Genomic DNA, 144179 nt, shown 5'->3' with positions numbered 1-144179 from the left:
TATTGTTGATAGAAAAATCTTAAGATAGTAAAGTTATTCCACTTCCCCAACATTCTTGAGTTGACATTTCCCCCTAGGTGGATGGATTGGTTCTGGAATTATACTACTCAAACATGTTAATTTTGCTAGTCTCAGGAAAACAGACAGAAAATGGAATTTATATGTTGGATTCAACTCCAAAGAACCTAGATCTAGGACAATTTTAGAACACAAGAGTCCCATTAGTTTGAAATTACAAATTGGTTTGGTGCCCTGATACATGAGAATCAAGGCAGTCAAATTTCTGTATTTTAAGCTCAGATGAGTTTCAATCTGAAGATATCTGAATGACAATTACATTTGGTGGTAAATACTTCAAGGAAAAATGATGTATTGTATGGATGTTACATATATGTAGAGATTTCTCATTATTCAAAATCTTCAGAAACTTCAGAGCCCCAAAGCTAATTCTTGCTTTTGTTTCTCTCATTTAGAAATGACACTAGCTATAGTTTTAGAAATTTAAAGGGGTAAGTAGTGTTGTGGTTCTTAGCTTATATTTATTCATTCATTTATTCATTCACTTATTTGAATTTTTAAAAACAACAGAGCCTGATTTTCAGTTGTATCTGTCTGTTATATATCAAAAATGTGTATTTGTGAATATTTGGTTATCCTCTTATTTCTCTTGCAAAAAATGAATATTTAAATGAGGTTTTAGATGAAATTTGGTATAATTCTTCCTCTTTTCCATTAGTGTAAGTAACCAACAAATGATTAGATATATAAAAGTTTTGAAATATCTAGAAATGTATTTTTTTAGTTGAAAAAATATTATTGTAGAACAAGTAAATACTATGCTTTGAATTCTTACCATTCTTTGGCTCTCTCCAATCATATCTTTTACAACAACTGCAACTATCAGTAAAGAAAATAATTGGAAGATCAAATGACATTTTCAACTATCTTTTTCTAATATGAAATAAGTTTAATCCTTGTGATTACAAGTCATTGCTTAAATTTTATTTTAATCCAGTCTCACAGTGCTTGTAAATCTTAACCTGAGTTACATCTATCTTTTTGGTTGAATGTAAAAATAAATCTTGCTGTGGTAGAGAAACTGTCAGGAATATAATGTGTCATGTTTTATTTGTGCAATAAATTTCATTCTTTTAAAGATCTCATACTGTTGTGCTTTTCTGTTGCTTTGTTGAGCAGGAGTATGAAATAAAATGTGACATGTGAGGGTGGGATGATTCATTTTGTCTCTCTACCTGTAATCTACCAACTCCTTGAACGTTGGTTGTTCTACCCTTGTCAAGTGACTGTAGGCTATAAAAAACAAGCTCCACTCAGGTATCAAAGCAAACAGAATGAGTAAAGGAAGCATACTTATGGGGAGTTTTGTATGTACGTGCTGGAACATGCCTCTAATTACATCATTGGATCCCTGAAACAACACTTTAAGGTGCGAATAATGTGCCCATTTTACAAATTAGGAAATTGAAGCCCAAAAGGCTTATATTATAGCCTAAAGTCTCACAGGTGTAAAGGAGGTAGGATTCAGAACCTTCCTGGTTCCAAGACCACATTATTCTGATTTTCTTTTACTTTGGAATTTCACAGCTAATATTTTTACATGGAATTTCAGGACCATTTAATAATAATTATAATATTAATATAATAATCAATACACACAGGTGTTTATTATGTGCTAAGCACTAAGTAACTTACATAAATCAACTCACAACTGCCCTATCAAATAGATCCTATTATTATTTCCATTTCTTAGGTAAGGAAGAAAGTTTAAATAATCTGTCAAAGGTCATCAGCTAATAAAGAGCAAAACTGTCATTCAATCCAAGTATGTTATGTCAGGATCATGGACCTCTTTAATAATACATTTACTACAACATAATAATGCCATTTGCAGCAACATGGATGGACCTAGAGATGGTCATACGGAATGAAGTAAGTCAGACAAAGACAAATATCATATGATATCGCTTATATGTGGAATCTAAAAAAAGTCGTACAAAGGAACTTATTTACAAAACAGAAATAGAGTCACAGATGTAGAAAACAAACCTATGGTTACCAGGGGGGAATGAAGGGGGTAAGGGATAAACTGGGAGATTGGGATTGGCATATACACGCTACTACATATAAAGTAGATAACTAATAAGGATCTACTATATATCATGGGGAACTCTTCTCAATGCTCTGTAATGACTTATAATAGGAAAAGAATCTAAAAAAGAGTGGATATATGTATTTGTATAACTGATACATTTTGCTGTACAGCAGAAACTAACACAACACTGTAAATCAACTATACTCAAAAAAAATTTAAAAAATAATACATTTACTACAGTATTTTGGAAACAATTCTAGGAGTTCTTAGATCTTTGAAGTTTGCACAGAACTAAATCCCCACAGGAGTTAATCGATCCTGGGGTTGGAAGATAGGTCTTAAACAAACCTTAAAAGAAAGTAATAAATACATTTATGGCAAAATTTAAATTATATTATAGATTTTTGTTTAATATAAAGGATTATTAAAAAGCAATGAAATGGAGAAAGGAAGCAAAAAAGAAAAATGGCAATTTAAAACTACAACTGACGTAAGCAGTTTTCAGGACAAATGCAAAGTGTTCTTTCCTTTTAAATTAAATGTACTTGTGTTTAAGCAAAATACTTTGATGCACCCAATTTGGCCTAAAAGGAGAGACAAGTGGGGCCAGAAGTGATGAGAAGAAAAACAGTTCCTCTCCTCAGTCTGCAGCAGGCAGCCAGGCATCCTGAAGATAAAAGAAGGGTCTTGGATGTCCAACTGAGTGGATGAAGAGATATTAATTTTATTTGAATTATAAAGGAAAAGTAATGTCAGCAGTTTCGAAGACTTGGGTCATTTCAACTGACATTTGTGTTTTCATCATCAGCTATAATATAGACATTCTAATTCAGAGACAGTGCATCTTGTCAGAGGTCTCCCTCTAGTTTGAACATCACTGGCAGCCAGCCAAATGGTCTGGATAATGTAGAGGAGTAGTCTTACTTCTTGTCACATGTATTTAAGGATTTAACTGTTCAATTTCTCTTCAGTCATGATGCATGATTCTTTACAATCCCCCAGGGCAAAGAAAATTAATTCTACACATATCATGAATAATATAACATCACTGAATAAGATGTCAGAACAAGCCCTTTAACAGTCAAGGACAGCCTCTTCAATAAGTGGTGCTGGGAAAACTGGACAGGTACATGTAAAAGTATGAGATTAGATCACTCCCTAACACCATACACAAAAATAAGCTCAAAATGGATTAAAGACCTAAATGTAAGGCCAGACACTATCAAACTCTTAGAGGAAAACATAGGCAGAACACTCTATGACATAAATCACAGTAAGATCCTTTTTGACCCACCTCCTAGAGAAATGGAAATAAAAACAAAAATAAACAAATGGTACCTAATGAAACTTAAAAGCTTTTGCACAGCAAAGGAAACCATAAACAAAACCAAAAGACAACCCTCAGAATGGGAGAAAATATTTGCAAATGAAGCAACTGACAAAGGATTAATCTCCAAAATTTATAAGCAGCTCATGCAGCTCAATAACAAAAAACCAAACAACCCAATCCAAAAATGGGCAGAAGACCTAAATAGACATTTCTCCAAAGAAGATATACAGACTGCCAATAAACACATGAAAGAATGCTCAACATCATTAATCATTAGAGAAATGCAAATCAAAACTACAATGAGATATCATCTCATACCAGTCAGAATGGCCATCATCAAAAAATCTAGAAACAATAAATGCTGGAAAGGGTGTGGAGAAAAGGGAACCCTCTTGCACTGCTGATGGGAATGTAAATTGATACAACCACTGTGGAGAACAGTATGGAGGTTCCTTAAAAAACTACAAATAGAACTACCATATGACCCAGCAATCCCACTACTGGGCATATACCCTGAGAAAACCATAATTCAAAAAGAGTCATGTACCAAAATGTTCATTGAAGCTCTATTTACGATAGCCTGGAGATGGAGTCAACCTAAGTGCCCATGATCGGCTGAATGGATAAAGAAGATGTGGCACATATATACAATGGAATATTACTCAGCCATAGAAAGAAACGAAATTGAGCTATTTGTAATGAGGTGGATAGACCTAGAGTCTGTCATACAGAGTGAAGTAAGTCAGAAAGAGAAAGACAAATACCATATGCTAACACATATATATGGAATTTAAGAGAAAAAAATGTCATGAAGAACCTAGGGGTAAGACAGGAATAAAGACACAGACCTACTGAAGAACAGACTTGAGGATATGGGGAGGGGGAAGGGTGAGATGTGACAAAGCGAGAGAGAGGCGTGGACATACATACACTACCAAACATAAGGTACATAGCTAGTGGGAAGCAACTGCATAGCACAGGGAGATCAGCTCGGTGCTTTGTGACCGCCTGGAGGGGTGGGATAGGGAGGGTGGGAGGGAGGGAGACGCAAGAGGGAAGAGATATGGGAACATATGTATATGTATAACTGATTCACTTTGTTATAAAGCAGAAACTAACACACCATTATAAAGCAATTATACCCCAATAAAGATGTTAAAAAAAAAACAAACAGTCAAGCAATTTCTAAGCTGTAATACCTTGGAGAAGTTTTACAATTATTTGTTAAAAGTTTGAAATAGAAGATTGTACAACAGAATTCTGATTTCCACATGTCAAAATACTGATTTGTCAAGATTCATTCCACTATTTACAATAGATTTGTTTACTGAGTATATTTTAAATCATACATGAAGTTTTTCATGTATAAGAGTATTCATTAAATATATATCTTTAACTTTTAAAAACTATTTTAAAAATCAGAGCTGTGAGAGTTAAGTCTAATATGTTCAATACTCAAATATGAGTGGATAAAGTAATTGTAGTATTATAATGTATATGTTTTGTACATATAGCAAATATATACAAAATACATACGTAGCAGTATATAGATTGAGAATAACAGTACATAGCAATATATAGATCGAGAATAACAAAATTACATCCTATACTATGGATAAATACATACGATTTCATTAGTTAAAACCTGATTAAACTAACCCATTATGTTAAAAGTATTTACACTTGTGAGATTATAAATTAGAAAGGATATGAAGAATCTGATAGTCTTCTCTGTGGCTTAGCTACTGGTCACATAGATGTATTTAACTTGCGAAAATTTATTGAGTTGTACACTTGCGATTTGTGCTTTTTTGTATGTATATTCTTCTTCAGAAAAAAATTACATTAAATAAATATACATATACATATTCAACATCTTGGATGTATGGATCTTATTTTAAAGATAGGTAAAAATGATAAAATTGATGAGTTTTGAGAAATATGCTTTCCCATTAGTCAGTAATGAATGCTCACCAAAGCTAAAATCACTGGTAGGCTGTTTTATTTTAATAAATATTCTAATGCTAAGCACTAGTTAATTTTCAAAATATAATCACTTCCAGGTCTATTATTTGTTCTAGAAATGAAAAAAATATGCATGGCTATATTTTAGTGGAAAGACATTTGATAAACTATGCTCTAGAGCCTGTAACAAAAATATCTGTGAAATATTTAACATGTGAATATTTGTGATACATTAAAATGTATTCAAATTCTATCATTTTAGATTATTTTTCCAAAGACTATTTTTTAAAAATATTACTACACAATATGTATTTTAAGAGTTCCATAAATCCTTTTTTTTTGGTATAAAACTAAACAAATCTACAGAGTTATGAAATTACATGGATACAAGACTGAAATTTTACTTAGTTTGTTTCCTAGATTATTAAGATCTAGGAAAGTTTCTTCATTTTGGAATCACCTCCTGTACCTAGTATAATGCTCTATGCTTAATAGGTTTTAATGAATCATTGACAGTGAATGGAAGGACACTCTTGATCCTTCATCGTTTGTAGATATATACCCTGATAAAAATCAAGGTTCCATGCTTACTGTGATATTCCTGTTCTACAGCAATTATATGGAAGCATCTCAGCGAAGTTACAAAGGAAATATAGAGCAGAAAGTGTGCCTGATCTGAAAATGCTGACTCACCAGTTCTTACTTAATGAACAGCCTTAGCACCTGTTTCTCTTACTTCCACAAATGTAAAAATACTTTCAAATTATTTTCTCCTTCCTCAGCAACTTTTGGTTTGGCTGAAGAAAGGTGTCTAGGATTTTTATGTTCTAATCTGATTAATATCTAATTTCATACCCTAAGGGATAGAAATTAACCTTGTTTTGGTTTCATTTCTAGTCCATTCTATTAGCAAAAAATCTGTAGCCTGGAGAGTCCAAGAGAAAACAAAGTATATATCCAGATAACTCATGAAAATAGGAAATCAAAATATCCATACACTAATACAGTTTACAGTTTTCTGGTATATTTTAGGACAAAACATATTTTTGGTCTAAAACAATCTCCTAAACGTTAGAATCTTCTTTTTCACTCTCCTAACAGATACATGATTGATAGCACTTTAAAAGTATGTAAATTAAGAAACTAGTTTACTTTCTGTTATTATTATAGGTGTTATGGGTTGACTTGTGCTCCTCAAAATGATATGGTGAGGTCCTAATTCTCAGTTTTTCAGAGAGTGATATTATTTGGAGAAAGAGTCTTTGCAGATGTAATTAGTTAAGATGAGGTCATAAGGAACTGAGGTGGGCCCTTAATCCAATAGACTAGTGTCCTTATAAGAAGAGAAGAAAGAAATACACAAAGAGAACACCATATGAAGAAGCAGGTACAGAGGGAAGACAGCCATGTAAAGACTGAGGCAGTTTGGAGTTATGCTGCTATAAGGCAATGAATGCCTAAGGCTACCAGGAGCTAGAAGAGGCAAGAAAGGATCCCCCATCCCCAAGAGGCTTCAAGGGAGCACGGCCCCACCAAACAGCTTGATTTCAGACTTCTACTCTCCAAAACCTTGAGAGAAAAACATATCTATTGCTCTAAGACATCCAGTTTGCGGTACCTTGTTCTGGCAGCCCTAGGAAACTAGTACAAAGGGTATGTTAAAAATCATCATCAACAATCTGACCAAAACAAATACTAATAAGACATATGTCAAATATATTAGCGCTTATTTCTAGTCAGAGGGTTTAGAGGTGGACAGTGAGATTTCTGGTTACTGGGATTATGGAGAACAGTTGTGTGGTGTGTTGGTTAAAAGCTTACACTTGAAAATTATTTAAATTTATTTGGATACTAGTTTTGTGATTTTGTTCAATGTACTTCACCTTTCTTGAGCCTTAGTTTTCTCATTGATGCAAAGTGAATACTATTTGTATTGAATACCTTTTAAAGATTAAATGAATTAAACATGGGAAATTCTTTAAAAGGAACCTGGTAATTTGAAAATGTTCAACAAGGATTCATTGCCATTATTGTATTGTGTTTTTATCTACTCCCCGTCTTGTATGAAGTTTTCTGTATTACTTTGTAATTAGAAAAAAAAGAATAATAAAGATTATTTAGAAAATATGTTTAACATTTATTGAGAGCTTGCAACGTGCCAAATGTTGTGTGATGTATCATGCAGGCATTTTATCTGTTAAATCTCACAGGTATTATACGTATCATTTCTAGTCAATATTACATATGAGGTTAGTAAAATCCAAAGATGGGAAATAAATTGTTAAAGGACAGAATAAATCTAGACCATTCAAATTTCAAAACTTTGTTAATAACTATGCTATGCTCTGTTACCTCACCAATCCTTCTCCCAAATAAAATAATACAATCTTGTGTCAATCGATTATGCTCTTTGTGGTGTGAATAGAGTTGATGTAGTGGAATTACTGTTTAATTTAATTTTAATTTAATTTTCTATTTTTTGAAATTGTGACATGCTAGTTAGAAAAGAAGAACCATATTACGTCTGTATATTTGCCAGAAAGCCTGATTTGGAGTCTATAGTTCTAATCCCCTTGTAACCCTCATTCTTTTTATTGACTTTTTATGTTATTCCATTGCCTTTATATAAGATATCAGCTTTTAGATAGAAGTGTGTGTGACTGTAAATTAAGACTAAATTTCAATTCAGAGGCCAAATACGTAAGCACTTATATAATGTGCTCCACTGAATATCACAAACACCCCTTGCAAAGCCTATAATATCACATGCAATATTTTTATTGAATATAATTAGAGATAAACATGACTTAAACTCCTCTTATTATCCCAAAATGTAAAATCATGGTTCCATGAATTTAGACATAGGTTAAAAGCAAAACATATATATTTTTTTAGTTAATGTGAACATATTTCTCTTATTTAGTCAAACAAATGTTATTAATAATTTTATTTTACTTTTCTGATAACCCAATTTCATCTGTTCTTGTTAAATCTGTCAACAATCAGTGGCCTGATAATTATAAGATGGCTTTCCAGCAAGTGTGGAAGATTTGTTATTCCTAAAGGAAGGCTTTCATTGAAAGATTATGTGCCTGATATGTTAGATGTTTCAAATCCTCTTAGAAATACTTTCTGATTTTGTTTACACCACTTCATTTGATGCTGCAGAAAAGAGTTAACTTCTCCATATCTTCTTTTTCTGAATTAAAATACTTGTTGTTTCCCTAAGGTAACAATAACTGTCAAGACCAATGTATCAGAAAATAGCTCAGACACAAGAGAAACATGTTTCTGACTCACATGAAGCTCCAGACCAGCAATGGCTCTCCATGACATGATGTGGGGTTGAGGCTTTTTCACCTGTGGCTGCACCATCTTCAATACATGGCTTTCAGGTCTGCAGTGCTTGCCTTCATCAATCTGACATTTGCAACAGTGTGGCCAGCTGCACATAGGAGATGTTTATAGGTCAGTTCAGAAAGTGATAGACACCACTTTTGCTTACATTCCATGACTACCAATATGTGAAACTGCCAACTCTATCTGCAAGGTAAACTAGGAAAGACAGTCTACAAGTATGCAAGGAAAGAGAAGTAAGACTGCCAATCACTCTCACATTCTTGAACTCAAATTACAGTGTAAACTGTCAAGGGCAAAGAATTAGAATGGGATTAGTCCACGCTTTCCTACTATAACTAGAGGAAGAAAACGTATCCACATACAGCAAGCCTCATTTCATTAATGAGAGATTAGCAACAGTCAAAATGTGGTTCAAATGAGTTAGAGCCCCAGCATCCACTGCTGGCAAACACCATTGTAGGGGATGATGTTCTTTCCTCAAGAGGCTCTTGCCTTGGGAGATTGGGGAAACTGTGGGGAGGGGAAGAATCAGTCTGCTATTGCCTTGTTTTCCCCCAACATTTCAATGAATAGTCCCTTGCCTTAGTGCTATGATACTTAGTGCTTATGTTGAATGACACATCTGAATGGATCATAAAATAGAGAATAAGAGATGGTATTCTATACCCATATTCTTCTGTTTTTTCCTGGGGCATTCCAGGTAAATCTATCTTTCTTAGAGAGTTAAATTTAAGATTTAGTACTTGTTAAAGGAAACATTTTAAATCCCTAACATAGGAGGAGACAGTATAGTATATTATTTTTAATATTATATTTATTGTACAAATATGAGTTTCTTTTTTTTAAATTAATTTCATTTTTATTTTATATTGGAGTATACTTGATCATGGGATTCTTAGAAAAACAATAAAATTTCTTCTTTTAGACTCAAAATAAGCCATTAACCTACAAAATTAGTTTAAGAGGGATCACCAGCTACTTATTTATTGAATTTTAAAATAATACAGGCTTAGAATAAAGTGTAAGCAGTGCAAAATATCTGACATCTTTAAACTAGTTATAGCAGCAGTTAAAAAGCAAAGTCTGAGATTCAAACAAATGCATGTGGTTGTACTTGATTTGAGTCCTGTCCCTACAGCACTGCTGATCAGAGCCAGTGTGGAATTCCCCAGCTGCTAGTTACCACCACTGACAGGCAAACTCTTCCCAAAGCTGCTCAGAAACAAAGGAAAATGTACCTGTAGGCCTGACCAATTCCATAAGGCTGTGCAGAATCTGGGCATTGTTTACTGCTACAATCTCACTGTACACCATTCTCAGTCTCATTCACTACACTGCTTATGGTATTCCCTTCTGCTTGCAAGGTTCTTTGTCCCTGATCTGTTCATGCATTTTTCCTTTCTGTCATACAGATCTCATCTCCAATGTCATTGCATTAGAGAGGTCTTTCCTGACCATCCTATGTAATATTTTGCTTTTCATTCCTGCCCGAGTCACTCTCTATCAAATTATGGTTTATTAATTTATCTGTTTGGTTTTTTTCCCTTCATGGTACTTAAACTATCTGAAATGATCTTATTTACATATTTGTTTTTTCTCCTCCCTGTATTCTATGCTTGACAAGGAAAGTGAGCTTGTCTGTCTTGCTCATTTATTGATGTGTTTCCAGACCCAACAACAATGACTGGAATATGGTAAGTATACAGTCAATATATGTTGAATGAAAAAGACAGTGGGTAATGATATGTGGGTGAGAGAAGCTGATATTTGTCCTTCTTAGTATGTAAGCTAGTTCTGAAATTGATCAATGAACTCAATATTTCCCCTGAAATACCCTTTGGATGGAAGACAGTGGATCTTCTCATCAAAGCTAAAAAAATATGTAAGGCACCTATGTGGCTCACCAAGGAAACTGCTCTCTCTCTAATATCTAGTTGATCCTGGTAGAATTATGTTTATATCCCTGGCATCTCTAATGATTTTGATTATGCTGGTTCAGAGAAACACCTAGTCAGCATAATGAAAGTTATTCTACATAAGTATCATTATGTTACATAAAATAATTAGGCTTTGCAGTTATTAAAGATAGCAATAATTTATTGTTATCGACAATCTAATTAATAATGAATAGCAATCATTATTGGTTCAATGAACTTTGTAAACAAAGTGCTATATTTCCTCTTCTACACATAATTAACACTGAGCTTCAGTACTCTGTAGAAGGTAATAAATTCAAGAATGATGAGGCCAGTTTTTCACTACAAATTTTACTGATGCTAAAGTTTGTGCACCTTAACCATTTTACCTAATTGTCATCAGCAGCAAATGTTTACTGAGTTTTGTTACGTTACACAGAACTTGAATAGGAGCCCAGAGAGTCTGGTTTCAGAGACCGTGCTTATAACCCATACTCTAAGCGACATCCTCTCTGGTTTTAAATGTTTACTCTAGTCCTCAATAGAAATATATCACTCTTTTAAAAAGTTATTTCATGTTGCATTATATATTTTTAAGGATAAATCAAACATGGTTGTCTAGTCAGGAAGTCTCTTAAATGCATTAAAATAAATTTTGAAAGTGTATAACAATTATAATTTAGGGATTATAAATCTCATACATGCTTATTGTAGTAAAATGAAGATGAGAAAAATAAAAAATCATTTATAATCCCTTCTTTTCTGAGATAACTACTGTCAAGAAACCTTTGGATCACAAAACAAAATTGCACTTAATGGTAAGAGAGAAGAAAGTTTAGAGAGTATAAAACCTTTAAGCTCTCAAAAACAATCAAAAGGTGTTTTGATCATCAGAAGAACCATTGAAGCCCCTTCGTCTTCACGTGGTGTTATAGATAGAAATCACCAAACTATGTGCAGAAAACGACATATAGCAAGGTCACTTAACCTTTTGGCACCTCAGATCCTCCTTTGAAATATAAAAATAATAAGCCCTAGCTTACTTGCCTCAGGGACGTTTAAGGATAAAATTAGATTATAAATGTGAAAGCTCTTTGAAATATCTTCTCTCTTGCTGAGCACTTCCCCACAACTATATTCTGTTACTCTGCCCTCTGACCTTTCTTCTCACTTGAGAATCACTGTGTCTCTTTGTCTTCTTCTTCAACACAGCATGGAAATCACCGGACTACATACTCTCTAGGCTACTTTCTGATTCGGTGCTATGATTTCTGGGAAGAAATTAATGACGTTGTTAGGGGAAAAAAGGCATACAGGAAAATGCTGGAAAATAGTTTAAAGATACTGTCTTCTGATGGTTTAGTGTGTCACTGGTCTAATCTCTCCAAGTCTTGTGAATTTCCCCTGAGTAGTAAGATTGATTGCCCAATGATGAAGCACTGAATTACAGATGACCTTTGAACAATACCAGTTTCAACAGCATGAGTCCACTTATATGTGGATTTTGTTTAATAAAAATATTGGAAAATTTTTTGGAGATTTGTAACAATTTAAAAAAACTTACAGATGAACCAAGTAGCCTAGAAATATAGAAAAATTAAGAAAAAGTTGGTTATGCCATGAATGCATAAAATATATGTAGATACTAGTCTATCTTATCATTGACTACTATAAAATACACACAAGTCTATTATAAAAAAGTTAAATTGATCAAAACTTACACAAACACAGACCATACATGTCACAGTTGAGAGAAAGGTAAGCAAACATAAAGATGCAGTATTAAATCATAATTGCATAAAATTAACTGTAGTACATACTGTATTACTGTAATAGTTTTGTAGCCACCTCCTGTTGCCATTGTGGTGAACACAAGTGCTGTGTGTATCTGCTTAAAACATCATGTAATCATCTCTGCCTGAGCAGTTTCTCTCTAGTAAATTGCATATCAAGGTAAAAAGTCATCTCTCGAGGTTTTCCCGTGTTTTTCACCACGTTTAGTGCAACTTTGTAAATCTTGAATGACACCAGGGGACCCATACGAAGTGCCACTAGTGATGCTGGAAGTGCTCCCAAGAAGCAGAGAAAAGTCACAACATTACAAGAAGAAGTCAAGTTGCTTGATAAGTACCGTAAATTCAGGTCTGTAGCTGTGGTTATCTGCTGTTTCAAGATCAATGAATCCAGTGTAAGGACCATTGTAAAAAAAGAAAAGGAAATTCAAGAAGCCATCACTGCAGCTATGCCAGCAGGTGCAATAGCCTTGCACATTTTTTTCAAATACCTTTTTATCTCACAATGAAAATGAAGCTTTTATATGGGTGCACGATTGCTATAACAAAGGCATACCTATAGACTCTAATATTATTTGAAAAAAAGCAAAGTCATTATAAGACAACTTAAAGCAAAAGGAAAGTTAAGGATCTAAAGCTGGAGAATTTAATGTCAGCAAAGGATGGTTTGATAATTTCAGAAAGAAATTTGGCTTAAAAAATGTCAGCGTTAACAGGAAAAGCAGCTCCTCCAGACCAAGAGACAGCAGGCAAGTTCCCAGATGCCATTAAGAAAATCATTGAAGAGAAAGGATATCTGTCTGAACAGGTTTCTTAATGCAGACAAAAGTTCTCTACTCTAGAAAAAAGTGCCACGAAGGACACTTATTAGAAAGGAAGAGAAGCAACCATCAGGATCTGAGGCAGGAAGGGATAGGCTAACTCTATGGTTTTGTGCAAATGCAGTCGGGTTCATGATCAGGACTGCCCTTATCTATAAAGCTGCTAAGCCCCGAGCTTTGAAGCGAAAAGATAAACACCAGTTGCTAGTCTTTTGGTTGTACAACGAGAAGCCTTGGACAACCAGAACCCTTTTTCTTCATTGGTTCCATTGATGCTTTGCCCCTGAAGTCAGGAAGTACTTTGTCAGTAAGGGACTGCCTTTTGAAGTTCTTTTGGTATCGGACGACAGCCCTGGCCACCCAGAACCCCATGCATTCAACCCTGTAGACACTGAACTGATCTACTTGCCCCCAGTCACAATGTCTCTAATTCTGCTTCTAGATGAGGGGCTGATAACATACAGGACTATTTTTAGAGAAATAAAAAAGTGAAAAAAATCCAGACAGAAATTATGATGTATGTCAGTAACGTTACACTGAGTGTGTCTGCCTCTCCTGCCTCCCCTTCAATCTCTTCCGCCCCCTCCACCTCCTCCACCCCTGACACAGCAAGACCAACCCCTCCTCTTTCCCGTCCTCCTTAGCCTACACAATGTGAAGATGACGACGAGGATGAAGACTTTTATGATGATCCACTTTCAGCTAATGAAGAGTAAATTGTCCTCATGCTCTACAGTTAATAAACTTATCTGTTGTGTCGTATGTGTTTTTGTGTGAAAATCTAGTAACTGTACAGCAAGAACTGTATGAGACGTTTTGGTGTCATCATCATCATTATCATCAAAGTATTTACCATGTAGACCATCGTGTGCAAGACTCATGTTGAAGTGGAGAGCCTATCCTTACATAGGCATAAGGTGAGTGATATTTAATATAAAATTAATAAAGTATAAGTTTTCTTACTGTTTTATAACTCTGCTTTCAAAGAATTACATTACTGTACAGTATGTGTCTCTGTCTTGTAATTAGAGAAAATGCATATCAGTCTATCATCAAAATAAGTATTTTTTAAAAATGTAATGTTTCTAATACTCTATTATGAATATGACTGTGATACTGTATGCCATAAAAATTTTATAATGACCTATTTATTAGTGTATAGGCTAGGCTACAGTGAAGCAATCACATCAATTATACTAGGCAGGCATGAAGTAATCATATTGCTGCCTCATTATATTGTAAATACATGAATTGTTATACTTGTAAATAAATATTAATTTATTTTTCACATTGTCTTAATTTTTAATGTCTAGTGTTAGTAATATGCATAACATCTACAGTGTTTTGTATCATATAAGACAATATTGATGTAGGTATTGACAGGTGATTCATCTTGTAAACAGATGACATAAACTTACTGTAATGATAAAGACAGTACAGTACTGTAAATGTATTTTCTCTTTCTTATTATTTTCTTAATACTTTTTCTCTAGCTTATTTTACTCTAAGAATAGTTAATTACATGTAAATATAACATACAAAATATGGGTTAATTACTGTTTATGTTACTGGTAAGGCTTCTGGTCAATGGTAGGCTATTAGTAGTTAAGTTTTAGGGGAATCAAAAGTTACAAGTGGATTTTTTTTTTTTTTTTTTTTTTTTTTTTGCGGTACGCAGGCCTCTCACTGTTGTGGCCTCTCCGGTTGTGGAGCACAGGCTCCGGATGCGCAGGCTCAGGGGCCATGGCTCATGGACCCAGCCGCTCCGCGGCATGTGGGATCTTCCCGGACCGGGGCACGAACCCGTGTCTCCTGCATCGGCAGGAGGACTTTCAACCACTGCGCCACCAGGGAAGCCCGTGGATTTTTTTTTTAAAACAGATGAGGTTTTAAAAAAATATTTATTTATTTACTTGGCTGCGTCGTATCTTAGTCGCGGCATGCGGGATCTTTCATTGTGGCACATGAGCTCTTCGTCGCGGTGCAAGGGCTTCCTCTAACTGTGGCACACGGGCTCTAGAGCACACAGGCTTAGTTGCCCCGCGGCATGTGGGATCTTAGTTCCCCGACCAGGGACCGAACCAACATCCCCTGCATTGGAAGGTGGCTTCTTAACCACAGGACCACCAGGGAAGTCCCACAAGGGGATTTTTGACTGTGCAAAGGGTTAACATCCTTAAACCCCAAGTTGTTCGAGGGTCAACTGTATTTTCATATCCACTACTTTTCTTCATTCTTGGAGCTCTCATTATATCATTTCCTACTTTCTTTTATGTTCAAACTCTTTAAATTTCTGTATCTTTTCTAACAGCATTAAATATCTCATAAAGAAAACCCTCAATTTCTCATTTCTATCTTATTATTGCCTTATTGCCTTATCTAATATCTTCTTTTCACAGTCTCCTCACACTGTTGTCCATAGGCACTGACTCTAGTTACTTTCCTCTTCAAGTATGTTTTCTTAAAATCCATTATGAAAGTAATATATGCAATGATAAACACTTCAAACAGGTTAAAATAATTTTTAAGTATAGCTCAGAGTCTCAGTCCCATTTCCCAAAGTAAAATTTTCAGTCTCAGGTCCTGGAGGCTGCCCATTGTCCCTGCCACATGGCTCTCTCCCAGGTCCTCTCACAACCTGAGAGCTTAATTCTTCAAGGGGAGAAGGAGAATTTTTGCTGCTTTGTGTCTCTTTTGTTCAGGGAAAGTCTGTATCTTTTATAAAAGAGCTCACCTTTAAAATCAGGACAGGTTCATTTCCCTTTTGATTAATGAAAGTCAGTCATCTAGGACCTTAATTACACCTGTAACATTAATTCACCTTGGCTACATTCTACTGATTAAAAGCAAGTCACAAATTCCACTCACACTTAAGGGGTGGGAATTATACAACTGTGTGGTTATCAGGAGCAGGGAATCATGGGAGCCATCTCAGAATTCTGTTTACCCAGGATTCCTCAGTGTAATGTTTGCATTTGAGTCTGTTCACGAAGGTTTTTCTAAAGATATACTAATATTTTAGGTAAACTCAATTTTCTCAATCTTTTGGATTTGTGCCTTGTTTAATAAAGCTTTCCTGATTCTAATAATATGAGAACAATATATATGGTTAGTGTTTTTTTTCAAGTGCTTTTACAGCTTTATTTCCTGTATTTTTTTTTCTTTTTGCCTTTTGTGCATTAATTCTCTGACACATCTAAATATTTGTGTTTTGTTTGTTTGTTTTTTGCGGTACGCGGGCTTCTCACTGTTGCAGCCTCTCCCGATGCGGAGCACAGGCTCCGGATGCGCAGGCTCAGTGGCCATGGCTCACGGGCCTAGGCCGTGAGGCCCGCGTACTGCAATAAAAAAAAAAAGAAATATCCCTTGAGATTAACTTCTGCCTACTGATTTTATATATCTAATTGCTTAATTTATGCTCATATTTAATATTATTCTGGTTTTGTGGGTTTTTTATTTTCCAATTTCTTGAGTTAGATGTTTAGCTCATATAATATTAATATATAATATTAATAATATATTAATTCATAATAATTACATTATTACTTCATCATAGTATTACTGTTTTATAATTTTATTAAGATATACTTTACATATAAAATTCACAATTTCAAGTGTAAAAATTCAACAATTATTGATTTGACCACACTGTGCATTCATCACCATAAATCAGTTTTAGAATATTTCAAAATTCCAATATAATATTACTTTTTGATAAAAAATAGGTTGCTTTTTTTTTACGGATTTTCCACTGTCCTCTTTAGCCTTATCATACAATTTTGCTTCTCAATGTTTTGTTAGTACATTCTAGTTATTCTGCAGTTTTAGGGATTTTATTTTGACCAAAGTTTTTCTTTTTTTAAATTAAGAAAGAAGATATATCTAACACCTTCATATTATGTACTTTAGATTTTATTTAATATTTACTAAATTAACTCCTATTTTTACTGTATTGTGTTGTATTTCTCAGGCTTCCAGAACATCACAGTCTTCTAGTTTATCATTTTCCTTTCTTTGCATTATTCTTAGGCTCCTCTGATCTTCTTTTACATAATTGTTTCCTGATGAATTTATTATTTTTCCTATTTTCATCCTTTCTCTCTCTCTGCCTCTCTCTTAGTATATTTTTCCTAGGTATTACTCAACCACATGGCTTAATTTCTATCCTTTTGTTAATAGCCTCATATCTACAAATCCACCGTACAACCCCTTGCCAAGCTACACACTTATCCAACTGTGTAGGAATACATCCCTTGGAATAATGCACAATGTTCAGAATAAAGTTAATTCTTCCACACTCTATCTCCTAACACTCCTTTGCCCTTTTGCCTATCCATTGCCAAATAAATTACAAGATACTAGCTCTGTTACCTGCCTTATAAAGAAAACCTTTTGTGCCGTACCTGGGGCATATTGATATGTACTGTGCTCTGCCCTACTTTCTCTCCTCATTCATTTTCCTGTTCCTGCTTCTCCATTGTCAACTCCATTCATTTACATAACTTACAGAAAACATTTCAGTGTATGGTTAAAGGCATGGAGGACTCTGGCACAAGACTGCCTTCTTTCAAATCTGATTCAGTCATTTGGCAGTGTGACTTTGAGTCTCTCTGTGAACTTAACCTCTCTGCCTCATAAAGTAGTACAGGTACATCCATTATAAGACTGTAACAATGATTCAATCATAAACATATAAAGCAATGGTGCCTGGCAAAAAGTAAGAACCTGATAAATGTTTGCTCTTATTTTTGGTCCAAAATTATCTATTTCCTATTACAAAATACAAAAAGCTCTGGAAACAAAGAGTTTTGGAATTTATTTGGCAAGAAAATCAACCTTAACCCTGTGCTTATCTGGATACAAGATATGACTTGAACTAAAGTGATACTATTATGTTGTTTACAAAATTAAAGTATATATTTTCATTTCTCTGCTGAAATATAAATATTTTGAATACTGGTGTGCTACCCCAAATCTCACTAGAGATGTTACATAATATATTAAGTATGCACCATATTATCTTTCTAAAATGTGAAAAATTCTGAAGTCAGAAATGCATCTGGTTACAGGATTTCAGAAAAGGGATCATGAACTGTACTACGGTTTAAACCTTAGCTTCAATATTTCCCTCTTGTCAAAGCCTTTCCTGTATTCCAAAACTGATTAGAAATATCTCTTGTGTGCTGCAGTTGTGCCTTACATTTACCCCATCATAATAATTTTGAACTATTTTATTTGCTTGTAAAACGTGTGCTCTTTTATTCAACATAGTACCTGGCACCTGGTAGGCATTCAGCAGGTATTTATTACAGATTCTCTGAATGAATGTATTGGATAGAACACCCCTACACCAAAATAAACAGCCACATTAACATTTATTTAATGTCTTGCTGAGCATTAAATTTGTTGCATAAATTCATTGATGTAACAATGAATGAGACACAGAATCTGACTTCGAATCAGTTGTAACATAGTGGTTAAAACAAGAATATTGACATGGATTCACTTTAAAGAGATTTATGCTCTGATAGTGAAATCCACAGAGTGTTAATAGTGCTTTGAGGAAGCACCTTTGGGATTCTGGCAACACTTCCTAGAAAAAAAAAGACATTTGAGCTGAGGGTTGAAGGAGGAGAAGCTGTTAGCTCTACAAAAAGAGAGCACTGAGAAGACAGAGCTAATGAGCAAAGGCATGAAAGCCGGAAACTGCTAGATGAGTGTGAGGAATCGGAAGCAGTATGATCACCTGGTGACAAGCTGGGTAGGAGAGGAGATTAATAAGAGTCAGAGTCAATTGATGTACCTCCTGGAGATTAATTAATAATCATTGTTTTTCATTTGTAAATGAGAACTCCAAAGAGCAAGGGAAACTGTGCTTGAGAGGAATAAACTCTTCATCCATATTAATTGACTGACTCTTCCAACGGATTGCACCATAACCTGAGATTTTCTTTAAATTTAACATTTAACTAACCATAGTCATTTGATGATTGGGTTCTATAAACTCTGGTTTCCTCATCTGAAAATTCTACTGCTCAATTTCTGCCTCTTACAAGGATAAGGGAGGAAGTACAAAATTATTTTTGTCTCAATAGGTGACTATAAAAATTCCAGGGTACAATAAATGTCTAAGTCATTATCAAGATGACTGAAGATCAGAACATCATGCTTTGCAATAATTTCATTAGCAATATTTTGAAAGAGTATTAAAAGAATTCAAAATACTGCCCTGAGAAAGGTTAAGATTAGGATTTACTAGACGATCTTTAGCATGAATAGCTGGATTAGTAATCTTTATTGCAATATGAAAGAGGAAAACATGATCACATCTAGATCTCTGGAGAAATTCTCTATGTTGCTGGCTTTTGCAAACTCTGTATATACTGTTCAACCTTATTCTATTTAAAATATAGCTATGTTGTGCACCAGTAATTAACATAATATTATAGGTCAATTATATTTCAAAAACAAACTCATAGAAAGAGACTTGTGGTTGTCATGGGCAGGGAGTAGTGGGAGGGGGTATTGGATAAAGGTAGTCAAAATGTAAAAATTTCCAGTTATAAGATAAATCAGTACTAAATCATGATAATATAAATATAATCATCATAATAAATATAATGAACACTGCTGGATGTTATATTTGAAAGTTGTTAAAAGAGTAAATCTTGATAGCTATCAGAAGTATTTTGTGATAGTATTTTTCTTTATATATATATATATATATATATATATATATGGTGATGAATGTTCACTAAACTTACTGTGGTAATCATTTCTTGATGTATGTAAGTCAAATCATTATCCTACAGACGTTAAACTTTTACAGTGTCAATTATTTCTCCATAAAACAGGAAAAAAATGAAACCAAAAATTAAAACTTATATATAGCTATTTTCACAATATTGATAACGAGCTATTGAGTTAAAGTAGAGGAAAGAAGTGACAAATACAGGGCCTGCAAATTGGACCCTATTGTATCTTCTGGCCTCAGACTTCTATTCTAAAATTATAGACCTGTGGTTTATTACTTCAAATTGTGCATTGAAAATATGAATTATTGGGTTGGCCAAAAAGTTCGTTCGGGTTCGCCATACCATCTTACGGAAAAACCCAAACGAAAGCTTTGGCCAACCCAATATTTTTTTTCTTGAATATGAAAGTATGAATTATTTTTTCTTGAATGTTTGGAAACTTATTCTTCTTGTAAAGACCACAGTGAATTGTGTTTTGCTATTTGACTTCTAGGCACAATGCTGGCTTTTAGGATTTAAAGAATCACAGCAAGTCAGAGGCCATGTCCCAGTGATAGCAATAATAACCAACAGAAAACTAGTTGTGTTGAGCCATAAGAAGAAAAAACTATAGACAAAAACAGAAACTTTTCTTGTCTATATCTTTTTAACCATAACTCCATTGGATACTTGATTTTTCAAGATTAAAATGAAGTTATATCTATAAAATTCTGAAAGGCTGAAGATAATATGGTACTTATTTCATTGAACAACAGAGGAAGGGTTATTTATTTGGACATTACCTTCAAAAATTAGTATCAAAAGTGGGGGTGAAAACCATAAAATCAAAAGTTTCCCAAGCAAGTTTTCTTTCTTTTTAGGTGTTATGGAGTCAGTTGAATACAAGTTCCACAAGAGCAGTTATCTTGTATGTGTGTTATTGCACAAGCAATTCCCAGGGCCTGCACAGTACCTGGCAACTGGCATGTGCTTAAAAAAAAAATGCAATGTGGAATGAATGAATTAATAATGGCCATAAAATGGGACCTTTATTGAAGGAAGACAGTACTTATATGCTTTTAGTAATTACCTTATTTAATCCTCTCAATAAGTCAGGAAGGTAGGTATTAATATCTTCATTTTATAAATGAGAAAATGAAAGCATAGCTAGAAAATATCTCACCCAAAGTACGTATGTATTTATATACATATATTATATTCAAATTATATATGTGTATATGTATATATATATATATATATATATATATATACATGAAACGTGTGTGGATACACATATATCTATCACCTATCTTATTTCTTACCTACTTGGCCATATGCCTATCATCATGTCTAGAAGAGCGTGGAAGCTCATTAGATGTTAATCTCCTTTTCCTCCTATTAAGGGTCTTATATTTAACATGCAGATTAAATAAAATCTTGGAATGAACTAATATTTAGCTTTGTATAATACTATAAACTCATAAGGTGAGTTAAAAAGCAAAACTTTCTCTGTTTTCTCTCTCTCTCTCTCTCCCTCTCCTTTTCTCTCATTTATATAATTGATTTGTCTAGCTTTCTTCCCAATGACTTAGAAAAAGACTTTTTTTTTTTTTTCCGGTACGCGGGCCTCTCACTGTTGTGGCTTCTCCTGTTGCGGAGCACAGGCTCCGGACACGCCGGCTCAGCAGCCATGGCTACGGGCCTAGCCGCTCCGCGGCATGTGGGATCTTCCCAGACCGGGGCACGAACCCGCGTCCCCTGCATCAACAGACGGACTCTCAACCACTGCGCCACCAGGGAAGCCCCGAAAAAGACGTTTATGTCTCAAAAATTATAGCCATCTCACTTGTTCAGAACTTTATTCATTTCCATGAAAAACCTGGCATTGCTCTGTATTTCACACAAATTACAATGTAATATATTTTCCACATTATTTGAATTTGTGTCTAGGGATGTCAAAAGGCCAAGAGCTTAAAAGACAGATACAGTGAATCGGAGAGCTAAGGAGATACAAAATTTAAAGTAATATATTCATTTTGATTGTGCTAACCTTTCCCCACAGACTTTGAATAAAATTACTTTTGGAAAGGAATGGGTGTTCAGAGATTTTAGAATGTTAAGAAAATGAGGTCAGTACGTAAATGGTAGTTAAACAAATCCATAAAAATGATGACTTGAAATTCAGGGGTACTTGGAGGAAGTATTTATCAAGTCATATAGAAGATGTTCTTCTAAAATTTATGCATCTTAACATTGTCCATTACTTAGTAAGACATATGGAAATATCTCAATATATCATTTTCAGAACTCATTCTTTATAAATAATTCAAATACTTCATTGTGATTCATGTTCATCTGAAAGAGATTGTAGGTCTTTTTTTTTTTTTTTTTTGGCTAAATACTGGGCCAAAAGTGAAAACTAATTCATCTTTAGTTTTTCAATAGTGAAAATATTACAGATCTTTCAGAATAGAGACGAATCCATTAGATTAAAAGTGTTTCTCAGCCTGATTACAAACAATTTACTATTACGTTGCTAGCTAGAAAACATAGAAATTTAAGTTTTTATGTAAATAAATGTGAATAAATAAATGTAAATCTCCTTCCAAGTTTGAGGTGGCTGTGTGCATTGATTTGGCTAACAGGATGTATTTTTTCTGACAGGAAACTTTAAAATCCAGCGTATGGTTCCATGTATTTTATTTCTCCTGCTACAGTAACCTTGAGAACAAGTCTAGGTGGAGTCCTTGTCAACCCAGGTCTCTGACTAAAATGAGCAGAGCTCCTCTGCTGATCTTTATTGCACTTGGAACACACCTGATAAATGTACCTGTTATCCAATTCTGTTTTTGTTTGTTTCTGCAATATAATTTAGCCTCTTATGACTGATACATTATTATTTGGAATAATATTGTTTATGTATACAAATGGTATGCATGCATATTTGAAACCACAGAGAAAGTCACACATTAAAATAATAAAATAGTTTTATCTAAAAAAAAAGCTAGACACATATGTTGCATTGTGCTACGGTACCTAGGAATAAATAATTTCTTGTTGTGAATTATGACTATGTTAATTAAAATATAGTTCACAGTCACTGAGAGAATTCAACCTGACAATAATTATACATCTAGTACAGTATAGAGGCATAGTAGGCACTCTATAGATAGTTTTCTTTTTTCTTTGGCTTTTAACTGGTAAGGCTATTAACTAGTTTATTTTAAGCAAGAATTCAGAATTTGACTAAAATCAGTATTAGTCATGCAAACTTGAAATTTTGAATTCTCAGATTATTGCATTAATAAAAATTCAGGGTTATAGTGTTTAACCAAAGCATAAAGCCCCAAATAATCAGTGATCTACTTTCTCTACTATAAAATAATCATACTAAATGGGTTTGTATGTATTGGTCAGTCACAACTTAATATAAATCCTGAAACATATGTGTATATGTGTCATAGAATGTTGGTATGACAGTGTTGATATGTGATATAGGCCATGTTTCCCAATATTTACATGCTTATACATATGATGTTTAACATGTATTCACTGAGTGCCTAATAAAGTACCACATATTGTGATCAGATAGAGTTGTTACTCTTCTGGAAATGCCTTTTTTTTTTTTTCCCTCTACATTCCGATTTTCTGAATTTGTAAAAGAGGTTTCATTAAAAATGTTGTATATTTTAATGTTCAAAATAGGGTCTGACACATAGAAATGGCAGAAAGAAGCAAGTGAACCTGATTGGGTTTAACATTTGCATAGTATACATTTTCCTGTGGTGAAAGTGGCCATTTATATCCAGGAAATACCCCAAATCTGACAAATTGTTACCACATTTCCTCCAGCCACCGTTTTAATTTTGCCCTTTATCATTTCACAGAAATGACCACACCAACTTTTAACTGGCTTATTGCATCTAGTCCTCCTTCCTTCTATTAATTCTGCATTAAATCACTAGAGTAAGCCTCCTGTCTCTACTCTGTACAAATAAAACAAAACAATCATAATAATACCAGGAGTCAGCACTCTTAAGAGTACCTTCAAATCTCCTTCATATTTCTATATCCAAGTATTATGAGCCAAACATCCCTATTTCACTAGAGCAGTCATTTGCTGACCAATATTTCAGCAAGTGCTTGTCTCTCCAAATGCAGATTAAGTTCCATTTTAAGCAATTTGTTCCTACACTAAACCCTTGAATAACTTTTATCCCATAAACCTCATTTGGTATTTATTATTCATTTCATAGTATTGTAAATTCCTTTGTATTATGTCCACATGTTATTTCTGTAATTAAATTTTAAATTCGTGGAGAATACTCATGTTTTGTTTTCTCCCAAAATATCTATGACATTTAATGGATATTTATCAGTTTGATTCTAAAAATGTTTACACTTAATTTACTTTTTTAAAAAAGAGCATTGAAAATTGTCACCTTAGTAAGGATTTACATGAGAATTAACCTCGGGCTTCCCTGGTGGCGCAGTGGTTGGGAGTCCGCTTGCTGATGTAAGGGACGCGGGTTCGTGCCCCGGTCTGGGAAGATCCCACGTGCCGCGGAGCGGCTGGGCCCGTGAGCCATGGCCGCTGAGCCTGTGCGTTCGGAGCCTGTGCTCCACAACGGGAGAGGCCACGGCAGTGAGAGGCCCACGTACCGCAAAAAAAAAAAAAAAAAAAAAGAAAGAGAATTAACCTCAAAAATGAGAAACAAGATTACTAAAAAAAAAATTCTGAGATTAAAAAAAAAAAAAGATTTTATATTTCCTAATATGCAGAAACTTTTGGTAGTCGTCAAGATCTCCTTTTGGAAAAACTAGTTAATAAGAGAATTAATTGGTCTTTCCTCTCCAATGCCCAGCCTTCAGTTTTTGACATTTATAAATCATCATTGGAGCAAGGTGACTTCCATTTTAGTATGACAATATCATCCCAAGATGGAAAAAAAATTTTTTTAAAGATATCAAAAATATCTTTTAGAAGAGAAATGTGGTAAAAAAAAGAAGAAGAAGAAGAAGAAGGTTTGCTTTTCTCAGAGCAAACAAAAGATAAAGTGGTGGTAGGGCTTCCCTGGTGGCGCAGTGGTTGAGGGTCCGCCTGCCGATGCAGGGGACACGGGTTCGTGCCCTGGTCCGGGAAGATTCCACATGCCGCGGAGCGGCTGGGCCCGTGAGCCATGGCCGCTGAGACTGCGCATCCGGAGCCTGTGCTCCGCAACGGGAGAGGCCACAGCAGTGAAAAAGATAAAGTGGTGAAAGATTGCATTTGTCAGTGAGCAAATGGAACTTTCATGTTAATGAAACATTGAGAGATGTAGTTGCAAACTTAGACAAAAAAATAAATATTGAAAAAGACAAGGGGAATTCATAAAATTCAAGGAACATAAACAGAATTTCAAGTCAAAGTTTTGCCAGTGTGTGGGGAGTTAAAAATCACACAATGGGTTATAGAGAGCTGGGAACAGAAAACAGCAGAGTTAAGAATTATAAAGTCCAAAATGTTTTATGAGCAGAAAGTCAGTTTCTTCACTTCTCTAAGAATCTGGGAGACCAGTGGAAAGAAGAAAGATAATTATCTTGCTTCAGTACTAGAGATTAAAAGGTGACTCCTACAAATGGCCTCATAGCTCCTTTCTTTCTTCCAGATTACCTTTAAGAAATAATCATTTCTGACTTTTTGATGACTTTTTGTGGAGAAAATGGAACCCTTCTACACTGTTGGTGGGAATGTAAATTGGTACAACCACTGCGGAGAACAGTATGGAAGTTCCTTAAAAAGCTAAACATAGAGCTACCATATGATCCAGCAATCCCACTCCTGGACATGTATTTGGAGAAAACTGTAATCCAAAAAGATACATGCACTCCAATGTTCATTGCAGCACTATTTATAATAGCCAAGACATGGATGCAACCTAAATGTCCATCGACAGAGGAATGCATAAAGAAGATGTGGTACATATATACAATGGAATATTAGCCGTAAAAAAGAATAAAATAATGCCATTTGCAGCAATTTGGATGGACCTAGAGATTATCATACTAAGTGAAGTAAGTCAGACAAAGACAAATATCATATGATATCACTCATACGTGGAATCTAATTTTAAAAATGATACAAATGAACTTATTTACAAAACAGAAACAGACTTACGGATATGGAAAACAAACTTATGGTTACCAAAGGGGAAATGTTGCGGGGAGAGATAAATCAGGAGCTTGGGATGAACATACACACACTACTACATGTAAGACAGCAAGGACCTACTGTATAGCACAGGAAACTCTACTCAATATTCTGTGATAACCTATATGAGAAAAGAATCTGAAAAAGAATGAATATATGTATATGTATAACTGAATCACTTTGTTGCACACATGAAACTAATACAACACTATAAATCAACTGTATTCCAAGAAAATTTTAAAAAGAAAGGAAGAAAAAATCATTTCAGATTAGTATTTGTGAATGTTTGTTACCAGGAAGATCTGATTTTGAGACTTTTGGAGGGATAACACAAACAAATTTGGTTTCTTAAAAAAAACAAAATCAAACCCAAAAAACTTCGAACTAAATCTAACACATAGTAAATGCATTCCGAGAGGGATTATAAGGCAATTCCATCATCTCCCTTTCTGCTGGCTTTAACCAAGGAGAGGATTCACCTCTGGTGAATCTTGGTGATGATCAGCTAAAGGCCCAACTTAGTTTCAGGTGTACAACATAATGATTTGACATTTGTATACATTGCAAAGTTATCCCCACAACAAGTCTAGTTACCATCTGTCACCATACAATATTACAACTTGTTCTTGTGATGAGAACTTTGAAGATTTACCTTCTTAGCAACTTTCATATTTGCAATGACTTATTTTTAAAAAATTCTTTAACTCTTTATACATTCTGCTACTAATGCATTCCATACATTCAATTATTTTCTTATAGTCTATCATTTTTTTGAAGTTTAACATTAAGTTTACAAGTATTCACACATTTATATTACAAAGATTTTCCATTCCACAATATGAAATATTCTAAATTTATTCTAGTTGTCTTTTATATCCGTAATTAAAGTGTCAGCATAACTTTATATGGATTCGACACATTTATAAGTTTTATTCCTAGATTTTCTATAACTTTGTTGGGTTTTTTTTTTTGGTTTAATTTTCTCTATGTTGTATAAGAAGGTTATCAACATTTATACATCATTATTTTGTCTGGCTACTTTAATACTTATGTATTAAGTACCCACTATATGCAACGCAATTTCTAGCCTCTCAGGACAAAATAGTCCTTGCTTTTATGGAGTTTACATATCCAGCTTATATGATGCATTTAAAGACAGTTACAACTCTTCCTTTTTAAAAGATATAATGTGTGAGTGTTTATCAAAATACTTCCAGTTTCCCCTCAATTTAGTGTGAAACTTAAATTACTCTAAAAAAATGAAGTCAATAAAAAAATGACTAGTACAGTACTGAGTAATAACATCATTCTTGTCCAGTCCTTGACCATAATAGAAAATGTATCTAATCTTTCACCATTAACTTTGAAGTTTTTGATAGATTTCCGATATATATTAACTAAAAATTTGTTGTAAAATATAAATTTGTTATTCTTTCTTTGTAATCACAAATGCATGTTAAACTTTCTAGAATGCTTTTTCATTATCAATCAAGATTATGGTGGGATTTTTCACCTTATTCAATAAGGGTAATTGATCCTACAATTTGTTCATGTAATTAATCATATTGTCATAGTATACTATCACTTTAATCAGTTCTAGACCTTATAAGTATCAACATTTTTTAAAGAATTAGATGAGATAATACGTATGATGCATTTATTTATTCTTTTTAATTTTTTTATTTTTTAACATCTTTATTGGAGTATAATTGCTTTACAATGGCATGCTAGTCTCTGTTTTATAACAAAGTGAATCAGTTATACATATACATATGTCCCCATATCTCTTCTCTCTTGCATCTCCCTCCCTCCCACCCTCCCTATCCCACCCCTCTAGGGGGTCACAAAGCACCGAGCTGATCTCCCTGTGCTATGCGGCTGCTGCCCACTAGCTATCTATTTTACGTTTGGTAGTGTATATATGTTCATGCCTCTCTCTCACTTTGTCCCAGCTTACCCTTCCCCCTCGCCGTATCTTCAAGTCCATTCTCTAGTAGGTTTGCATCTTTATTCCCGTCTTGCCCCTAGGTTCTTCTAAACATTTTTTCTTTCTTTCTTTTTTTTTTTTTAGATTCCATATATATATATGTTAGAATACAGCATTTGTTTTTCTCTTTATGACTTACTTCACTCTGTATGAAAGTCTCTAGGTCCATCCACCTCATTACAAATAACTCAGTTTCGTTCCTTTTTATGGCTGAGTAATATTCCATTGTATATATGTGCCACATCTTCTTTACCCATTCATCTGTTGATGGACACTTAGGTTGCTTCCATGTCCTGGTTATTGTAAATAGAGCTGCAATGAACATTTTGGTACATGACTCTTTCTGAATTATGGTTTTCTCAGAGTATATGCCCAGTAGTGGGATTGTCGGGTCGTAAGGTCATTCTATTTTTAGTTATTTAAGGAACCTCCATACTGTTCTCCATAGTGGCTATATCAATTTACATTCCCACCAACAGTGCAAGAGGGTTCCCTTTTCTCCACACCCTCTCCAGCATTTATTGTTTCTAGATTTTTTTTTTTTTTTTGCGGTATGCAGGCCTCTCACTGTTGTGGCCTCTCCCGTTGCGGAGCACAGGCTCTGGACGTGCAGGCTCAGTGGCCATGGCTCATGGGCCCAGCTGCTCCACGGCATGTGGGATCTTCCTGGACCGGGGCACAAACCTATGTCCCCTGCATCGGCAGGCAGACTCTCAACCACTGTGCCACCAGAGAAGCCCTAGCTGTTTCCATGATGGCCATTCTAAACGGTGTGAGATGATATCTCATTGTAGTTTTGATTTGTATTTCTCTAATGATTAATGATGTTGAACATTCTTTCAAGTGTTTATTGGCAATCTGTATATCTACTTTGGAGAAATGTCTACTCAGGTCTTCTGTCCATTTTTGGATTGGGTTGTTTGTTTTTTTGATATTGAGCTGCATGAGCTGCCTGTATGTTTTTGAGATTAATCCTTTGTCAGTTGCTTCATTTGCAAATATTTTCTCCCATTCTGAGGGTTGTCTTTCGTCTTATTTATGTTTTATTTTGCTGTGCAAAAGTTTTCAGCTTCATTAGGTCCCATTTGTTTATTTTTGTTTTTATTTCCATTTCTCTAGGAGGTGGGTTAAAAAGGATCTTGCTGTGATTTATGTCATAGAGTGTTCTACCTATGTTTTCCTCTAAGAGTTTGATGGGGGCTTCCCTGGTGGCCTAGTGGTTGAGAGTCCACCTGCCAATGCAGGGGACATGGGTTCGCGCCCCGGTCCGGGAGGATCCCACATGCCACGGAGCGGCTGGGCCCGTGAGACATGGCCTCTGGGCCTGCGCGTCCGGAGCCTGTGCTCCGCAACGGGAGAGGCCACAACAGTGAGAGGCCCGCATACAGCACAAAAAAAAAAAAAAAAAAAAAAAAAGAGTTTGATGGTGTCTTGCCTTAAACTCAGGTCTTTAATCCATTTTGAGTTTATTTTTGTGTATGGTGTTAGGGAGTGTTCTAATTTCATTCTTTTGCATGTAGCTGTCCAGTTTTCCAAGCACCACTTATTGAAGAGGCTCTCCTTTCTCCACTGTATATTCTTGCCTCCTTTATCAAAGATAAAGTGACTGTATGTGCGTGGGATTATCTCTGGGCTTTCTATCATCTTCTATTGATCTATATTTCTGTTTTTGTGCCAGTACTATACTGTCTTGATTACTGTAGCTTTGTAGTATAGTCTGAAGTCAGGGAGCCTGATTCCTCCAGGTCCGTTTTTCTTTCTCAAGATTGCTTTGGCTATTCAGGGTCTATTGTGTTTCCATACAAATTGTGAAATTTTTTGTTCTAGTTCTGTGAAAAATGCCAGTGGTAGTTTGATAGGGGTTGCATTGAATCTGTAGATTGCTTTGGGTAGTAGAGTCATTTTCACAATCCACAACCCAAGAACATGGTATATCTCTCCATCTATTTGTATCATCTTTAATTTCTTTCATCAGTGTCTTATAATTTTCTGCATATAGGTCTTTTGCCTCCTTAGGTAAGTTTATTCCTACATATTTTATTCTTTTTGTTGCAATGGTAAATGGGAGTGCTTTCTTAATTTCACTTTCAGATTTTTCATCATTAGTGTAGAGGAATGCAAGAGATTTCTGTGCATTCATTTTGTATCCTGCTACTTTACCAAATTCATTGATTACCTCTAGTAGTTTTCTGGTGGCATCTTTAGGTTTCTCTATGTATAGTATCATGTCATCTGCAAACAGTGACAGCTTTACTTCTTCTTTTCCAATTTGGATTCCTTTTATTTCATTTCCTTCTCTGATTGCTGTGGCTAAAGCTTCCAAAACTACATTGAATAATAGTGGTAAGAGTGGGCAACCTTTTCTTGTTCCTGACCTTAGTGGAAATTGCTTCAGTTTTTCACCATTGAGGATGATATTGGCTGTGGGTTTGTCATATATGGCCTTTATTATGTTGAGGAAAGTTCCCTCTATGCCTACTTTCTGGAGGGTTTTTACCATAAATGAGTGTTGAATTTTGTCGAAAGCTTTCTATGCATCTATTGAGATGGCCATATGGTTTTTCTCCTTTAATTTGTTAATATGATGTTTCACGTTGATTGATTTGCGTATATTGAAGAATCCTTGCATTCCTGGGATAAACCCCACTTGATCATGGTGTATGATCCTTTTAATGTGCTGTTGGATTCTGTTTACTAGTATTTTGTTGAGGATTTTTGCCTCTATGTTCCTCAAGGATATTGGCTTGTAGTTTTCTTTTTTTGAACATCTTTGGTTTTGGTATCAGGGTGATGGTGGCCTCGTAGAATGAGTTTGGGAGTGTTCCTCCCTCTGCTATATTTTGGAAGAGTTTGAGAAGGATAGGTGTTAGCTCTTCTCTAAATGTTTGATAGAATTCGCCTGTGAAGTCATCTGGTCCTGGGCTTTTGTTTGTTGGAAGATTTTTAATCACAGTTTCAATTTCAGTGCTTTTGATTGGTCTGTTCATATTTTCTATTTCTTCCTGGTTCAGTCTCGGCAGTTGTGCATTTCTAAGAATTTGTCCATTTCTTCCAGGTTGTCCATTTTATTGCCATAGAGTTGCTTGCAGTAATCTGTCATGATCCTTTTTATTTCTGCAGTGTCAGTTGTTACTTCTCCTTTTTCATTTCTATTGATTTGGGTCTTCTCCCTTTTTTTCTTGATATGTCTGGCTAATGGTTTATCAATTTTGTTTATCTTCTCAAAGAAGCAGCTTTTAGTTTTATTGATCTTTGCTATCATTTCCTTCATTTCTTTTTCATTTATTTCTGATCTGATCTTTATGATTTCTTTCCTTCTGCTAACTTTGGGGGTTTTTTTTTCTTCTTTCTCTAATTGCTTTAGGTGTAAGGTTAGGTTGTTTATTTGAGATGTTTCTTGTTTCTTAGGTAGGATTGTAGTGCTATAAACTTCCCTCTTAGAACTGCTTTTGCTGCATCCCATAGGTTTTAGGTCGTTGTGTGTTCAGTGTCATTTGTTTCTAGGTATTTTTTGTTTTCCTCTTTGATTTCTTCAGTGATCTCTTGGTTATTAAGTAGTGTCTTGTTTAGCCTCTATGTGTGTGTATTTCTTACAGATTTTTTCCTATAATTGATTTCTAGTCTCATAGCGTTGTGGCCAGAAAAGATACTTGATATGATTTCAATTTTCTTAAATTTACCAAGGCTTGATTTGTGTCCCAAGATATGATCTATCCTGGAGAATGTTCCATGAGCACTTGAGAAGAATGTGTATTTTGTTGTTTGGGGATGGAATGTCCTATAAATATCAATTAAGTCCATCTTGTTTAATGTATCATTTAAAGCTTGTGTTTCCTTATTTATTTTCATTTTGGATGATCTGTCCATTGGTGAAAGTGGGGTGTTAATGTACCCTACTATGATTGTGTTAATGTCGATTTCCTCTTTTATGGTGTTAGTATTTGCCTTAGGTATTCAGTTGCTCCTATGTTGGGTGCATAAATATTTACAATTGTTATATCTTTTTCTTGGATTGATCCCTTGATCATTATGTAGTGTCCTTCTTTGTCTCTTTGTTTTAAAGTCTTTGTTTTAAAGTCTATTTTGTCTGATATGAGAATTGGTACTCCAGCTTTCTTTTGATTTCCATTTGCATGGAATATCTTTTTCCATCCCCTCACTTTCAGTCTGTATGTGTCCCTAGGTCTGTTGGGACTGTTGTAGACAGCATATATATGGGTCTTATTTTTTTTATCCATTCAGCCAGTCTATGTCTTTTGGTTGGAGCATTTAATCCATTTACATTTAAGGTAATTATCGATATGTATGTTCCTATTACCATTTTCTTAATTGTTTTGGGTTTATTATTGTAGGTCTTTTCCTTCTCTTGTGTTTCCTGCCTAGAGAAGTTCCTTTAGCATTTGTTGTAAAGCTGGTTTGGTGGTGCTGAATTCTCTTAGCTTTTGCTTGTCTGTAAAGCTTTTAATTTGTCTTTTAAATTTGAATGAGATCCTTGCTGGGTAGAGCAATCTTGGTTTTAGGTTTTTCTCCTTCAACATTTTAAATATGTCCTGCCACTCCCTTTTGGCTTGCAGAGTTTCTACTGAAAGATCTGCTTTTCACCTTATGGGAATTCCCTTATGTGTTATTTGTTGTTTTTCCCTTGCTACTTTTAATATTTGTTCTTTGTATTTAATTTTTGATAGTTTGATTAATATGTGTGTTGGCGTGTTTCTCCTTGGATTTATCCTGTATGTGACTCTCTGTGCTTCCTAGACTTGATTAACTGTTTCATTTCCCATATTAGGGAAGTTTTCAACTATAATCTCCTCAAATATTTTCTCAGTCCCTTTCTTTTTCTCTTCTTCTTCTTGGACCCCTATAAATTGAATGTTGGTGTGTTTAATGTTGTCCCCGAGGTCTCTGAGACTGCCCTCAATTCTTTTCATCTTTTTTCTTTATTCTGCTCTGCAGTAGTTATTTCCACTATTTTATCTTCCAGGTCACTTATCCGTTCTTCTGCCTCAGTTATTCTGCTATTGATCCCTTCTAGAGAATTTTTAATTTCATTTATTTTGTTGTTCATCATTGTTTGTTTGCTCTTTAGTTCTTCTAGATCCTTGTTAAACATTTCTTTTATTTTCTCTGTTCTATTTCCAAGATTTTGGACCATCTTTACTATCATTATTCTGAATTCTTTTTCAGGTAGACTGCCTATTTCCTCCTCATTTGTTAGGTCTGGTGGGGTTTTGCCTTGCTCCTTTGTCTGCTGTGTTTTTCTGTCTTCTCATTTTGCTTAACTTACTGTGTTTGGGGTCTCCTTTTTGCAGGCTGCAAGTTCGTAGTTTCCTTTGTTTTTGGTGTCTGTCCCCAGTGGCTAAGTTTGGTTCAGTGGGTTGTGTAGGCTTCCTGGTGGAGGGGACTAGTGCCTGTGTTCTGGTGGATGAGGCTGGATCTTGTCTTTCTGGTGGGAAGGTCCACACCTGGTGGTGTGTTTTGGGGGGTCTGTGGCATTATGATTTTAGGCAGCCTCTGTGCTAATGGATGCGGCTGTGCTCCTGTCTTGCTAGTTGTTTGGCATAGGGTGTCCAGCACTGTAGCTTGCTGGTCGTTGAGTGGAGCTGGGTATTGGCATTGAGATGGAGATGTCTGGGAGATTTTCGCCATTTGATATTACGTGGAGCTGGGAGGTCTCTTGTGGACCAGTGTCCTGAACTTGGCTCTCCCACCTCAGTGGCACAGTCCTGATGCCTGGCTGGAGCACCAAGAGCCTGTCCTCCACATGGCTCAGAATAAAAGGGAGAAAAGAAAGAAAGAAAGAAAGAAGATAAAATAAAATAGAGAAGTTATTAAAATAAAAAATAATTAAGAAAAAAAATTTTTAAGTAATAAAAAAAAAAAAAGACAGACCCCTAGGACAAATTGTAAAAGCAAAGCTATACAAACAAGATCACACACAGAAGCATACACATACACACTCACAAAAAGAGAAAAAGGGGAAAAAAATATATATCATTGCTCCCAAAGCCCACCTCTCCTCAATTAGGGATGATTCATTGTCTATTCAGGTATTCCACGGATGCAGGGTACATCAAGTTGATTGTGGAGATTTAATCCGCTGCTCCTGAGGCTTCTGGGAGAAATTTCCCTTTCTCTTCTTTGTTCGCACAGCTCCCGGGGTTCAGCTTTGGATTTGGCCCAGCCTCTGCGTATAGGTCGCCTGAGGGCGTCTGTTCCGGCTCAGACAGGTCGGGGTTAAAGGAGCAGCTGCTTCGGGGTCTCTGGCTCACTCAGGCCGGGGGGAGGGAGGGGTTACGGAGTGCAAGGCGAGCCTGTGGCAGCAGAGGCCGGCATGACATTGCACCAGCCTGAGGCGTGCCATGCGTTCTCCCGGGGAAGTTGTCCCTGGATCACGGGACCCTGGCAGTGGCGGGCTGCACAAGCTCCTGGGTGGGGAGGTGTGGATAGTGACCTGTGCTTGCCCACAGGCTTCTTGGTGGCGGCAGCACCAGCCTTAGCATCTCATGCCCACCTCTGGGGTCTGCACTGATAGCCGTGGCTTGCGCCCGTCTCTGGAGCTCCTTTAAGCAGCACCCTTAATCCCCTCTCCTCGCGCACCAGGAAACAAAGAGGCAAGAAAAAGTCTCTTGCCTCTTCGGCAGCTGCAGACTTTTTCCCGGACTCCCTCCCGGCTAGCCGTGGTGCACTAGCCCCCTTCAGGCTGTGTTCACACAGCCAACCCAGTCCTCTCCCTGGGATCCGACCAAAGCCGGAGCCTCAGCTCCCAGCCCCCGCCTGTCCCCGCGGGTAAGCAGAGAAGCCTCTGGGGCTGGTGAGTGCTGGTCAGCACCGATCCTCTGTGCGGGAATCTCTCTTTGCCCTCCGCAACCCTGTTGATATGCTCTCCTCCGCGGCTCCGAAGATTTCCCCATCCACCACCTGCAGTCTCCGTCCGCGAAGGGGCTTCCTAGTGTGTGGAAACCTGTCCTCCTTCACAGCTCCCTCCTTTTTTTTTGCCCTACCCAGGTACGTGGGGGAGTTTCTTGCCTTTTGGGAGGTCTGAGGTCTTCTGCCAGCATTCAGTAGGTGTTCTGTAGGTGTTGTTCCACATGTAGATGTATTTCTGATGTATTTGTGGGGAGGAAGGTGATCTCCTTGTCTTACTCTTCCACCATCTTGAAGCTCCTCTCAGCTTTTTAAAAATACAAACTGTGATCCATAGCTTAATGTCTTTCAGTATGCATAAAAAATAATTTAGATTTTAAATATCACTTTAACCATTTTATTTTGTAGCTAATGTTTATTGTATTCTATCTCTTTATTTAAATACATTTGTAAAAAAAATTCTGCCTTACATTCTTATAAAATTCTTTCAAAACTCTCCAAATGACAAACTGACCAAGTACCAGTTATTATTTGGTGAGTAATTTTTGACTAAAAATATATCTGTTTCATTTTCCAGATTTTAATTATTAATGCGAATATAACTCTGAGTTGAAAATAAATTTCATTCAGAAATTTAAAGAAATTATTATGTTTCTAGTGTCCAATATTGAAAAGAAGAAATTTAATGCAAATTTTATTATTCCTTTAAAGTTACTATTTTCTTTCCCTCTTGAAGCTTTTAAATTTTATTTTATCTTAAGATTTCTATAATTTTACTAGCTTATTGATAGGTCAAAGTTAAGGAAAGAATGAACTGTTTCTCAGCATTTGATAGATGCAATCTAAGGACTAGTTTTAGACAAATTATCCTCTTAAAAATCCTAACAAGGACAACAAGCAGAAGCAACAACAAAAGCAACAAACATTTCTCCTATTCCATTTTCTTTGTTCTCATCTTAAGGAAAACACATTAGACAGAGTTCTAAAAATCTCCTTTAGACTGATCCTCTAGGTACTGGAAGATTTCTCTGATTTTCCCTTTCAGACAATGAATTTTACTTTTAGCCAAATTCAAACTTACTTAGCTTGTATTTAAAAATTACAAGTGTGTTTTGCTGTTTAATATTTTCTCCTCTTTCACAACAGGCTTTTTTTTCAGGATTAATTTTTCCCCAAAACTGCTCTTAGCATTTCTAATACTCAGAATTTTCTTTTTCTAATTAATTTTTATTGGAGTATAGTTGCTTTACAACGTTGTGTTAATTTCTGCTGTACAGCAAAGTGAATCAGTTATACGTATACATATATCCCCTCTTTTTTAGATTTCCTTCTGATTTAGGTCACCACAGAGCACAGAGTAGAGTTCCCTGTGCTATACAGTAGGTTCTCATTAATTATCTATTTATACATAGTAGTGTATATATGTCAATCCCAATCTCCCAGTTCATCCCATTCTCCCTTCCCCCCTTGGTATCCGTAAGTTTGTTCTCTACATCTGTGTCTATTTCTGCTTTGCAAATAAGTTCATCTGTACCAATCTTCTAGGTCCCACAAATATTTGTTTTTCTCTTCCTGGCTTACTTCACTCTGTATGACAGTCTTGGAATTTTCTTTGACTCATTCTGTTTCTTTTGGGTTCAGTTATTTTGGTCACTCACTTTGGTCCTTTTCCTTAGGTCTGTTACTTATCCCCCCCAATTATAGAAAATTCATTGTATTACTGAATGAAAATGCAGATTTATTTATATAGGTACATGGTTTAGCATCCCCCCACACGTACTATTATAAACCTATTTAGACAGTTGTGCTATTGTAATAAATTTAACTTCAGGGGAAGGTGCATTATTAATTAAATATTAACTCTGAGAATTGACTAAGAAGTCCCTCTTGATTACTTATTTCTTGAAGCTAATTTAGGAATATCATGGAATTACAATAACCTTTCAGTGACTTGCTCTTATATGTATTTTACATTGTGATGGGCTTTCTTCAATCTTCTTTCTTCCTCATTGTAATTCTAGTCTATCTCCTAGAAGTTTTTCAAACTACATGGCCTATTTATGGTGCAGTTTTGGTTTCCAGGGCTATTGGCTTTCCTTTAACAAAAATAGCATTTATGCCACATTATGATGGATAGGTTTGGAGGAGAGAAATAGGTTTTCTTGATCCTCTGTCATGATCCAATTTTAAAAATAACCAATCTCAATCTGTAAAATAATTCACAATCTTAACACAAAAAAGTAGTATTTGTGGTTGTTGGATTTAGTAGATTGGCCCACTTGAATCCCTATTCCAATCTCCTTCTAGCATGCTGAAACTGTTTCCCAGATTTCTTAGGAGCTAGGATCTTGGAGTTAATGAATTAGTATAAGATTTGAATTTGGAAATGCGTTAAGTGGAGTGAGAAGTGTTCAAATTATTATTATTTTCTACTGCTGAGGGATTAGTGATATGACTCTGAATCCAACATTCTGGAGGGGGAATTCCTAGTTCCTGATTATAACTGCAAGCCAATGTGCTCTTGTAGCTAAAAATTGCAGAGGCAGCTTTCTGATCCTTCAATTTCCTGATGTGACAGGTTCAGGGAGTCATTTCCAAGGGGCTTAGCCATGAGTCTGTTCCTAAATTCTTTTCTGTTTAACATCTTTAATATTAGAACAGAGACTGGCATAAGTTAAACACTCGAGAAACTTAGGGTATTATTATTATTAATGGAATTTTTGCTTTTTGCTTACTATATACATAGGCTGCATAAAAGCAAGGGCTTGTGTTTGGCTTGATCTTCTACACAAACATTCTCTTGCAGAATACATAAGCACAAAAGGAATATATGAATCCTAGTCAAAATAATTGTTTTTATCTACAAGTGTAAATTATAAAACCTATGATGGGTTTAAATTGTGGGTTTGAAGCATACAACAGAGAATTTATTCTATTTCCTTGGCAGTGAATAACTTCGGAAGAATTTTTATCTTGCATTTTCATAAAAGTTAGACAATATTTTAAACTATATTAATCAGGAAATACTATTAGTATAAAGGGCACTGATGGAGACAAGCGAAATATGTATGATCACATCAAAGCAAGATTACAAAGTAATTATCAAATTACTTTGATATTTACAAAGTAAAACACAACCTATATACCATTTTAAATTATGATAAACCTGTTATAGCAATTTTAAAATAAGTTTTCATTTATATTTCAAACATGTAATTAATAGAAAATATTTACTATATAATTTTGTACTCATTAAATTCACAAGTATGGCAATAATTTAGATTAAGGAAATTATTTTTACAAAGCAGCTGAGGAGTAAAATATGGAATTCAGAATGAATCACACTTAAGGAAGAATCCTTAATACTGAATCACCTTTCTTGTTTTATATACTTCTTTAGCAATTACAGCTAGATTAGATATTAAAAAGAAGATATATTAAAAGGAGTCATACAGAATTGTAAGAATAAGCACAAATGATCATTTTAATTGTTTATATAGGAAAACCTTGACTCAATCATAGCAAGGCAGGCATGGCAAGAGCAGTGTATGGTGATAGCATGTTATCTTAACTATACAACACTATTTTATTACTTTTATGTATTTTATTTTTATATTTTTATTTTATTTATTTATATTTTTCTATTTTATTTATTTATACTTCTATTTTATTGTTATATATTTTAGTTATATATGATGTATACTTATATATTTTATTATTTACACATACACACATTTTATATATATAGTGCTTTTTATACCTACTCATTGCTTGAAGATCACATAGTAGAATGCTGGTTTTCAAACTCTACTCTTTCCAACTCTTACTGAGGAGACTAATTAAGGATTGCTGTTGTTGGATGGTATGGGATAAGAGCAAACAGCAGTGTAAGGAGCAAGCAGGGCTCTATAACCTGTGCCCCTGATTTATCTAGTTCAGGTCTTTTTTTAGTTTTTTTGTATATTGGGATTTGTGGCAAGTTTTTAATCTGAGAACAGGACTATAAATAAAATCAAAACCAAACCAAATATTTAAAAACAAGTGATCTAGTTCAAGGTTTGCATTGTTAGATGAAGGAACTCAATCCTTTAAACATCCTTTGATTAATGCCAAAGTCACCATTTAAGACCACTTCCTAATCCACATGCCAGTCCTCTTTAGGCAATGACACATTGCTTCTTTTATCCTAGTCTTTATTCATTCTACTTAATGCAGTTTATTTCAATAAACATATTATGCCCCTCCTGTATTCCATGCATATATTAGGCACTGGAGACATGAAGATGGATAATTCATGATTTCCTTCCCTCCAAAATCTCAGCTTACTTGGGAGACAAAGAGTACATACAGATTTCAGAATACAGGAGTAAATGCTACTACGAGGTGTATCATACCCAAATAAAATTAAGGCTCATTAATGCAGGATTGTTTGAGAAAGGGCTTTTATTCCTGATTTTGTTCATTCTGGGTACCAAAATCTTAATTCTAATATTCAGAAAATATTCACATGTTTCATATATCAGTATGAAACAATATTAAAGTGTTTTCATTTAACTCAGAAATTTTTGAAGTCGACAAAAGGATTTATTGAGCATAAGTAAATCTACACTCATTTATGAAAACTATGTAGAATTTCCTAAGCTATACTTATACACAATGAATTCCAAAGGAGAGTGGCTTTTATTATTAATTTCTAGTTCTCTTCATTAAGTAACAGGTAATAATATTTAACCTTTTTATAAAAGAGAAGCTATGATCCAGTTTGTGTTTTTTCCTGGCATTCACCATATTGTTCTTTTCCACATCTTTTCCACACCATATTGTTCTTTTCCACATCTTCTGGTCAATTCTGGGATGTTTATATTTCACTTCAGTGAAATATAAACTGAAGTTTTTTTTCTCCACGTTACTAAAGTTTTTTCTCCCCCTCCCCTCCCCACCCCAACTGCAACGACTCACCTCCATCTCCAGTCTGAGCAATGGTGTCTCTGGATTATACATTGAATCCATGTGTTCCCAAAGTATCAATGGCCTTCTGCCTGGTAACTAGAGACAGGTTGTATTTTAAGTTTCTTTGGCTACAAGCCTTCCTCTGTTCAACTTAAAACAAAGCCTCCATTTGCACTGATGACACATACAGTGAATCATCATCAACAATAGCTCAGGACCTAACTCTTTACTTATTTACTTGTCAATATCACATGGTCATGCATGAGATGAAGCTCAGTTGTGAAGCTTAAAGTATCAGACTTTGCTGCAGACTTCACTGTAAACAATATCTTACCAGGAAATTATATCATAAGTTGACAGAACTCTTCTCTGATTTGTGTTATACATAATGCTAGCTTTAAATATATTTGGGATACTAACAAACATCTCTTTTATTACCAGAGAGTAACTTTAAACTTCAGAGATCATGGGTCCTATTGCTTATATGAATGATTTTTACTTTCTAGTATTTCTCTGTAGTCACCTTTACTGCTTGTACTTCTATATCTGATAAATTATGTTTACTTCTATAACATCATGATTATTTAATCTTGTCTTTGAGTAAGCTTATGATCTCTTTAATGAGAGGCTATAACAAAGACACTTGAGCTGAGGCTTCTGAGACTGATTTCTTCATTAATAGGTTCTGATACCCTGAGTTTAATTTATAATCATAAATTACTGTCAATAAACCCATGCATCTACTAAATTAAGATGAAAAGAAAAACTGAGAAGATATCTTTAAATTTAGGTGGAAAAAGTCACTTTAGTTATTTTAGATATTCAAGCCCCAAGTTTCTTTTATGATTAAAGAAATCAATGCTTTTTTACCATTGGTATCCAATTTGCAATTCCCTTCTTTAATGTTTTGCTAGCATCATGTTAGCTAAATGAAGCAATTACGCTCTTAGCTTTAAGTAGCTACTTAAATTCTTTTGAAGTATAGTGGAAAGCAGCAGGGTTTTGGAGTTAGGAAGATCTGGGATGTAAATACCAGCTCTGCCATTTAGTAGCTGTGTAACCCTGGGCAAGTTATTTAACTTCTCTGAGTTTTCATTACTCTATCTATAAAATAAGTATAATAATATAAAGTGGAATATTTCTTCCAGGGATTAAATGAAATACTAAATATATGCAAAAACACAACACAGATCCTACTAAAAAGTAATTATTCATTTAATGGCAGCTATTACCAATTTTATATGCTGATGTATTTCTCAATTTTAAAAGATTACTTTGCATATGCAAATATTTTAGAATAATATACTTAATTTGAACTGATTTTTATTTAGAATATTGTAGAAGCTTTCACCCAAGACCAACTGAAGTCATTAAGAGGAGCTTGGCTGCCATGAGCAGGAAGAGAATAAATGCATAGAAAGTCCTATTCCCAAGTCTGATAACACCAGGTTAGTCTCTGACTGAGGCTGGACCAGGACAATAGCGAACCACTATCTCCACATCCCACTTAGTTCAAGCAACAAGTAACAGGCAGCAATAGCCTGGCATTAGGAAGGGTGAGGTCATGTAGAAAGAGCCTATCCATGGTTGCAGGTGTGCAGAAATGACTAAAGTTGAAAGAGGAGGAGGGCCACTAAAAAATATCTATTTCTCTACTCCCTATTTTCTACACAAGGAAACAACAGCCCATTACTAGAAGAATTTGAAGAATATGTATCGGTATGAGTCAGGTTCTTTAGAGAAATAAAACCAATAGGATATATACATACAGACGTGTAGAGAAAGATTTATTATAAGGGGTTGTCTCATGTTATCAGGGAGGCTGAGAAGTCCCATGATTAGCCATCTCTAACTGGAAGCCCAGGAAAGCTGGTGTAGTTCCTGTCCAAACCCAGATGACTGAGAACCAGGAGGCCAGACATATGAGTTCCAGTCTGAGTCCAAAAACCCAGGAACCAGAAGCCCTGCTGTCCTAGGGCAGGAGAAGATGGATATCACCATTCAAGAAGAGCAAGTAGATTTGCCCTTCCTATGCCTCTTTCTTCTAATCAGGCCCTCAACAGATTGAATGATGAACTGGTGAGGGCAATCTTCATTACTAAATCTACCAATTCAAATGCTAATCTCTTCTGGAAATACTCTCACAGACAAACAAGCTATTTTTACCAGCTATCTTGGTATCCCTTAGTCTAGTCAAGATGACACAGAAAATTAACCATCATAGTATCCTGAAGATAATAATAGCAATAACAAAACCCAAATAGAGTTCAACTACAAACTAAATTAGCTCATCCCCCTACACTAACAGCATAACAAAACAGCCATGACCATTTACGAGCATGAACACTGTTTACTTCAGTCTTTATTATTTTACACACAATTCCTGATACTCAAGAAAATTATGAGACATTGAAAAATGTAAGGCAAAAAATTAAAATTATTGTCAAGAGATAAAGCAATCAACAAAATCAGACTCAGAGATGGCCCTGGTCTTGGATTATGAGATAGGGACATTTACATAACTAAAATTAATATGTTAGAGGATCTACTGGAAAAAGTGGACAACATACATGTGTGAGGAAAGTTTAGTAAAATGATAGATAACATAAGAAGGTAAAATAAGAATACTAGCATTCTAAAAATGCTACCAGATATAAAGAATTCCTTTAATGGATTTATTAGTAGATGGACATAAAAGAGAGAAAGAAGAAGAAAGAGAGAATCCAAGAGCAGAGAAAAAACATGGAACAGTCAAGTATATGTGTAATTGGGGTCCCAGAAGGAGAAGAGAAAATTTGGGTGCAGAAGAAATATTTGAAGAGATAATGATCAAAATGCCTATAGAATCTTAATCAGTATATATACAAAGAGAAACAAACAGATAAAAAAACTACCCACTTAGATACATCATAGTCAAAATGTGTGGGGGGAAGAAGATTTTCAAAATTTTGTATGCAATCAGAGAAGAAAAGAAAACATTACACACCAAGAAAAAATAAAAATAATCTTATTGATCAAAAATTATGCAAGCCAGAATACAAGATTTTTACATCTTCAAAGGACTGGGCAAAAAATAAAAACAAAGTGGAATTGTACATCCAAAGAATATATCTTACAGAAAACTAAGATGAAATAAAGAACATTTTTAACTGACAGCATGCCATGTTAAGAAAATTTTCAGACCATGTTAAGTAATATGATACCAGATAGAAACTTCAATCTAGGCAAAGAAAAAAGAATGTGGGAAATAATACACACAAAAAAGATGCAAATAGAAATTACATATTTTCTTATTTTTAATACTTTAAAACATATTTGATTCTCTAAAGCAAAAATGTGAAAATATAATGTGGACCTTACAGCATATATAAAAGTAAAATTATGAAAACAATAGTAGAATGGATGGGAGTGTATAATTGGAATTATACTGTTATAATTTTCTTAAACTCTTTGTGAATTGGTATAATGTTATTTGAATGTAAAATGTGATAAGTTAAAGAAGAATATTGTAAGCCCTATGGCTACTACTAAGGAAAAGAAATATGAGTAACATACATGCAAATTGTATTAAAGCCTTGAACATAAGACCTAAAATCATAAAACTCCTACAATAAAATATAAGCAGTAAGCATCTTGACATAGGTCTTGGCAATGACTTTTATAATCTGACACCAAAAGCAAGAGCAACAAAAGCAAAAATAAACAAGTAGAACTACATCAAACTAAAAACTTCTGTATAGCAAAGGGAACCATCAACAAAATGAAAAGGCAACCCAATGAATGGGAGAAAATATTGGCAAATCATATATGTGATAAGAAGCTAATATCCCAAATATATAAAGAACACATACAACTCAATAACAAAACAATCAGATTAAAAAATGGGCAGAAGATCTGAATAGACATTTTTCCAAAGAAGACATACAGATGTCCAACAGTTACATGAAAAGATGCTCTACATCATTAATCTTCAAGTAAATACAAATCAAAACCTCAATGAGATACCACCCCACACCTGTTAGAATGGCTGTTACAAAAAAACAACAAGCGCTGGTGAGGATGTGAGAAAAGGGAACTTGAGTACATTGTTGATGGAAATGTGAATTGGTGCAGTCACTCTGGAAAACAGTATGGAAGTTCCTAAAAATGTTAAAAATGTAACTAGCATATGATCCAGCAAATCCACTTATACAAAGAAATAAAAATACTAACTCAAAAAGACATATACAACTACATGTTCATTGAAGCATTGTTTACAATAGCCAAGATATGAAAACGATTTAAGTGTTCATCGATGGATGAATGGATAAAGAAATTGTGATACGAATTGTAAGTATATTACTCAGGCATAAAAAAAAAATAAAATCCTACCATTTGTGACAACATGGATGGACCTAGACAGTATTATGCTAAGTGAAATAAGCCAGAGAAAGACAAATACTGTATGATCTCTCTTTTACGTGGAATCTAAAAAAAAAGAAAACAGAAAGCAAAACCAAACTCATAGACACAGTGAACATACTGGTGGTTGCGAGAGGTGAGGAATGGCATTGTGGGAGAAATGGGTGAAAAAAAAATAACCTGTGCCTCCTGGTATAATGCTTGGAGAAGGACACAAAATTTTTTCATTTGTGTTCTTGCCAAAATCATGTAACCTAAATCTAGTCAGAAGGAAATGTCGGAAAACTCCAGACAGAGGAAAATTCTACAAAATAACTTGTCTACTCTCTTAGAAAATATCAAGGGTAAAATAGACAAAGATAGATTCACTATAAACAACATTATTGGAACAAATGTCAAAATATGAATAATGTCTATAAATTATATAGTAGTATTGTAAAAATCTTAAATTCCTAATTTGGATCATTGTTCCTAGGAAATTCACACAAAAGTATTTAGAGTTGAGAGACAGCATGTCTACAACTTACCCTCAAATGGTTAAATAATAATGATAATGATTAGTAACAATATTATGGAGAAGAATATGTATATACGGAAAAAATAATCAAAGGTGTGGGGAAATTTTTACAGTTGGGACTATCACAGAAGGGTGTCCCTATATTTCTTTTTATCATTATTTTCTGTAAGTCTGAAATTATTTCAAACTAAATATTTACTAAATAAACTTCAAAAAGAGGTATAAGTAGTAGTGAAAATAAATGAAATCATGAAAATAATTAATACAAAAAGACATGAAAAAGGATGAAAAAAGTACAAAGAATAGATGGAACAGAGAATAAGGATTAATATAATAGATTGACTAATCATATCCCAGATCAACTTAAACTGAAATGGTCTAAACACCCCAGATAAAATGAAGGGCTTATCAGATTGGATAAAAAACAAGAGTGAGCTACGTATGACCTATAAAGAAACTACTTTATTTATAAAGGTATATATAGATTAAAACTAAAAAAAGAAGGAAAGAAGAAGTAAAAAAATAAAGATAAGAACAGAAATCATTTAAATTAAAAACAGAAAGACACTAAAGACACCAATGAAGCAAAAAAGGTGGTTCTTTGAGCAGATCAATACAATTAATAATCCTCAGCCTGATTGATCACAAAATTGATTAAAAAAAACCAACACAAATTACCAAAATCAGCAATGAAAGAAGTGACATCTCTAGATACTACAGACATCATAGCAAGTATTGGTAATTTCTTTTCTTTATATGGACCAAAAATAAATACTTCAGAATTTCCATGCCACAATACAGCCTCTGTAGCATATTCTTGTTTGTTTGACTCTTTTTGTGACAGTTTAAAAATGTAAAAAACATTTTCACTTCATGGGGTGTATAAAAACAGGGCCAGATTTGGCTCTCAGGCTATAGTTTGCCAAACTCCAGTTAAAAGGACATTAAGGCAAAATTATGAACAATTTTAAGTCACTAAATTAGTAATTTAAATAAAATGTACAATTTCCTCAAAATATAGAAACTTCCAATGTTCACTCAGGAAGAAACAGATAACAGGGCTGATTACATGTCTATTAAAGGAATTGAGTTTCTAGTTAAAAACCTCCAAACAAAGAGAACTCCATGCCCAGATAACTTCACTGGCAAATACTAACAAACATTAAAGGAAGAATGTACCAGTTATACACAAATTCTTCCAGGAAATAGAAGAAAGTTGAGAATTTCCAACTCATTTTATGAGGGGGAAGACAAATCCTACTAAATATCCCTCAAGAATATTGTATTAGTTTCTTCTAGTTGCTATAACAAATTACTACAAATCTGGTGGATTAAAACAAAAGAAATTTATTCTCTCACATTTCTGGAGGCCAAAAGCCTGAAATCAGTATAAGTGGGTGTAAATCACGAGTTGGCAAAGCTGCACTCTCTCCAGAGGCTTTTAGGAACACTTCATTCCTTGTCTTTTCCAAAAAGAATTTGACATTTATGATAAAAACTGTCAGCAAAGGAGGAATAAAAGGGAACATTCTCAACCTGGTTAAAGGCACCTACCAAAAAAAAAAAGCAGCTGATATCATATATATATTCATATGTGTACAGTAATATTGACAAATGCATTCCTGCTAAGATGGAGAGTAAGGCAGTGATGTCCTCTCTAACCATTATTACTCATGTCATAACAAAAGTCTTAACCAGTAAAATAAGGCAAAAAACAAAACAAAACAAAACAAAACACTAAAAGTATAGAGATGAGAAAGAAATAACTAAAATTTATTTTATTCATACTTTGATATAATTGTCTACATAGAAAAATCCCAAAGAATTTACAAATTTTCTCTAGTACCAATGAATGTATTTAGTAGGGTTGCAGGATACAAGGCCTACTAAAATCATTTTTTATATATACCAGTGATAAAAAATCTCTTAATTTAAATTTTAAGAGACTATTTAAAACAGTATGAAAAATGACATCTATAGGAATAATTTTAACAAAATATAGTCAATTTAAAAAATAAAAACTAAATAAATGGGGAAATAAAAATTATACTTGCAGTAAACAACTGAAAATCAAAATTTTAAAAATTTTATTTATAATAGGATCAAAAAATGTGAAGCACTTAGGGAAAAATCTAACAAAGTCTGTATAAGATGAATATGATGAAAACTAACACATCAATGAGAGAAATCAAAGAAAATTTAACTAAATGAAAAGTTTATTTGGAAGACTCAATATTATTAAAATATCAATTATTCCCAAATTGATTTCTGCATACAAAGTAATTTCAGACACACTCCCAGCCGTTTTTTTTTTTTTTTTGCTTTTTGTTTTGTTATAGATTAATAAGTTTATTTGAAAGTATTTATGGGCATGTAAAGAACCTAAAGTAGTCAAAACAATTTTGAAAACAAAGAATAAAGTATGAGAACTTCCAATTTCTGATTTCAAGGCTTACAACAAATCTATACTAATCCAGATAGTGTGATATTGGCCTAAGGATCATTGGACCAGAATAGAGTCCAAAAATAGGCTTACATATATAACAGTAATTAATTTTCAACAAAAGTTGACAAGGTAATACAATGGAGAAAGAATAGTCTTCTCAACAAATGGTGATGCACCATTTGGATCTCTACATGAACAAAAGGAGACTTTGATGCATACTTTGCACAATACATAAAAATCAACACTAATTGGATCATAGAATTAAACACAAAACATACAACTACAAAACTTTAGAAGAAGTCATAAGAGAAAATCTTTCCAAGCTTGGATTAGGAAAAATGCTTTTGGATCATCCCAAGCACAAACCATGAAAGAAACCAAATTGATACCTGTACTTCATCAAAATTAAAAACCTTCTAACCAAGAGAATGAAGACATAGGTCCACAAAAGACTGTATACAAAGGTTTATAGCAGCAACTGGAAACAAGAAGAAGATATGTCAACTGGTGAATGGATAAATAAATCTTGGTACATCCATACAATTAAATATTGTTCCCAATAAAAGGAACATAATATTGATAACATCTAATAGAGCAGAATCTTAAATTTATTATGCTAAATGAAAGACACAAGAACACAAAATTGCATACTTTATGATTCTGTTTATATCATGTTCTGGAAAATGCAAAGAACAGAGATAGATATCAAGACAGTGATTGCCAGGACTGAGTATGAGATGGATTGACTACAAAGAAGTACGTTGAAAATTTTCGGATAGTAGAAATATTCTGTATCTTCATAGTGACAAGTGTCAAAACCTATGGAATAGTATTCCTAAACAGGGTAAATTTTACCAATTGTAAATTATATCTCAATAATCATGAGATATAAGCGATGTTGTTTACACTCATTCCTGTTAGGTTTTATCTGCGTCAAGATTTCCCAAAGCTAAATTCTGTCATCCAGCATATAAGTAAGCTTTCTCTTCTAGCTTCCTATTTTTCAGTCTTGCAAAAAATGCCTTTTAATTTTCTTTCAAGGTGACATTGATCAACTAAATCTATTCTGTCCTTGTTTGGTTGACTAACCAACTTTAAATCCACACAGACTACAGCTACTAAACAGACTGAAACAACATGGACCCCAAGGACTTCAAAGCTATGATCCTCCACCATGTCTGTTGGCAGCAAGTTCCTGCAATGTAGTCAACTGAGAGGGTTGATTAAGTTATCTCAAAGCAAAAATATCTGTCTTGAATTCCAAGATGAAAAAAATTAAACCTCTGAGGCTATTCCACATGTATATTAATGTGGAAAAATGACATTATTTGGCTTCTTTTTTTCTGATCACACATCTTCCTTTTTATTCTAAGGGTATATAGATTCTTGATAATTGCACTTTGCTTAAAACTTAAATGATGTTAGTTGTGAGCCTGGAGGAAAGAGCGTGAATGCAAATCAACAGCAATACAAGTAATTTAGGGTAATAGTTCTTAACCTTTGGGGGAGAGAAGAAAGAATCCCTTATAGATAGTCAAATATTTGCTGAATCAATGAGAATGAGATGAAGCTTCTTCTCAGAAAAAACATGTATATTATTCATGTAAAATGGAGGTCAAAGACTATGAATCCAATTCATCTTTTCATTAAGAGGTCATCAAACCCTAAGAGAAGGATCACCATTATGTTGTCTTATAAATACTTGTAAAGTTCTTGGAAGTATTTTAACATTCCTTGGAATGTGATACGTTTAGCAAAGCTGCAAAGCTGGTCACATATATTCAGTGAGCAAATATGTATTGATTGCATTTTGCCGTTGTATATGGTATCAGTGGTTTCAATGGAAGTCTATATATCACTTGTTTAAGCATCTCCTGAGAAGCTTGTTAAAAATACAAATTTCAGGATTTTACCTACTGACACTCTGAATCAGGTTGTACAGGGTGGTAGAATTTCTATTTTTAAAGGCTCCACTAGGCCTTTCTGTTCAATAGCCTGGTTTGGAAATATGGTTCAAAAATTACTAAGTCCTGGACTACTTTTCAATGTTTATAGAGACATGAAATTATCTAACATGTTCTTTAAGTTAAACTTCTTCTCAATGAAAACAAATTACTGATGATAAATTTATTCCTAAAGACCATAGCAGTTAATTCCATGCCTTCATAACCATTTCAAACATTTGTTCTGGGCAGAATAATTTATGGATGTTTTTAGCAATAATGAAGGAACCATTACAAAGTGAACTACTAACTTTGAAGAAATAATACTGTAATTCTAAAATAAAATCCAGTTTTCAGAGAATAGCACACTGATGTTCATAATTCTTCTGATGGGAAAATATGACAGAAATTAATATTGTAAAGACTTTTAAGAATCAGATCTACTAATCAAATACTTAGTATTGGGGAAATACAATATTATGCATATGTGTTGTGTAAATTTGTAGATGCTTTCTCCTCTCCATCTATTCCACTTGTAAAATACTTTAATATGAATTTGACGTTGTTTTTATATTCCTCACTTCTCTGCCTCATAATTTGTTTCAAAGATTAATTGTCCATACTCCTGTTCTACCCTGGATATCCGGACAAATATATTCCTCTCTTTTACCCATGAGATATGACATAATTTACCTGATTAACTTTATAAGTCTTGTTTTGATCAGCAAATATTAACTTGCAACAGATCGTTGCACCATCTCAATTTCTGCTGAGAAACCTCTCCCCATATTAACCCTGACATCCCATCCTGTGTACCCAAAGTTGTGACAAGTCTTCAATTCTTGATTATGTTTTCATGACTTAAATGCTGATCTTATTTCTATAGCTAGTTATCTAAATAGATAAACAGACAGACTGACTGACAGATAATTCACAAATTCACTCTTTTTCATCCAACAATTACAGTGTACCTACTATAGCTAGGTATTATTAGGGACACAAAGACAAAAGAGAGAGTCCCAGCTACAGAGAGTATGCCATATGGCGTTATGACAAACACCATAATATAAAATACTTACTGCTATAAATTGAACACATATACAGTGTAGAAATACAGAAAAATAGATGTCAATATCTGATGATGATTGTGTATATGTAGAATCAGTCCACAAAGATTTAATGTAAAAATACATTTTACATTGTGAATCGACATATTAGGCAATATTTATTCCCCCAAATTTAGACACTAATATTCTTGGAGACTTTGTAATTTGGACTTTTCTCAGACCACCCTTTTGTTCAAAATGAGTCAGACTTCTATAGAATTTCATGGGTGGTGGTTGGTGATAAATGGCTATAGGTCAGCAGGGGTAGCAGTTGTGGAAGAAAGCTGTCTGTGAAGGGATAGAGAGCAAGGAAAAACTAGAAACGGGGGTGTTTCTCACAACCTCCAATCTTGACAACTCAGGTAATTTTCAGAAGAAAGTGGCATCCATGGAAGGGTCCAATTCAATCCACCTGCTATCAGGTGGCTAATTAATGCCCTTGTGCAATGGTATCATATTTGGAGCTAAGTGTTAGTATCTGTTATTGACTGGCTGGAAATTTGCCAAGTCAGACCATACTTGGTGAATCTATATTACTGACTCTATGTATAACATTCATCACTTCATGTAAAAGGACAGTCTATAAGGACATGGATGGCTGGAGAAAGAGGGTAACTGATAGTCACACAGCACATCATCTTGTTCACTTGAACACAAAGGTCTTGTTCTGGTGAGGCTATCTTTGGTGAGAATCATAGATGGAATGAAAAATATGTCGACATTCTGTTTCTTCAGAGAGGTCTATTCAAATATCTCTTCCCCATTCTCTTGCCACCAATTTTCCAAGTGTGTCTCTTCCAAGTCTCTGACCTTTAGACACAAACTATAAATCAATGAAGATTCTACTTCTGACAGTCTCTCATTAAAAAAAAAATTCAACAAAACAGTTATACTACTCAAAGTTCTGCCTACTGGGAGTTTTCTTCACTTTATTCTGGAGGTCCTGGAGTAAGCTGAAGTTGTCTACTTTTGTCTACAGAATCATTTGTAAATAAGGCCTGATTTTTTTTTTTCACCTTGTTAACTACTCATAGGAAATTCCTAATGAGACTCTAGGTGAAGACTGAGAGAGATGGGCAAGGGAGCTAGAGTAAGGGCCATAGGCATTTTAGCTATTTGCTTGTGTGTCTCAGTCTATGCCTCGCTCAAGCCTGATCGCTTATGTGTTGCTATCATTTGACTATGGACTTCTGCCCATGCCAACAATACCAGTTCATGAAGGGTAACTCAGGTTGTATGGTAACTTGGTGGCTCACGTGAAGTGTTCAGTCTCTACTAGAGACCTGTAGCAAGCCAGAATCTATTTCTTAAAAGGTAGAATAATAATCTGAAGAGGATGGGACAGCTTTGCTCTAAAATTTTAAAAGTCTTCTTTGTGACTCATTAACAGGAGTCTGTTCATAAGTGCCATACAGCATCCCTATATGCTACAATCATTTCAAACATAATTGGATTAGTATTCTCTTTTGGCCCAAGTGGTAGAGGCTCTTATGCAGTAGTCTAAACCTACTGCACAGTTTTTTTCTTTTTCTGAGGCCTAATAAAAATAATAAAAGCCCTAATAAAAAACAGACTTTAAGGTTACTCAGTAAATAGGTTGGAGTAATAAACCTAAATAAAGGATATGTTGTTTCTACAATCCAAAGAGATATTATGATCCTTCTTTAATGATAGGAAGGACCCGATGCATCAAATTTTCCTTCACCTTCACAGGAATATCTCCACACCCAGGTCACTGAACCCCTAGTAATTTCATCAATGTGTAAACAAGGCCCTGAATTTTTGTGGAATTCTTTCCCCACATTTTGGTATGTGTGTGTCTTACCAAGGTGTCTAGAGTAATTTCTTCTTCCTGTCCACCAGATCCAATCAGAATGGTGTCATCAACTTAATGGAAAAGCATGATGTCTCATAAAATAAAAAGACAGTCAAGGTCCATTTAGACTAGACTATGTCACTGGCTGGATGTTTGATTTAGCCCTGAGGTAAGTCAGCAACAGTGTATTCTGACCCTCTCCTCTGAAAGTAAACTTCTAATGAGTTTCACCACTGAAATGTTTGCTACGCATCAGGTATCAAGAGACTCTGGAAACTCCAGTAATAAAAACAAATTTGGGATAACAACTGCAATTGGAATCATTATCTAATTAAATTTTTGATAATCTACTCTTATTCTCTTATACCCATCTGCATTGTGTATAAGCCAAATAGACAAACTAAATGTATCTTTAGTAAGAAGTACCACTCCTTCATCTTTTACGTCATTGATGTGGTAGAGATATAGCATTACGTTTTGTTTATTATATTGGTAGGTAAAGAGAGTCCTGGGGCTTTTCTTGGGTTTTTTCCCACAGGTCAAAGAATTAATTTGGTATTCTACAAGTTGCTGAGTATGTCCCTCACAACTATGCATTGTATACCTGGGATAAAATCACATGATGGGTTCAGGTGCACATAGGCCTACCTTGGAAATACCCCAAACCATAAATCATCTCATCTCTATAGATGTCTACTATGGCTACACTGGACCACAGTGGCATTTTGGATCTCCAGGAATTGCTGTAAGTTAAAACCAGGGCCTTATAATCTCAAAGAATCTGGTTATTCAGCTTCTACAGTCACTCTGATAAATGGTGGCAGGACTTCTGGGAGGAAGAATAGGACATAAATTTACAGAATAAATTTTTGTCTGTGTAGCTACAATCTTCCTTAAGCAAAACCCATCTCCCCTTCATTAGGAGGTTCTAGACTCAAGACTAGAAACTGGTTTGAGGGGCTTGAACTCTTCTGTGATAATTCAAATCACATCTTTCTTCAACAGACCTAATGCTTTGCTGACTATACACATCACTAAGGTTCTATAGGCTGATCATCTACTTCAGTTCCAAGGACATCATTATCATTTAACAAACACCAAAGATCTCTGCAGCTCAGACTATGCTGATTACTGTGTTGCCTCTGGTGTACATTTCTGTACCCATGCCCATCTTTACTCTGGTGATTAAGTGCCACCACCTGACCCCTGATATTCTAGGATTTTATCATGCCCATTGAATACAGAGAATCCCTGAGATCCCATTATCTCCATTGGATTTGGGAATCCAGTTTGATGGCAGCATTTCCCACTATCATCTCTGGCCTAGAGACAATAGTCACCCAAGAGCTCTTCAAGGCTGCTGGAGGTCCCCTGATGAATACATTAAGGGAGTGTGCTTGGACAAATTTAGGGGCATAGATTGGAGTTGGTGAACAGGACAAATCCATGCTAACATCTATTTATTCTTAAAACTTCGGATACCTACTTTTCAGTATCATGGATGTTTTAACTTCATAACTTGCTACTTTGGGGTAAAGGATCAGTCAGTCATTAAAGCAAACTGCTAGAAATACTCTTGATTAAACATATTGAATCCAGAATCTTCACTTAGTGGAATGTACCCATTTCAAAGCATTTTGATCCCCAGCATTATAATCCTTCTACCCTGATCCAATATACTTAAAATTTATTTTCATAAAGGCTCCCCAGATTTCTGTCAATAAGGACAATTCTTTTGGTGTTCATGGCACCTCCTTGTGGTCTAAAAGGAGACTTGAGGATTATAAATGCTTTTCTGGTACATACATGTTGTCACTGCATACTTTGCTGGACGAAGAGCTATTGTAAGACAAATTAGGGAGGAAATATGCAAGTAGAAGGACGTTCTCTCTCTGTGGAGCTTAAATGGCCATGGGAAACTATATTATTCTTTAGCTGCTAGTCAAAACCATATAAATAGACATACTGCAGGCTATTAACTAGATAAGTAGGGAGTTAGTTACTAGGTAGGACCCATTCGAAGATGCCCTTGGGGCTGGGGCATTTCAATGCCAGTCCTACTAGTGAGACTTTTTAAAAATAAAATATATTAGGCCATATACAAGGTGAATGAGTAATTGATATAAAGCTCCATCAAGATCTTTAAGGTTTTCATTAAATGTCAGGCTTTGATATATCCCCAAGTGCTGTGCCTTTTCCTGTAAGTGTCTCATATTCTGAACAGGACTGTATTCCTTTGAATCACGGCTGCTAAAGGGTCATTCTTCAAAAACTCGTTCCCACCTTTGACATTTTTATGGGATGGCCCTTTAAAGTAAAATATGGAAGGTTTTCATGACAGTGATGCCCTGGTATGTAGTCACTAAAATAACAGTGTTGGTTAACCTGAGGTTGGAAAAGGTGTCCTGGGCAGAAATATAAATTATCTTCTTTAAAGCAGAGATCATGACTCATCTGTCATCGTAAAGACAACATCACTCAGCAGCTCAAACATGGGCTCTGAAAACTGACTCCCTAGATTCAAATCCCAGCTCTGCCATTGACTTGCTGTGTGACCTGGGAAAGTAACTATATCTACTAGATCAATTTCCTCATCTATAAAATAGATGTGCTGGAAAAGAAATGCTAGAAAAGAAAGCATGAAACATACAAGAAAGAACAGCGATAACCTGTGGCAAAAGGTCAGATTCAGAAACTACTATACAGAAACCCAAAAATGGGATGGACTTAGATGCTTTAGATCCAAAGCTGCCTGCCACCAATGATCAGTACTCCCTCTCTTTGCTGTACTCTAGAGGCCAGGTACAGGATTAAGGAGATTGAACAAAGAAAGGGTGTGTGTCTTCAGTTTTCTGAAATCTCTTTGAGCTGGCCCTCTCTTCTGTTTGATTGAAATAATAATCTTATTGCATAAATTAAAGTGCTTGGGTTTGTTAATTTTTATCATAACAATATGTAAATAGGAAAAATAGTTAATTTCCATGGTGTGATAAGAAGGAATGAGTCAAGCAACAAGGTCTGGATTTTGTCTAATTAGAGATGGGCACTTGGAATCTATGCTGTTGAAAGAGATCCCTTAATGGCTGCAGAAGTATATAAAAGGAATAAAGCTATGCATGTGTTTGTTTATTTACTTAATTATACACTGAATACTTATTCATTCTACAGATATTTATCGAGTACCTATTACTAGCTAGCCATTGCTTTGGACAAAAGGGGTGAGTGGATGAAAACAAATGAAATCCTTGACTTCACAGAGCTAAATTATAGGGAGAGAAAGGTATTGACCAAATGTACACATAATATTAAATACAGATAAGCTATAATAACATTAAATATATACATAACAATACCAGGTTTGATAAGTACTATAAATTTTTAATATATAAAATTTTAAAACACAGAACTGATAATTTGGGTAGAAATACAGATACTTTTAAAAAATGTGTTATGTTCTATGATACAAATATGAAATGGTTGCTTTAAGTGGAGAGAGTATTACATGCACCTATAATGTAGAACCATTAAGAATAATGCCTGGTGACACATAGAACTCAATAAACATTAACTATTATTATAGGGCAGACTGTACCACAGACTAGCATGCAGTGAACAAGCAATAAAGGCTCCTTGGGGGAAAAAAATGACACCTAAACTTAATCAGAAAGAATGAAGAAAGACGAGGCAGATGGAGAAGAGGGAAGGGCCTTCTAAACTGAAGGAATAGCATATGACAGGACAAAACAAACAAGCACACAAAAGTATGATATTGAGTGATAAGTTTAGGAACCTACAATTGTGATTTTGACTGAAGTATAGAGTTTGTGGCCATCAGAAGAAAAGTGTACCAGGAGAACTAGAAAATGACTCCAAATGTCCTCTTGCTCTGGAGAAGTCAGGTTTCAGGACAATGTTGAGGGTGGGGTGAGAACATCAGTGTCTCCTAACTTCTCCATTCTCCCTGTTAGACTGTACATTCTAGAAATTACTACTCTGTGCTAGAGCCTGTAACCAGCCCTGGAGTGAATGAATTAGATTTGAAACCTACTCTCAACAAGTAAACAACAGTGACAAATAACATTTTTTGAGTAATCTCTATTATCCATGTACTGTTTAAAGCAATCCCCATGTCTTGCATTTGATGCTTAAAACAACTCAGTAAACTAAAAATTCTTATAACCTTTCTATAGATGAAGAAAGCAAGGCAAAAAGTGGTAAGCCTTGGGGCTTCCCTGGTGGTGCAGTGGTTGAGGGTCTGCCTGCCGATGCAGGGGACGCAGGTTTGTGCCCTGGTCCAGGAAGACCCACATGCTGAGGAGCGGCTGGGCCCATGAGCCATGGCCGCTGAGCCTGTGTGTCCGGAGCCTGTCCTCCGCAATGGGAGAGGCCACAACAGTGAGAGGTCTGCGTACCGCAAAAAAAAAAAAAAAAAAGTGGTAAGTCTTGTTCACCATTGTATTCTCAGTGCCTGGTACAGTGTCTGACATCATAATTTATTCATAAATATTTGAATGAATACATTAATAATGGACAACTGAATCATACGGAAATCTAGCTTTGCTAGGCCAGGGTTGCACATTCATAATCAGGTCACTGTCTCACTGGTCATTTTGTGGGACAATTATAGGACAATTGTTTTCAAATGTTTTGATGCATGAGAACCTCCAGAGGTTCTTGCTAAAGATTCTAATTCATTTGGTCTGGGGAGAAGCCCATGTCTTTGCATTTTTAGTAGATACTCCAAGCATTTTATTCTAAGGTGATACTTGGATACATTTTGAAAAAAATGCTGTGAAATATGAGTTGATAATCATCACAACTAGGTATGAAATTAATGAATAATGGTTATGGCTTAGCCTGTCAAAGGAAGGAGAAGGGGTATGGTGACTTCAATGACAATATGAAGAAATCATCAGCTTCAATGGAATCATTCTACTGATCCTTTTCATCCGAATGGCAGGGCTTCTCATTTTGGGCACTACTGAGGGTTCGGACTCGATAATTCTTTGCTGTGGGATGGCCTTCTTTTGCATTTTAGAATGTGTAGCAGCAACTCTGGATTCTACTTACTAGATGCCAGTAGCTCGTCCATCCTCCAAGTTGTGACACTGAAAATATGACAACTGAAAATATCCCCAGACATTGAAAAATGTCTCATGAGGTCAAATTGCCTAGAATTGGAAACCACTGCCATAGTGGAAGACAGGGAGCTGTCTCCAGACACTTTCCTACAGCAACTTCTGGCCTTCTAATCTAGATTTGTATACAGTATAAGACACCTGATCTGTTTCTCCATAAGTGTTCCTCTGTGAGACACTATGGTTTGTTTGATGAGCACAGTGTACCTTCTTGGCTTTTTTTCAGAGCTCACACTATGTGTCACCGCCCCCCCACCATACACAAACACATACACACACACACACACACACACACAACTGATTTAGCAAATCAAATGAGACAGACTGTCAGCGTCAAGACATGGCTGATATACAAAATCATCATTCCTTCTTCAGGTTCTAGAGGGCTCAGATCCTTTTAATGTAGTTTACAGGGAATTATAGTTAATTTTGACAGCAGAATAGGATCAGTTTCCCAGAAGACAAATATTATAAGAAGGAAAAATAAAGCAAAGGAAGAGACAGAGAAATAAAAAGTCAGATAAAATTTCTTGAAAGAAAGAATTTAAATAAATTTGAAAAATTTCAGCCTCAAATTGGCAAAAACATATATTTCAGAAAATACAGAAACTTTCCCAGTTTGGAAACTACTCCGGTCCTTTATTTTTACAAGAATAAATAGACAATGTGTAACTGCCTAAGGATATATCCTTCACCTTTTCTCTTCATTAATTTCTCTTAACAGTTCTCAGCATCTTTCAGTTATGTATGAGAACAATAAAAGTAAAACCTTGTTAAGAATTTTTGATGGGAAAACTATAAACTACTGTTGTATAAAAGTATGCAATATCATATTGCCACTGATTATATGCAGAAAACTTACCTAATCTTAGCAAAATGCAAAGAGTACCTAGACGAGTATTTGTTATTCACTACATACGTCTAGTGAATTCATTCCTAGTTCACTGGCTAATCAGAATGGTGATTTAGTTTGTGCACACAATGAAACAGTTAAATAGCTATGCAAAGCATATTCTTAATTGGCCAGGAAAAAAAAATAACTACCCAGATTCATATTGAAATCAACTTTAAATTTATTCACTTCAAAATCTATTATAATGAAACTTTATTGTTATACAAATTATTTGGTATGAGCTACCTTGACTAACATACTTTGTGGAAGAGAATAATGCTTCCTAATTAACAAGTAGTAGAAGAAAAACAAGGAAGTCAATACCTATTTTCAGAGGAGACTAGAAAGATGGAGAATCAAAGAGAGGGGAGAAAAGCCCAGCACTGCACCATCTGTTATTCTGGGCAAGAGAATACCTGTAACCTTGTTACCTCCATCCAGTTCCTTTAAGTGATTTCAGACGGCAGGGTAGCAACAGCTACTCATGCACAAACACTGTTACTTCTACCTTGAACTATTTGCTGGGAGACAAATACTCTAAGGTAACTCGGTGGTTAATTGCAGTTCACCCCTGAATCTGGTCAATTCCAGGTGGTTGTGAGGTGATTAATGACAGCCAAAGACCCCAAACCCAGGGCTTCGGTGGGAAGCAGTGATTTAGGAGGGCATAGAGGCGGAAGATGGCTGGGCAGAGCAAACCTGTTTCCACCACCACCACTGTCTTAGCCTTTACAGTTTGTTCGAGCTGCCAGAGGCTTTCTAGTTGCCATGGCAACTGTTGGGCTCTGCTGCAAACTCAAAGCAGAGCCTCTGAAGTTAGGTACCAAACACTGGAGCTCAACAAACGCAAAGGGGAGAACAAGGATTACACATGTAATCGATCTCCAGCTCCTATGAATAAAATAACCTTTTTAAAATCGGATTTTTGTTTATGTCTTTGTAAAAGGAGATTATTCTTGTCTGGTATTGTTCATTAGTATCATCTTCTGGTGCCCGGAGAGAGGAGACTGCAAATCCTCTCTTATAAGGCAGCAGAAGGGGGGTGGGTAGGAAACGTGATTACCAGGAATGCACCCAGCCCGCTCATTCATTCATTCAGTTATATATTTCAACATCTCCCGAGGACATATTTGTGCTGGGCATCGTGCCAGGTGCTGGGTCTGCAAAGAGAAATGAGCCGCTCCCTCCCCCCCAACAAAATTAACAACAATAATTAACAAAAATTAGCAGAATCTTCGCGAGCCTTGGGAAAACCAATTAGGCACGGCAAACTCCCCACGGATCCCTCTTGGAAGACAGATTCAGAATCCAAACACGGGAGAGGAAACAGATCCCCGAAATAGAGTCAGGCAGGAGGGAAGGCTAGAGGGAAGAGGGAAGCCGTCTTTCCCTAGCGAGGGAAATCTGTCAGGGCCACTCAACTGCTTCTCTGAGGCTGCCAGGGAGAAGAGGTTTGTTTTTCTTTCAGAAAGACGGAGCCCTTTTCCCTACTGGGCTCGATTTCTAGTAGGGGAAGCCCCGCCTTTTGGGGCCGTTGATTGGCCCAACTTCTTTTCAGATAATTTATGCCAGCATCCTCTCGGTCTGATTGGCTCCCCTGCTCAATTCCGCTGGGAGTCGCATCCTACCTGGTTGGGAGGTGTACTGCCTTCCCACACTCTCCCTTCTGTACTCACCAGGCTGCAGCTAAGGTGGGAGAAAAAGTCCTGGCTTGGAGAACTGAGCGGAAAAAGCGATCCCAATGGGTTCTTGGAAAACTCTTCTCTTCTACCCTTTTCTTCTGTGGAGTCAAAGGAAAGGGTTGAGGTTGATGTTCCTGTTACTGACCCTGCATCTGGGAAACTGGTGAGTAAATTCAAGGACTCAAAACTATTCTTTGGTATCTACCCACTCCCCCCTCATTTCTCTTTTTTTAAAAAAAAAAAATCATTCTAGGTTAAATAATTTGCATTTCCCGGGGCACATGTGCAACATTTTACCATCAGTTTATTTTTTGATTAGATCTACTCTTTTTCTGATAGAATGAAATTAGCCTATGTGTGAAGCATGGAGATTAGCTCAGTTGAAGCAGAGTAGAAACTAGTAAAGATTCAGTTACTGGAAGTGGGGAGGGGAGTAGAAATGTTTTCGCTACTACATTTAGTCAATGAATGCCACTGATGAACTTTCTGGATGATTCTGCATTTTAAAGACAAAGTTATTTTAGAAACTTGTTACAGAGCATGGCACGTATGATGCTTTTTTATACAGTAATATTGCCTTTTCCCTTACCTTTTTGCTATTCTAAAAAAAAAATCAAAGTTTTACATCAAGAAAGATCATAAATATGGCTAAAAATCCATCAGGGTTGAAGCTATGTTACATCTAAGTTAGAAATAACCATGTATATTTTACTGAGCCAGCTTTGAATCATTTTTTTTAACTTGGCTGTGTACAAGTAAATAAATATTGTAAGGTGATGTGATTGTCCTGTGTGTGTGTGTGTGTGTGTGTGTGTGTGTGTGACAGAGAGGAAGAGAGAGAGGCAGTGCTTAGAACTCAAGAGTAAAATGCAATCACTATAGAGATGGAAAAATGCCTTTTTAAGTACTTGCATCACTGCTAAAATTTATTATTATGATGATTATTTTTAGCATATAGCTAGAGTGGATTTTTACCATTACTAACAGATAGAACAACTGTATTTTCTCTCCAAAAATAGAGAATAAAGTATGCTAAGTAATATTAGACTTGCCAGAATATGTTTGACACTCAATGTTTTTTAAATATTACAGTTTTAGTTTATTTACCCTTTTCCCTTAGAAACATAAATGTTCTGCATGAGCACAAACATACTACCTGATTAATTATTTCTTATATTTAAGTGCCTTGTAATGGTTTATTTCTTTTAATATATTATAAAATTATGGAAGATATTTTGGTAGGCCATGTATTAGTGCTCTCATGCATCTTCATAATATCGCAAATGAATCTGTGTTCTCATAAGTAAAAACAGACTAACCCAGTAATTTTCTGAAATAACAACCTGTAAGCTGATTTATCACTGTAAGTGCAAGTTTCTCTTGCAACCTAATAGACAAGCTGCTTACTAAAGGGCATACTGTCTACTTAAAGAGATGTTTGGTTTTAAATAATACATTTTCTTCTTGAGGATATTTACATTATGAGAATCATGATGGGTTTCAGACTCTCTTCAAGCTGCTCAGAATTAACAAGTTGTGTGGTATAGTGGGCAGAGATGGGCTCTGGAAGTCTGGAGACATGATTCTATGTGTCAAGGGTCCTTAACCACTCTGAACACAGTTCCTTCATCTAGGAAATGAAGGGCAGTAGTAGATCATTTATGATTTCTTCAAGTTTTCATATTCAATATTTCTAAGATTTGAACTGAAACATAAAATAACTCAATAGCTGCATCACTGGCTTTTTGTAGCAGTTTTCAAGAGGGAAATTCTAATTGGGAATGCTGTGTACTTTTGCTTTGGTCATATGTATGAGTGAGAGAGAGAGAGAGATGCGTTATGCAGCTAAAATAAATAAATCGTTTTATCGTAGTACTATAGAGAATATGGATTATTCTGGCCAGTGAAAAAATACATATTAAAAAATAAAGCTGTATGTTGCTGTTGTAATTAACTCTTAGGGTCTCAGTTATGGGAGTGTATGTCTTCACTTTTCAAAGTAGCTACAGTTGTGATGAACTTTTTATCCTTTTAATATTTAGTTGAAGATAATTGATGTCAACATGTATAAACCATTTACATTCATAATTTCTTCTTCCTTTCTTCTTCTTTTGAGGGACCTTTCTAAAACTAATCACAGATGGTTCTGTTTGTAAGAATTCTGATGTCTGATGCCAGTTTCTAAATTAAATTTTCAAAGTCACCTATTTTGGGATTTACCAAATTGGAGGCTATTATTTTTTGTATCTAATCAAAGACAGTAGCTTGTTTACTCATTATTTTTCATCAAGAGCATAAAGGAGAGGCACTTCATTGATTTTTACATTGCTGAACTATGAAAACCAATCCTGTTGTTGTAATTAAAAGCTGTAGTCATGGTTCCTATGTTTCATTCTTTGTGAGGCTCTATGGAATCTTGGCAAGTTGGTTAAAATCTCTCAAGCTTGAGTTGACTTATTTGTAATGTTGAAAAAAATATAATTATAATAAGACTTTTGAAAAGAATTGAAAAAGTGCTTTGAGATTTTACATAATCTAAAATGTAATTTATGGTAAGCTTTGACTAAGAAGTTATACTTTGAGAGAGCTAAAGAGAGATTGTTTTAGAGATTGTTTCTAAAAACAATCTCATGAGTCGATAATCATACAATTTAGCAGTCAGTTGCCCAAATGACAATATTCAAGTATAATTACATTATAAAATATATTATTTTAAAATAATTTCAGTAATATATTTTGTGGAGATGGTAATGCATGATTTTTCTTTAGGCATACAGAGCTTTGGCTTCATTTTCTAATAAAATGTAGATGCAAATGAGTACAAAATGACTAATGATGCTCCATGATAATTAAATATTCAAAGAAGAACTGAGGGACAAAATGATTTTGAAGTTAAAATGTAAATGCTATAATTGATAAATCCCCTGTGTATAGAGTCTTTTTGGTATACTCGTCTTCCTTTTTATCCTATTATATACTATGAGTCACATTTTCGGCTTATCAACAAAAGGAAATGTTTGATTTTTTCATCTTAAAAATGAAAAAGACAAATCTAGTATTTTATATTTATATATTTATATAAAGGTGATTAAAATTTGTCTAAGAAAATAATAATGAAGGTGGGGTCCCAAAGAAGAGGAGACAGGCAGGGCGAAAAACTGAAAAAAAGGGCTCTTGAGATATTGTCAAAATATGATGAAATGACTGCCACAGGCCTCAGGAGAATAATTCACATATATGCATGCTACCAACTGAGAATCCTAGACTCGACCATTAGATGTAAATTCTAGTTTCAGCCTCAGCACTTCCCACTAGGCTGAAATCAGGCAAATCTTTGAGGCAGAGACTCCTCGTTTGTGAAAAGTAGAACTGGCATCTACCTTTCCAGCTTGTTTCAAGACCAAGAGAGAAAATTTTTGCAAAGTACATGACAGTTAAAATTTTAACTGAAAAGTCATAACAACAGATATTCTTGGAATCTCAGTAATTCTAGAATTTTTTATTCTAGTTAAATTTAAGTGCAGTAAACTCCTTGAATTGTTTGTGCATTATTAAATATCTTTTGGATTATGGGAGAGATCATTCAACGAATATTTATTGAATACCTGCTATGTGCTCTACACAGTGCAACTTGCTGCGTTTACAGTGGTGAATAAACTAGACATGAGAACTAACCATATGGATAGTGCTCGTGTCTAGTGTTCTACATGAGTACTACCATTATACACACTGCTGAGGCTGAGGTTTATGGTATTAATCAAAGGAAAACATCTTGTAGTCAAAATAAGGAAATATACCTTCACAACTCCAAAGATAAACAGGAGTCTAAATTTTTAAGGTTAGAGGGTACTGATAGAAAAGATCACAGTCAGGGAAAGAGAATTAGAACATCATGAGATTACTCATCTATAATACCAGAAAACCATGGAGGAAATGTCTCCAAAATTCTAAAGATAAATGTTCAACCTGGAAGGTTATACTTAGCCGAACTACCAATCAAAAATGAAGGGAAAATAAAGCCCAGATACTGTTATTCTCCCCATTTCACAGATGGAAAAACCAGGGCACAGCAATTTTTACAAACTCACTAAAGATCATCTTGCTGATAATGCTGAATCCAAGACTCAGATCCCATGTGCTCTATGCCCAGAGCCTGAATTTTTAATCACCTTTCCTCCAAGATTACAAATGCCATATAAATCAAAGCAATTAACATAACCGTGGATGAGGGGGTTGGAAAGTAAGAGAGGGAGGGATAAAAGGAAGAAAGGAAAGGAGATGAAAAAAAGGAAAGGAAAGGAAAGGAAAGGAAAGGTGAAAGGAAGAGAGGAGAGGAGAGGAGAGAAGAGGAGAGACAGTAAAATTGACACAAGCTCAGTAAGTTACAGTCTGCTATGTATTTATCACATAATCTAGAATATTATGTGTAGTGCTGGATTAATTATTTTAGGAAAAACTTAAACGAACTGGAGTTCTTGATCTAGAAAAAACACCACTGGATAGAGAGTTAAAAGCAAGAATTTTGAATTCAGGTAACTTTTATTGAGGAATCATATATTCTTAAGGATGCTAGAGAAAATCATTGTTGAATTTATTATGTATAGATGTTACAGACAAACCATAAACAAGTAGTGAAAGCTATGTGAAGCCAGATTTTCATCAGTACAAAAGCACTCTAACAAAATAATGGATGTCTTGTCACTAAACTTCAAGCAGAAGCTTGTTAGAGTTCTTGTACTCTGTGAGAGCCAGATGAAATTTATGTTTTTTTCTACTTTTAAATATCTCAGAATCTAATTCTATCTGTACTAAAATGGTTTAACCAACCGAAGCCCCATGTTTCAGGAAATAGTCTTAGCTATTAATTCATTCAATTAACAGTTATTAAGCATTAGCATTCATTCAACAAATATTTACTCAGTGCCTACCATGTATTAAGCAGGGAACTGGAGATACAGTGGAAAGCAAGACATAATCTTTGCGCTAGTAGTGTTTGTATAGTGTATATAGGACATATATGTGATAGTATACGTGCTGGACAAAGAAGGCAGAGCCCCTGACCCCAGTGAACTTAAACTCTAGTAGTTAATGTTGAGATGGTCTATCAATATAAACAAGTAAAGACAATAAAATGCTATAACAGCTACTTGCAATTCTAGATGAGCTATAGTGGGGACACTAAGGAGATTGGCATCAATTGTAACTCTGGGAAAAGATTGAATGCTCTTAGCTGTCATAGGCATAAGTTCAGGTCAGTGTTAGTGAAAAATATACATAGGAAGATAACACTAATATTCTGTGGCCAGAGGTATGGTCTCATGCTTTGGTGGGCCTTTTGAAAACTATATTCCTAAGATATCCTTTACTTTGGTCATCTAACATATGACATTAAGATAGCAACGTCCTATTAAAACCTATATAACTTAGTTTAGAAGTAAATTTTTGAACTGTAGGCATTCTCTCCTTACAAATACAATTCATTTAGAGATTTAACATTTCTCCCTATTTTTAGACAAATATCCATTTCAATATAGGCAGGTCATTTACCTCTCAGTCGGCCTAGATGTGTACCACTATTAGAATAATTTTCCAACACATGCAGTAGAGTGTTTTCAGCAGGGATTACTTTTCTACTAAATAGCCACATTGAGTAGAACAATGTAGCCCTATTGGTTGGATTAAATTTAAGTTTTTTTTTTATTTTTATTTTTTTATTTTTTTAACGTCTTTATTGGAGTATAATTGCTCTACTCTTTGGTTCAACAGAACAGGAACTAAAGATTTTCATTTAAAATTCCTTCAAAAGAGAAAAACAAATACTGTATGCTAACACATATATATGGAACCATAAATTTAAGTTTTAATCAGACATCTGTGTTCTACAATTTGTTACTCTGTGCAGGTGTCTTATGAGTGTATATTTCTTTCTGTCATTTCCTTAGTACAATTCTTTCTGAAAAACCTGCAAATTATCATAACTGGAGTTGACTAGAGTGTTTTGTTGTTTCTGTTCTACTCATTTGTATTCTCTCCCTTTTGAAGTGAAAGTTCTGAGAGGATACTTATGTCAATGAAACTATTTTACCTCTCATTTTATGGTCCCAAGACTTAGGGAGAAGGTACATCTTTTTGCATTCAAAAGAACGACTCCCATTTCTTTCTTCCATTTAATTTTAAGATCTTTTCATATCGTTTATAATTTAATAAGCCTCAATATTATGCCTTAATTTTGCAAAAATTTTAGCAGCCTGATAGAATTTATCTGATGCATAAGTGCATCAAAGGCTTAGAGAATGTGAATGTCATGAAGTGTTATATGTTTCTAAGTCTAATTTATGTTCCGTTATGTTGTATGAATATAAAATGGAACAATGGAAAATTTGGTGTTCAGTTTAATATACTTTCAATCCAGCGGTAATTTTTTAATGGACTGTGAAGAAAATTATGGTTTCTTTCCCTTCCTCCAAAAAATATTCACATGGAACCAGTCTCAAAAGAACATTTATAATCTCTGTGTATCATCATCCCCCTAAAGACTATTCTTTGGAAGCACGATTCCCAATTTTCTAAACTCTGTTTTAACAAAATAGCATTGGCCTGCCAAACAAAGCAAATAAAAAAATCCCAAAACTGGAAAAATATATTGTTTTATTATTAGTACTAGTTGTTATCTTAAGGATCAATCACTAAACTATGAGCAAAGATGTTACAAAAAATAATCTGCTATATTTTATATTTTTCTGTTTTTGTTTTCTTTCTAAAAATATGTCACTATACTAATTTTTAAAAATCGATTCTGATATCAATCTGTCGCTTTTCTCATTAGCTAATATAACCCTACACTCCTGTATCTTATCTAACCAGATCAAACTATGTTCTACTAGATTTAGGAATTGGCCATACCCCTTTTGAAACTAACAGTGAAGCTCTCTGTGCCCAAAGTAATCTCTATTGCCTTTAATTTCCTAACATTAGTGTAATTTTAAAGATGCTATGTATTCTACCTTACCAAGGAAACTACATAAAAATCACAGTGGATGAAGATGTCATGTTTTATTTTTTCTCTGAGACTAATATTCCACATCTCAAATTGTAGAATCATTAATATATAATCCAATTTCTGTTCTATTCTGTGGACATAAAATATTTTAAATTTTTTACCACAAATAGTTTAGACCTTATTTTTCTTTACTTGTTTCCTTAAACAAACAATTTAAGCAATCTCTAAGTGATATAAATATATGTTGTTGAAATATATGGGAAAACCAAAAATTTTTTCCCTAATGTCATAATCGTTTTGATCATATAATGTGAATAATAATGGAATAACACTTAGTCCATTCTACTCCTCAAAAGTACTTAGCAATTTGGAGCCTATACTTCCAGGTTTTTCCATAAGTTTAAACAAATATGTGTATACACATTTGTATGTACATTTTTTATACAAATGAAATCTAACAGTTGTTTTTGTCACACAGCTAATATCAAAGATATTTTTCTAGGTTTGTACACATACTTAGTTGTACCTCCTTTTTAATGATAATATGGTATTCTATATTAAGGAAGTATCATAATTTGTTAAATTATTCCATTACAGATTCTCTTTTTTGTTGTTTATTATGAATATTGTTACTGTGTATATATATATATATATATATATATACATATGTACATGCTTTTAGTTTCAATATTTCATCAATGTTGCCAAATTACTCAATTTATTCTATTAGAGCAATTTATTCTATTAATGGTTATAAAAATGCCATTTATCTATATTATCAATGGTACTGAATGTAATGAATCTTTTAATATTTTGCCAATGTGATGGCTAAAATTTGTCACATTTTAAAGTTATTCTCCCTTGCTACCAGTAAATGTTAGCACAGTTTGTTATTTTTATTAGTCTTTTTTTCCCTCTGAAATTTCTGTATACCAGTTATGTTGTAAATATCTTTGTCTCAATCTATCCTTTGTCTCCAGTCTTTGTCTAAACTGTCTTATGTCCTCCATGAGTTATTTTTCCTTTTTTTTTGTCATTTTTTTTTTCCTTTCCTGGTTTGGTTACATGTTGCATAGAAAGACCTCCTCATCTCAAAAGTTAAAAAACGTTTTCAATATTTTCTTTAATAGTTTTATACTTTATTATATTTTGATCTCTAATATATCTGCAATTTATTGTCTAAGTAGTAATCTAATTTATTTTTTCTAAATGGCTTGATAAACCTTTCAATCCAAGTTACTGAATAATTCATCCTTTCATTTCTAAACTGACTAGTCACGTTTACTGTATACTGAATTTCTAGACACTTGGGATCTGAATTTGAAGGTTTGATTTTGTTTTCACTGATTTCTTTATGTGTTATCACAATATGGTTTTGATTACAGTAACTTTATTTTGTTTTCTTTTTATTCTGGCAAATTTCTTCTAACAATCTATTTTTCAATAATTTCTTGTAATTCTTATATTGATTCTTCTACTTAATTACAGTATAATGATTTTAATCTGTTATATAGGAACTGTGGATTTTAATTAAAACTTTATTAAATTTATAAACTAATTTGAGAATTATGTATTAATAATATTGTTTTATAGCCAAAATATTTATTTGCCTTTATTTTGTTCTATTCTTATATTCTTCAATTGGTGTTTTAGTTTCTTCACATAAGACAGATCTTCCCTGCTATATTTTTTGTAATTGTTTTATAGATTGTATTATCATTGTGAAAGAAATCAGTTTTTTTTTTAAGTTTATGATGGATGAATACTAGAATCAGAAAGCTACTGCTACTATGTTTTAAAATTTATATTAGGTTAACTACAATCAATTCTCTGATTAAGACCAATAATTACAGTTTTCAGTTGTTTATTTTCTTTATTCACTGTAATTTTACTTGTAAACAGCAAGATGATTTCTAATATTCGGTCCATTTATTCATTTACTTAGTGAATTTTTTTAAAATTTTATACCTACTATATGTCAGGCTAAGTGCCAATGGTATCACATTGAAAACCTTAACCCTGGCTTTCAAGGAGCTTACAGAGGGTCATAAATAAATAAAGTAAATAGCTAATTAAGATGCAGTGTGATCAATTTTATGGTAAAGTTAAGCACTGGACAAACTGGAACACACTTATTTAATATTCTAGGCATGCTTCCCTTCCCCCTCCTCAAATTTTCAAAGCATTCCTCTCTGTGCCTCAAGTGATGGGTCCCAAATTCTTTTGTGTTAAGAGGATAATCACAGAATTGAGTGGACTATCACTTCACCTCTCTAAAACTCTGAAAGTTCAAATCTGTAACTCTATTATCTACCATCTTTTACTTATTTCGCTTCCCTACCAACTTTTATGAGCAATAAAAATGATTCAGCATTACTACCCTAAAAAGAGCTTTGTACAAAAGAATTAAGCAGGTAGAATATAAAGGGAAAAAGAAAATAAGAATTAAAGTTTTTAAATTTTATTTTCTTTGACTTTCAGATCTAAATTCAGTGCCTATACATACTCTTTAAAAGTTAGCTCCTGTAGGCTTTGACATTAAAATATAATCTACTCAGAAACATTAGAAGAGGTATGTTTCTTCCCTGGAACTTGTCACTTGACTTATAGAAATGCATCTGATGTTCATAAACAAACACTATTTGTCATGAGCAACAGATCACAGATGAGGCCTTGTTTGGAACTTCCTCTGCACTTTTTTTTAAAAAATAACCCATTTTATTTATCCATTCCACTACTGATGCATATTTGGATCTTTTTTCTGAATTGATGGTACATCCACTAATGCTTCTCTGAATATTGTGGAACAAGCATTTTGGTGAACATACTATGCATCTGTGTTGAGTATGTACCTGGGAGTGTAATTATTGGGTCATAGACTGTGTGCACATCCATCTTTAGGAGATAACACCAAGGAGTTTTCTAAGTGGTTTTAACAGTTTGCCCTCACAGCCCTGTACAAGAGTTCAGGTTGTTCCACAACCTCATCAACACTTGGTGTTGTCAAGGTTTTTTATTTTAACCATTGTGGTTTATGTATAGTGGTATCTCGTGTTTTTAATTTACATTTTCCTCATGAGTAATGATGTGGAGTGTCTGTTCATGTACTCATTCCCATTTGGTTATCTTTGTTTGTGAAATGCCTAATCAAATCTCTGCCCATTTTTTTTTTCCTGATGGATCATCCACCTTTTTCTAAGTAATTTATGGGAGTTTGTTACAATCTTAGAGATGAGTCTTTTTTTTTTAAGTTTTGTTATATGATTTAATATTATTTATTGCCTTGTTCTAAACAGCTTGAAATTCAATTTTGTAATCATAGCCTCAGCAATATGTATCGTATTTTCTTTTACATCTTTATTGGAGTATAATTGCTTTACAATGTTGTGTTAGTTTCTACTGTATAACAAAGTAAATCAGCTATACATATACATATATCCCCATATCGCCTCCCTCTAGCGTCTCCCTTCCATGCTCCCTATCCCACCCCTCTATGTGGTCACAAAGCACCGAGCTGATCTCCCTGTGCTATATAGCTGCTTCCCACTAGCTATCTATTTTACATTTGGTAGTGTATATATGTCCATGCCACTCTCTCACTTTGTCTCAGCTTACCCTTCCCCCTCCCAGTATTCTCAAGTCATTCTCTACATTTGCATCTTTATTCCCATCTTGCCCCTAGTTTCTTCAGAACCATTTTTTTTTTTTTAGATTCCATATACATGTGTTAGCATACGGTATTTGTTTTTGTCTTTCTGACTTACTTCACTGTGTATGACAGACTCTAGGTCCATCCACCTCACTACAAATAACTCAATTTCGTTTCTTTTTATGGCTGAGTAATATTCCATTATATATATATATATATATATATATATATATATATGCCACATCTTCTTTATCCATTCATCTGTCGATGGACACCTAGGTTGCTTCCATGTCCTGGCTATTGTAAATAGTGCTGTAATGAACATTGTGGTACATGACTCTTTGAATTATGGTTTTCTCAGGGTATATGCCCAGTGGGATTGCTGGGTCATATGGTAGTTCTATTTGTAGTTTTTTAAGGAACCTTCATACTATTCTCCATAGTGGCTGTACCAATTCACATTCCCATCAGCAGTGCAAGAGTGTTCCCTTTTCTACACACCCTCTCCATCATTTATTGTTTCTAGATTTTTTGATGATGGCCATTCTGACTGGTATGAGATGATATCTCACTGTAGTTTTGATTTGCATTTCTCTAATGATTAATGATGTTGAGCATCCTTTCATGTGTTTGTTGGCAATCTGTATATCTTCTTTGGAGAAATGTCTATTTAGGTCTTCTGCCCATTTTTGGATTGGGTTGTTTGTTTTCTTGATATTGAGCTGCATGGGCTGCTTGTATATTTTGGAGATTAGTCCTTTGTCAGTTGCTTCATTTGCAAATATTTTCTCCCATTCTGAGAGTTGTCTTTTCATCTTATTTATGGTTTCCTTTGCTGTCATCTGCACTGTCTTACTAGATAATGGAAGAGTCTTCCCTAGGTGTCACAACAAGGGCATTTGCATTGCAGTAAACTTTATATGTACTATATCCAGGGTAACTTTACAATTTATCATCCAAATTAGGCCATTTTGTGAGTGAAAGAGGTTACTATTAATATTGTAATTATTCTAGGACAACAGGTGTAAATCAAGATTGTCCTGGGAAAATCTTGATGAATATTTACCCTATGTATGAAAAATAGTCTATATTGATTGATTGACTTGTTATAGACATATATATATATATTTTCTAGCTGTAAAGATGAATTCTCCTCATGATTATATGGCTTAGCATGCCTTGTCTTCACTTAACCTATCTCTCAGTTATCATTAGTTTAAAACTTTTGCTTGTCATATTCAGAAGAGTAATACAATCATTAAAGTACTCTTTTACATACAATAATTTACTATGTAATAAGATGGATTTGTCAAGGTATTAAACTAAGTTAGTAAGACCAAAAAAAACAACACTGATACAGGTGACTCAGAAATTTTCTTTAGTAACAAGTTACAAGTGTCAGTTAAAGAATATGAGAAGCAAAAGCCTCAGAGAAACAGATGCCAAGTTGGGATTGGACATGTAAGAGATTTTTGAGAGAAATGCCTGTTCAGGGTAAATGAGAGGAAGTGGAAGTAAGCAGAGAGAGCCTTCAGATAATAACGGAGGTCTGATCCCTGTGCAAGTATAAGGCAAAGAGGATGTTTGGGTTAAAAGAGTCTCAGACTAGAAAGCCCTACTAAACAGGCTTTGGCCAGGCCAGCAGGATTCATCCAACACAATTTGCCCATTAGAGGAGGCCCTAGTCTTGCAGGAACGGGTCTGTACTACCATTGTCACAATGTTCATTTATTGCCTGAAAGCAGCCCGGGGAAGCTTGGATCTGGTACAGATGCAGTGCTCGTCCAGAGGGCTGGCGCCTGGGCTGTCAGTCAACCATGTTCCTACCCCAGGAGAATCGAGTGGCAACTTTTTAAGGCTGCCAATTTCATTTTCTTGGCAGAGTGTAAAGCTCTACTTGTCTCTATAAAAACCTCTACTTAATTACTTATTTTTTATGATTAGAAATTTATTTCTGGGCCCTATCTGGTGTATAGGAAGAAGCAGTTCATTCTTAGGTAGGCATTAATGTCAAATTAACTCCTTTTCATATAGTTATATTACAAAATTATGCAGAAAAATTGTAGTATACTATTAATATACAGAACAAAATTAAATTTTGTATAGCTCCACTAGCATAGAATACTTAGTGTATTCATTATACTGCTTTCCAGTTAAATCTTTAGCCATTTTATACCTAGGTTTTGATCAAGGCAAATTATTATACGTTACTTTGCATATAACATTAAATTATGGAAATAATTTAATATTTTTACAGACTTTTCATAATCACCAATTGAATGGATGCATCAATCACACCATATGGACATATAATATTTTACTTAAACCTGCTCTTTTGTTTAAAATTTGTGCTACTATAGATAACACTGTGATAAGCATCTTTGTATATGATGGTTTTTTGTATCATCTGAATAGTTTTCTCCTTCATTAGAAAATAAGATCATATAGCTCAAGAATAAAATTTTACTTATCTTTTTGTTTTCAGAAATTAGCATATTTTGTAATACATGGTATTTCCTCTATAAATGAATTAAAGCATTGGACTGAAGACTGAGCACACACTTTAGAAAGTCTTTTTCATCAGAGAGAGTGTGTGTGTGATTCCTTGAAATTATTATTCTAACTTCTCAGAACTCAAAGGCAGAGACTAAGCATTCTACCCATGCACAACCCAAATGCACTTGCTAACTACTTACCATAAATGTTATTGTGTTCTTATAAATTAGAAAACTCTAAATCTAACTACCCTGGATTGTTTAACAAAGATAAAGTAAGGTACCATGGAAACTTCAAAAAGAAAAGGAGTCTTCAAGCTAAATCAATCTTGTTTCAAATCCTGGCTCTATTATTTAATAGTGTGGGTCCTGCGAATTCTATAAATCTATTTTTTTCTAATTTGTAAAACAGGAATAGTAATGTTTATTTCATGGGATTACTCTGGATTAAATGACATACCTTAATATGGAAGAAACCTAGCACTCAGTTCATGAAACATGGTAGGAACTTACTCAACAGCTGATAAGAACAATAAAAACATCAATCATCAAAATAAACATTTAGTAAAATTATATACTGAGGAGTACACTTATTTCCAATAATGATAAAATTATACTCATTCAAATTATTTAAGAGAAGTGCTTGCAAATGTCTACAAATTCCCATTATATTATCTACGAAAATAATACTTGTTTCCTCCAAATGAATGTTCATTCAACATAGGTAAATGTTACAAAACTTCCAGTCTATGAATGATAGTGAAACATCAGATATGCTATATGAACTATCTTTAAAATTATAAGTGTTTTTTAGTCACCAAAATAATACCAGTGTGAAATTAAGGTAGTTAATGAATATTCTGAAGGTAATTCAGAGAGTGTGGAGGAAAAATGAAGAAAATTAACTATAATGGAATTTCTTTTCTGCTTTGACAAAAATGAGGAAAGTTAGTTTATGATGTCATTGAGGTCAATTTTTATATTACCTCTGAGATAGCTGGGAAAAGGGGGATATAAGTCAGTATAAGCATGTGCTTCCTGGATTACCAAGATGTTACTACCCTAAAACACAGGAAAAACATATTTTTTCTGGGAACTTCCATTTGACTACAGTTATATTTCAAAGAAAAATCAAGTTCTTATACGTGCAGTGGTCTGCATCTATCCATCAGATGTTTTATTTTATAAAACTGGGATTTAAAGCTAGATGGATGCCCTAAATTTTGGTTGTTGACAATATCTCAGAAGTTCTAATTAGATAAAATTTTCCTGGAAGACACATGAGCAGGATTCTTAATATTTCAGTACTTTTAATGCTTTAGTTTATAAATGAATGTATGTATGTACATATGTATATATTTTATTGAGAGAAAATAAGAAATTATTTAAAGGAAATCATACAACTGTATTTCAGTAGTATATATTTTTGAAGTTAAATACAGCAAAACAATTAATATAAATGAGCACTTCATTAAAAATCTGTTAAATAAATGTACTCCAGGAGTTCACATAGGGATAAAATTTGTATACTGTGGTAATAAGCTAAAATCTCAGTGGCTTACAATACTAAATGTTTATTTCTCGCTCAGGCTATATGTCCATTGTACGTCAACTGTGGCTATGTTCATGTTGCCTTCACCCTGAAAGTGAAGTCATGGAGTAGTAGCCTCTGCCTGAGTATGGCTGGTCTTCTGGCAGAAGGACAGAGATATGATGAACCATGCACTGACAATAAATCTGCTTGGTAGTGATGTATGTTACATGTATTCCATTAACCAAAGCAAATTGCAGGGCCAAACCTGAGTTTAATGGGACAGGGATGCATTGCAGAAAGGAGTATTTCAGGTCACATGACCAAGTTAGAAGTCAGTGGAGTGAAAAGAATAATTCTCTGACATGAAGAAGAGGAAAAATATTGAGAAGAATAATGTACTCCATTATCCGTTAACTCTCCGTTAATAACTATCAATACAATTATTGTAAAGATAAAATGAGATACAAATACTTACAGGTTAAGTTTTAATTTACAATGTTAATTTATACTCTTTAAAAGGATAAAGAGAGTGGATGTTAACTAAACTTATTGTGGCAATCAGTTTACTATATATACATAGATCAAATCATGTTGTACACCTTAAACATATACAATGTTATATGTCAATTATATCTCAATAAAACTGAAAAATAATTTAAAAGGATAAAGGGGGTAAAGGCTGCATTAGCTAAGATGTTTAGGTTCACAGCAAAAGAGATTTGAATGAATAGTGTAGAAATATCAACGAAGGCTGTTAAGATAAACTTGAATATCTACTGTGGGAGGGAAGCTCATCTCTCAAATATATGTAAATAAATAATATAGATTTACCTGATTTTACCAGTATAAAAGTTTATATATACTCTTTCAGTGGAGGACTAATATTTACTAAAGTTGGGTGTAAGTCTAGGTTGATCTCACTCAAATGAAGGTGGGGTTACTTACGGGTAATAAACAAAGTAGTTTGTTACTTTTGGTGAATTATAGATGAATATCTATGTTACTATATGTTTCTACCACAATTCATAAGTAAGCTGAAACTTTATGCTTGTTAAACACACAGGCGTAGCAGGAAGCATTAGCTATAGGACCAGGGTTTGAGTCTCAGTTTTGAAAATAAATGAGTTTGTGCTTTGGTTGATTCCCTACTGACTTGTTTCCTCATTTACAAAATAAAGGCAGTGGGTTATTTGATCCCTAAAGTCTATCTTCTAGTCCTAAAATGTGATAATCATGCTTTCCATATATATATATGGAAAGCATGATTATATATATATATATGTGTATATATATAGACATGTATATATATACATATGTGTATATATAATATGTATATATATGTATACGTGATTATATATATATGTATATATATGGAGAGTGAGTCAACCACTCATGATTTGGTAAGACAATCTTTGACAGAGTTCTTGGAATAGATGTCTGGGGTCTCAGTTCTTCTGACTTAAAAGGAAGAAGCATAGGTGTGTTCAATACTTTTTCCTTTTTTCTTTGAATCCTTCTTCACTCATCTTTCCTTAAGTCTTCTTTTCTACATGTGCATTTTAAAATACATTTTACCAGACTAATGATTACAACTTTTCCTGCACTTATTTACCTTTTAATTTTTATTTTAGGGTGTGGTGGTATAGAGTCACTTACGTATGGTTGTGCAGATTGTGTACCACACAAATCTAGGGCCACTCCTCACATTATCAGTGCATAATCTCTATGGCCTTAAATGACAGTTGTGGGAGTGGCAAAACTTTATTACATTAATATTATACGATATTTTCTTGCACTGGATTCTTCATTTTTGAGTATTATTAAAACAGGACAGTTCATATGATGTAGGCCTTAGTCTTACTGAATGTAAAATATTTCGAATGATTTTTTTCCCCTCTTATTATTCTCTTACACAATTAGAATAATCTTAAACTATTTTTTAAAATACACTACTTGGTTGAACTTTCTATTATACAATTTTTGTTTTTGAATTCTTTAGTGTTGATAAAGCAGATGATGAAGATGATGAGGATTTAACAGTGAACAAAACTTGGGTCTTGGCACCAAAGATTCATGAAGGAGATATAACACAAATTCTCAACTCTTTGCTTCAAGGCTATGACAATAAACTTCGCCCAGATATAGGAGGTAAGTTCGAGTAATCATTCTTGGATTTTGGTGACTGTGAAAGCCACATTTGCTGATGTTATTTTATCATATTTCATATTCCTTGAGTGTCCGATGTGTGTTAGAGACTGCGGGTTTGGCAATTATTATTTGGAATGGTACTGCTTTGAAAGCTTCACAGTTTGACATGGGAAGAAAGACATCTAAACACTTTCGATGTAATTATTTTACAATTGCTACAACAGAGCAATTTTTGATAAAACTGCCTGAAAAACTAAGAGATATTTCATAAAAGGGAATATTTGAAAGGTATGTAGGAGTTCCAATTTTTTGCAATGCTGCACTGTTTTAGTTAATGTAGAATTATAAGCCTTGAGAGTATAATTAGTGTAGACAATCCAACATTGTTCTTCTTTGGCAAAATTGTTATTCTCAGTTCTGAGCATTTATGTATACATTTTACAAAATAAATAACCTCTAAGTTTCCCACTGCAACACTTTAAAACAAACAAACAAAATATAAGTCAGCCAGATTTTTATTGGGATTGCATTAAATCTATAATCAATATAGAGAAATTGAAATGTTTACCATACTGAATTTTTACTGTACCAAATTCATGATCATCATATATTCTTCCACATATGTTCAATTTTTTATTAATGTCTTCTGTAAAGAAGTGCTGAATATATTTTACTAGATTTAATTTTCTAATTTGAAGTTTTAATGTAAGTATAAATAGATTTTTAAAAAATTTTACTTTCTAAGTTTTTATTAGCAGTGTATAGAAATACAATAGATATTTTGCTAATCTACTCTGTCCTCAGTAGCCTTGCTAAATTGATCAACTTTATGTATTGTTATATTAATGTAGATTTTCTATAAACACAGAGAGTAATAACTATTACCAATAATGACTACTTTGCCAATAGTGTTTATTTTGCAACTAATGAGCATTCTAATTAATTTTCAAAATTATACTTTTCTCATGACCTATTGCACTAAGACTAGAATCAGTGTTGAATAGTCCTGGTTTGTTCCTGATATCAGGGAAACCAGTCTATATTTCACTATTAATTATGATGTTTGATGTAAGCTTCTTTTTTTTTTCAGATGCTCTTTGTAGTTCCTTTATCTTCTTATTTTGCTAGGGTTCTTTTTACCTCCCTACTGGTTCAAATGACTTCTGTGCACCTATCGAAACAATCATATTGATCATATTTTGCCCTTTATTCTACTAATTTTTTTTCTGTAACTAACTTTGGCTGATTTTTAAAACTTAAACAAAATTTGCATGTCTGTAATAAATGTTACTTAGTTGTGACATGGTAATATTTTTAAAATCTCACTAGATTCAGTTTGATAATATTTAGTTTTGGAATTTTATATCTATGTTCATAAAGGGCATTAGCCAGTTATTTTATTTTCTGTAATGTCTTTTTCAGTTTTGGAGTCAATATTATGCTAGCATCTACAAAAGAGCTATATTTCCCTCTCTTTTCATCTCTGAAAGAGTTACCTAAAATGGATTCTATTTCTCCCTTCAATATTTGGAAGAATTACTTGGTGAAGTCATGTTGGCCTAGAGTTTGTATTTTGGGAAAAAATTTTAGCAGTTCAATTACTTTATTAGTTTTGGTTAGTTTTCAAGGAGTTTAAATTTTAAAATTTACTTGAGTTAGATTGTTTCATAACATCTTTTATGATATTTTTAATGTTTTTAGGATCTGAGGGCTTTTCTCCTTTGCCATTCCTGATATTAGTAATCTATTCTTTCATTTATGAATAAATCTTGAAGGGCTTTAAAGTTTTTATTAGTTTGTCATAAAATCGAATTTTAGCTTTGTCAAATTTCTTTGTTGAAAATTTTCTTAAATTTTATTATTTTACACTATTTTGTTTATTATTAATCTATTTTCCATGATTTAATTTTCTGTTTTCCTAGATTATTTTAATTATTTTTTTCAAAATAAAATTTAGGCTTAATAAAATATTATCTATCCATGAAATTCCCAGAAATCTTTTAGCCATAATGTTAATATTTACATAATCATAGAACCATTATCTAAATCATTAAATTAATATTGATACAATACTATTAACTAATCTACAGACCTTATTCAAATTGTGGCAGATACCTCACTGATGTCCTTTTTTTCTGTTCAGAATCCCAACCAAGATCACACATTGCATTTTGTTCTCATGTCTCCATACTCTCCTCCAACCTGGTATAGTTTCTCAGTTTTTCTGTTTGTTTAATGAACATGATAATTTTAAAGTATACTGGCCAATGGAACGCCCCTCAATTTGTCTGATATTTTCATTATTGGGCTGTGTTTATGCATTTTTGCCAAGAACACCACAAAAGTGATATTTTGTGCTTTCAGTGTATTGTGTTAGGAGGCATGTGATGTTTATATATCTTATTACTGGTGATGTAAACCACACTTTCATTAAGTGTGGTTTCTTCCACGTTTCTTCACTGTGAAGTTATTATCTTTCTTTTTGATTAATAAATATGTTGTGAGGAGACACTGCGCTGGGGAGAACTATGCAGATATTCTCAGCACACTTTTGTGCATTCCTCTGGTCTCTATCAATGATTCTTACCTGCAGGAGCATTACTGTGATGTTTGTCAAGTGGTAAGTCAATATTATCATCATTCCTTCTACAAAAATTAATTGTAATTCTGCAGTAACTAGGATCTGTGACTTGTCCAATTGTTTATCTATTCACTTATTTATTTACTCAGTGTAGACCTCTAGATATATGTCTTATCTTATAGTTTATTATCCTTTACCATCGTTTATTTTATTGCTCAAAATGAAAATTTGACAACTGGTATGTCCTATAATTTTATTTCTCTGTTCTTTTATGTTTCTATCATTTTCTGAGCATATCCTTACTTTCTAGCACATAAAATTTTCCAGGCTCCTCTTGATCCAGCAATGGAATTCATCATTTCTCCAAGAACCCTGGTTCCTCTTTTTGTAGAATGGTATTTAGAAACCAAGATGTGAGCACCAGGTGTATTTCTTAATATTGGGTGTCATTGCTTCTTGACTTCATTGGGCAGAAGGAGAAAATATATGTTCTACACACACATTCATAGGCATCTATATTTCTATGTCTATCCCTGTGTATATGTATTATAAACCAGAAGTCAATACTGACAGCCCTGTTTCCAATCCAAAGACAATAGGGTTCATACTAACCTTTCCCTTTTCCTTATCTGTGATTTCTTTTTCCATCAGGGAGACACCTGGCTCTCATTTACCCATAGTATATTTTATTATTTGTTCAATTCCAGTAAATACATAAAGTAATTCTATAATGTTAACACGTCTATAAAAAATTAACTAGAATAAAATATTCATATACAATTTTTTTTGCCTTTATCTTTGCAGTATGTAATCAAAATACTGTTCCCAAAAGTAACTTAGGTTAGTTTTTTTCTTCCTTATCCCCATTCAATGTGGTTATGTTAACCATTTTATGACAGTTTCGTTTCCATGTTACTGGTTATATTCCACTTTGAATGGAATTAATCTATGTTTACGTTTAGCATTTGTATGATTTTATTTCTTTTACTTAATTCCCTGATGCATTTGAATTTTATTTCTGTGTATGGTGTAAAGTATGAATCTAATTTTTATCTTTTTCAAATGGCTTTTCTGTTGACTCAGCATGATTTATTAAAAAGTCAATCTTTGCTTCCATTATTTGAGATGTCAACTTTATCATATATTACATTTTCTTATGTACTTTTGTAATTTCTGTCCTTTCTATTCCATTCTTTCATTTGTTTTTCTATTTATTTGTCACCACACTATATTAACAGTAGAGATTCAACAGTATTTTGAGACTAAAACATTTAGTATTAATATCTTATAAAGCTGGCCCCACCTCATATTTTCATTTTGTTTTGTTTTTCCTTTTCAGTTTTCCTGGCTATTGCGTGTCATTTAAAAAAAAATAGGAGCTTTATTATCAACAAGTTTAGATACATTTAAAAAAGAGCTGTTGGTATTTTTATTGGGATTGCATTAAATTTGTAAATTAACTTTGGGAAAACTAACATCTTTATAACATTGAATCATCTAATATGGGAACATGGGCTGTCTTTCTAAATCTTCATGTTAATTTTGTATCTCTCTGGAATGTTTTAAGATTTACTCATAGATTTTTCATATTTCTTAAATTGAATCCTAAGTATTTAATTTTTTTCTCCTGTAAATATTTCCTCAACTCTAATGTCCTCTACCTGATTTCTGGTTTTGCATATCAATGTCATTGATTTATGAATGTTCATTTTATATCTTACTACCTTCCTGCTGCCTTACTGATTTTTTTTGTTAGTTTAAGCATCATTTGTTTTCAAAATATGCTATCATACCATATACAAAAAAGTATTTATTTTATTTACCAACTCATATGCAACTAATCAAATTATCTTGTCTAAAAGCATTATGTTGTTTCATTGTCTAACATGTCTAATATAATAATGAATAGTAGTGGAGATAATGGGTAATTTTGCCTCGTTTTAGTTCTTATGGAAATGACTCTAGTGTTTCTTCATATGAATATTCACATTAAGAACTTATCCCTTGATTTGCTTGATTTAGTTTTAAAATCAGGAATTGGTACTGAAATTTTTCAAAGACTTTTTCAACATTTCCGGAAACAATTTTGAGTTTTATCCTCTTTAAATCTATTAGTATGGTGTGTAGTATTAATTGAAACAATTTGCATTCTGGACTAAAGCTTTCTTGGTCATGATACATTATAAACTTAATGAGGTATTGGATTCTGCTTGGTAATATATTATTTAGTATTTTGTATTGGTATTTATAAGTGATATTCATCTTTTATTTTTGAGTACTGTCTTCATTTGTTTTAGCCATCCTTTTACATTTGTTTCATGAAAAGGTATTTTCCTTCATTCTCAAAGGTCTAGCACTTTATCTGGGTGTTAGCATCATCTGACTTTTGGAAGTTTGATAGAATTCCATTATAAATTCATCCAGGTCTTGTGCTTTTTGGAAATAGTTAATCACTTTGATCACTTTGTTTTCCTATGAAATTTGGTCTGTTTGTGCTTTCTACTCATTTTTGGTAATCTGTATTTGCCTAGGAAAACTATCTCTTTTATTTAGGTTTTCAAGTTTATTTGCAAAGAAGTCTTCAAAGTAATTTCTTAGGATTAAAAAAAACCCCTTTTTCTGTTTCAATGCTTAGTTCCCCTTTGTTATTTCCTATTTTATATTTTGTATTATTACCCCCTTTTTTCTGATCAAGAAAATTAAGAGAAGTGGATTTTTTCAGAATTTCCATTATTAATGAATGAGCTCTACTGTTTTTCTATTAACTACCTTGTAATTTCTACTTTGTCTTTATTATAACCTTCATTATATTTTATTTTGTTTTGCTTTATCTTTTGAGTTGGAAATTTAATTATTTATTTTCCCTCTTCAAGTTTTGGTGTGTTACTATCTGTATTTCCCTTTTTCTCCTGTAGATTTTGCCTCATAAAGGTAAATGCATTGTTATTTGGTGTATAAATATTTTGTGTTATATCTTCATAATGACTCTCATGGCTTTAAATATTAAAAAGTTATTGTTTTTATTGGGATGGTTAAATTGATGCCAATTACTTATCACAAGAAACAGAAATCTGTACTTCCATTTTACTCGTCATATTTCACTATTATTATTTGACACTCTCTTTTCTTTCAATTAATGTCAACTCCCTGAAGGTAGAAAGCATCCTATCCCTCATTGCTAAAACAATGTCTGAAACATAAATTATGTTCACTTAATATTTACTGAGTGAACTTTTTTGAATAGAACCTAGAGTGTATAATCTTTTAATTTCATGTGTAAGTATTTTGACAGTTGTTCTACTTCATGAATTTAGCATTTTACCTAAATTATTTCAGATCGAGATTTGGACTTCAAATGCTATATACATCTGTGACATCACATCGTTTAATAGATTAGACGAGACATGTCCTAAGTACCTTGATAATTATACCATGCATAGCAGCATTTGTATCTGTGCATCTCAGATTATACATAATGAATTAGTTAATTGTTCACATGATTTGTAGGCATTCCTTTCTGTCCAAAATTTGTGTTAACATCTTTCTTCTTCATAAATTATGAAAAAAAATTTAATCAATTTACTGAGGACTTATGAAATTAATAATGAATTAACATTAAAAGGCTTTGTAATTCTAGTAAAGCTTTAATTACTTTATGTTGAGTTTTCTTTTTTATTTCTTAACAACTTTTCAGGTAGAGTCTACAGCTTTTCAAACAATTTCAGTGATTTAAATAGTTTGATCTAATCTAAAAAATTACTATCCCAATAGATTTAAAGCTATCCCTCTCCCAGGATAGATGATAGGCATGTGCCACTAGACAGGGACTTGGGGTGAGAAGGGGAGGATCTGCTTTTTTATTCCATCTGTTTAATTGTTCTAAGTTTCTAGTGATGGGAACACGCAGGAGATATGAGGAGCTAACTGGGTGCAGTTTGAAACTTTTGTCTTCTTAGTTTTTATTTCTTTTTGGGTTAACACCAAATGGCCCTTGGTACACTTGGAGAGGCAAACATATAAATAGTGAGGGTAGGAGGGTAGGAATAGAGTAGAAATGCTTTATGTTTTTGTTCATAGGCATTTTATACTGTTCAATTCCTTGACCTGGGGAATCTAGAGGCTTCTCTATATCTTCCACCTGCCTTAGCTCCTTTCATCAACAATCTAGTCTGGAGATATGTGCTGCTGGTGGCCAAAAAGCTGGTAAGATGCCTCTGGTCCAGTTATCTTCCTTTGATGTGAATTGTACCCACAAGAAAATAAAATATCCTAGACATTCTAAAAGGTGGGTGTGCAGATACTCCATTGCTTCTCTTTCTTTAAATCTCCTCTCCAACTTTCTTTTCCCCTGATCAGGTGTAGGAGTGGAAGCAGGTTGATAAGTCTGCTGTCTAAAGAGACATTAAACTACAGAATAAGAGAGCAGTCTTTCATTCTCCTAAGAAGAAATTCCAAATAATTAAATTTACATATACTTAATATATATTATGTATATTAATAACAGTCATACATTTGTGAGTACTGAATACTTGAAATTGATTATTGACTATTGAGTACTTGAAATGTGGCTAGTATGGCTAAATTTCAATTAATTTAATTAATTTCTATTTAAATGTAAGTAGTAATATGTAGTGTGCAGAGTAGCATTTTATCTGTTCATCTCAGAGTATACATAATAAATGACTTAAGTCTCTCCAAAAAGTGATGTTGGGAAAGCTGGACAGCTACATGTAAATCAATGAAATTTGAACACTCCCTCATACCATATACAAAAATAAACTCAAAATGGCTTAAAGACCTAAATATAAGACACGACAACATAAAACTCTTAGAAAAGAACATAGGCAAAACATTCTCTGACATAAATTGTAGCAATATTTTCTTAGATCAGTGTCCCGAGGAAAAATAAATAAAAGCAAAAATAAACAAATGGAACCTAATTAAACTCAAAAGCTTTTGCACAGCAAAGGAAATCATCAACAAAACGAAAAGACAGCTTATGGGATGGGAGAAGATATTTGCAAACGATGCGACCAACAAGGAGTTAATATCCAAAATATACAAACAGCACATACAACTCAAGATTGAAAAAATAAACAACCCAATCAAAAAATGGGCAGAAGACCTATATAGACATTTTTCCAAAGAAGACATACAGATGGCCAAGAGGCAGATGAAAAGATGCTCATATCACTAATTATTAGAGAAATGCAAATCAAAACCACAATGAGGTATCACCTCACACTTGTCAGAATGGTTATCATCAAAAAGTCTACAAATAATAAATGCTGGAGAAGGTGTGGAGAAAAGGGATCTCTTGTACACTGTTGTTGGGAATGCAAATTGGCGCCTCCACTATGGAGAACAGTATGGAGGTTCCTTAAAAAAATAAAAATAGAGCTACCATATGATCCAGCAATCCCACTCCCTGGTACATACCCAGAAAAAACAAAAACCTAATTCAAAAAGATACATGTGCCCCAGTGTTCACAGCAGCACTATTTATAATAGCCAAGACATAGACACAACCCAAGTGCCCATCAACAGATCAGTTAAAGAAGATAAGATATATATATATATATATACATATATGTATATATATATAAATATATATATAAAGGAATATTACTCAGCCATAAAAAGGAACAAAATATTGCCATTTGCAGCAACATGGATGGACCTAGAGAATATTATACTTAGTGAAGTATGTAAGACAGAGAAAGACAAATACTATGTGATATCACTTATATGTGGAATCTAAAAAATAATACAAAGACTCTATATACAAAACAGAAAAAGACTCACAGGCATAGAAAACAAACTTATGGTTACCAAAGGGGAGAGAGAGGGGAGGAGGGACAAATTAGGAGTATGGGATTAACAGATACAAAGTACTATACATAAAATGTATAAAATAGATAAGCAACAAGGATTTACTATATAGCACAGAAAATTGTAATCAATATCTTGTAATAATCTGTAATAGAATATAATCAGAAAAAAATAACTGAATCACTATGCTGAACACCTGAAACTAACACAATAGTATAAATCAAATATACTTCAATAAAAAATTTGAAAACAAATATGAATAATTATTAAAGTGATCTTTGTAGGCATTCTTTTCTGTCCTAAATTTATGTTAGTATCTTTTCTAGCCATCTGTGTTAGTATCTACTAGCTAAGGTATTAGATAGCACAGTCTCAAGTATCTATTTATCCATATCTACCTTTTCTTCCATGTGTATCCAAGTGTCTATTTGTCCATATGTGACCTAGGGAAGGAGATGGCAAATGTTAGTTGACATTCCTTGTTAGTAAGGCCTGGGAAGAAGCATCTGGACCCAAATATGACATCTTTGTGTTGAGAACCCCTGCTGTCTGTTCTAGGGCAATAAGACATATTAGTCATAGTTCTTTCAAAATCTGTATAACTGCAATATCCAGATCAGTGGGACTATTTCTTTTTTAATACTATTTAGGGGCAGTAAGAAAAGACCATTAATCTTATTTTCCAGGATTAGAGTTTTTGACTGACTTCAATTAATTTTAATATCCAAGGTGACCAAAAAGCTACATATTATGCTAAAGATATCTTAGACTATTGGAATACAGCATGGTTAAAAATAAGTATGAAGAAAATATTTTAAAAATTCATTTTAGTTTATATCTTCTGATTGATAACCAATTACCCACCCAGAGTGAGCTCTCTTCAGTTTTGCCTTAACTACGTGGAAACTCGATGTTGAGCTCACCGTTTTTTTCTTTCTTTCTCTTTTCCTTCCTCTTTGTATTTTCTGGATTACTAAGTTGCCTGGAATGTCTATTTCTATATCCTCACTTGCACTAGGAGTTTACTTATATTCTGGTGAGATACTTAAAGCAAAGTACTTAGAAGTCACAGCACAGAAAGAGGCCTTGCAAAAATAATTCAGTGTCATCTTTACCTGTCTTCCCTCTATCTATCAAAAATGTAATTTGCTGTGGCAGTACATGCTTTTCTAAGTCATTGTACTATCACAAAAAACAGATCTTTGATCTCTGTGTGTATTGATGAATTAAACATAGTGTGCCCACTTTCTAAACATCATTTAATAAGCTTGGAATAGCAATTTTCTTTTAGCTTCATTTTCCTACTTTTGAATTGAAGTATGGTGTTTTCCTTTTTAAATATCACTAAAATCCTGCAATTGGACAAACCTTCTACTGAGAAAATCATAAAGCCAAGAAAGTACTTACTCAAGTACTAAGAATCCTGTATTTTAAGTGATTTCACCCAAAAGTATTGTTCATAGCATGAATCAATGAAAGCAGTAATAAGTCATTATTAAGGAACAATTACAGATTTCTGTTGTTTTCCTTTTTATATTTTGAAGCATATAAGCACTAGCTGTAGTTTCAAAATTAATCTGAAATATTTTAATTCACTTTCAGGTTTATTCTATGTCATGTTTTGGGGATGAAGTTTAAAGGATTGGATCAAATGATAGCACCTCAAAGTTATAAAATGATACACATAACAACTCAAAAAATGCTCATAGTTTGCAAATATATGTTCATTGTGTAATTTATTGAATATCTTCTGTGAATAGCAATGTTCTACGCTGGAATTACTGATGTAATATATCTTTTGTCCCATCTCAGAAGAACTTGATGTATGCACATCATGAAATAGTGTGGCTCAAGCCCTAATGCCAGAGTTAATATTTTTGTAACATACATATATTTGCCTTATAGTTAGCTAAGGAAATGTTGATATCAAGAAACCAGGACTGATCACTCATATCTACATCTTTCTCTACTGTAAAATGTGAAAAGTATGTCCTGTAAATAAAAATGTCCTCAAGAATATTACTCAGCCATAAAAAAAAACAAAATTGAGTTATTTGTAGTGAGGTGGATGAAACTAGAGTCTGTCATACAGAGTGAAGTAAGTCAGAAAGAGAAAAACAAATACCATATGTTAACACATATATATGGAATCTAAAAAAAACAAAAACAAAAACAAATGGTTCTGGAGAACCTAGGGGCAGAATAGGAATAAAGACGCAGACGTAGAGAATGGACTTGAGGACACGGGGAGGGGGAAAGGTAAGCTGGGACGAAATGAGAGAGTGGCATGGACTTATATATACTACCAAATGTAAAATAGATAGCTAGTGGGAAGCAGCCACATAGCACAGGGAGATCAGCTCAGTGCTTTGTGGATAAGGAGGGTGGGAGGGAGACGCAAGAGGGATATATGTATATGTATAGCTGATTCACTTTGTTATAAAGCAGAAACTAAGACATCATTGTGAAGCAATTATACTCCAATAAAGATGTTAAAAAAATCATTTAGTTCTTGTTATAAGCGGTGTTCAGCCCCAAGTATCATGCAATAGAGAGCAGGCACTCAGTTTTTGTTGATTTATCAGATGAACTGAAAAAGTCTAATCAGATAAGACTGGTACATTGCACTTAATTGCTTATAACTGTTAATAAATATACTAAATGAAACTAATAAACCTATTGTTATTAATTGACTTTCATAAAAACCACTCTGTAAATCTAGTTATATTTAGCTTAATTATATGATATTTATTGGTTACAATTCATAGCTAGTCAAACATAAATGGCAAATGATTAAAGCAACTCATCTCAGAAGTCATCAGCTTAGGTTAAGCTATATAAGTTAAGCTATATAACCTTCTATAAGTCATAGAACCTACTTTTATTTAAGAAATCTAATTGTTGGCTACTAGATCGAATTACATTGTCATGCATCATGTAAATCTAGAAACCTATAGTTTTGCATACTAAAACTATTTCTAACAAATCCCATTTATTTTTCTAGCTAAGAAAATATGTATGTCATGTAATAAAATATTTGCTTAAGGTAAAACAAACTAAATAAATACTGTATGTTTTTCTAAGTGTAGGGCTTTTTATAATTTCAAAGATTAAAAATAAATATGGTTTTAAAATAATACAGGCACTGTTTTCCAAAATGTCTCAAGTTTTCCATGGAAGCTTACCAGCCTGGAAGCTCTGACAGACTAAAAGTTACTAAGATAGGGAGACTTGAGACAGGATAGGGACTCAGACAGGCAGATTCAGGTATGTACTAGAGGAGGGGGTTCATCCTGCGAGGTCTAATATAGTGCCTGCATTGTAAGAGTGGTAAGTACTGGGCCAGAAAGGGAAATCACATAAACTTATCCAGAAAGGATAACTGAGTATACAGTACTGGAAACATGCTTACTTTAGCATAGAAACTTTCAGGGTACCAGGTGGTTTTTCTGCTTTATTTTATTTGCATTATCTCTATGTAAATCTCCATGAGATCTATGACAGATTTTCTTCTCACAATGTCTTTTTCCCTTCCTGTCTTCTTTATGAAACCTTTATATGCATTCCTCAACAAGTATTTGCTGAATCAGTAAATGAACCCTTTATGCTTTATATGGCAGGGGGGGTAGGGAGTAAAAAGAAACTATGTGAAAATGTTTTTCATAGTGAACAAAAAAATCTCATGAGTATAAGTTATCATCATTATGGTAAATCTCATTATAGCAAGCCAAAAATACCTGACAAAGGTTCAAAGCCCAAATCACAATCAAATATGCACTATTGCAGATAGTAGTTAATCATATCATTCGATTAACTTTAAAAGGCTGACCTGTGCTGCACATTTTGATAGAATATAAGAATACAGCATATACCATTTAAACACTAACTTGGAAAACACAAATGGTTATGTACAAAACACAACAGATGAAGTCCACAGGGATGGCTGTACAATATATTCTAAGAATTAGATGAAAATACACCTTTCACTGGAACCAGCTATAAACAACCCAAAGGAATTTTGTTAACAAGAGAGGAAGGAGGTGTGAACACATTTAATGAAGCTCCTCACGAGAATCAGACCTGGATGTAGACGCTTCAGATCTATCACCTCCTTTAATCATCATAACTATGCTTCAAGCTCTAGTGTGTGCCGAACTAGCTTATACTGGCTCACAATAACCACTCATTATATATCGTCCCGACTCTGTATTCAGTGACTTCACACTGGTGTCTTTAAATCATTCATTGTGGGAGTATTTACAACATTGAAATCTGCAAAAGGTACAAATCGGGGCTTGTTTTCTCCCAGTCCAAGAGCAAGTTTGTTAACATTTGTTAGCACATCATGATATGCACTAAGTAGGATAACATAACAATGTTTAGGCTCTAAAATCCATCTAATCCTAAAATTCTATGACTATTGCAGAGCAAATTACCTAGCATTTTTAACTGAATAAACTTCCTTAGTTTTAATGGATGATTTAGACAGTTTTAGGCTGTACACTGGGAGGTTTTTAGTCAAAAATGGTAATTTTTAGTTACATAATTTATTTGTGAAATGAAAAGGTTGTTGTGTTTATATAATGGGCCATGCTTCCTCATTTAATAATGAGAATGTTTTATTCTTGAAAGTGTAAAATAGTAATAGTTATTAAGATTTATTTAAATAAGATTTATTTAAGACAACCTATGATTATATCTTTGACCATTCTTTTTCTTTTTTTTAAACATCTTTATTGGAGTATAATTGCTTTACAATGGTGTGTTAGTTTCTGCTTTATAACAAAATGAATCAGCCATATGTATACATATATCCCCATATCTCCTCCCTCTTGCGTCTCCCTCCTAGCCTCCCTATCCCACCCCTCTAGGTGGTCACAAAGCACTGAGCTGATCTCCCTGTGCTATGCGGCTGCTTCCCACTAGCTATCTATTTTACATTTGGTAGTATATATAAGTCCATGCCCTCTCTCACTTCGTCCCAGCTTACCCTTCCCCCTCCCTGTGTCCTCAACTCCATTCTCTATGTCTGCGTCTTTATTCCTGTCCTGCCCCTAGGTTCTCCAGAACTATTTGTTTTTGTTTTTTTAGATTCCACATATATGTGTTAGCATATGGTATTTGTTTTCCTGTTTCTGACTTACTTCACTCTGTATGACAGACTCTAAGTCCATCCACCTCACTATGAATAACTCAATTTCATTTCTTTTTATGGCTGAGTATATGCCACATCTTCTTTATCCATTCATCTGTTGATGGACACTTAGGTTGCTTCCATGTCCTGGCTACTGTAAATAGAGCTGCAATGAACATTGTGGTACATGACTCTTTCTGAATTATGGTTTTCTCAGGGTATATGCCCAGTAGGGGGATTGCTGGGTCGTATGGTAGTTCTGTTTTCAGTTGACTATTCTTTATATTGGTATTTTGCAGTGAGGCCCACAGTAATTGAAACTGATGTTTACGTAAACAGCATTGGACCAGTTGATCCCATAAATATGGTGAGTAATGAATATTAAAAATAGTTATCTGGCATAGAGTTCTGGAGTATATATATACCACAATAATAGAAAGAATATGTGAATAATTTCTGATAACTAATTCTGAATGAGTTCAGGGCAACAGATGCAATTAGTGATTCGTTGGTTGTGCATAGGCTGACTCCAAGGTATAGAGATGATTTTGCAGATGGTAGAGTCATTTTTTGAGATAGGGAATATAGCCATATGCTGAAGGCACATTCAGGAGGAACCGTCCAGTAATGATTTGGATTTTAATTTCCAGGAAGAAGTTATGACTGGAAATAGATGTAAATTGGGGAGGGAAGAGGGACAAGCAGCATAAAATATAGCTTAAAGCCACAATAAATGATCCAAGAAAGATGCAGATTAAGAGGAACACAGATCTGAGAATCAGATGGTATTTATAATGAGACCAATGCATGTAAAATACAGGTGGAAGAAAGAGAAATGCAGAAAAGGGACATACTCAGAAAAGTCAGAGGGTAGGAGAAGAACCAGGGAGAAGATGATATTGTATAATCTGAGGAAGAAAAGAGAATGGAAAAGAAGGAACTAATAATCAGTTGTCAACATACATGAGAATCCAGTGATAAATGGAATAAATTGGGCCCACTGGTGTTGGTTATATGGTACTGGTTATCTCTGTTAGGTGAAATTCAGTGGAAAAGTGAAAGAAAGAAAAGAATAACAGCTGAATTGTATGTCTCTCCTCCATCCTCAAAATTGGTTTCCTATCCAACTTCTTGTCACAGAGCTAGAAATATGGGTTCTGCAGTGATAGACATGCAATCATGTGTGGATTTCAAGGTGATGGTGAGTAAGTGGGAATGCAGGTTAATTTTATGAACTACTATTTTGAGAAACTTGACTTAGAAGAGAATGAGGTAAGAGTATGGTGGTAGAGAAGGAAGAGAGTAAAAGAGAAATATGAGCAAGAGAGAATATGAGAAAATGTCAAGGAAAGGTCATTTAGGATGGAAAATGGAAAAGTTTGTAACTATGCTTATACACAGAATAAATAGTTTTCATTACCATTTGAAAGACATAATTAATAACTCCAATATAACCCACAGACATTATTTAAAATAGGTTGAAAATGTGCTGTTCCAAACCCTAATGATCCCATTTCTGTGAGTCAAACTACTTGGTCCCATTCAATGAGCTCAATCATGTTTTATGTTCATCTCCTCTGATTTGGTCACCTGTGTTACTCTCTCAGGCTGCCGTAACAAAGTGCCAGAGACTGCTGGCTGAAACAACAGACATTTCAGACATTTATGTCTCCAGTTCTTAAGGACAGAAGTCCAAATCAAGGTGTCAGCAACTTTGCTTTCTTCTCAGGCCTTTCTCCTTGGTTTGCAGATGGCCACCTTCTCACTGTGTCATTACATGGGCTTTCTTCAGTGCATGTGTTTCCCTGGTGCTCTTTGTGTATCCAAATTTTCCCTTCTATAAAGACAGCAGTCAGATTGGATTTGGGTCCACCCTAAAGACCTCATTTTAACTTAATCATCTATTTAAAGGCCCTGTCTTCAAATATAGTCACATTCTGAGGTACTGGGGGTTAGGGCTTCAACATATGAATTTTGGGAGGACAGCATTTAGCCCATAACATTGTGCAAAGATAATTCTCTAACCCTTTGATGATTTTTCTCCCTAACTTCATTTATTCATTATCACAATAAATTGTCTCTTTATTACTGATCTTAACCACTTTATGCCTGAATAACCATCATTATATACTTGTCTGTGTCTGCTTATTCTTATAGTATTACAGCCGTGCTCAGTTTTTCTCTTACTCAATATGATGTTCACATGATTGTCATTAACTTTCACAGCTGTCTATATTGATTACCGTACTGACAGCATTTTGGTCACACCATAATGGACATCTGTGTTGCCTTAGTGCAAATAAATACAAACTGGCTTGGGATAAGTTGAATTTGAGAGTCTGAAAATAGGAGCCAACTGTCAGGAGAAAGGGCTGGAGCAACTATTTTCCAGGGATTAGCTAAACCTCCGAGGAATTGGAAAAGCAGTGTTAAAGTAAAGAGAGAAGGAAAAAGAAACAAATATCAGACCTTGAGGAATATATATTGGGTTGGCCATAATGTTCATTCGTTTTTTCCTGTAAGATGGCTCTGGTAGCTCTTAGTTGTCTTTAATTTGAAACAATTTTGTTAGATTGTATTGTGACAGCTATCATATCAGCATGCATTTTAAAAAAAAAACTTACCAAATTGATGAATTTTTGTGTAGCTATTTTAATACTGAAGGTGGAAGAAAAAAAGCAACATTTTTGGCATATTATGCTTTATTATTTCAAGAAAGGTAAAAATGCAACTGAAATGCAAAAAAAGATTTGTGCAGTGTATGGAAAAGGTGCTGTGACTGAACAAACCTGTCAAAAGTGGTTTGTGAAGTTTCGTGCTGGAGATTTCTCTCTGGACAATGCCCCACAGTAGGGTAGACCAGTAGAAGTTGATAGGGATCAAATCAAGACATTCACTGAGAACAATCAACATTATACCACGTGAGAGATAGCCGACATACTCAAAATATCCAAATCAAGCATTGAAAATCATTTGCACCAGCCTGGTTATGTTAATCACTTTGATATTTGGGTTCCACATAAGTTAAGTGAAAAAAACCTTCTTGACCGTATTTCTGCGTGTGATTCTCTACAGAAACGTAATGAAAACATTCCGTTTTTAAAACAAATTGTTGCAGGCGATGAAAAGTGGATACTGTACAATAATGTGGAACAGAAGAGATGGTGGGGCAAGTGAAATGAACCACCACCAACCACACCAAAGGCCGGTCTTCATCCAAAGAAGGTGATGTTGTGTACATGGTGGGATTGGAAGGGAGTCCTCTGTTATGAGCTCCTTCTGGAAAACCAAACAATTAATTCCAACAAGTACTGCTCCCAATTAGATCAACTAAAAGCAGCACTTGACGAAAATCATCCAGAATTAGTCAATGGAAAATGCATAATCTTCCATCTGGATAACACAAGACCACATGTTTCTTTGATGACCAGGCAAAAACTGTTACAGCTTGGCTGGGAAGTTCTGATTCTTCTGCCATATTCACCAGAGACTGCACCTTCAGATTTGCATTTATTTCGGTCTTTACAAAATTCTGGAAAAAATTTCAATTCCCTGGAAGACTGTAAAAGGCACCTGGAACAGTTCTTTGCTCAAAAAGATTAAAAGTTTTGGGAAAACGGAATTATAAAGTTGCCTGAAAAATGGCAGAAGGTAGTGGAACAAAAGGGCGAATACATTGTTCAATAAAGTTCTTGGTGAAAATGAAAAATGTGCCTTTTATTTTGACTTAAAAAACCAAAGGCACTTTTTGGCCAACCCAATATATTTAAGGACCTGAAAGATGAAATTGAGGTAGTAAATTAAACAGCATAGTTGGCAAGAAAATGAAGATAAAGCAAGGGAAGAGAAAGTTTCAAAGAGCGTTTTAGTATTACTTCTACCCCAAACAAATTTGTATACAACCTCTTGGTTTTTGTAAAGATAAAACATTCTATATATCTGTGTGTATTGATTTAACATTATGCAAATATAAGATTTCATAAAGTAATGCCTTACTAAAATGTTAATTTTCTCTTTAAAAAAATCATAAAATATTCAGTCTCTAATTAACCAATACTTAGATAAGCCCATTTGGGCATGTGGAAGTCTAAATTTTCCTGCATTGCATATGTTTTATTTGAGGCTTTTGTTTTCAATTTGAATGAATTCATTAAAGAAAAATGTGGTCATTAAAGAAGAAGTAGAATTCAAGACTGAATTAGTATTCCAGAAATATTTTGACAAGAATGGCTATCAAGAGGCTTCTATGATAATCTTCGTATATAAAAGTTTCATGGTATTAAATATTTAGTTTTCCCAGTGGGGCAAATTAGACACTTGTAACCTTGGACAGTGATAGTTTTTTAAAAAAGCTAATTAAGTGAAATTACTATTGAAATTGGTGACACTAAAGCACGTATAAGAAAAAAAAACTGTGGAATATTTGATAGTGTTTATTAAAAGAGAAGCATTGTCATACTAGGGATTAAGGAACAGTTTACATAGAAGACTATTTTAACTAAACAATGCAGGAAAATTAGAATTCAGTTATTATAAAATGAACAAAATTGCTTTGACTGTGAGTGTAATAAAGCAAGCAGACCTGAGTGTAATTAAGCAAGAAAGTGTTTTTTCCCTCTTTACACATACAACTTAAGTTACTGATAAGGAACAAAATTAATACATAGGTTTAATGATTTTATTTTTTCAAATGAGGCAAAATTTTGTTTGGTGCAAAATGGTTGTTTCATTTTAAGCTTGGCTACATAAAATAGTATCTGTAGATTACTGATAAGACCTAAAGCAATATCATTCTACAATAGGATATGTCTTTCTTTTCTTTTCTTTTTAAATCCAGGGTTAGATTAATGGCTTCAATCCTGGTGCCACTGTCAAAAAATAGATATTTAATAATTGCATGTTGAAAGAATGAATAAATCAATAAATAGATCGTTCCTATAATTTCTATTTTGAGAATTTAAGTGCAAAGTGAATAACAGATGCACTAATGAAGATTGAAAAATTAACTTGGAAAGAGGCTGTTCAACTATGCATCTCTAATTAAAACTATCTAATTGTAAACAGAACAGAAATATACAATCAAAACTGAAGGCAAAAAATGTTAATAGAGGTTATTAGACTGGAATTAAAGTATTTAACCTCTTAATTTTTCAGGTTTTGAGAAGATTATGTATTTTCACTCTTTCAAGTAAATGTGTCAGGATAATTAAACAATTGCACTTATCCTCTGGTAGCAAATACAACGTTCAAGGGTTATAGCGATTCTCTGAATCAAGTCAAAATCAATGAAAGCTCCAGGGAATCCAAGATGATATTATAGGTATATAACACAAGGGGAGTAAGTAGAAAACAGTTATAATTGAAAATTCCAGGTATAATTTGGACATGGGTTTATTCATAGGAACTGGTACACTATTATATAGTCCAATATTTAAGAGATTATCAATATACACATTTTGAAAGTGTCAGACCAGAGAGATAAACAGCTATAAAAAACTGTTCAAGAACAATATCCCATTTCATGTCTGTAGAACTTAAGTTTATATCATCCTAACTGCCAGGGTCAGAGGTCACATGGTCTTAGAATATGCTTCCGAAGCTGAATAGATTCTTCCAGTGTGAAATTGCGATTGGTTTTGGTAATGGAGACAGGGATGAAGAGTGAAAACACAAGTTATGAGGAAGGCAACTTATAAAGGAGCCAGGGCACAAGCTGGGCTAGACTCCAAAGTAACTACCTGCTGGAGATGACAATGCTGGGGAGAGCAGTACACAAATAGGATTAAATTAATTTAGCAAAAGACAAGTTGTTTTCTTTCTGTCCAGTATAGAAATATTTAACAATAATGCCCCTTTTCAGACTCCTTTTACAAGAAAAGGAAAATCCAACTGCTCCTTATAAAAGAAAAAATATTCTTTAAAAGCGTAGATGGAACTACGAAAGTTATAAACATTAATCATTATTGTATGGAAATACAGTACAGGATATAAGAGATTTTCCCAGAAACCAAATTTGGTTCTATCATTCAAATGGAATGGCCAAGCATCAAATGTGTGTATAGGGGGTGAGGTATAGTTAAATAATCTATTTGAGAATGGTGAGAACTGAAGTTTAATATTTTTTATTTTCCCTTATTTTATCAGACTTGTTTTTGACAATAAACTCCCTAGACATATAACTTGGGTTTAAACATTCTAGATATATTGAGAAAGCTGGTGCTCAGAGAGAATTTTTTTCTCCATGAATTTCTCGCAAGGAGCACATTTCTTCAGCATGGTTCATACAATAGGTGCTAATGTTCATAGGTTCATCTTTCCATCTCTCTTTGTCTCTGTCTCTGCCTTTCTCTCTCTCTCTCTCTTCCCTCTCATTCCTCTCCTTCCTTTTCTCTTTTTTTTGTTCCTACTGCTTCCAGATTTAAGGAAATAAAGCCCCAAGCATAGCTTCTACATATCAAATTAACCGTGTTTTTTCCTCTTACTATATTAACAGGAAACAGTCACTCCTTGCCAGCTATATTATTTTTAGGAATTATGAAACAGCAAACACATTAAGTTTATTTGTTTGGTTTGTACAATATTTTAAAGTTTGTTGCCATAGTTTTAATTTCTTTTCTTTTGCATATTATGTTAAGATTTATTGCTTTCATTAAATACTCTAAAATCTATTTCTTTTCACAGGCTTTATTTTAAAATAATATAGAATTTAGGTAAGTTTTGATTCAACACTAGCAGAGGTAAAATTAAAAATTATAAATAAATATTATTTTCAACTCTGTACTTCTTTGATCCAGAATGCTCACTTGCCCCATGAATAGGAAGTTAAAGCTCTTAGAATAAAGAAATTAAAATAACCTCTGAACCTCCAAAAATTATTAAAATAATTTTACTATTTCTTGAGTTGAAAAAAACACATTTAAATTTTTATTTTATGATCTTATTTGTCTTTTATTTATGTAAGACTTGTATTGCGAAAGTTGGTACATTGGCTACTAAGTTAGAATATATATGGCCTCTTTCCTTTGGAGAAGTATAAAACCTAGTGGGGAAGATGTCTAAAAAATAACAAATTAGATCGATACAGAAGAGGAAGGGCCAGGAAAGTTCTGTGTATGAACCCATACATATTTTAAGTTGCAAATGGTGACCCTATGCTATTTTATTTCTAAAAATCTTTCATTAAAATAGGATTTTTTTCCTTATTATAAAAGAAATACATGACCAATATTGGAAAATTAGAAATTCCATTTAGGCAAAAGAAAAAATTAATATTCTAGATTATGATTATCCAGTGGTCACCATTGTTAACTACCATTTTAATAACTTCATGTACATAGTTTTCCCAAATGTTATACTATTAATATTATACATATTTTTATAACATTGTGTCTTTCTACTTATTATATCATGACTGTTATTCCACTTAACTACTTTTTAAAAATATCATTAAATGTTGCATGATATTAGGGGATGTATTTGTACCATAATCTATCTAGTAATACATTATCTAACATCTTGGTCAGATTTTGGAGGTGTCTATATTGAATTCTTTTTTAATGATCTGCCTCCTAGGTTAGTTACAATTTTGAGTCCTTCATGAATTAGTAGATAGAGAATGTTGTAGAATGGGACTGTACTGCTTGGTAGTTCTGGCCTCAGGCTAGGATTAGGGGGTAAGTTCTGCCAGAATAAGGACCTAATCATACTTGTGATTAAAAGGTAGGTAGCCTTGCTTCCTGCCTAGCTGATTCAAGGCACTATTTCATTTGTCAAATGTTATAGCTGATAATAAATATATCTTATGAGTATACATTTTTCACCTCTTTGTTTAAAATCAAATTATATGAGTTATATGGTACCTACCAAGGGTTTTCAATGATAAACTCAAAGTTATTAGGCAACCGCTTTGATTGCTTCACTTCTTAATAGAAAATTTATTTACAAGAGGAGAATGACAAACGTTAATACGTTGCTAATAATACTCTTTTTAAAAAAAAGAAAAACAATGAATATCTAAGAAAAAGCAGTTTAGCACATATGGTGATAATTAACATGGCCTAAGATAACTTCAGAGGGATAATATTTCACCATTTTTGAAGATTACATTTAAAATTCTGTTGAGGTACATTTATTAGTTGAATGTTAAAGTTTTCTTAAATACACACACACATAAACACATGTTCTCAAACAGTGTTTATATATAGAAATTTTATTTAATGAGATGACAGGTTATACTGTACAGTTTGAGGAATTCTGTACAAATCTCATCTATGGATTTCTCTCTCTCTCTCTCTAACTCTCTTTATTTCTTTTACTTTTACCTTTTCTTTTGGTCAGGAAACCTAGTTATTGGATAGAAATGCCTTGAGGAAGTGATAGAATTTTAAGTCGAAATTTTCCAAGCTTTTAGAAACCCAAACTGCATTTAAGAAAAATGCAATTTTTCAGTATTGCTTTATGAGATTCTGATTCAGTAATCTGGGATGGGGACCTAGAATCAGAATTTTGAAAATGCTCTTTGGGGACTTCTGGTCAACCAGTTTTGGCAGCCACTGGCTTGAGCCATTTTCAACTATAAATTTAGCAGGAATTAGGTGGGATTAAATTAAAATAACAAAGATGCCTATAGATCAGAAGTATTTTTATGAGAATGGGTCACTGGACAACACCATGTCCACTGTAGCCTTTATTCTTGTTTATGTTTTGAACAAGATCACCAAACCTTAGAGATGGGAAAGATCAGAATGATAATTTCGCATAGTGCCCTGATTTTTCCAGTAAGAGAGACTAAAGGACATAGTCAGCACCCTACTCTAAGAAGTCACATAACTGGGACTCTGACATGATTTCCTGACTCCACCCAACCAGTAATTCTTTAGATTACATCATAACGTCTCACTACACACACTAACTACAACACACTTTGGATGTATTAGTATTAGTCATTGTTTATCTGAAAAGTATTTACAGTTATGTATATAATTAAAGACAATGCCCTACCTCCTACTCAGTTGTGTTATTTTTATATTTGTTTCAGCCCAAAGTCTTTAAATAATGTACTAAAGTTTTAGGTTTTAGATTGGCAGTGAATTTGAACTCACATCAGTTACCCTGCAGTTTAACTAAAATCTGAAATAGAGAAAACTTCTTAAGTGTCTCCACTTTTAACATCTTGCTATAATGGAAATCAAGACAAATCTCTATAATGGAAATTGTGCAAATCCTGCCACAGGCTTTGGCTTATCTGAGTAGAGCACTCAGCTTTGTGATATGCACAACTTGATCTAAACTACTGAAGTAAACGTCGGAAGCCAGCACTTCCAATAATAGTGTGAAAAATGCCATCCTAGTAGCATACTGATATGTCAGAAAATCCTCTGATTCTATTTTTGTGTTAGGATTTGAACTTGTAACAAAGAGTGGACCACAAAATTAACTTACATTTTAGAGATAAAGATCTCTCTTTAATGTTAGTGTTCAGCTGTGTGTGAAAGTCAGTTCAGGTAAATACAACTTCTGTCATGAAGTCTTTCTTAATTTTCCATAGCTGAAAATGATCTCTATTGTTTCTATTTCTGTTTAACTCTATCCCCCCTAAGCATTATTAATTTCCAATTTTATTGTTTATATATTCATAACAAGAAGTCTTCATGTTCATCTTTGTAAACCAAGAACAATACAGAAGTAACTTGGACACTGAAAAATATTTGTTAAAAAGTTAAGTGATGAATACACATGGTGTTATGTACCTTTGGAAATCTAAATTTAGAGACATAAAAATAGAACCCAAAGGGCTGATAACTGAACTCAGGATTTATGTCTGCTTTTGTAATATCTCTCAATGTACTGTTGATTGATTTCAATGATTTAAGTACCTGACATAATCTCCTTCCTTATTTCTTTTTCATTTGAAAAAATAGAATAACACCAAGTTATTTTACTTATCTTGTGATAGTTTCAAGAAGTTGGTGTTTTTACAATAATTGAGCAAAGTGGGGCAGAATCCTATGAACTATTACCACTAAACCTATTTGTGCTGGGGATTAACTACACTTGTACCTTTTCTCTACATGTTTATAGCCTTAGTATCTGGTTTACTGCTAACCATTGGCCCATCATATTTTGGCCGTGTGAATAGATACTTTAGGGAGAGATTAATGCCAAGGTGCTAAGATCAGATCAGGATCAACCCAACTTCATGATGTAATTATGCACCTAAATTAATTATTTAGGTCTGTATTTTGAGTGATGCTAATTCCATTACTAAAAAAAAAAGTATTGAATTAACCAGTGCTTTTAAATGTTAGACACAGCACATAATTGCAAATCTGACAGTGAAGTAGAAGAATGCACTACATGAACTTTCATCAGTTATGGTTTGACTGATTAAGTTAGAAATCAAGATGGCTCACTTCTTCACCTTTATTCACTAATGCTATTTTCTGGGCTAACTTGCAAGGAGGCAAAGTTTCATAATGTACTTTGGATCTCAAATGTTAAATGCACTGTTCCTCATCTCAAAATGTTTATCCTAGAAGCTATTCTTCAACAAGCTACTTGTTCTCAGTGAATGGAAGTTCCTTTTCATGTTTCTTTTGCTTATTTATTATGCAGGTAATTATAACCTCTAAATAGGAACATGAAGTACAAGAACACAGTTTGATTATTTTCTCGAAATTACACTAATACAAATGAGCAAACAAAATTGGATTTTTCACTTATGTATAAAATGGCACAGACTTTAATAACTTTTCATCTCAATGAGGCATTTATTAAGGATTAGTAATTTAAAAAAGCTTGGAAGTATTAGCCTTTGCAAAAAGTTTAGGAATGGTGGATAATCAAGACAGGCTCTGTATCTTTCTCTTCTTGAACATAGATTGAGGGACTTGTGAGCAGAAAAAACTTCACACTTTCCCAAAAATCCCTGCTTGGAAGAATTTGGCCTTTGGAAGTTATAACTCTTCTAACAGTGATTAGCATATTTATAAACAGGTGTGCTAAAGAAGATCCTGCCAGCTGCTAAGCAGGATTCACAGATGCTTGCTATATCCCAGCCCTATATAAGTTACTTCTCAAGTGCAATCTTTAATGCCTTGTTAGTCAGGAACACCAAAGCCAAGTATACCTACTAAGTAGCTTGAGGTTTCCTCTACCAACAAATGTTGGATCTTTGCCAAGCCATAAACCTGGTAGGTATGTTAGCTTCTTCCTTTATCTTAAGCAGTTTCTGCTGTTCAATCCCATACAAAAGCACAGTGTAATTCTGGTATAGAATGTTGTTTAAATGGTAACCAAGACTATGTGAAGAGGGGGTCATGATGCAGTGTTTTTGTGTAGAGGGACCTCATGTCTTTACATCTATGCAAAACAATGAATGACACACTGTAGATGTTAACTATATGAATGATCACTAATTACATTATTATATGGGACAAATTAACCATAATAATTTATCTATGCATATTAGTCACTTTATAACACATACATTTCATACTCAATTACATAATGTCTAGGCCTGTGTTTGGATTTTAAATAATTATTAATATGTATGTGGCTTTCCCAAATTGCAATAGTGTTCATACGAAATAGATAAAATAATGGTGTTTAAAGGTATAAATTTATAAGGAGTATTAACTAATGCATAGAAATCTAATGTACAGTATAATGAATATAGACAATAATATCATACTATAATTAGATACTATGATAACTATCACTATAACGGTAATCATATAACAATATATAAATGTACTAAAGTAACCTTAAACTTACACAAAGTTACATGTCAAATTTATTCAATTAATAAAAACCACCAAGCTGGGAAAACTGGACAGGTACATGTAAAAGTATGAGATTAGATCACTCCCTAACACCATACACAAAAATAAGCTCAAAATGGATTAAAGACCTAAATGTAAGGCCAGAAACTATCAAACTCTTAGAGGAAAACATAGGCAGAACACTCTATGACATAAATCACAGCAAGATCCTTTTTGACCCATCTCCTAGAGAAATGGAAATAAAAACAAAAATAAACAAATGGGACCTAATGAAACTTAAAAGCCTTTGCACAGCAAAGGAAACCATAAACAAAACCAAAAGACAACCCTCAGAATGGGAGAAAATATTTGCAAATGAAGCAACTGACAAAGGATTAATCTCCAAAATTTACAAGCAGCACATGCAGCTCAATAACAAAAAAACAAACAACCCAATCCAAAAATGGGCAGAAGACCTAAACAGACATTTCTCCAAAGAAGATATACAGACTGCCAACAAACACATGAAAGAATGCTCAACATCATTAATCATTAGAAAAATGCAAATCAAAACTACAATGAGATATCATCTCATACCAGTCAGAATGGCCATCATCAAAAAATCTAGAAACAATAAATGCTGGAGAGGGTGTGGAGAAAAGGGAACACTCTTGCACTGCTGATGGGAATTTGAATTGGTACAGCCACTATGGAGAACAGTATGAAGTTTCCTTAAAAAACTACAAATAGAACTACCATATGACCCAGCAATCCCACTACTGGGCATATACCCTGAGAAAACCATAATTCAAAAACAGTCATGTACCAAAATGTTCATTGCAGCTCTATTTACAATAGCCAGGAGATGGAAACAACCTAAGTGTCCATCATCGGATGAATGGATAAAGAAGATGTGGCACATATATACAATGGAATATTAGCCATAAAAAGAAACGAAATTGAGCTATTTGTAATGAGGTCGATAGACCTAGAGTCTGTCATACAGAGTGAAGTAAGTCAGAAAGAGAAAGACAAATACCGTATGCTAACACATATACATGGAATTTAAGAAAAAAAAATGTCATGAAGAACCGAGGGGTAAGACAGGAATAAAGACACAGACCTACTAGAGAAGGGACTTGAGGATATGGGGAGGGGGAAGGGTAAGCTGTGACAAACTAAGAGAGTGGCATGGACATATATACACTACCAAACGTAAAATAGATAGCTAGTGAGAAGCAGCCGCATAGCACAGGGAGATCAGCTCAGTGCTGTGTGACCACCTAGAGGGGTGGGATAGGGAGGGTGGGAGGGAGGGAGACGCAAGAGGGAAGAGATACGGGAACATATGTATATGTATAACTGATTCACTTTGTTATAAAGCAGAAACTAATACACCATTGTAAAGCAATTATACTCCAATAAAGATGTAAAAAAAAAAAAAAAAGAGTTCGCCTGCAAATGCATGGGACACGGGTTTGCTCCCTGGTCCAGGAAGATCCCATGTGCCAAGGAGCAACTAAGCCAGTGGGCCACAACTACTGAGCCTGCGTGCCACAACTACTGAAGCCGGTGTGCCTTGAGCCCATGTGCCGTTTATATTTTGGAGAATAAAACCACTTCTGAGTGATTAAAATTTTAAAAATAAATAAATAAATAAATTGAATTAAGATCTTACAGGAAACATTAAAATTTTATTTGTTAAAAACTGTATGTGCAAAATTTTTAGTGGAATATGTTTATGAAATTTAAATATTTCATCTTTGTGGCAATTCATAATGTAAAAATAGGGCTTTTCCACTGGAGGCTTAGGAAGGCCAATTAAAATTTGTTGGATTATGGGATTATTAAAAAATAAATAAATAAATAAATAAAAATAAAATAAACCCACCGAAATAGATAAAAGGAGGTTTTCCACTCACTTTACTCTCTGTATTCTAGTCAAGTAAATTGTAATTTAAATATCCTGCCTGGAAATTAGGATTTGATCCAACTTCTCTATTGACAAGTTGATTCCTAATCTGTTTACTTATTATTCTCTCTACCATTTTAAAATGTTTTTCATTCATTAGTCAAGCTCCCAATTATAATTCCATTTATTATAAATATTTCTCTCCAGGTAAATTGGACAAGAGCTAGTATTACATCAAGAGTGAGTAACCAATCTCTCCCATCTCAAGTGACTCATATAAAATTTCATATCTTTCAATTTACTCTCTTCCTCCTCTTTTAATATCAAAGTTACACACAAATACATATAATCACTTTCTTTTCTCAGTAGCATCAAATATGCATTCTTATTCATTAATTTTATCAAATAAATTTTAATGCTTATAATATGGTAGATATTCTGTCAGGATATAAAGGTAGATTATACCTAATCACCTACTCCTAAGAATTCTCTCATAACCATGCAATTTCCTACTTACAGTCACTCGCTGATTATGGGCAGAGCCTTTGCTCTAATTATGGCACTCATCAGGCCTCACTGTGACCACCATTATATGTGGTTGTTAGATATATGGATTTGGGATTCAACCTACAGTGTCTCAGTTTTCATATCATCTGCTCTTTGATGTGGGGAGAATTATTTTACATCTCTATTAATAAATGTTCCTTAAAATAAAGATTATAGTAGTAATTATTCACAGGGCTGTAGTAAGGATTTAATGACATGATACTTGCAAAACTCAACAGATACTTGGCATATTATAAGTGCTTAATAGGGTGTGTGTGTGTGTGTGTGTGTGTGTGTCTGTGTGTGTCTGTGTGTGTGTATGATTGCTTTAAAATATTTGAAAACAGCGGATCTAAATAATTGAAATTAATTTTTTGGACAAAGGACAAGATAAGGGCTTTTAGATAATTTGGCGAGTGTTTGCATTTTGATTTTGTAGCTTGTGACTTTTTGTGTGACTTAAGCATTTGTAAATATCACAAAATTTAATATAATTGTTAACATGAAAATGATTGGCCTTTATATTTAATAGCTATATCCTACTTATTATAAATCTTGAATACAATTTACAAAAAAATATATAAAGCCACACGGGACAGCAGTAATTACGAGAAATATTGAATTTTAGTTTACATGACTCATGTAAACAATGAAAAAAAATGGTTAAGATAATGGCATACTTTTTTTCTACAAAAAAGACTGAGTTTAAGTGCTATTTACTTACAGAAACTTTATAAAAATTCAACCTGAAGAAAATGTCTAAAATAGTGGTTTTACTATTATAAGTCATTACTCTTCTTTTTATCTTTTAGGAATACACAATAGATATAATTTTTGCCCAAACCTGGTTTGATAGTCGTCTAAAATTCAACAGTACCATGAAAGTGCTTATGCTTAACAGTAATATGGTTGGAAAAATTTGGATTCCTGACACTTTCTTCAGAAATTCAAGAAAATCTGATGCTCATTGGATAACAGCTCCTAATCGTCTTCTTCGAATTTGGAATGATGGACGAGTTCTATATACTCTAAGGTATTACTGTTTAAGAAAACTTGTAGTTGCTCTAATTTATTTTCTATACTAATATTTGATCAACTCATAAATTTCCATTTTTCAAACTTGGCAAAGTGAGAAATATGAAGCTTCTTTTATACACTAAAATCTAAAATGGTGAACAATTGTGGAAACACTTGTTTAAGCTCGGAGTTACTAGTATGTGAAAAGGACTGAAAGCAAAGAGGAAAAACTCCTCGATTTCCCCTCTTTGAAGCAGAAGAGACTGTGGTACAAACATCATGTTTTTTTTAATCTATAGGGCAAGTGATTGACAGAGATTTTTCTCTGGGAGTTCATCCTGCTATAACATTTTAAAATACTCTGATTTTCAGTGGTGTAGTAAAACATCCCTAACACAGGATTAAATGAGGGTCGATGTGTAAGATTCAAGTTTATTTAATTCATTGTCCTGAACATATCAACTCATTAAGAATCATCCTGTTAATGGAAAGATGTTTATGGTCAAAAGAAAACAATTCACCATACTTAACCAGGTACACTCTGTTAACCTGCATGTGTGTGCACGTATATGTGTTTGTTGAGATCCTGAAGTATGAATTTTTAAGTGTAAACACAGAGATCACACTTGGGCTAATTATGAGTTATCTTAGTTGGCTGGAGAGAAAAATGTCAGAATTTTCTTATTCATTTATGAATGTTATTATATTACTACTGTGAGGCTTCAGAATTATTATTATTTTCTAGTGTATCACAGTCCATTATTGTAGGCCAAAATCACGTTTAAAAATTAGACAAAAGATTTTTAATGCCTGAAATTATTTCTCATTATTTAATATTTATTTTTCCATCTAAATAGATTGACAATTAATGCAGAATGTTACCTTCAGCTTCATAACTTTCCTATGGATGAACATTCATGTCCATTGGAATTTTCAAGTTGTAAGTGATAAAATACTTGATTTTTCATAGAATTTTATAGCCTCTGATCCTGTTTATTTAAAAATGTAAAATAAAATGAGATAAGCTACAATTTATACAATTTTCAGAAGTGTGGACTATGTTTAACTGTCTTAGATAAAATTACAAATGACATATTTGTTCCTGGCTTTAAGTTAAAAAGTGGCAATAAATCCATAGTAAATACATATATTTTATCATTCTTTACAAATCTTAGTTATATCCATGTCCTTTTCTTATTTTGATTAAATAAGGGACTACTAAGATAGATTTGTATTCAGATGTTTTTACACTGCCATGAATAAAAAGTTGATTGGAATTTTATTCATTTTCCTAGAGGCCAGATTTAACTTTATTACATTGTACTTTAAAATATATTTAATTGGTCTGGTGAAGAACATTTACTATATGGGTAGCAAATACTTGAGAAAACTTTAATGAGTTGGAAAAACCAAGGTATAAATAAATTTATGTTATTCAAAAGAATGAATGAAACACAGAGAAATGATTAGAGAGAAATAATTTAAATACAAACACTTAGTATTTTGTTGCAAAGAACTAGTTATAATCTTTCTATACCAATATCAGTTTTGTTTTATATTTACTAACATATTTATCCTCACATTTATCTTTATAAAAATGTTTTTCTACATAATATATAATTGAGCAAGTCTTGAAAACCCATAAAATGACTTTAAAAATATTGCTTATGTCTATGAATTGTATAATGCTTTTTCCTTTTTTAAAATTCAATTTTTTTCAGATATCACATTCTAGAATTTATTCACAGTAGATTACAAGTATTTATAAGTATTATCCTGCTTCTTCACTTTAAAAATTCCCATATATCTCTTGCTGTCATTTATTAAGGATTTTCTTGACTTTCTTAATAATTTTAATCTCACTAAAATGTCCTTTTTACTTCATAGTCTCATCTTTCACTGCTCTGATTTTCTAACATTGACTTCTCAATGAATAAAACAGCCAAATAACAGCAAAGACTTGATTAAAAGTAACATTCAAGGACTAGTTGATACACAAATTAAATTTAAAGATGTAGCAATTACTGTGTTCTCCTCTAGATATCATACCTGAATTCTTGGTACTGTCATTATTGGGAATATCCTATCCCTGTTAGTGCAATTGGGTGTTACTGACATAAATATAAAATAATCATAGCTATCTTTTTTCAGGCACTCTATAGGGGTCCAGTAGAGGATCCAGCCTCTCCATCTAATATTTCACAACAAATGTATTTGGAAGATTTCATTATGGCTCCCATTTTACAAGTCAACATCATGAGATTTAGAGTGGTTAAGTAACTAGCTCCCTGTTTCTATTTGTGCCCACATTTCTGTATATTATGATTATACTCTATTACTTCTACAATTCCAATGAAAAAGAAGGGAAATATGGAAAAACAAGATGCTAAACCTTTAGAACAAGAGAGAGAAGATGGAGAAAGGAAAGAGGAAACACATCCTTATACAGGCCAACAAAGATGAGAGCAAATTCATTGCATGGCTGATTAAGGGATCCTGGTGGGAAATGATACTCTGTTTTGGAACTTTTTAAAGTTGATACTGAATTTCATTCCGGTAATATGGTAGATTAACCTTTGTGTCTAAAACAATTTAAAACATTTTATTATTAAAATCATCTCAAAAACCTGTAAGTGATCACTAGGAAAGAATTTTCAGCCACAAAAATTCACATTAAAAGTTGAAACCAGAAAGGTAAGAAGGTTTGTAGCCTGAGGACATTTGCCAAAAAAAAGATAAAATTGAGCTTCGATTTTGACGGCCTTGTGGATTGGAAATGTAGTAAAACATGATCGCTACATACATCTGGGTTACAAAAGGCTGGACACTTAGAGTAACATTAGAGTAACAAGAAGGAGCACCCCCTCCCCCGTACACACACACATACACATACAAACACTAAGGTCTAAAAGGAAAGTTGTCTCTTCAATCAGCATACCAGGGTGAATTAACTCCTTGAGAGGATTTAACCACAAGCCCAGTCCCACATGGATTTTCCCAAATTTCCTACACTTGGTCCAAAAAACCCTTGTGGATTTCCAGGAAGTGTAGCAGAAACAAAATCATATCCTTTTTAAAAGAATTCACTTCCATTCTAGACAGCTGCAGAGAAGGCAAAGGCATTTTCAACATAAATAACAAAGGTCTAGTATCCAGAATATACATAAGAATTCAGATAAAAGAAAGATAAAAAGGAAAACCCAATAAAATAATGGGCAATTGACAAGCAGTTATCCAAAGAAGAAACCAAAGAATCTAATAAACACATGAAAATTTTTCTAGGTTTTATTCATAATCAGGAAAAAAGTGAAATAAAGTACACTCTACAGTGAAAATAAAGAAGACTGTCCACATAAACTTTAATGAGAATATGGATCCACATATATTTTCATACTCTGGTTGGTGAGAGATGAGTATAGTATACACTCTATGGAAAAAAGATTGACGCTGTTTCATAAAGTGGGAAGTATATGTAATCCACAACCCAGCTACTACATACCTAGGTATATATACCAGAGAAACTTTTGCATATACAATTGTGAGACATGTACAATAACATAACTAACGGCAGTGTTAGTAATAGCCAACAGAAAAGATTACAAGTGTGGACACAGTAAAATGGATAAATAAATTTTAGCACATCTTTACAATACAACAAATTTACTACTACTACATAAAACAGCATGGATGACTATTACAAATATGATATTAAAAGAAGTAAGATATAAAATAATGCATCCAGTATGTTAACAATCAAGCAGAGTTCAAAAAGAAACTAGACTAAGCTATATATTTCAGAATTGCCTATCAAAAAATCTATAACCAAAAAAACAAGGGGAGGATTATCACAGAAATCAGTTAGTGGTTACCTGTGGTCGGGAGGGGAAATACTATATTGGAGTGGACACATGGTTTTTCCCAAGGCTAGCAAGATTTTATTTCTTGATTTAAATGGAGTCAACATGGATTATCATTATTTAATCATTATGATTATTCCTTAACCTATACTCATAAATTTTATGCAGTATTTTTTCTATATTTGACATATAATAAAAATGAGAACAAATTTCAAAAGAATTTGTCTTTGGATGTTGGTATTGCAACAGTAACAGATTTGGATCTGCTAATGTATATATTTTTAATTTTAATTTTTACCTAGATGGATACCCTAAAAATGAAATTGAGTATAAGTGGAAAAAGCCTTCTGTAGAAGTGGCTGATCCTAAATACTGGAGATTATATCAATTTGCATTTGTAGGGTTACGGAACACAACTGAAATCTCTCACACAATCTCTGGTAAGAAGGAAATACAAATCAGTGATTAATCCTAGCATCAGTGGCATTTGTATTTAAATCTATGGTTTGGAATCCTATACTTATATGTATTTTATAGCCAAAATAAAACATATTTTTTTCTTCCAGGGGACTATATTATCATGACAATTTTTTTTGACCTGAGCAGACGAATGGGATATTTTACTATTCAGACCTACATTCCATGTATTCTGACAGTTGTTCTTTCCTGGGTGTCTTTTTGGATCAATAAAGATGCAGTACCTGCAAGAACATCACTGGGTATGACATGTAATATATGCTATAGTGTCATATGACTTTTAGCAACATTTTAATGTGATAAAAGTTTACAGTTTAATATGTTAGAAATAGTCCTCTAACTGCAGTCTGACAAAAATGAACAGATACTCTAGTGCAATATGATGTTGAAATGAATATATGAAACAAGTAGGAAAAAGAATTGTAAAGAGCTTGAAATCTCAGAAATGTTTTTAACATAGGTCAAGGGAAGAATAAAACTAAGTAAGAATTAATGCATGAAAATCATACATAATCCCTGAATCTTAAATGTGATCAATATTTTCAATCACTTTTTATCAAGATTTTATTTTTTAGCCAAATCACTAATAGCCAGTATTTATTGACTGGTGTGTGTTTAGAAAGCTTTGAAATCCCCTTCTCTTACAATGGTGCTAATGAACAGTCAATGGTTCCAAAGGGCAGGTGCTGAAAGGAGCAAGAAGTTTCCAGGCTTCTGTGATCTATAAAATGTGTAATAAGTCTGTGAATATTTTTGAGAGTTGCCTGTACAATAACACTGATTAAAAGGGTAATTTGTAATTCATACTTGATAAAATAGACTTTTCATCTTTTCTTTAGCAATGTGTTGCAATAGAGTCATAAGAAAATGTGTCTAATTATTATACATTGGTTTAAAAGAAAATGATAACCTAAATTTATGTATTGATATACAAAGATGAATTATTGATTAATTCCCAACATCCGTATAAGATATGAATCTCACTACTGATAACTGTGTCCTAAAAACATAAAGAAAGTTGGGACAGTTTCTAGTTTCAACAATAAAGAGGTTTTCATGTGGTTTCTATGGTAGCTGGTGACTAACTCCATTTAGTAAATATAGTAAAATGCAAATTACATAAAAGCAGCAAAATAAAATCTGAAGTACCTAGTTCTATACTTGGAAATTCAACTCCTTGGCAATTTAAATAGAGGTGTAGATATAGCTAGGGGATAAAATGCACTCATATCTGAGTTTTGTTTCCTACAATTATTTCAAATTATTTTATGTTCCAAGGTAATCAAATTACTTTAGTTTTTTTTGTATGCTTCTCTGAGTATACCAAATATTATATTTTGTTCTTAAATATTATTCTTATATTTCTTCCCAAAGAAAATTTGGATGGATTATTTCTACCATTAGGGTTATATGAAGACAAAAGCCTATGCCATAGTGTCATGAAAGAGAATAGTCAATAGTGGAATTGTGTTTTTACATGAATTCATATTTTTAATATTACCATATCAACTATAAGGATAAGCCATAGCCAGATCTAACTTAAAGAGTATCTCTTACAACTGTGGACTCTACGTAGTTGGAGGATCAAGGATTTTTTTTTAAGTGTACATACATACATCCATACATCCATCATTGAAGGACAATTTCCTGAGCCCATTTATTGAAGATTGTATTTTAACAAACATTTATCAAATGCTTTATGTGAAATAGGCAGCATCCTAGGTGCTGCAGTGTTAACAGTGAACAAATTGTGATGTGCTCTTGTTCATGTTAAAACATAAAACATTTATGTTTTAGTGGAGTGCTTGTTTTAAAAGGAAATCCACCATATTATTTTTAAGCTAAACTCTGTGATAATAATTACTAAATTAAAGAAATAAATGTGTAGAAGCTAAGTTCTGCTATAGTTTTCCTTAATTTATGCAATAGAAATGTAATAGTATTTTAGTAAAGTGAAATTTAATTCTGTCATTGATAATGAAATCAAAGAACACATTGGCCTTAAGATTTTTTTTTCTACTTGGGATGGGACATTTTTATGGAAGCCAGGAGTACCTTGGGAAAGCTACCTTTGTCTGACTATGGGAATGTTATGATTTAATAAGTTATTAAAAAAATAGTGCACAAATCAAGGAAGAGAGAAGACTGGTAGTCACTGAAATTATTTCGCACTTACCATATGAAAAGCCTTTAAATATAATTTTGGCTTAAAAAAAATTGAAGCAAAAACTGTCAGGAGGGCTTCGCTGGTGGCGCAGTGGTTGAGAGTCCGCCTGCCGATGCAGGGGACGAGGGTTCATGCCCCGGTCTGGGAAGATCCCACATGCCGCGGAGCGGCTGGGCCCGTGAGCCATGGCCGCTGAGCCTGCGTGTCCGGAGCCTGTGCTCCGCAACGGGAGAGGCCACACGTACCACAAAAAAAAAAAAAAAAAACTGTCAGGAATAATGGGAGAAATACACAAATCTGCAATAATAATTGAACATTTTAATACTCTTTCACTGATAGAATAACTACATGGAAAAATCAATTAAGATGTAGAAAATTTGAATGCAATTATCAAACTTAACCTGATTGATATTTATAAAACACTGCACCTAACTACAGAATACACAATATGTTCAAATGCATACAGAACATTAACCAAGATCTCAATAACATTCAAAAGACTAAAACTTTCCAGAGTATATTTTCTAACCAAAATGAAAGTAAATTAAAAATGAATAAAAATAACACAGATTAATAATGGCCTCAGTTATTTGGAAAAAATTTAAATGACCTTTAGATAACACTTGGGTTAAAGAAGAATCAAAAAGGAAATTAGAAAATATTTCAAACTTAATTTTAATAAGAATTTAACATATAAATATTTGTAATATGCAGCTAAAGCATGCTTAGAGGGGAAATTTTAAATGCTAGTATTAGAAAGGAAGAAGGATTTTACATCTACTTTAAAAAATAAGTAAATACCTTTTATATAAATATATTATACAAAATTTATTACATTACTGTGCCCATTTTTTAGATGAGAGGCACAGAGGAGTTAAGAAACTTCCCTGAGGTCACAGAGTTAAGAGCGGGAACATCAGAATTTGAACCTAATTTGCCTCCATGACTTCCAATTCATTATACGTGTATCATCTTTAATTTTTTCAACCCTAAGCGATAAAAATGAAAAGATGGGCATGTGAACGGAATTATTATTAAGGCATGTTTCAGTGTAGACATGAGGGAAAGAGGTGGATGTTGCCTTTACCATATCAAAGAGGCACTTTCTATTTTTTCAACCCAGATGTTGCCACTTTATAAATAATTGACCAAATTAAGATTCATTTGGCATTATATTTAGTACTTTTTTGGAGAGAAAACAATCCCACTAATGGTGCCTTCTTTCATAAGGCAAAGAATGAGAATTAAGGCAGTTTAGATCAGAAGAGACATAACATGTGCAGCTGTGAGTTAGGGGGCCTAAAATTAGTAGTGGTAAGAACCACAAGAAGGCCATGGATAAAGAGAAACAGATACCCGCAAAGATCCATACACAGGCCTGGGGCCCAGGCGGGTATTCTAATTTTATATGTTGACTTCTTCAAAACATGAAGATTTACTCTGTCTTTTTAAAGTATTCCCTTGATATCATTTTGCCTGTATTCTTTACCGAGATGAAAAAAATAGGTCTAATTCAAGTAATAAAAAAAAAAAATTCTATAGTAGTTTGGATTACTTCTAACTGTGTGTGGCACGAAACTTCAAATCACTGTAGATTAAATTGGGTAGAGGTCTAAAATGGCTTCCGGTGCTCTGGCTATTGTATTCCAGAAAAATGCAATTAGGAAGAGGGAACGAAGAGCATTTCCTATCTTTCTAATGACATCTTTTGGTAGTTGTTTACACCCTTGACTTAATTCTTCTTGGCTAGATTTCAGCCTGTGGGCACACATAGCTAAAAGAAGCTGGCAAATAAATTTGTACTTTCAGGCAGGTGCAGACTAGCTAAAAATTGGATAGTCTATTATTATGGAGGAAGGGAAGAATAGGTACAGGGAGTAAACTACCTGCGGTCTGGAGAATTTAGATGATTAGAACACACAGAGACACAAAGAACACATTGAACACAATGTAGCTATGGTTACCAGAATTTTTTTTTTTCTGTAAATCACAAGTAATTATATGCTTTTGTTTCCATTGTTTATTTCTGCTCACAATATTGCCAAATCGGTTGGAAGAATAAAAATGGTCTTATTTTTCATCATTTATTTTTCTTCCCTCCCTCCACAGGTATCACTACAGTTCTGACTATGACAACTCTGAGTACAATTGCCAGGAAGTCCTTACCTAAGGTTTCTTATGTGACTGCGATGGATCTCTTTGTTTCTGTTTGTTTCATTTTTGTTTTTGCAGCTTTGATGGAGTATGGTACCTTGCATTATTTTACCAGCAACAAAAAAGTTAAGACTACTAGAGAAAGAAAGCTAAAAAATAAGGCCTCGGTATGTTAAAAAAAAATCTCTATTTTATAAGCAACAATTTACTGTTAGAGATACTCTTTTCTCATGTTATACTTTCTTAGACTGATATGGTTGCTAGTGGTACCTTGACAAAAGATAAAAAAATATTAAGATGAAACTGGAGTACCTAACATTGCCCACCAGCAAAAGTATTCTTATATTTTTCCCTAGAAAAGACTTTTGGATCAACTTTGTAAAGAGTGGTTATTATGCTGTGAAATTTTCTACAAGTCGTAAATTCTTTGTACCTAAAAATTATTTAAACTCTCTCTTTGAATCTATTTTTGTGATAGGATTTGGACTTCTTACACTGGTACCCCACAAAATTAACTTAATTTTTAGAGATAAAGATCTCTCTTTAATGTTAGTATTCAGCTGTGTTTGAAAGACATAGCTTTCTATGTCATAGAGAAGATATGTTTGGCTTTTGTATATTTGTACTCACTTACTCCCCCTTCCCAAGCATATATCTACCTTAACTTACATCACATCAAGTTGATAAATTAGAATTAACTCTACTGATTCTAAAACACTTAAGTATTGGATGATTAACTATAGTTTCTTTTCATAATGGCAATTATAACAACTTTAAAGTAATATCTAACACTGAGTATTCCAGGAACTCCTTTATATGCAAAATTTCATTTATGCCCCTAGGCACCTTATACATACAAGTTCAGTAATTTGCACAAGGACAAACTTAGGAAGTCAAGGATCCAAGACTCAAACCCAGGTCTTTTATGATGACAGAGGTCAAGCTTGTAATCCTTCCTTTATGTGGCCTGTTTTCATAGGACTCAGAAAAGTAAACATCTTTTTCTCCAATATTAACAAAAAAGACACTTCACTGCTAATTCCAATAAATGTTTTTAAAGCAGATTTTTTCCAGAATGCCAACATACTTGAGGACTATATAAAACAGTTATGCATGAGTGGCAAGCTTGTAAACCTACCATTGCATGTACATAATGACGCATGGGATTTTTCATGTTATGTCCTAAATTTGTAAGTTCTAAGATTCAATGCTTTTTCTCCCTTCCCCCCTTTTTCATTAGTTTCCTTATAAAACTTTACCATACTTTTAAATTATATTTTACCTTTTATGTTATACTCCAAGGACCAAAGCCTTGTGTATTTGGTTCCAGATTCCCACAATATCCCAAGGAAGGAGAGCACATTGTTGGTGGTACACATTTCAGAACTTACACGGTAGAATTAACATGTGACTCTCTCAACTTGACATGATTTTAGCTTATCCATAGGATTTATTATGGCCTCTGAGTGGACAAAGCATCAGGGGGCAATGATTTCAGCTTTAAAATCCATTTGCTAATTTTTTAGGTAAAGAAAAACACAAGTTTTCTACTATCTTCCTTTAATCCAAGCCAAACATCCTCTCTGAATTTTCCATTTCATCATTTACTCATCCACAGCTGTGCTTGATTAATACCTTGACAATTTTATTTTTGGAAATTGTGAATGAAAATGTTTAGAATAAAAATAATTAACATTATAAACCAGACAATGTACAATCTCACATGGATTCTGGAATTTCATTCTAAGAATATGTAATACAGGTACTAATATTATCTAAGGCTACTCAACCAATAAGTGGCTACTGTAGGACTACAGATAATCAGTTTGACTCCAGATCATGTGCTCTCAACCACATTACCAGATGTCTCATTTACTCAGGAAGCTGAAACATTGGAGTATGAGCGTTAACATTATGACATTCATTTAATCATTCATTCATCAAATATTAATTAAGGACACCCATGTTCTAGGCACTGTTCTAGAATAGTTATTTAGGAAAAAAATGCCTGTATGTTGAGTATTTAAAACTTAGCACCAAACCCAAGAAGCAAAATATTAAAGATGAAAAATTAAGGAATAAAAAATAAATGAGCGCTCTGAAGCATTAAACTGCAAATAGCAAAAGTTAAATTGATATGTAATTGACTACCTAGGTAAGAAAAATATTTTTAGAGCCGTCCAAAATAAAATTCTATAGTAGTTTCTTTCTGTTCAGTTATGTGCTTCGTGAGCTTTTTCAATACAAAATGACACTTTAAGTGAAAAATTGGATCAGTAATCAAATCTGACTCCCTGACTAGTTCAGTGTTTAGCCATATGGTCTTGCCAATCAGGTAAATCAGAGCACACTTTTATGAAGAATAGATAGCTCTGCTTGCTGTTGTCTCAAAATATTCTATTTAAGGGCTTTGTGGAATCTGTGTTTTTCTTCTGTTCCAGCCAGGAGGATCAAATGCAAGCCTAGACCCAGAAATCTTGCAGCATCTTGCCTTTACACCTGTTTTAATTGTTTGTGAGTTTATCTTCGTTCTCTCTCTCTCTGTCTCTCTCTCTCTATCTATCTATCTCTATCTCTATCTCTCTCTATCTCTGTCCTTCCATCTGCCCACTTTATTTTATAGGCTCAAAATTCTGAGTTGTTTAAAATCCAGCATTTCCCTTTTCTTCACCAAATTATTTATGGCAATAGGCCAGGACCAAAGATCTTGCCTAGAGTCACTGAAAAGTCAACATGTCTGTTATTAAAAGAAACTAAAATCCCCTTCTTGACATCTCTTTGACTGCTTAGCTGAGAATCCCAGAAAACTCCAATTTATTTTACTCAGGAAGAGATGATATTTGAACACAATAGATTTTTAGCTTCAATGACCCCTCTAAGAAAAATATAACTTAATAAAGATGCTTTCTACCTTACTCTCCACATGATATATTGGACCTTTTCTCTCTTTCTTTTTCTTGCTCTCTCTCTCTCCAACTCCCTTCCTCCTTTCCTTCTTCTCCCCCTTCCTTCTTCCTTCCTTCCTTCTTTCCATTATCCCTTTCTTCCTTCTGGCCTTACTTATGTCCATATTTCTTTGTTTCTTTCTCCTTTATTTTTTATTGTGAAAGTCAGTGACATTTTGACTTCGTCCATATTACCATCCAATATATTTTATTGGGTTTTTATTTCTACTCATTAAGAATATGATTCACGTGTGTTTGTATCAATATCTATTTTCACGAGAATCTAATAAGTTAACTACATTGAAGTACAGAATCAAGATCCTTATGAAACATGTAAAGATCTCAGAAAAGCAATAGTAGTAAACCAGCTAACTAAAGAGTAGTTCTTGTTGAAACTCAAATAGCCCATTGATGATAAAAAAAAATCTCAGAAAACCATGTTATACCTACATCAGGAGCCTGATCTACCCATTTGAGGTAGAACTTATTTGTAATCTCTCAATTGGTTAAAATGTTAAATGAAGGAAGTTTATTTCACCAGCCATGAACAAGGCACTATGAAGAAAATAACGACACAATGTGTTCTTTGCTTTCAGGGATATTTGAATCTAGTTGTGGAAAAATACATTAGAAGTGTAAATGTAAGATAATAAAGTACAGTACAAATAACAGTCCAATATAAAAACCAAAAGTAGACAAAGACACTATAAGGAAGTAGCAGTTAGGTGACTGGTTTCAAATACCTTTTCGGCAGCAAAATATTTTCTATGATAGATATAAGTTGAGAATATTTAAAGATGTTCTTATTGAAATAGAGATAGGTACCACAAAGTCTGAACAAAGTGGCCTGTCCTATGCACAGAGGAAATCTCGAGACATCATGTAATACAGTCTGTGAAGCACTAACAAGCACATAGTGTTGAGAAGAGGCTATGTCATTGTGAGCCAACAGTACAGTGGGTGGCCTTTTTCATTTCATTGTAAATAATTTATTCAAAATGTATGTAAACTAACTCTTCCAAAGGGAATTTGATAGAGAAAATTACAAAGAAAGCATGGCATCATTGAAGTAGTTCTTTAAAGAATAAGTTGCAGTTTTCAGGAAAACAAATTATCAAGAATATTTGAGAGAGAAGGAACCATGTAAGCCAAGTTGAGGCATACATATAAGAATACAAAGTAGATTTGTATATTTCTCAGGCTTTTCGTCTAATACAGTAGCCACTAGCCATATGGCGAGGTTGATTTAAATTAATTAAAATCAACCAAAATTTAAAATTTAGTATCTTAGTAGCATTAGTCACATTTCAACTGCTTAATAGCTACATGTAACTAGTGGCTACCATATTGAACAATACTGATACAGAACACTTCAAGCACTGCAAAAACTTCTCTTGGACAGTGCTATAGAAAAGAGGAATCTTAGGAAAGAAAATATCCAAGTTGAGGATAGAAAAGTGGTTTATTGCTGAGAAGTGGAAAGTCTCCAGTACCATGTTAAAAATTTCGATTTTGCACTGTCAGCACTGATAAGCCATGCATGTTTTTAAGCAAGATGGCATATTTGCTTCTATGTTTTTGAAAGATAATTATAAGTAGCATGGAGTATATACTTGAATGGCAAAAGAAGCAAGGAGATAAAGACTATTGCAGTAGTTCAATAAGTCATATATTACTGAGAGTGGGACTAGGGCATTGGAGTGGAAATAATGTGTGGAAGGGTGTGTTTTTTGTTTCTTGTTTGTTTGTTTGTTTTTGCCCACAATACCCAACCATAACATTTTCTTCACACAAAAAAAAATATCGTATTTTCAGCCAGTGCATATCTATATGAATAAACATTCTTCTACCTTTCAGAGCACAAAAATAATGAAAAGATGAATCAATACACAGTTTCACAAATTATAAACCTTCTTCCCAGTAATGGTAATTGGCAAAGCTCCTAGGAAGGATTATTTGATATTGGTGAAATGTGAAATACAGTAAGAAGTTTACTTGTGCATGGTTGAAACAAATGAACAAATCAAACAGTATATAAATGTACAAGTGAGAATACAATTCTCTGCTTCACAGCCTTGGTCCCAACCCTCAGAAATTTTTTTTTTAACTTTCTATTTTTTACTTTCCTCTGATAATTATTTCCATTAACTTCTAATTCTTGGAGTACCAAAATTGACAACTCAGAATCACCAAAATCCACCTCATGTCTATTTTTAAACATTGATGTAGATCTTGTAATTTTTGAAATTCTCACTGATAAATAACTGGGATTTTGTGAAAGTTGATTGGAGAAAATCTGTGCTTAGTTTGGCATTCTCATGTGCCACTTTTTGAATGAGAAATTAATAGTGATATTAGTTAATATTTCATAGTATCAATAACATGACCTAATAATGTTTGCTAATCATATTGCTAATACTTAATATTATTAATTGTATTAGTATATGATCTAAATAGTTATTATATTATTGGTCTTGGTGCTTAAAATATATTTTGTATATTTAACTATACGATTAATCTATAAGTAAGAGTATTTAATATATAACCAGACACATATGTATCTTTAATAGTGAGAATGGGATGGATTTCTCAAAATGTTAAGTTCAGCTACTCTTAGTGACTTTTTAAAATAACAAAAAAATGGTATATTCTCAAAACTACATCATTTGAAGTAAAAGGAAATTCTATTCAATTGTGTTGTTTCTTTTTATGTCATTTAAATGGATCTATTTTATTTTTTCAATGTTTGCTATTTGGGGGGCAGCAGGATTTTTATTTGAGAAATTGTAAGGTGGGTTTTGCTGTTGTACTTCAGATAAATAAGGCATATAATGTTTATATTGTTCCAATTAATTTTTCAGTGGTTTCCAAGGTCACAAATGTGTCGAAAGTATTTTATTTAACTGATACTGTGTCAGCTCTTTGGCTATTTTTCTCAATACATATAAAATTCATTCCTAGTCACATTCATCATTCAATAAAGCATAGTTTCTTTCAATTTATGAATTAGTGGCGTTTTGGGGGAGGCAGCAGGAAACTAGAAAATTGTCAATCTAAATTGTCACTGCAATAAGAAGCTCTCCATGATTTTGACCACCAGGGATTGGTCAATGTTTTAAATGAACCATTTGCAGTTTTCCTCCATTTTTGTGTACTTTAATGTTTAATCATACCTCTCATGCACAACTGATATCTTCTAACAAACACACCATCTTCCCATTTATGGCAGTTCTGAATGATATATGGAATGTGTCTTATGCCATATAATCTTGAAATTGCGGACTAACAAACTTGCATTTTAACCACTTTTCACTCTGGTTAACATTGGAACATATGTTATTTAAGTATTAAGTAACAAGAAAATGAATACCAATTTGCCTCATTTTTATACGTAAGTTTAGTGCTCCACTAAAATTTAGGAGTCTAGTCGAGTATCTCCAGGTGTCAATCTCAAAAAAGATCTGTCATTAACATTTAATAACATACTACGTCCGTTTTTCATGATATATCTAGGCAAGTGAAGTCATGCATTTGTGTTTAGGGCATGGCTTCTTATCTTCAGGCTGCATATTTTGTTCCTAATATGGATGTTATGACTTGTGTGATGGTTTTATCTTTTTAAAATATCACTAAATGTGATTATTTGCTTCTCTTTGCATCTACTGAATGTTTAATATGTAGTGGGTCAGATTCTATGTTTCTTTTCAGAAATGAAATGGGTCCAAATTTTTAAAAATTATCATTTTTTGTGTTTAATTTTTAAAATCTTTCTCATACAATGTTTAATTTTCATGGCTTTGAGATTTATTTCAAAATTTAGGATGAAAAAATTTTATAAACATTTTCATTAGAATTTAAAATCAGGATAAAACAATTGTTATAATCTCAGCATTGTATTCAGTGTTTACATAATGACACCACTGATTATAATAAATTGTGAGATTCACATTTTAAAATAATCCCTGAAATATGTGGAAGTCCTGAGAGATGAAGAGTTACTAAAACGGCAATCCTCACTCATATTTTACTTGCCATTTTATTCAAGCGTTCATTAATGTATTTCTTTCCAGGAACATTTTTGATGAGGTCCAAGTTTTTGTTGTTGTTTTTATTGTTATTATTGCTTGTTTTAGCACATATTTCATAGTCAATTATGATATATCCTCTCCAGGAATCAACAGTAGCAATGACAATTACAACACTATTATCAATTGGCAAGGGAATAGTTGCTATGTTTCAAATATTTTGTTTGGTGTTTTATGTATATCATCTCATTTACTCATCAAACAGATCTATGTATTGTTATCGTGGCTTTGGTATGGCAAAAGACACAGACACAAAAGAGCAGTGACATTTCCTGTTCAAAGTTACAGGACTCTACTGGGCAGAGCTGGAATTTCAGCCTAAGTAACTGCTTTAATATTGCACAATATCCTGACTCCAAAGTGATTGCTCCAAAGTGATTGTTCCAAAGTGTTGGCTTTAATATTCCACAGTATCCTGGCCATGCTCAATTTTTTATACTTTTAAAAATTCTTGTTCTTATTTAAGTATTATTCAGAACATGGTATCATCAAGAGTTAGTTTGATATGTGTCCCAAAAAATCTTGGTAAAAATAATAACTATTACTACTAGGCAAGACAAAGCATGGATCATTTTACATGTTATGAAGTTTATTCAGCACAACCATCACAAAAATTAGGTGGTAATATAATTCCAGCTGGATAGCTGGAATGAGCAGAATTTTGGTAGAATTAGCAGAATTTTGAATACCAGTTGTTCCCCAACCTGAATTTTTACCTCCTGCACATTCTGTCTCCCAAATATGATGCTTTGTGCCTATCCACAACTCCAGACCTCATATCTTTTTTATTCATTCATAGCTCCTCAAAGTTTTCTGCTTTATCAGAATGTCATCTTTACTATTTGTTCTCATTATTACTAAAATAAAGTACAGAATAAACCATAGCAAACAAACACATGTTTATAGCATTGTAAATGTTTTACTGTAAAATATCATAGAAAAATATAGTTTATTCTCATTTTAGAATTAGATTCATGGTTAACAATAATTCAGTAGAACAACTTTCTAAAGGTATAAAATATATATTTAATTTTGAGTGTTTTTTTCCCTGCAAAATCTTTGGAATGTAAAATAATATTTTTATGTGCTACAAGGTAAATTATAATCTAAAAACATGTTAGAATTGGGTATTCATTTGATTTTTGGAAAATAAGATCATTTTTACTGCGTGTCAGTCTCTCAGAGTTTGCCTTGAGGGGACAAATTGATCTTTTTTATGATTTTTTTTTCTCAAAACTCATTTATTATTTTACTCAGATGTCCTCTGGACTCCATCCAGGATCTACTCTCATTCCAATGAATAGCCTTTCTCTGCCGCAAGGAGAAGATGATTATGGGTACCAGTGCTTGGAGGGAAAAGATTGTGCCAGCTTCTTCTGTTGCTTTGAAGACTGCAGAACAGGATCATGGAGGGAAGGGAGGATACATATACGCATTGCCAAAATTGATTCCTATTCTCGAATATTTTTCCCAACAGCTTTTGCCTTGTTCAATCTGGTTTACTGGGTTGGCTATCTTTACTTATAAATTCTACTTACTAGGCAAAACTCATAAGAAGTCTGACTAAATCCAATATAATCGACTGTCCTTCAGTAACATGAAGTTTAAATTTAAAATGCAGAGAAACCAATGGTTAAAATGTGAATAGTTATTTTAACTATTTTACAGCTTTCTTGGGTAAATAAAGTAGCAGCTTTCAGATTAATATATGTAAATTTATGTAAAACAGATTAGTTGCAAAATTCAGTATATTAAAATAGTATTATATATTTGTACTTTAATTTTCTTTATTTTTACATATATCCTATTATGATTTTGAATTTATAAGTTCTGTGATTCATATTTCAAAGATGGAATAATTTTAATATATATTTTATTTAAACATAACCTATCATTTGTAATGGTAGCTTAATCTAATGCCTAATATTTATGTAATATGTTTTTGCCTAGAAAATATTGTTAATTTGATTTTTTTTTTTTTGCTTTTTATTTTTATGCTCTGTTTGGACTAGAGTTAGTTGAAAACATATGAAACATATGAAAACAATGATTTCATTGGATTGACTTCCAAGAAACTTTACTCCCAAAAACAAATTAATTTATTTTTAATTTTTTTATTATTTAAAAAAGAAAAGGCCATTTTACCTTATCTTTGATCCAATTCATTTCCTGATGAAACATTAAATAAAACTCCAGTTATATTTAGGTTTGGTGATTTACAAACTAAGATGGAAACCATCAAAGTAATTTAAATACAAGGTGAAAAAAAATGAAGAATATTACATTTAACCATTTTATTCTCTGCTGCATAGCATTTATGAAGAATGAAGAGATTAACACTGAAGTGTTTAGATCTACCGACCCTGAACTTAAATACAGAAAGAACTGACTTTTTCTTAACCCTCTACAAAAATGTTACATTCCTTAAATTAACCAAAAACATTGAGGAACAGGGCTTCTATTTGCTCATTGTGGCTAAAGAATTATTATCTAGCAAATTGATTTGAAATGCATATTGAGGATATGGTCTTAATTACGTGCTATTAACATTTTTCAGACCAGAAATGTTCTAGAAACACAGTCTTAGGCTTGTGTTCTATATCGCCTTTCCCAGTTCCTAAATTTGGACTTGGTCAGCTTTACGACTTTGTTATCAATTTTAATGATATTCTCTTTTTTTAAAAGATGTGAGCAGGCACAAAAATCATGTTAAAGGTGGAGTTCTGTTAGAGGCACCTCTAATGAACATGAGTGTGTGGAGCTCTCTCAATTCTGAGAGGAACAAAAATAGTCTTACTATAGTTTAAAGCCTGTTGCTTAATAGTTTCCAAAATGTCTGTTTTGTTAAGAGGCAAGATAAATTTAGGCTTTAATTAATCTATTCCTGTAACTAGTTGGGCATATCAACTATTTATAAGAACTCCCTATTCATTCACCATTACCTAATTATCTGTAAAATCACCAGAGTGATCTTGAAGATAGCCTTTAAAAATTGTTTCCATTGTCAAGAGCAACTATCAGGATGAATAATTTTGTGATCAAGGCCTATCTTATGGTATGTGGAGGAAGCTATCACCTGTGCGCCTGACACCATGTGGATAGTGAATACATGTGTATGCTCTGGCATGGTTATACTTATGATTTTAGAATATATAGTGTTTTGGTTTTTTTAATCTAAATATGTTTCATTGGGTATCCACCACCTACATATGAACTTTTTTACTTTGCTTATAAATCTTGGAAAAACGTAAGCATGAATTAAATGATATTGCCCAAATATCCACCGACACTGGTTTTTTCTGAATGGAGAGCCAAATTAAACTTTGGCCATGTATATATTCACTTACAAAGTGCTCATGCATTCATTGTTATAACATTGAGTATTGATGGATATTCTTAACGTAAGCATTCATTTAAAGATAAATGAAAAATGAAGTACCAACGAAGAATAAATCATTTCAGTAAAATGTATCATGGCTATTTCCATGCTTTAAGCTATAGCCTGCTCATTACCATGGGGGCAATTTTAATTCTGGGATTCTTTCAAGTCTATCAGCATGACCCTATTTTAAAATTCTTAAAAGTGCTTAATATTAGTAGCTTTGATTTTCTCACTGGTGTTCCATTAACTTGGCTTTAAATGTTGACAGTATTTACAAGTGGAAATAAAATATGATATGATGATAAAAATATGACAGATGCTTTTCTATATACATTCATTGTATATATCATCAAAACTAGTGCTTTGTTTTCAAAGCCAGTGGCATTTTGAGCAGTTCTGTTTAAACAAGCAGATCAGAAAGGGAAGTGTGTAAAAATCTTATTATTTCTAAAAATGAGAATGAAAAGGTGAAAATGCAGTTAGATTATTTTTACAAGAAATCAAATAGAGCTTACTTTCAAAGGGTATGCAGTCTAATCCCTGTTTCTCTCTTCTTTCAAGTATTAGTTTTATCATCTTGAGAAATTATTTTTTAAAAATCCTTCCTCCTCTTTCTCCAGGTGAGTTATATCTTAATTTTATTGGATTCACTGGTACTTGTGTTTCCTGACTGATTTAAATGTTTTTAACACTAATATAGACCAAAAAAGTGGATATAGATGAGGGGAGAGATAATTAGAGCAGGGGGACTTAGAATAATTTGGAAAAGTGTTCATTCACATCCAGCCATCCTCTAAATATGTGACCAGGATCTAGAAGTGTCAAGAAGGGAAACTGTGACTAGCATGATTTTATTCTCTTGGGTTTACAATTGCATGATAATATTTTATCTATTCTTGAATTGCATAGATAGACTCAATTGAAATCAATTCCTAAAAGGTCAACTAGTTTCTGGAAAAAAAAAAAAAGAACTTAGATTTCCTGAGAATTCAGTAGGGAAAGGGAAAATTAAAGAATACATCTAACTAAATATAAAGTGTTAATGTAAGCAGAAATTAGATAATTCATTGGCTACATTTTATTTTAAAGATATAGATTTCATTAAGGAGTTTTGAAGACATTAACTTTAGGTTAAAGTACAATAAACATGGGTAAATATACAAATAATCACCAGGGTTTTTTTTCCCCTTTAGTGTGTTCCCATATTCTGACATCAAATTTAATCATAAAATATCTTATATTTCAGTTTAAGAACAAGATCAATATCGAGAGTTGCATTCTTTCCAATGATTCAGCATCAAAAAGAATGATTGACAGTACTCTCACATCAAGGGCTCATAATTGTAAGATGTGAAATTGTATTCCAAGTCAAGGTGTTGTGAAGAAATGCATCTCGTACTTTGATTACACAAGAGATTTAGATAGGATGATTTGTTTGAGTTTAAAATTTAAATTAATAACCAAAAATTGATTAGATATATAATAAATGAATAAATATATGCACAAAATTATCAGTTTTATACCAGTGTCTATTTTTACTCTTGCAAAATTCAGCAAGATACCATTCACAATTATTTCATTGATCTTAGCGCTGGAGTTTAAGTGATCACTTAGACATTCAATAATTTAGCATATGTCCCACCAAAAACATTTTGAAAATAATTTCTGACCAAGCTATTTTTCTTTATATCATCAAATTTATTTAACTCCTCAATGTCACACCAAATGAAGTCTAGACATACTTGGTATTATGTTTCTGTTGGTCATTGTTTTTTACTGCTAATGAGCCCTTGACAGAGCACTGTAAAGTCACAGAAACCATTACCAAGCCTCTATCAAAACATTCCAAATGGAGTTTCCAGACCCTGTTGACCACATTGCTGTAGTCAATGTAAGGTCAGTTCTGTCTTTTTTTGCTTGTGCATTTTGGAAATGACATAACCTAATTCAAATATTTATGCAGCACTTCTTATATATAAAGTACTGACTTAGATACAATAGGGAATATAAAAATGAACTCTGGAGGAGATTATAATACAATCAGAAGACTAGTTATACAATTTAAGGGATGGAGGATAACTCTGCGAAAGTTTCTTGGAGAATATAGGCTTAGAGATGGGAGCTTGAGAATTCAATATGTCAATAGGCGAGGTTAACAGAGAATACATTTTGCAGTTGAGTAAACAGCTTGAATAAAGAAACAGAAGCATGGGCACAAATAAAAGTTCCATTTCAATTGAAGGTTAAGATTCATATAGGGAAGCAAACATGAGGCTAGAAAGATAAGTCTAGCCCTATGGTAGAGAGGCAAGAATATGAACTTCAGAGGGCTGAATGATATCAATTCTTGAAGAGTTCACAAAGATACATGAGTACAGAAGCACCATTATTAATATCGCAAGAGTTTCATTTATTGGTGTGTGATGTTTGGAGTAAGGAAAGCCAGTTAGGAAGCTACTGTAATACATGAGGTGAGAAAGAATGAAGGTCAGTATGCAGGTGATTGAAGTTCAATGGAGAAGGGGGAAAGACAGATCCTGAATAAAAAAGGAAAAATGGCAAACATGAAGCTGTGATTAACAGGCAACTGAGTGACATGTTGTGTGTAAGAAGAGAGGGGATCCTGTATTGCATAGTAGGTATTTGGGTGTAAATGAACACTAAAACACTGCAAGGAAATTCTGGATGTATTACAATCTTGTTTGCTGTTACTTTTAAAATTTTAATCAAATGCTTATTTTTCTTACTGATCTATGTTTCCCACATTAGGGATGAAAAAAAGAATAATCTCCTGAAGTATAATCTGTCCAGATTATTATTATTTTGTGAGAATCTGTTCCTCATAAAAAGGGCTTTCTCTTCAAATAACTTTCTCTTCTTTCTTTTTAACTAAGAAAAAAAAATAATGTATTTGGACAAAGAGAGGAAGGGAGAACTGTGAATAGAAATAGGCTGCTGTGTGACCAGACAAATTCAGGATTCTGATTCTCAAACAATTTCTGAAATATTTGTCTCAAAATAAATTAATTTATTTTTGGTCAGTGAAATATGTACCTGGAAGCTTTGAGTCTGGGAATAGTTAAGATGAGCCTGTAATGCAGTTAAGCTGGAAAGAGCTAATTAAAGGACTTTTAAGATATAATTGAGCTAAATAGAAATAGTTTGGATCTCGATAAACCACTGTAATAAGAGTTATTTGTGTCCATAAAGTGTATGTAGTCACATCGTATAATAAAGTTTTGTGGCTTGTGATTGCAGTGGCTTCTGCTTCATCATTTTGGGGAGCATTTTGTGTGTGGCAAAGTTATCTCAATTTATCAAAGTATTATGTCCTTTAATGATTCTAAGTACAAAATAAATTCAGTAACATTATGAAATAGTTACATTCTCTTAAAATGTGTCTTTTTTATAGTTTTCATACAGATATGTCCCTTTTTTAGTTTTAGAGTATGTAATCATGATTTTAGCATTGAAGTTAATTTATGATCAATGTTATTTCACATTTTTCTAATTAAGAAAATAAATTTAAGAGTTCTCTTTGACACAGAGTTCTGAAAATGAATTAAACTGAATGAATTAAAAGGTTAAGCAAAGATAGTTAATATTTATGCATGATTTTCACTACCAAGACAATGAATCTGGATTATTCTAACAACTTGTGATTTCATCCTAATCGGAACTGCCAGATAGTATTCCCCAGGTGAATCAATAAGAAAAATATATATTAGTGAGGATTAATACTCGGGCCATTCCAAATACCTTGTGTTATGAAAATGTATTATTTCATTTGAGGGAGCAGTGAAGGAAAATTCTCTGCCACTAAAATACAGTACTTAAAATAAAAGGAAAGTTTGTGATTCTTCCTTCAGGTTCAATGCTGTTTTTATTAAAAAAAAACAAAAAAACCTGAATAGGATGAAGGAGGTTTTAGTGTTTCTTGAGCACTTGCCATGTGTCTGGAACTTTAAGTGCATTCTATATTAATAACTTAGACTTCAAACGAATGAGCTCTATGTAACAGATGGAAAAACTGAGGCTCAGTATATTAGATACATGCTCCAAGCTCGTATACCTATAACCTGAAATTAAATACAGGTACCTCTAGTTATACATACACTTCTCTTTCAGTTACAAGTAACTATTCTGATGACAATGTGATTGTTCATATTCCAAAACTAGAACAAGTTTCCTTCACAGAAGAGGTGTTTAGACTTAAAAAGCAGCCTACTCAATTCTGTTTGAAGCACAGAAACCCTATATTATTCAGTAAGAGTGTAATCTTTGTTATCTCCTTGTTATTTCCAGTGTGGACTCAATGTCAGCTGATATATTTTAAACAGGTACTATAAGAGTTCTTAAAAATTACTCCTGATATCCAATCAAATATAATACAGACCATCAGGCATGGCTCAGAGATATTGTGGGTTCAGTTCTACACCACTGCAATAAAGTGAATATCGCAATAATAATAATAATAATTTTTTGGTTTCCCAATACTGAAGTTATTATAGTGTTTATACTGTAGTCAATTAAGTGTACAATCGTTTTATTTCTAAAAAACTTACATACCTTAATTTTTAAATATAGCTGAAAAATGCTAACCATCATCTGAGCCTTCAGCAAGTCATAATCTTTTTACTGGTGGAGAGTCTTGCCTAGATATGGATGGCTGCTGACTGATCTGGGGGGTGTTTGCTAAAAGTTGGGTGTCTGTGGCAATTTCTTAAGTAAGACAAAAAACGGAGTTCTCCTCATTGATTGACTCTTCTTTTCAGGAATTATACCTCTGTAATAGGGAATGCTGTTTGATAGCATTTTACCCACAGTAGACCTTCTTTCAAAATTGGAGTTAATCCTCTCAAACCCTGTCTCTGCTCTATCAACAAAGGTTATGTAATATCCTCAATTCTTTGTTGTCATTTCACCAGTCAAGTTTGCTGTCTTATATGGACATGGTTTGTGGTGCACCCAAAAAATTATAACAGTAACTCAAAGATCACTGATCACAGATTACCATAACAAATATGAAAATAATGAAAAGTTTCAAAATATTGAGAGAATTAACAAAATGTGACACAGAAACAGGAAATGAGCAAATGCTGTTGGAAAAAAAATGGCACCAACAGACTTGGTCGATCCAGGGCTGCCACAAACTTTTAATTTGTAAAAAATGCAATATCTGCAAAGCACAATAAAGCAAAGCATAGTACAATGAGCTATGCCTGTGTTTACTTTTTAGAAAATGGAGTGGCACACTATGGCCACAGCAATAGTAACTGGCTCACAGCCATACCCCTTTATTTACATATTGTCTGCGGCTGCTTTTGCACTGTATCAGCACAGTTGAGTAGGTACAACAAAAATCAAGTGGTCCTTAAAGCCTAAATATTTATACTCTGTCACTTTACAGAAAAAGTTTGCAACCCTTTTTTGGAATAACTTTATTGTGCTATTTAAAAAGGCACCACATTTTTTAAAATGCATTTTCTTAATTTTTAAAAAATAATAGAGTTAATTGCTCTCCACTGTACTTTATAGTCTCAACTCCTCTCAAAGAAACATAAATCAAAGCTATGTTCTCCTTTTTTAAATCTGCTAAAAAAAACTGTTGTGAATCTGTTTCATTAATGAAAATGCATGCTTCATAATTATTTCAATGTTTTTTGAAGTAGATAAAGTAGACTAATCTAGAGAGAAGATTGCTGTTACCACTAAAATTGACACAAGATGCTTTAAGTAAAAGAAAAGTGATAAATGCAACTGCTAAAGTAATTTTAATATTTTCCCCCTTGAGACAGCATAAAGTATGTTTTCTCATTAAAATTGTTTGTGTCAGTATACTATCTTGCTTTTAACACTTTTCACAGTATTAAAATCCAAACAGCTTTTTCTGAGTAATTTTATTGGAATAAATATTTAGTTCACTTTACACAGTACTCATGAGCTTTCTCTCTGCATTTCAGGGTGTGCACTTCAATAATTAAAATTTACAATTCCAATAGTCACAAAAATTAGTTTGTTAAAATTTTTATGCTCAATAAAATAGGAAAACATCTTTAAGATAATACTATATAATAGGTAACTTTAGTAATGATACAGTCAACATTTACCATAAATCAAATTTCTGAATATTGATTCAAGTACACTACTAAAAATTGTTTATGTTCATACTAAGATTTAGATTTTTACTTTTTTCACTTTTTTAGCTTTAAACCTTTTAAATTATTGTGCTAAAATTTCAATTCTTCATTATGGCTTGTCATTTTAAAAGATTACTCTTATAATAAAATTTCAAAATTGTGAAAGCCTCACTTTGCATTGATATTAATAATTAATATTAGCATATCCTTTTACCACACATTTTAAAATTAATGACCTCAGCTGATGAGTAGCAAAGCCTGTGCCATATGAGGGACCAATAGTAAACATTCCGTTTGGCAAACTAGAAACCGTGAGCTTGGGTGACCCAGACAACATGACACACATCAAGTTCAGTCGTTTGCTTATAAATTCTGTTTATTAAGTAAACTCTGGATTTTAAGATATATTATAAAAGAACTAGAGCCATTTGTACTGCGTGCATAATCCCTCCTATCTTTCCTGACTTTGTCTTCTCAAGGATGAGTAGGAAAGGTGAGAACATGTACTCTTAACTCAGAGTGTTTTGATGTGTTTTTCAGTCATGGTCCCAGAAGGAGAATGATGGGATAGTTGAACTGTGTAACTTGAGGAGGGTTTAACAAAAGGACACTTTAAAAAAGTATGGGAAAGAGTTAAGAATGCCTCCAAGCATCTTCCAGAATCCTGAAACTAATTCCAGAAGGAAGAGCTGGTGCCAAAGGATCAGAGGGGAGGGAGTAGTTGCAGGGAGCAAGAAAGAAATAACTGTGGGCAAAAGGACATTTGACAGATGCTGGCAACTTGTGGCAACCTTGTTGGAGGATCCTGTGGAATAAATACCTCAGTGACATCATTTCCCTTCTTCCCTCCAATCTTCTGCTAGTGCTCCTCAGTGGCAAAATTTAACTGGGAGCCGAGAGCAAAGGGGCATTTGATTTGATCCATACAGGCCAGTTTTCTGGGACACAGAGCAGAGGGCAGAAGACTGGAGATATTTGGAGGGGAAAAGGGAAAACACCCAGAACAATGTTTGAGGGCACTACTGAGAGATTTAGAACTGATTACAGTTAATGACCTTTATGGTCACATAATTACTTTCTTTCTGCCTGGAAAAACAGAGCTAGAGGCATCTCCTGGCAACTCGGAGCTCTGGGCCTCTCACTGCACAGTCACCAGCCATGGCTGGATCAGGATGCCTTGGCAAAGTTGACCTATGCATCAGAAAAGCTTCTCTGTCCCTCCAGCTCTATTTTCTCTGATACAGGCAGGTTTTATTTGGTGCACATTAGTGCAGTAAATTTTTATGTATATGTTCGTTCTAAGAGCAAAGGGCTAATTTACAGATTTTTTTTTATTTGACATTTGTTACCAAAATTCCAGTTAGTGTGCTTTTCTTTTCCTTTGTCTCTATTATACACCTCTTTTTATTGATAATTTGAATGGAAGAAGAGAAGCAGGACCAGGAAAGACAAGATCCAGGTCTTTCTAGCTCTTTCTTTTTTGCTAGGATTACAACAATGAATATGACATAGTTTCTGACTTCAATAATTATTATAAACTAAAGTGTAATAGTACATGCTGAGCTTTCACTATGTACCTAGAACTATTTACAAAAATTCAATTGCACATGAGGGTGAAACTTTAAAATGTATTGATGGTATTGACTGGTCTGCAATTGAACATCTGCGATACACAAACACACCATAGTTCAATTCTGATTTAACCACCTTTGACAAATAACTGTAATACAGGAAATTGCAGTCGACACACTAAACTAAGTATAGTGAGAATGAGCCATGTTTTTCTATGAGGAATTGTGAGAGGGAATGGCTTCTGAGAATAAAAAAAAAAAAAGAGTGGGAGGTAAAATATAATATAAAAATAAGAAAAAGTAACTTTAGCCAGTACATAATATATACTTGGCATTATCCTAAGGACTTTATTCATAATAACTAGCTTAATTCTTACAACATCCCTAAGAAGTAGTTACTATTTTATTTGTAATTTACACAGCGAAGCTGAGGCACAGAGTGTCTGATATACTTGCTCAAGGACACAGAGAAAGTGAGTAGCATACCTGGGATTAAACTCCAGCATGCCAGCCTGAGACCTGTTCTCTACATCACTCCACAAATTGCCTCTCTATGCATACAGGATCCACATACTGATGAACTAGAGAAACAAGATTATTTATATTAATATATAACTGAGAAGTCAAAGGCCAAATATTAATTGTCCTAGCATGAGACTGCAGGGATAAAGGGTGAAGGAAAAAAAGGGCAATCTCCAAATGGAATATATAGATTTCATATTTTAAAGCCTTTTATTAATTAAAATTACTTCTACAATGATTCAGCAATCCTATATATATCCCAAAGAATTGAAAGCAGCATCTTGAAGAGATAGTTGCACACACATGTTCATTGCAGCATTATTGCAATAGCCAAAAGGTAGAAGCAACCCAACAGCTATCAACAAATGAATGGATAAAGAAAATGTGGTATATACATACAATGGAATATTATTCAGCTTTTAAAAAGAAGAAATTTTGCCACATGCTGCAACATGGACAAAACTTGGGACAATACACTAAGTGAAATAAGTGCATTCCTATGAAACCTTTTCTAAGCCTAAACCATGTAAAGCGAAGAAGCAATTACCTTAGGACACACCTTGCTAACAGATGCCCACAATAAACAGAAATAAAGTACATATGCTCACAAAGTTGAAAGCTATGGCAGATTGATGCTAAGATGTTGTGTAGTTCCTGGAGAAGGCGCTTGGTGGTGCCATTCTTGCTGCTCAGGCTGTGCACTGCCTCTATAAAAGCTTATTGCAAAACAAATGCTGAACACTATTTTCACTTTTCACTTTTTTTTTTTTGTAAAAGCAAAAATCCTCTTAGGATTTATTTCAGTCAGCAAAATCAGGTACCAACATAGGTCTTTCCATAAAACTTAAGTGGCATAAAGTGAACTTTTGAAAAGTGGGGTGTACCTGTACTGCAGATTCCCCTTTATGAGTTATCTAAAGCAGTGAAATTCATAGAAACAGAAAGTAGAATGGTACTTGCGAAGGGCTTGGGGAAGGGAGAAATTGGGAGCTGTTCAATGGATATAGAGTTTCAGTTTGGGGGGTTTTTTTTCAGATTTTTTTTTTTTGATGTGGACCATTTTTTGAAAGTATTTATTGAATTTGTTACAATATTGCTTCTGTGTTATGTTTTTTGGTTTTTTGGCTGCGAGGCATGTGGGATCTTAGCTCCTTGACCAGGGAGCGAACCTGCACCCCTGCATTGGAAGGCAAAGTCTTAACCACTGGACCACCAGGGAAGTCCCGAGTTTCAGTTTTGCTAGATGAAAAACTTCTAGAGAGCTGCTGCACAGCAATGTATATATAGTTAACACAACTGAACTGTACAGATTAAGATAATAAATTGTTTTTTAACCACAATTAAATATATGTCTATATATCTATCTATAGAAGATAGATAGATATACAGAAGTTAAATTACTTCCCCAATCTTCTTTGCAGACTAGATATAGATGAGTAGTATCAGCAATAGTCATTTATATTTAGGAAAATTAAAACCTTATTGTGTAGTAAAAAAGAGAAACAGCTTTGAAATTATGCAGAATTGGAATCAAATCCTAGCCCTCCCTTACTTCTGTGTGGCCATGGACAAATTACTTAAATTTATAAGTTTTTTTTTTTATCTAAAAATTGGAGGTAACATATAATTCAAAGGATTTCATAAAGATAACATTTATGGAAATACTTGGTGTCTGGCAGATGCTCCAAAATTGTTAATATCTGCCCTTGATGTTTACGTGAGGGGAAAGGCTTATGAAAGGGAGATTTCTTGAAATAACGACTTTTTGATCCAGGACTGTAATAGGAAGCAACTTTATATAGCAGTTGAAAATGTGATTCTGAATTCAGATGCACAGTTTGTAGCCTAGATCCACTAGTTACTGACCACATGGCACTAGGAAAACTGCTTAACCCCTTCAAGGGTTGAGCCACACTCATTTCAACCATAAAACATGGATGATAATAAATGTACTGATTCTATAGAATGTGCAGCAGACACTATAAACTGAGTGCCAAAAAAATATATTCCAGAGAAAGACAAATATCATAGGACATTACTTATATGTGGAATATAAAAAATGATACAAATGAACTCATTTACAAAACAGAAATAGACTCACAGATGTAGAAACAAATTTATGGTTACCAAATGGGAAGGGGGGAGGGATAAATAGATAGATATACAGAAGTTATGATGCTGAGCATATCCTAGAAGAAGAATGCATTGGTATCAATCTGCATGTAAGTCATAGTTTGGGATTAACATATACACACTAGTATATATGAAACAGATAAACAACAAGGACCTACTGTATAGCCCAGGGAACTATATTCAATATCTTGCAATAATCTACATTGGAAAAGGATCTGAAAAATAATATATATATGTATATATATAATTGAATCTCTTTCCTGTACACCTGTAACTAACACAGCACTGTAAACCAACTATACTTCAATAAAAAAATATTCCAAAACCCTATCTTTCCCTTAGGCTTTCTCTACTATAGAGGAAAATAAAGAAAATAAATATGTGTTTTCCCATACTTTCCTATAATTTAAGGGTGACCATGTGATCCAGTTCTCATTAATTATATGTAAGAAAGTGCCTGGGTGTTCCTTCTAGCAAGATTTTCTTTTTCTTCTTAAGAAATAGACTAGTGTCTGCAATCAGCCCTTAGGCCTGCCAGCGTTTGGCCTTCCCCTTTTTCCTCTTGGAATTCAGACAGAAGACCTGGAGGTGCAAAAGTTGATGTATAGAAAAAAATAGAGATCGTTATACCACTGATGAGTTGCCACATAAGCCTTAGACTGCTTATCCCAGAATTTCTTGTCATTATGGATTAAAAAAACCAAAAACCCTCTATTCTTTTAGACACCATACAAGCTTATCACAAGCATTCAAGGAAGAAAAGGGAGGCAAACACTTAGCATGGTGACTTGCCTGCTGCAAATTATTATTGACAGGCACGTATGCCTAGATGAATGTGAATCTAACAACCCCTCTATTTCATATTCTATGATGCTGAGCATATGCTACAAGAAGAATGCATTGGTATCAATCTACATGTAAGTTATATTTGAATGTTTTTATCACTTTCCTAACCTTTGCCAATAAATACATAATTATGAAAAGCCAATTGTATTACAGGTTTCCTCAATTTTTACAGTTACTTTCCATTATATTCTGATTGATTGGTTGAACAGTGAGGAAAATAGACGTTCAAGAATGCATGAGAATATATTGTAAAATCTTCCAAAGAGTGTGTAAAAAATCATTTCTGGGATAGATTTTACTGTTGCATTAAAAAAAAAATTGGATCTGCATCTGGTTTGGACTATTTTGATGAGCTTAAAATATCTTGAGGGGAGTAAAGTGTGTATACCATATGCTCAAGCCTTAGTTCATTGATTAGTTTTATTGAGCTGAGCTGACTTCCTAGTGTAAAGCTGATTCTTTTTTTTTTTTTTTTTGCAGTATACGCGGGCCTCTCACTGACATGGCCTCTCCCGTTGCAGAGCACAGGCTCCGGACGCGCAGGCCTAGTGGCCATGGCTCACGGGCCTATCCGCTCCGCGGCATGTGGGATCCTCCCGGACCGGGGCACGAACCCATGTCCCCTGCATCGGCAGGCGGACTCTCAACCACTGCGCCACCAGGGAAGCCCCTGATTCATTTTTTGATTCATCATAGAGAAAGCTAATAAGTTAAAATGCTCTTTCTACTATTATGGAAAATGTATGTTTCTTAATGGGCTTTATAATGGTGTAGTTTTCAACCATGACTAGCTTTCCTTAAACTATCAAGATGAAAATTAAAGTAGCATTTAATCTAAAACGATACATTCAATGAAGTAAAGATGTGACTGGCTCTTTGAAAGCTTATTAATCAAATCATATTTCCAGAGTTCCATTATTTACTGAACCAATTCCACAGTAGACTGTGTTTTCAAGAAAAGGTTGCAACAACACTTCCCAGCATACATGATTTGTTTGTTTGTTTGTTTTGCGGTATGTGGGCCTCTCACTGTTGTGGCCTCTCCCGTTGCGGAGCACAGGCTCCGGACGCGCAGGCTCAGTGGCCATGGCTCACAGGCCTAGCCACTCCGTGGCATGAGGGATCTTCCCGGACCGGGGCACTAACCCGGGTCCCCTGAATCGGCAGGCGGACTCTCAACCACTGCGCCACCAGGGAAGCCCTGTTTGTTTGTTTTATGATGTGATTTTTGACTTTCCTCCAATTTAAAGGTAGGACTTAATTCAGTTACTTATTTTCTAGAAATTTCTATGGTATCTGGCCTTGCCAACATCTACAAGTTTATCTAGTGCCATTTCAAAGACCCTGCGTGTTCACAACAAAGAACCTTGGCATAATTTTTTATTTTTGCTTAGATTATTCTTTTCCCTACAGTTTGCTTTCTTGGCCCATTCTTGTATTGTAGATCTAAGCTTAAGTGTAATCTAAAAGAGGAATCCTCTGACTACTCTGTAAATGTGAGACCCCCTTTGTTATTCTCTATTCTCTATATATGATTGATCTGAGGCCCATTATTCACTTTGTAACACTTATTATAAGCAGTAACTTTCATAAATGTATACACACATATTTATTAATTGATTAATAGATCGTCCTCTAAGTTGTAGCTTCAGATACTGAGGGGCCAAAATAGCTACCAGATAAGATAAAATTAATAACTATTATTTGAAAGAATCATTGAAATAATGATTCAAAAGAGAAGAGTCATAATTATACCTTGATTACAATACAACAAATGTATAAAATTTTTCTTTTAAAAAAGTATGGAATGCAATATATATATATATAAAATCAGGTAAATGGACAGTATATAATGTTACCATCAATTAGAAAAAAAAGGAAATGGATTGAATAAAAATTCAATTAAACAATACAACAAATGCAGGAAAACCGGAAAATGAATAATAGTAAAGAAAAATTAAAGCTTGATAAACATGACATGAATTGATAAACACAGACAAGCAATTAAAAAATAAAAGAGAAAAATCACTTATAAAACAAGAGAGAATAAAAAAGATAACTAATGTAACCAAAGTTGTAAATGTAAGGAAGATAAAACATCAACTAGAGAAATAATTGAGACATTTTAGAATACTTTGTGCAATTACACAATGGTAACAAGGCAACATGAAATAGGCACGATTGACATAAAAGTATTAGGTATGCCAACAACAATGTGAATCAAAGGGAAAAGGCACTGAAGTCAGAGACATATAACAAGGGATTGTTTTACATTTCAAGAAATAGACTAGAAATAAGTTTTTAAAACCTCCCAGTTTGACTTTTCCAGAAAATATATTTTAAAATCTGAAAATAAAAATAAAACTATAGGCCTATTGCATAAAATATGTTACATATATTTTATATAAAATTCTAGCAAATAAAATTCAGCATTAATTGTTCCATACCTGACAGAGAATATTACTTGCTACATATGGCCAAGAACTTCTGAAATGATAACTAACTCAAGAAGGTTGTGAGATGTAGCTTCCCCGAGGGTTTTCCTGAAGCTAAATTTCCATTTCCACAGGCTATTTGATATATCTCATACATATGACAATTTAAAACAATATTTTTAGCTCAATAACTTATAGCAATAAATGTGTACATGCACAAGTATACTTTTAATATTTCAAGGAAAATAACAGTTGGAAAAAAATGATTTATACATTATTTATTTCAGTCAATTTTACCATTATTGAAGTTATTTCAAATCAAGTTAAGTAATGAAGGAACATACATGTACTAAGGGGTTTTCAAAAATAGTATTTTTGAATTCATAAAGATTAATTCCAAGTTGAATATTCTATGCTTATTCAATCTTCAATTTTTCTCTACCACAAGAAAATTTTATGGAGTACATTTTATTCACAGTCATCTTGAAAAGCTTATTTAATGATTTTATGGATGCCTTAATTCTACTACCTGAAAAACTCCTGGCTATGAAGGTAGGAAATGGATCCATGTCAGGGAAGGAAATTCATTGTCAACATGTGCTTAAAAAGTGGCAATGCTTGATGCATTATTTCATTTAATTCCTGCAGTCTCCCTATGAGGTAGTTATTTTATTTTAAATTAGGTACTGAAGGTTTTGGTACTAGAGTTATCTGTGCAGGTCATGCTGTTGGTAAATAGCAGAGTGAGACTTGAACTTAGATTAACCTGACTAAATACAGTGTGTGTGTGTGTGTGTGTGTGTGTGTGTGTATGTGGTGTGTTTCCATCTTTCATGGTTTGATATGGAGAAGGATAAAAGAAATGTGGTTAACTCTATTAAAAGCAAAATAAATTAACCACGAGTCATAGAAACATTAAGTATGGTAGCTCTCCAGCAAAGAAAACCATAAAAAAGACAAAAAGACAACCCTCAAAATGGGAGAAAATATTTGCAAATGAAGCAACTGACAAAGGATTAATCTCCAAAATTTACAAGCAGCTCATGCAGCTCAACTTTAAAAAAAAAAAAAACCCAATCCAAAAATGGGCAGAAGACCTAAAAAGACATTTCTCCAAAGAAGACATACAGATTGCCAACAAACACATGAAAGAATGCTCAACATCACTAATCATTAGAGAAATGCGAATCAAAACTACAATGAGGTATCACGTCACACAGGTCAGAATGGCCATCCTCAAAAATCTACAAACAATAAATGCTGGAGAGGGTGTGGATAAAAGGGAACCCTCTTGTACTGTTGGTGGGAATATAAATTGATACAGCCACTATGGAGAACAGTATGGAAGTTTCTTAAAAAACTAAAAATAGAACTACCATATGACCCAGCAATCCCACTACTGGGCATATACCCTGAGAAAACCATAATTCAAAAAGAGTCATGTACCACAATGTTCATTGCAACACTATTTACAATAGCCAGAACATGGAAACAACCTAAGTGTCCAACAATAGATGAATGGATAAAGAAGATGTGGCATATATATACAATGGAATATTACTCAGGCATAAAAAGAAACAAAACTGAGTTTTTTGTAGAGATGTGGATGGACTTGGAGTCTGTCCTACAGAGTGAAGTAAGTCAGAAAGAGAAAAACAGATACCATATGCTAACACATATATATAGAACCTAAAAAAAAAAAAAAAGGTTCTGATGAACTTAGGGGCAGGACAGGAGTAAAGACACAGACGTAGAGAATGGACTTGAGGACACGGGGAGGGGGAAGGGTAAACTGGGATGAAGTGAGAGAGTAGCATTGACATATATACACTACCAGTTGTAAAATAGATAGCTAGTGGGAAGCAGCTGCATAGCACAGGGAGTGGGAGGGAAATACAAGGGGAGGGGTTATGGGTATACATTTAAACATATAGCTGATTCACTTTTTTTTACAGCAGAAACTAACACATCATAAAGCAATTACACTCCAATAAAGTTGTTAAAAAGAAAAGAATGGTGGCTCTCAATGTGAAATATTATTATAAACATCATGAAATATTTTTCTAAATGATATTGTTTTAGAACAATATTTTATTTCCAAATTGCTGCAATACCACCATAAACATACTAGCATTTTGAAAATATATTAACAAAGTAATAAAGTAAAGCCAAATTGCCCTCAGGATAGATGAGAGCAGTTATTAATGAAACAGTACTTTCAAAAATCATAAAAATAACAAGTAACAACAGACTTAAACATTTTCTAGTAAATTGTGAAAAATGGAAATAACCTATTTGTGATAATCACAATCACAAAGAACTTGAGGAATCTTACTATTGTTTTAATTCCTATTCATTGGAGTATAGATATGATTTCTTTGGTAACAGATTTTAATAGTCACAAGCCACCCAAGACAAACAAACAAACAAAAACCTTGGACTCAGCTTTTCTCTTACTTCCATCATCACCTTTTCTACTGAATATTTCTAACTTTCTTCTAAATATAAAAAAATCTTCACTAAGTTTTCACCACCGAGTTTTGATGGATATTTACCCAAGGATATATTAACAACTTTCAGGTTTTAAAATGTTTTCTGTTCTGTTTGTTTCATGAAACTCTGACTATACTAATGGTAATCATTTGACATATGTTACACTTGGTCCTTTTACAGAAACAAACAAAAGAAAAGTGGTTTAGAGTCAAACAGCCCACTATCCATCTACTATATCCAATCACATTAAATAAATCACCTGAGTTTTCCATTTATCAGTTCCAGAACAACTGAATATGGTCCAAGTATTCTGAATCTCATCTTGAATATCTAAGTCAAAAGTCCTTCCAGTATATGGAAAACCATCTGTTACTCATTTGTATTTCAAGGACTTCTTCTAGACACAGCATAATATTATACATTAGTCTTAAGAATTACTGTAGAAACATTTGAAGTGATAAGACTCAGTTTTTGGAATTAAGCATCATCAAGAAATTTCCAATATAGTTGATGTTACGGAGAGTAATAGATGACCTCATCTCACCAGAGTCAATATTTTTCATTTCTATTACTGGTTTCCAAACTATAGGAACATTTTATCCATTCTTTCAATGTGACCTTTTTGAAGGAAATACTAGAGCTCATTCTCTAAAGGAATTCCTTCCTTGGTGCATGTGCAGTGGCGGGTGACATATGTAAATGTGCAATGGGATACCTGGGTTCTCCAAGAAGCAAGTCAACACAGGATTAGATATGCAAGAGCTTCACTGGGGGTAATTCCAGATGAATTACCATTACCAGCTTTACCTTGCATGATTTTCTGAAATAAAATTTGGAGATAATGTAGGTAAATCATATATTTCTACACTTAGATGATCTGTTTTTCAGGAAGTGATAATAATACCTCCTTGACTAAATACATCTTCCCCAGTCTGTCTTCTATACTGATGCTTCCAGTTAAGCAATAGAGGAGAGATACTGTCTCTGGAAGACCTTTGTTAAACACTCAAACAACTTTTCATAATGATGGGAGGTTCCAGGGAGTCTTCACTGCCTTCCTTCTGCTAGAATGGATGAGTTTTTCTGAACTGTAATATCCACTTATTTTTGTATTCTGAACTGTAATATCCACTTATTTTTGTATGTTTTACCATTTATAAGGCATTAGGGGACCTTACTTCATTTGATCTTCACAATGTCTAGAAGTAGCTAAAGAGTACCACTAGTCCCATTGCACAGTTAAGAAAACAAGAACTAGTTATTTTCCGAAAGTTAAAGAAGTACTCAATTAAGGCCAAAGATATGAGCCTTTTCAAGGCTAATTCCAGAGTTCTTTCTAACACAAGGCCATTCCTTTCTGACTGGTGTTCCTTCACTTTGACCAGCCCGGACAATCTAGCCCTGTGAGATGTGAGGAAGGAAAGAGGGTTCTTGCTGAGAGAAGGGATTGATCCTACAAGAACAAATGCCCTTTGAATAAAGGAATATCTGAGGTCATTTGGCCTGGTGGGCAGTAAGGAAACAAAGGGGCAAAGAACTGAAGGTATTGAGAGGTGGAAAGGGAAGGCTCCAGACTTCCTAGATGTGGTCTACCTGTTGCCACATGGAAGATCCAATATATTTCACCAAGACATTCCACAAACTTAACATCATAGTAAAGTACTGCAGGATTGAGTAGTATATAGCACAATATATGTTATTTTTAACTCTACCAACTAATTTGATTACTGTAATAATGTTCTGACTAAATTAATTTTAGAGATTGAGGAAATTGGGACTCAGTTAAGTTTAGTGATTTTGATAGAAGTCATCAGCTAGCAAGCCAGAGCTGAAAATAGAACCAGCTTTTGACACCTATTTCTATTTAATTTCCTCTACATAAACCTCAGTGAACTGTATTTGTTGTATCTAAGACATTCTGATCCTTTGAATCCTATTGACAACATTAAAAATAAAAATAAGAGTAACATTTGAATATCAAAATTCTTATGAAACATAAGGTACTAGGTAAAATCTAAGCAATCTTCTTAATAGATATATTTCACTTTTCATGATGGTTCATAGTTAACTTTTTTTCTGTAAATCTAGGCTCAAAATGGCATTGTCTTTGAATTTCAGTATCTTATCTTCTCAAGAAAAACTTAGAATGTCATTTATTAAATAATGATAGATTTTAATGTAGGTTAAACTTTATCAACTTTTATACCAAACAAGCAATAAAAATAAGGTTTTAAAAATTGCCTAATTACAGTTATGCTAAAGTAATTTGTAGTTACAACACCAAGATTGCAGCTTACCATTAATTCATTGGGGGTATAATTATTTAACAATGTTGATAGAAGAATTAGCAGGAGAAAGAGCCTAGTGAATGAAATATGATTTGTTTATTCATTTTTCAAGACATTAGTGGGAATACGAAAGCATTACTATAAGGCCACAGCAGTATTTGTCTATCAAAAACAAAGTGCCTATAGAATTTTTGGAATAACTACCTGAATATCAGGAAATGTTAAAATCATAATACATGTCAAGTATAGAAAAATACCTCAGTATAAATTTAAGCTACACAATGTTGGTAAAATATATGGAATTTGTTTTGATAAAAATATATACAAAGGGGCTTCCCTGGTGGTGCAGTGGTTGAGAGTCCGCCTGCCGATGCAGGGGACACGTGTTCGTGCCCCGGTCCGGGAAGATCCCACATGCCGCGGAGCGGCTGGGCCCGTGAGCCATGGCCGCTGAGGCTGCGCGTCCGGAGCCTGTGCTCCACAACGGGAGAGGCCACAACAGTGAGAGGCCCGCGTACCGCAAAAAAAGAAAAAAAAAAATATATATATATATACACACACAAGGATAATTTACATTGTCAGGAGCTGAACTGAGAGAGAGAGTTGAGCCATCAAGTGTCCGAGTAGTGCATTAAACAGCAAACCCAAAATGAAAGTGTTAAACCTTTAACTACTTACTGCTATGATATAAGCTAGAGTCTGAAATAGGATAGAGCTCCAAGTCCCCCTTTCACTTCTCCAGAATGGCACGTTAGTCTGGTGTCAGGTGGATGAACACAGAAGCGAGGGTTGGGTCGCTCAGGGTTTGAGGAAGCCCTTAACAAAAGGCGCTGGCAGTTTCATGGACCTTGGGTTGGGAGGAGAGCAAAGGTAAAGGACTAGGAGTGAACAAGTACTGGGTCAGACTGGGTAAAATTGCCTTCAAGTTTTCTGCCTCTTACTTCCTAAGGAGGTCAGAGCAGAGGTACCTCTACCCAAGGCCCCAGATGAAGACCTGGGAAAGAAGATGCCTGGGCTATCTTCTCTTTCTTCAGGTCCCTGTTCTAATATCACCTTATCGAGGAGGCCTTCCCTTAACCTACTGAAATAGCAACATCTTTTTCCCCTTTC

At 33.7% G+C, this 144179-nt stretch overlaps 1 protein-coding gene across 2 annotated transcripts; it reads left to right on the top strand.

Annotated features, from left to right (window-relative positions):
• Window positions 1-60008: 60008 nt before the first annotated feature.
• GABRG1 (gamma-aminobutyric acid type A receptor subunit gamma1) lies at window positions 60009-122786 on the top strand (the record flags this gene model as incomplete). 2 transcript variants are annotated; one of them, XM_082838974.1, is made up of 9 exons in its annotated part: window positions 60009-60127; window positions 76642-76790; window positions 90637-90704; window positions 105370-105590; window positions 106432-106514; window positions 109734-109871; window positions 109998-110150; window positions 114185-114396; window positions 122517-122786. In XM_082838974.1, the coding sequence occupies 9 exons, from the start codon at window positions 60024-60026 to the stop codon at window positions 122784-122786; spliced, it is 1398 nt and encodes a 465-aa protein (XP_082695100.1). The 2 variants fall into 2 exon arrangements, with proteins under 2 accessions (XP_082695100.1, XP_082695101.1); XM_082838975.1 differs by having other exon boundaries at window positions 60024-60127; window positions 114308-114396.
• Window positions 122787-144179: the final 21393 nt, after the last annotated feature.

Source organism: Leucopleurus acutus, assembly GCF_964270905.1.
Source record: "Leucopleurus acutus genome assembly, chromosome: 4".
NCBI classification, from domain to species: domain Eukaryota; kingdom Metazoa; phylum Chordata; class Mammalia; order Artiodactyla; family Delphinidae; genus Leucopleurus; species Leucopleurus acutus.
The sequence above is the reverse complement of the archived record's forward strand: the minus strand, read 5'-3'. Positions and strand labels throughout refer to the sequence as shown.